Source organism: Durio zibethinus, chromosome 25 (assembly GCF_047325235.1).
Source record: "Durio zibethinus cultivar Kanyao isolate XHJ-2024 chromosome 25, ASM4732523v1, whole genome shotgun sequence".
NCBI lineage: Eukaryota > Viridiplantae > Streptophyta > Magnoliopsida > Malvales > Malvaceae > Durio > Durio zibethinus.
In genome coordinates, this window is record NC_143186.1 from 12206962 (window position 1) to 12351140 (window position 144179).

Sequence of the window (144179 nt, forward strand, 5' to 3'; positions counted from 1 at the left end):
CTCTTAATTCTCTGAAGTTGGAGATGTGATTGACACGCTATGAATGAACTGAACAAACCTTATTCAAATTCTATAAGGGGTTAGTAAGCATAGCTAAGAAATGGATAAGCTCTATGCCTTGTGGCCCGGAACAATGGTGACTCAAATACCAGGAGATGTTATTATGCTCTCACACTAATCATCCTCTGTTGTTTTCTTCAAGTTGTTACAGGGTGGTTGAAACTTCAAGAAATTTCCTAGAGACGAAAACGAAAAATGAAGTAATGTCTAACAAGATAACAGTGTTGTGCACAAGTGCACCAGATGTGACAATGGTTCCAGTGAAAAGAACAGCAATGGTTGTTAGTGAATGCTGATTACTAATATATCACCGATGTGGAATCATTCGTCCCCTGGCCAAAAACTGCTATAGAATTCTTAGCATATTCCATCAAAGAGTCATAAAAAAAGACCGCATAGGGTAAGTGTGGAAGAAGTAACAGCCATGAAATCTGGAATTGATTGAAACCTGCTGGCAACTATGTGCTAGTATAGAAATCCTGTTCCTCCTGACACTAGTTCTGTTGCCTATCCTATCTGGAAATTGAAACAAAATAAGGACATGAATCATAGTTTTGTGTTATTAGCTTTAAGTAAAAATGACTTCAGTCAAAGGACATTGTTTTGATTTATTTTCTCTTGAAATGTACTATTTTTCAAATCACACTAATTATTATCCTTTGCAACTGCATAAATACGGTAATCCAAATTTTGAAAGAAAGAAATAGTGCTAACCGTGGGGGGAATTAAGGTAAACAAGAAAAATGTACGTTGTCTGACTCGTAGGTTTCCCTACTGTTAATCAGACAATTTTCTTAATTTGTTGAATCTCTATTCTGCCAATAACCAGAAGTCAAATTGACTGGATAGAGATCAGCAGCAGATGTAGAAGAAGTCCATGGCCCATCCGCTAACATACTCCTTGTCTGGCTGTAATCTGCATCATTTTCTTCAAGTTTCTGGTACAACTTTTTCACAGCATCAACATTCAACTCATTTGCAGAAATACTTGAATCAGTAAAGAACTCCTGAACAGCAGCCCTGCCTTCAAGCATGCTCACCACAGAAGACATGGAAGGCCTAGCTGCAGCAGTACGATTTGTGCATAGGAGAGCTACATTGATCACCACCATCACCTCGTCTACGTTGCAATCAGAGCCTATTCTTGGATCGACTAAATCCAATATGTTCCCTTTCTCCTTCAAAACATGAGCCTAGAAACACAAGATTCAATTTCCACATTAAGATTCATTTTATACTCAAAACTGACAAATGCATAATCTCCATTTGCTATAATAGGAATGAAACATCAATATTTCCAATGAACTGCAATCCCAAAACAGTAAAATTCGCTCATTTAATGATTACCCACCTTGGAATATTCAATGACTCATTCCTTCTGTTCTACAAGCATGATATTGTCAGTTTGTCATTTAACAGGCTTCTCATTTAATTTTGGTAAGACAGCATATCAACATGGATAAACAATAGAGGAAAGAATAAGAGCTCAGTTACCCAATCAAGGAGATAGATAGGTTCTTCCTTTGACCAGGTTTTAGTGTTGCACTTGCCACTAACAATTTCAAGGGCCACAATCCCAAAACTATATACATCAGCTTTGTCAGTTAAATGACCGTGCATTGCATATTCAGGAGCCATATAGCCACTGCAAAGTTAAGAAGATCAATTAAATACAGCTTTTTTTTTTTTTGTGTGTGTTAGGCATTTGTATATATAAAAAAGAACAGTATTGCAGTCATTATAACACTTATCTTGGTGGATTGCCTTGGAAACCACTTAACCTAGAAATTTATGTACAGTCAAATATTTGTTAAGAGTGAAAATGAATATACATACAAGCAAATTTCTGTGTATTTGTGCATTATATATATATATATATATATATATATTCTGGGAAATTTTCTATCATTCATTCATTGGCATTTGAGAAAAACCCAAAAGCAAATAAATGAAGAAAAGGAACACACTGACAATCAATATGAACTGAGACTTACTAAGTTCCAGCAATTCGGGTGCTAATGTGGGTATTGTCCTCTTCATCCAGCTTGGCCAAACCAAAGTCAGATATTTTAGGGTTTAGATTCTTATCAAGCAACACATTGGTTGCCTTAATGTCTCTATGAACAATCTTCAACCTTGATTCTTCATGGAGATAAGCTAAGCCTCTTGCGATACCAATGCAAATCTTCCGTCTTGTTGGCCAGTCCAGTTTCAACTGAAATTCTTCTGGGCCTTTAATAACCAAATAAAGAGAAGCTCAGATATACTAACCATACATCTATTCATACATTATTTATAACAAGCATCCACAGGTCTTATTTTGGGTGTGTGTACATATATGTGCTTGCTCATCAATCTAGTTAATAACAAATGGAGTTAAAGTAAGTTGTGGACAAGATCTACCAAACAATGCACGAGCAAGGCTGTTGTTTTCCAAGTACTCGTATACAAGCATCAATTGATTTCCTTCAATGCAACATCCATACAGCTTTACTAGATGAGGATGTTGTAGAGCTGAAATCATGCCAATCTCAGTCACAAACTCACGATTTCCTTGCTTTGATCTAGCTGATAGCTGCTTAACAGCAATTACTGTACCATCTGCCAGAATGCCCTGCATTTGAAAAACATTACGAGGTTCAATCAACAACAAAGTACCTGGAGTAACTGCTGCAGTAAGGATGGTCACAATGCAAAGAATCAGAAGAAAGAATGTGTTGCACGTGATACCTTGTAAACGGGACCAAAACCACCTTCTCCAATCTTATTAGTAGCATCAAAATTGTTTGTAGCAGCTTGTATTTGCCTTAAGGTAAAGGAACTGGTCTGTAATTCTATACCTTTTAGATCTGTTGAAGAAGCTAAGCTAAATAAGAAACATATTTATAATATAGCTTCTAAAATCTCTGGATTCCTATGGATACCGATTATGTTCCCTATTTCTTCCCAAAATGGTGAAATGGGGAAGGGGTGGATTCATGTCCTAGTAGTATGTTATTACACTATCATTTCATGTCAACAAGCTCACAAAGCTCGGAAGTAACAGAGATATTGATTTCTCTCCAAATACCTTGTTCCAATGTACTCTTCCGTCTTAAACAGCCATTCCACCAAATGATGCCCACAATCAGGAAAGTAGCGAATACTGTTCCAGCCACTGCTCCAGCCACAATACCAACCACCGCACCTGCAGTGATACGACCTCCATTTTCTGATGGAGGTCTATAATCTGGTTGAAGAAAATTTTGAAGAAGTTAGTTGCAAGATGAGATGGCACTGTTGGTTGATAGCATAATTCAACTCAATTGGAAATAATGGAGAAATATATAGGTGTGATTAAGAAAATCAAAAAAGAAAAGAAAGTAACAGGGTCCAACCTAACTTGTCCATGAAGAATTAAGGAAACTCTATATAGAAAAGCTATGGAAACAACCATTCCAGCCTGAACTCCCGTGAATTTGTCACAAGGACAACTCTCCTCTAAGGTGGTCTCAATTTGAAATTTCTCTCTCAAACTCATTATCAGATGACAAAATGTAAAATCCAATAGCATCTGAATTAAATTCATTGAAGTAAGTATATTTACTGAGACACTTTCTTGAATACTAGAATTAATTTATCATCCCAAACAAAATCTCAAATAAAAAGGTGAAACAAAAATAAACACATCCTATATCCTTATGATAACAAAAGGTGATAACGTTGTACAAGACAAAAGAAGTAAGAGTTTCAGCAAGTAGAATTCCTAGAATCTTAAGGAGCACAAGTAGCATGATCTAAAATGAAATTTCCTAGCTATATTTAATATGTGACAAAGCCACTAAAATAGCATGGTTTTGAACAAGACGAGGCAGTTTGCAACAATTAGAGACGATAAGAATCTTCCAGTTGACAACCTACCAGGATCAATAACAGATATTGCTGAGATAAGAGGACCGTAAACTCCTTTCACGGGAATAGATGTTGTCCCTTTTCCAGCCCAATGCAAACGGATCTCCAAAGTACCATCAGTCACATTTGCAGTAAAATTTTTCACAATTGGTTTGCCAGCCCCACCTGCTTCATCCTTAATATTGAAATCCTTCCGCACCTGCTTTCCCTGCAATTATCCATTCCATTTATCCAAACTTTCTATGCAGTCACATGTTGTAAAGGATGCTAGAAATTTCAAGTTGATTGGCCATAATAAGGATTAAAATCCAATCCCTGATTCTGTGCCACAAATCATAACAAACCGCAGTGCAATACTGCAATATTGGCAGAATTGTGACCATAATCCTCCTTGTGATCTGGCGGTCAACTCCACTAACCAGGGATTGGATTTGAATCCATATAAGGCTGAAGCTCCTTCACTAGCTCAAATCAAGTAGAATGTGATAGTTTTGAAGTTTCTCTAATGTCAGAACTTTGTAAGAAGAATAATAGTGCAATACCTGAATGTAAATATCAAATATCCGCCTCCCTAAACTGCTATAATTTTGACCATCAGTGAACTGTATCTCTGCAAAATGGAGGTTTACGGTGTATGTTGCATTATCCAGACAGAATGCATAGTAAGTCAAAGAGCTAGGTGAAAGTCGTGCATTTTTGTAGAGTTCACCACCACTACTCGAAAGCTGTGTATTTTCCAAAACAAGGATGTCCGGGTTCTTCTCATCATCCAAAAAAATACCAGTGCTGCTAAATGCCCAAGTACTTGGGAAAAATTTACTTCGAAAATATGTTGAAGGCCCAGCTCCATCATCATCAGCTTCATAGATTGTATCATTAAACGTTGTATCATTAAAAGTTTCTGTGCTCCCTCCACAGTTTATAAAAATAGAGTGCAAAGCTGAGGTTTAAAAACAACAGTTCAGTAAGTATTGGAGGAAAATATAGAGTGAATCAGTCACAAAGAAAAGAAGAAAAGAATAAAAGAAGAAAAGAAGAAAAACATTACGAGGCCTTTCTCATCCTATTCATCCTCCTTTTTTCTTTACCTTTTATATAGGCAGAGGGATGGGGAGAGGGGAAGAGGACACCAGAATTCAGGGAAATTTAAACTGATTTAAGTTCTCTCTTTTTTGTCTCCCAGGCAATGGGAAGCAACTTAATCTTTTTTTCATTCATCTTTCCCATCTGCAAAGTGCTTAGCTGTAAATTTCCTCCAGACACAAGGTTAAAAAGACTTAGGAGACAGCTAAGTACAAGTTACACAAATAGTGGATCTCAACTGCCAATTGTCAATCTCAAATGAGTCAAGTACTTGGTATAGCAGCATAGGCTAGAGCATTTGCAGAAAGATGGCTATTTTTTAAAGAAAAGGAGAGAATATTCTGAAGTATGCAGTACGTATTTTTGATGGAAGATACATAAGATAAAAGACCCCGATACTTCTTTAAGTCTCTCAGGAAACATAGCAGGTGTATGATTAATTTTTTATGAAAATCATAATAATCTATAACCCTAGCATCTTAGCATTTGGATGGTAATCAGAGTGAATTGAAAACCTTTTATTACTTAAATGTTAAACCCTTTGTTCCCTAACTATCAAAGAAAGGTTGAAAGATAAATACAGCAAAGTTTTATAGAGAAAATGTTAGAAAGAATTACAGTTCCATTACGAGAACCTAACATCGTTAAGAAGTATAGGAATTTCTACTTACGTTCTGCTGGACAGTTAGGGCTTTCCAAACATGAAACAATTCCACTGGTAAAACAATCATGAGTCCCAGAAAAAAGTTAAGCATTATAACAGCAAAACCGCAGTCTGTCGAAGATATGGAAGTTTAATTATTGTTGTCTTGACACTTACGAGTTATAGATCCTTGAAGTGCTTGCAAACAAGTTCCTATAGACAATAAGAACATTATATAACTATAGCTATTATATGAGAGATCCACACACAAACAAAAACCCAAAAAACAAACTTAGATGAGAATGTTCGTACAGGCCACTTTGTTGGCAGCTTGAAACACCTGTGCTTGTGAAGTTGTTATATGAGAGATCCCTGCAAATAGAATAGTTCAGAATATTAGTTTAATTCAGCGGTAATGAATTTCTCTTCGATTCAATCATAAATTACAATAAACTGATATCTAATTCCTTTTGTGCAATCAAGTTTTTGAGGCCACATGCCATAGCTAAAGCAGGGGTAAAATTTATGCCATAGCACTTAACTTTACAAGTTTCACCTTGTAAATTGAAGCATCAAACTTCATTTTGGTTATTTGAAAAAGTGTTATGAATGATCAAACTTGTTGAGCATATAATTAATGTAATTGAACATTAGGAAGAGAATCTCACATATCCTTTGTTGTTTCCCTTATCCATGGAGGGACTGCTCCAGTAAAGTTGTTTCCATTTAAAAACCTGACATCAAGTTTCTGCAATTAGATATTTCAGCACTAAACTTATCAGGAAGGTTTGTCAGTTATAATGACAAATCTGAGGATACTGAAAGAAGTAAATTTATACATCCTCTGACAAAGGAACAAGTGTACTTTAGTTGATCTATTGCATGACCCACACATTTCTAGATTGCTAAATCTTTGGTGCTAATTAATTAGATGATTATAGTCATAGAATCAGCTTAAACTTTGTATTCCACCACTAAAAATGGGTGGTTGCCCTTTGGTGAAGAAAATACATGGTTCACCCACTGCCCTTAGGGTGGAAGTGGAACTCCTGCAGGGCTGGGGCTTTAACCTCAGCAGCTCCTGCAAAATCTTTCCTGTTGAATCCACTGTACAAAAAAAATAAATAAAAGAAAAAGAAAGTTTACAATAAAAAATCGTATCCTCACATTTGTTTCAAATTAAGTGCAGAAAGATTTCGAATTTCCCCACTGAGTCTGTTGAAGCTGAGATCTCTGCAAGAAAATTTATATAAGGGTATTAAAACCCCATGCTGTCTCTGAAAATTTTCTCAATTATTTTCTTGGAACAAAGCATCAAAATTCACAACTAAATTATGTCCCACTACAAGAACATTCTTATGTCATCAAAAAATAACAATACCCAAAAAGAACATCATAATTCATCAAAACAAAAGAGATATGCTGAAACAAAATTGAAAGAGAGCTTTGATGAATTCTTATTATATCACAAAATCTTCTTTGTACACCCTTTAAATTTTCTTTTAAAATACTCACATAGCAAAAATCAATTTTAGCCTTTACTAAATGACAAAAATACTTTCAATAGTGTATACACCGCAAATCACCTTCTTCTTCTATCCTGTTTTCTTCGTTCTTTTTCTTCCTTTTTCATCTCTCTTTCACATACACTAGACCCTAAATCTTGAAAATGAATTTTCAAGAATTGAACTGCTTATTGGAAAATGAATTTTCAAAACACAATATAACTCTTGGATATCAATTTCTAAATATACATAAATTTTTATTTAAATATATATTTAATTATAAACTCTTAATAACATTTAATTTTAATTTAAATAAAATAAATATATTTAATTTTAAAATAAATAGTACTAAAAAAAATTTATCATAAAGTAAGTATTTAAACCGTATAGATATTCTTCTATTATTTCAAATAAAACCAACAATTTTAAAGCAAAAATCAAAGGAGAGGTATATCAATTTTTTTGTTGCATTAGATACGAAAAAATAAATTTCAATCTCTTAGCATAAAAAGGAACATCGAATTTGACAATGTCCCTTGTTAGAATCTCTAAGCGGATCTTTAATAATTTTTTTGGTATATGACTGTTTAAATTTGGATTTGTCAGTACTGAAGATATTATAATGTTTTTTATGGTGCCAAGTTATTGCATCAATAAAGAACTATTATGTTTCTTCTATTTGCACGTATGATTAATTAAATTGATTCATCACTACATATATGTTAAATTAAGTCATTTTTAATTGAGTTTCTCATAAATAGATTTTTGAAAAACTTAAAAAAGATCTTCGGATATCCATTTTCAATAAGTTTTTAAGCTCTTTGAAAAATTATATTGCATCTTAAGAAATAGATTTTTGAGAGTTATATTGTATATTTGAAAATTTATTTTTGAATATACATAAAATTTGTTTAAATATATATTTAATTATATATTTTTTATAATGTTTAATTTTAATTTAAATAAAATAAATACATTTAATCTTAAAATAAAAAATATTAAAAAAAATTAATCATAAATTAAGTATTTAAAGTATACAAATATTCTTCTATCATTTCAAATAAAACTAATAATTTTAAAACAAAAACCAAAGGAAAGAGAGAGTACTCAGTTTCTTGGTTGTGTTAGGTACAAGAAAATAGATTTCAATCTCCTGGCACTATAAGAAACATTGACTTTGACAATATCCCTTGTTAAGATCTCTAAATGGGTCTTTAATGATTTTTCCGAGATATAATGTTTAAATCTGGTTTTGCCAATATGCTATTGCCATTATAATGTTCTTGAAAGTGCTAAGTTATTATACCAAGTAAAAACTATCATATCTCTTTTATTCACACGCATGATCAATTAAATAGTTAATAAATGTATATATTTTCAATTAAGTTATTCTTAATCAAAATTCTCAAAAATGAATTTTTTATAAACTTAAAAGATTTTTAGATATTCATTTTTGAGAAACCTTAAATCTTTTTGAAAATTTATTTTCAAAAAGCTTTAAAGTATATCGGAAATAAAGCTTACGGGAAATGATGGATTTTCAAAAATCTTTTAAGTTTCTCTTAAATCAATTTTTGAAAAATTTTAAAGTTTTTTGAATATATATTTCAAAAAAACTTGATTTCACCTAAATTTTATCACAAATAGTAAGTCAAAAACACAATTCAACCAAAATGAATTATAAAATTAGGTAAGAATCTCACCTTTAATCACCGAAAAACTAAAAAACAAAAGTAATTTATGGTTAATTTGATTGATTTATGATTTTTTTATTAAAAGTGAAAAGAGAAAAAAAAGAAAACGTAAGAATAGAAAATAGAAAGTGAGAGGTGAGGGTATATGTAGTATAAATAAAAAATTGAATTTTAAATTTAAAGTGTATTTAGAAATAAGGTGTATAAAATAATAAATGAAATGCAAATAAAATTCTCTGAAAGCTTTTCTTCCGTTTAAGAAAAAAAATCAAGAATTGAAAGTTAGTTCAGTTAATTCATAATTCATACAATCACTCATAAAAAATAACATTAAATTTGAAGTTCAAATTGTATCTATATCTCTACTATTATCCTCATAATGCGGTTGTCTTTATAAAAATAAATAAATAAATAAATAAGAAAGAGACCAGGTCTACTACTCACAAGATCTGCACTGTTGTCAATGCCTCAAGAGAAGCAGGTAGCTCTCCAATGAGATTGCAACTCCTCAATATCCTGTTATACAATCACAAATATTCCATTAATTCAGTTAGTGAAAATAAATATCGGAACTTCAATCAATCTCTGCCTTATTACAGAGTTTTTACTTACAGTCTCTCCAATTTAGGCAAATCACTAAGTTGTGGAAAACGTGCTTCACCTCCATTCAAGTCACTAATTGTTCTGCAAAGTATAAACCAATATCCAACTTGACAATATCCCATGTTATAGATACTGAAATCTTCAAAATCTAAGATCCATTGCTTACAAGTATGTTAAATTTTCTAAAGAACCAATGGCTGGAATTGGCCCACTCAAACCACTTGCCTGAATATATCTGTCATTACCAAAGTTGGATTGATTTTAAATGATTGATAAAACACAGCAAAATATTTCTAATTACAAAAATGAATTGAAGTTCTCACATTTGTTCTAGTTTTTTCCAATTCTGAAATATGAACTCAGGAATATTTCCTGCGAAGTTGTTGTCACTTATTCGACTGTTGAGAAAACAAAATAATCATAACCAGTATATAACTACATAGTAATCAATCTGAGCATATAAAAATAAATAATATCAATTCTGAATGAAATGCAGAGAAGAACATTAGAAGCTTACAACTCCTTCATTGTAGTCAGCTTAGCAAATGTTTCAGGCAATTCTCCAGTAAAATTGTTGGAATTAAGAAACCTGCTAAGCCAGCAACATTAACAATACCAAGAGGAAAGCAGATATTCATTCGAGGATATGGAAATGATTCAAACCAATATGTAGCGATATTCGAGTAGATAAATGAAAGATTTAAACAAATTCAATCACTTTATATAATAAGGAAAATCCTACACAATGAAATGAAATTCTGATAGAATTTGAAGAGGAAGAGTATCTCACAGTGTCTCAATCTTGGACAGATTCCCTAGGGCTTGAGGCAAATTTCCCGAAAAGTTATTGTGCTCAAGGACTCTGCACATTTTTCAAAAAATAACATTAATCCATTAGACATTCAAAACAAATATCCTTCTGAACATTTGTCAAAATGAAAAATCAAACGACGAATATATGATGAGAACTTGCTATAAAGCAACTCACAAGCTGGTAAGATTGCTTAGGTTCGCCAGCTCTACTGGGATTGAACCTGTTAAACGATTTCCAAGAAGGGAACTGCAAATGCGTTTATGTATCCAAGAAATCAGGGAATTAAAGAATTAATCCTGCTACCAAAATACTGTACATTGACCAAACAAACTATGAAACAATTATATATATATATATATATATATATATAACTACAAAACATCAAATAAAAAAAGAAAAACGAAAATGAACATTCAATTTGAAATAAAAAGTGTATTGTCTATTACTGTAATAGTTGTCTAGCTATGTGTGAATACATATGGAAGGCGATAGAAATGCTATGCATGCATCCATACATACATACATACATACATACATACACATGAAAAAAACATACATGCTGACGAGTTGCATAGAACCCCATTTAGGAGGAATGGTGCCATTAAGATAGTTGCGCGTGAGGTCTCTGTAAGAAGAGTTCAAAACAACAAATTAAATATAGTCAGTCATAAAAAGAAATAAAGATATATAGTCAATGAATTGAGGTAAATTAAGATGACAAGCGCATTAAGCTATAGATCTTGAAAAGAAGTATGGAAAGGTACTTGCATTTCTTGGAGGAAAGGAAGGCTGACCAATTCTGGTGGGAGAGTGCCTGATAGATTTTGTCCCTTGAGCAGTCTGTTTCAACATAAATCAAGGTTTAGGTTATGCTGCTTAAAATTGTATATTACTATTAACATGTCAATACTAATTTCTAGGAAGTTGAATTCTTTATTATTAAAAATTAGATTTATATTTGATATATTGATAATTATCCATTAATGAAAGAGTGACACATCATTAATGAACAAAAATTAAACTTTAAAGGTCTTCCAAAAGAAATGTTTTAAATTTTAATTATCTAATTAAATAAAAATTTATTAATTAGTTTTTTAATTGATTAGGGTTTTTTTTTTCCTTAAACTCAAGCCTCTTAATTTATTTCATCAACGGACTCAAAGAAATTTTAGTGATGATGAAGGCTCCACGTATCGATGGCCTCTCCTTGGCTGTCTTTTTCTTCTTCCGCGATAATATTACCGATTACCATATAACAAGAAACTATTTTGAAAATCTTTTTAGATTATCAGTATAGGCCTATATAATATACCGTTGGGTGTTGTAATCAAAGGCTATAATCCAAGAGCTTTTGCTGCTCCATTAATGGAGTTGAAAGCCGAACAATGGTGGCTAGTTGTGGTTGACACGGGTCATGGTGGTAGGGATTTCTTTTTCTTCTTTTTTGGATTAAGGAGTTTAACCCTAGATTTTCCGTTATCTTAGTGCGGTATTACTAGTCGTAATTATTTGCGACTTTAAATGTTATCTTGTTTTCATTCAACAAAATTCAAAAGAGTTAGGATATATTGGATGAACACTAACATTAAAAAATAGTGGTAAAAATAAAATTAATTATTAAAAAATATATTAGAATATTGATGGAGCGATAGCAATGAATTAAATTATGATGAGAAAAAAATGATAATTAAAAATATTAAATTAAAATTTACATGTGATAAAAATTTTAAATTATAAAATAATAATATTTTTATATTCTTAATATAATAATAAATTTTATTATTTTATTAATCATATATAATATTATATTATAACTTACATACATATCTATTAAATTTTGCTTACGCTGAACATTTAAGTGGACCATTTCTTTAGATGACACATAAGATAATAATAAATAATTATAATATATATTATCAAAATAATTAAATATAAAAAAATTTTAAATTAAATCATTAAATAATAATAAATATTTATTTAAAAATATTAAAGGATACATGATTATTTACTTTATTTAATATTATTTAAATCCATTTAAAATATTCAAATTTGTTTAGATTGATAAGAGCGTGCATAAATTACTATTTAAAAATTTTGGTTTGAGGACGTCTTGAAAATATCCATCTTAATATATTTTTTAAATCTCTAATTAAATAAGTAGATAAAAACATCCATTTAAATAAATGAATAAAAACATGTTTAATTATTTATATTTTAAAATACTTGACATAGAATTGAAAATATATTAGACTTATGTTATTCTATTCTATCTAAAACTCTTTTCTTTGGTCATTCCATTCTAGATTTCTTGAAAATTTTCATCTAAAAGTTTTTTTTTTCATTTATATATCTTTTTCAAAACTTTATTTCCTCCCTTAAATTTCCCTATTCTTACTTTATATTTTACAAATATTTATACAATCAATAAGAATAAACAGTGGATCTTTGTAGGAAAAAAAAAGAAGTATTTTTTTTTATTTCCTTGAAATATGTGATTTATTTTTAAAAAGATTTTTATTTCTCGATTTTTTATGTAATTTTTTATTAATATATCTTAGTTCTGTTGTTGTTATTCTAAACTCTATTCTATTATGATAATAAAAATTTTAAATAGAGTTTTTTTATCATTCTTTTTTTTTTTAATGAATGGAATTTTGAATGGTTTCGAATCTGACGAACCTTTTTCGATTCAACTTCTTAAATCACATTTTGTCTTCAATTTTAAATTCCTTCATTCTTTTGATCGACTTCATTATTAAATTTTAATTATACTTTATAATAATTATAAGTTTTTCTTATAATTTTTTGCTATTTATAAATACTTACTACATTTGGGTTTTATGTAAACCTTTTTATATATAGCAAAATTCTTTTTTTTTTTACCAATTAAGAAATCAAATTTATGAAATAAATTTAAGTAAAAATTTCAATGTCTTAAACATTTACTAATATACTTTTTTAAATTAAGATGAAGGTCAAAAGGTTATTTAAAAATTTTGTTGATAAATTATATTTTTTATTTTGGAATTTTGTACTTTCAATTTATGAAATTAAAAATCAAATCAAAGATTTTAACATTAAATATATAAATTTAATTAAAAATAAAAAGAGAAAATATACAAATATTTAGTGATAAAAACAAAATTTTGAATCTGCAAAAATTTTTTATAAATTAAATTAAATATTATTATAAATATAAAAATTTCGTGCATTTGCATGGGTAAAAAACTAGTTTATTATATAATAAAATTTATTTTTATATTAAATTTTAAAAAAATTATTTCATAATTTCTTAAATTAAAGAAAAATAAAAAACAAAAATAAAAGTATTAAAATATATAACAATTGAGAATAAAAAAGAGAAAAAACACCCCCAGTTGGCCACTGGAAGATTCCCTCTTCAGTTGTCAACTGAAAGTGCAGGCAGTGAAATTATTCAACCGTGCCACACTGAAAAAATGCCAAATGAATTACCAATGTGATTGAAGCCAAAAAGTGGCTTTAACTGTGCCGCACCAACCCTTTAACGACTTCCAAATGGGGCCTTAATATCCAAATTCATTTAGTTGATTTGAGTTAAATTCATTTTAAAAGTTTAACGTGTGATTCAGCTTTTTGTAAAATATAGAAGAAATTATTTTTAAGCTAAATAATTTAAATATAAAGATATTTATTTTTAAAGAGCTTCTAAAATTTAAAATTTTTTTATTGATAAAATGATGACATCTAGTAAATTAATAATGTATAAAATGTATATGCTATTAGTATATCAAATATAATTTTTAAAAATTTTTAATTTTTTTTTCAATAATCTTTAATTTATATTTGGATTAAGGGATTTTTCTTTTCTTTTTTCTTTTTGAATTCAAATAACAAGGACCTATTCCCTACTTCCTCCTTTTTTCTTCCTCCATTTTTCTTTGGTTTCCTTTGTAAAAAGATTAGCTTAATTAAGGTTGCATAATTTGAATGTTATATGTGCTTGCATTTTATTAATTATAACTATCAAAATCATTTTTTCCTTCTCAACAAAAACTTTAGACAAGTAATACTATTTAGAGTGTTCATAATTCAGTTTTAACTGAATTAATCAACTGAATTTATTTAATTCAATTAATCGGTTGATTAATAAAGATAATTTTGAAAGAATTTCAATTTTTGGTTATTCAATTCAAAAATCAAATTAACTAAAATTTTAATCAAAATATAATATAATCTAAATATAAAATAAAAAAATTATGAAATTGATCATTTTATTTCAAAAGTTGTTAAAGTTTTTAACATAATATTTTGATCATTAAATATTTTATTAGATAATTTTGTTTAATTTATTTAAAATATAAAAAATTATGAGTTTAAAATATAATTTAATTCAAATATATTTATTATTCGATTAACTTAAAAAAATTAATCAAATCAACCAAATTAAATTTGATAGATTAATTTTTAAAATTAATAAATTAGATTCAATTAATAAAAATAATATAATATAATTCGATTTTGAATAATTCGATTCAAAATTAATCGAATCAACCACTAAACACTCTAATTCTATTGCTTTCTCAATATATGGTTTTGAGCTCTCTTAGGAGACACTTCAACAATTATAATTTAGAAAGTTCTAAATTAAAAAAAAAAAAGTGATTTATAAGATGATAATTAAGAATTACTTCTCATTATATAGAACAAAATCATATGAAAATATATGTTATTTTGAGATAAATAAATAACAAACTAGGTAAACCTATCCACAAATCAAATCAAGCTCTGCTAACCTTTCGAATTTTTTGTCAAAGGTGTGGTCCATCGGATTTAAAAAGCCCAAAATTTTTTAAAATATAAAAATAATAATATTTTAATATTTTTAAATATATTTTAAAATTAAATACAAATATTTTTATTAATTAAATAATATCTCAAACTAAGCCATCTATTAATCTGATTCTCGAACTGGTTTAAATTAAAAATTATTTTAATAAATATATTTACTGTTGATAAATTTTTTAAACTCTACTAATATTTTTAATTAAAATAATTAAAAATTAATATAAAAAAAATACCCTTGTCAATCTTTTAATTTTGTTTATAAATTTGAAAAATTTTATCTATCAGATAATATATAGAATATTAACCAGCAAATTAAGAGGTTTTTACAATTGCATTTAAACATTTGGGACTGTTCTCATTTATCTATGTTTTAAAGACTAGTGAGAGTGAGAGAGAGAGAGAGAGAGAGAAAGGGCCGCTCAAAAGGACTTTGCACGCCGACAAAAACGTCGGCCCACATGTCGATTCTGTTGCATCTATAAGTCAGCAGTCAACAGTACTGGTCGATGTGCTGTTAAAGTCTATTACACAGTAAGTTAACCAGTTGGCACTCCACAACCAATTCCGTTAGAGCTCTGTTTTCTTTTTGTTTTTTTTAATTATTATTAGCATGTGTTTATAAATATTTGTTAAGATTAATTAAATTTTTTTTGATTAACTGGTATTTGTTTTTTATTATTAGTATTATTATGCATTTTTTAGTGAATTAAAAATGCATTAATTACATATTTTTTTCTGTAAAAATATTATCATTTTAATTTTTTTATAATACGTACAAATATTTAACTCAATTTATTAATGTTTAATTTCTTAAGCAAAGAGTATCTTTCAAATCGTCTTTTTTTCAGCTGTAATCATCTGATTGAATACCAATGCCAAAGGCTTCCTGGCCCAATCATTTGGCGTTGTAAGACTAGCTAGGGCTACCAATAGCCTCGATTCTAAGATATTTTCCTTGAGACAATAAATATTTGTAATATAATAATTAATTTCTTTTAACGCAATTTCAAACGAAAAAAAAAGAAGCTTTCTTTAATGCAATTATTTATTTGTTGTTTTTGTTTCTTATGAATTAAAAGTTTGTATCTTCTCTTTATACGTACAATTTATGAAGTTATTGGTTGTTTGAACCATTACCTGAAGAGTAATTAATTTTTTGGATTCAAATTAACTTGCAATTTTATTAATTAAACAATAACTTGCAATTATTATATATCTATTAGCATCTATATGCTGCATACCTTATGAAACAAATTAAGGATTAACCTTTTTTCAATTACTTTATCAATAATAACTTACAAGAATACATGAAGAGATTTAAAGATCCTTTTGACACGTGGTGGAAGGAATTCCCACAGCGTCACAACTCTCTTTTATGACTGGGTTCCTTCCTCCTACCATGCTGATGAGTTTGTTCGACAATTAATAAACTTGGACGAAAAAAAATTCATTTGAAGATAGAGATGCTTACATGTGGAGGACATGGCAGGTTTTGTTGTTGTCGAAGGAGCAATCACAGGTAACACTATTAGCATAATTTAATTTGGGTTCTACGGTTTTTTCCCACTCGCATGGATCAATATCAAAGTTCCAGTTTGTCTTCCCCAATGTCTTGCCTATGCTTTTCAAAGCTTCCACTATACATACAAATATATAACAAAAAAAAGGGTGAAAATTACAAGAAAATAAAAAAGAAGAAAAGAATTAAGCCAAGTTCTTTATCTCTAGACTACTTTGATTAATTACCTTCATCACTTGCAAGTGTAGCTCCTAATGAAAAAGTTGTAAGGCAACAAGCAATGAACATTGAAGCAAAAACAAGTTGAGGAAAGAACATCTTGGAATGTCGTTGAAGAGGAACTGAAGATCTCCTTTGCTCCTTTTGAATGAAGAAAAAATGGCATGAAATATTGGGTTTTAATAAACATGAATATGAAAGTCGAAGTTTCTATGAAATGAAATAAAGGCAAGAAGAAGAAAATTATTTTGGCCGCCTCATACAGAAAAAGAGAAAAGTCAATTATATATTATACTGTGATTGGATGTTTGTATGACTTACCAAACAAAAATGTTGTCATATGGTAGAAGTTGTATAAATATCACGCATGAAAATTTAATGAAAACAAGGTCTCATATATATATAATGATGGAAATTGAAATCCAGCTTCCTTTATTTAATGGTTTGTACGTACTTGTCCTCAAGAATATTATCTTCGTCGATATATATATATATATATAAAGTTATGAGAAAATGTAAAAAATCACAGTCAACGTAATTGCAACTATTGTTAGTCCGGGGCAATTAAAAATGAAAATTACACCAACCATTTTCAGCCAAATATGGTTGCTAGATATATGCATTTAGTCTCTTATTAAAGTCGAGCTCAAATTTTCATTTTTTCCCTCTATTTATGATTAGAAAATAATAGATTTAAAGCATATAAAAAATAATTGGATATCATGATATGTATACATTGTTAGTGAAGTGTAAAAACCTATAAAAACAAATTTATATTTGTAAGTTTGTATATATGACTAGATCTATTCAAAAGTTGAATTATTTGTCCAAGTCTAAATATCCATTTGAGTTTTAATAAGATTTAGATAAAAAAATTAAAACTCGTTAAATAAATTTGAGTACAATTTTTAGATCCATTTAAATTTTAGATCGAGTTTTGAAAAAAAAAAAAAAGCTTGAGTCCAACCTGATCCAAATTCACATATATGTAAATTATTTATTTATATATATAAATTATATATAAATTAATTCACATACATATAAAAATTAAAAATAAAAATTATATATATTTAATTAAACTTATTAAAAATAAAATTGATATAAAAATAACAATTAAGTTTAATAAAATATATAATTTTTATTTTTATTTTTATATTTATGTGAATTAAATATAATCCCATTCAATTTAATTTGATCATATTTTAAAATTTTTTTATATGAATTAAGTTTAATGGGTGAGTTTGAAATTTATTTTTTTTAATTTGGATTGGATTTAAAAAAAAATTTAAGTTTAAAATTTCATGCCAAACCGGATTTAGACAAATAAATAAACTATTAATATCAAGCATGAACTGACTTGATCAACTCATAAACACTTATATGACATTTCATGATAATATTTAATTAAATGAATTTTATAAATTAATAATTTTATGATTTATAGCGATTCTTTTAAATATTACTAACAACTGATTAAAAAAAAAATATTTCTTTTACTAGTTGTTATTAAAATTTTAAAGCAAACCAAGGTTCTCAATGTGAAAAATACCTATTAGTAGGTTTTTTTTTGTCAAAGATGAAACATTGTTAGATTAATTAGGTTAAAAAAATGTTTTAAAAACAAAAAAATAATTAAAATTACTATTTTGAAAAGTATTTCATTCAATATATTAAAACCCATTGTGTATATATATCTAACAAGTGTTGCATTTAATATGAAAATATTTTTGTGAACAATACCTTAATTTAAAGAAATTAACAAATTAATTATACATTAAAAAATACTTATTACGAAGTAAAAAGTAAAACCAAAATATGTTTTATTTAAGAAATTAAAAAATAATTGATTAATATTTTTAGATTACACCATGATCCATATATAATAACAAACGAATAATGCTATTTGATTCAAAATTTTTATCTCTTTTATTTATCTTTTTTAATGTAGCAAAATTTCATTGGATGATCTATTAAGGTAACAAAATTTTATTAAATAATCTAAAAAAGAGATCTGTCCTTTTTTAACCGATAACTTTGATTATGAATACAATGTTTAATTTGAAATCACTAACTTTTATCGCATAAAAAGTCAAATAATATAAACAAAATGTAAGATCAAAACGCGTAGATTGAGTTTGACTGATAGCTTAAAGATGGTGGGGTGCAAGTTAAAGTCAAGAGCATTTATATATTCAGAAACGCAACTTTACAAGTGAATGTGATAGACATTTATTTTTTCCATTAATTGTCACTTAGAATAAATATGTATGTTGAAATTATCGATTTATATTAATATAACTTTTATATTTTTTTTAAAATTTTGAATCGAAATTAAATTTATAATTCATTTAAATCAAAATAATATTTTAAATTTGATATTAGTTTAAAATTTTAAATATATATAAAAATTATATTAATATAAATAAACCCTTATTATATATATTTATTTATTTATTTAGATACTTCACTTTTTGTTAATCTTAAACCAGGGATGGATGCAAGTGTTATAGTAGGGTGTCCATGGCCTACTGTCGATATGCTACTGTGCGTCTGGCTCTTAGGGGCACTATTTCTTCAAGATGCTGGTAAAGTCTCTTCATCGCCTGAGAGTTGGATTCGTCAGGAAGAGTGCTTGAATCTGTAATCAATCCCTAAACAGCAGCCTTGCCTTCAAGCATGCATATCTCACAGATAGAGGACATGGCAGGCTGTTAATACTGGATACGGCCTTTTTTTGTTGACTCGTATTTTTCAGAGGGCAATTCAACAACTGTTTAACAAATTAAAAGTGTTTTGCCCTGGATGTTCCATTGTTGTCGGTGAAAGCAGATTGCCTTTACACAGGGATGGCAAAAACTGCTATAGAATTCTTAACATATTGCATCGAGAAGTTTAAAGAAAAAGAAAGCTAGGTGTGCAAAAAATAACAACCATATGTGACCATTTACATTTTGCTTTATGGGAAAAATGTCCTAAGACTTCCTTTTTTTTTCCCAATTCATTTGCTAAATTACATAAAAGCAAAGTCTTTCTCATTTCAATCAAGACAGTTTGCTTGATTTGTTTAGTCTCTACTCTGCCAATAATCAGAAGTTAAACTGACTGGATAGAGATCAGCAGCAGATGTAGAAGAAGTCCATGCTCCAACTGTTGACCTGCTGTGTGTCTGGCTCTCAGGGGCACTCTTTTCTTCAAGATGCTGGTAAAGCTTCTTCATAGCCTGAGAGTTCGATTTGTCCGGAAAAGTGCTTGAATCTGTAACAAAATCCTAAACAGCTGCCTTGCCTTCAAGCATGCTAACTACAGAGGATAATGCAGGCCTAGCTGCCGCATTAACATTAGAACATAGGAGAGCAACATTGATCATTGCCATCACCTCTTCTTTGTTGTAATCAGAGCCCATCCTTGGATCAACTAAATCCAATAAACTCCCTTGCTCCTTCAAAACAAGAACCTGGAAACAACGGGAAGATTGAATTGATAAGCTTCAACTGATAAAATAGGAAAGAAAAACAATATATCCTGTGAAATGCAGTCCTAGCTAGAATAGGAGTTCTAGTACTATAACATTACCCAATCAAGAGCATAAAAACATTCTTCCTTCGGACGGTAACTAGTGCTGCTCCTCCCACTAACAATTTCCAATGCCACTATCCCAAAACTATAAACAACTGCTTTTATCAGTTAAGTAACCACGCATTGCATATTCAGGAGCCATATAGCCACTGCAGAGTTAAAAATATTAATTTAGTACAAAATTATAGTTTTCCATATTTTGCATTTAAAATATTGCAATAACTATGTCCTTGCAACAATACTGACTCAACTTGCATTGAAAAGTATACCTATCCTAGAAATTTCTGTACTGTTAAAGATCTGTTTGCACCTTTGTCTCTCTCAGGGAGTTTCTATTACTTGTTGGAATTTATTAAAAAAGGTTGTAAAATATACTAAGGAACATATTCATAAGCAATCAGAACAGTGATGCTTACAAAGTTCCAGCAACTCGGGTGCTAATGTGAGTATTATCCTCTTCATCAAGCTTGGCCAAACCAAAATCTGATATTTTGGGGTTTAAATTCTTGTCAAGTAACATTTGTGGCCTTGATGTCTCTATGCACAATCTTCAACCTAGATTCTTCGTGGAGATATGCCAAACCTCTTGCTATTCCAAGGCAGATTTTCTGTCTTGTTGGCCAATCTAATTTCAATTGACATTCTTCCGGACCTTTTAATAACCAAATAAAGAATAGGTCAGACAAATTTTGTTTGTTTTGTACAAATACATACATGAATAGCTTCAAAACCAAGCAATCGAATGAATGATGTGGCTAAAACCTACCAAACAATGCACGAGCAAGTCTGTTGTTTTCGATGTACTCATATATCAGTAACAGTTGATTTCCTTCTGTACAAAAACCAAATAGCTTTACCAGATGAGGGTGTTGCAGAGCAGAAATCATTCCAATTTCATTCACAAACTCACGGTTTCCTTGCTTTGATTTGGCAGATAGCTGCTTAACCGCTATTACTGTGCCATCTGCCAGAATGCCCTGCATTTGAGAAATTTTACCAGCATCAATTTTCAATAAGATATGTTGGAGGAAGAGCTGCAACAGGAACATTCCGAGTGGAAGGAATAAGAAGAAAGTATTTGTGGAACATTATACCTTGTAAAAAGGACCAAAGCCTCCTTCTCCAATTTTGTTAGCAACATCAAAATTATTTGTAGCAGTTTTGATTTGCCCCAAGTAAAAGAATCAGTCTGCAAGTCTAGACCTTTTAGATCTGTGGAAGAAGAAAAGCAAGATTAATTAGGACCTTTTATGTGATAGCTACTAAAATCTCAGGTGTCCTGTTGTCTAGAGGCAAATTTAAGTGGAAACGTGCAAGTGGTATGCTATCCATTCCGAGCTGAACTGAGGGAAAATGGGATGGGGAGGTAACAACCAATAATATTTGCAATTTTGCATTACCATATTCATTTCTACAAGTTGAAAAGAGCTGGTACTATAACAAAATCTTGGTTTCACTACAAATACCTTGTTCCAATGTGCTCTTTTGTCTTAAACAGCCTTTCCACCAAAGTATGCCCCCAATGAGAAATATGGCAAATGCTAGTCGAGCTACAATTCCAACTACTGCACCCAGAGATATACCACTTCTACCTCCATTTTCTGATGGAGGTATAAAATCTGCTCGAAGAAAATTATAGAAGAGTTACACAGATGGGATGACGGATGACATTATTTTTCTGAATGCTTAATCCAACTAACTGGAAACCATGAAGAGTACAGATTGGACGAAAGGAAAGAATTCTTAAGCATCAAACTGAAAGAAAGGGGGAAAGAAGAAGTGAAACAAAAATGAAAATGTTCTTTTTTTGTATAACAATAATGACTCATATAAAGCTGATTCGTAGAATATTAAGGAAAGACAAGTATCAAAAGTTGAACAAGATTACCTAGCTATATTATTAGTACATTATAGCAGTGCCTTGACAAAATGGACATCCAACAATGAGGGTCTAGAAGAAGAATCGTATGATAATGTACAACGTACCAGGATTCACAGATATAGCTGATATAAGAGGACCATAAACTCCTCTAACAGGAATACCAGTTGTCCCTTTTCCAGCCCAATGAAAACGGATCTCCAAGGTACTATTAGTTACCACTACAGGAAATTTCTTTATGATTGCCTTGCCAACTCCACCAGCTTCTTCCTCGATGGTAAAATCCTTCTGTACCAGCTTGCCCTGAGATTTGCTATTCTAGTTAACTGAAAATTTCATGCACACACATATTACGAAGTTCTTTTTGCTCAGTTTTAGAGTGTAATAGAAATTATAGGCCAAAGCTCATAATATTGTTTTACGTTTGTCTAACAACATAACTTTGTTAGTAAGAACTATATTGAATAACTACCTGAAGGTAAATATCAAATATGCGCCTTCCCAAGCTGTTATATGTATCGTCATTAGTGAACATTATCTCAACGAAATGGAGGTTCACAGTGTAGTTTCCGTTGCCCAGGCAGAATCCATGGTAAGTCAAAGAAATGGGAGAAAGGCGTGCGTTCATGTATAGTTGGGAATCATCCATGGATAGTTCAGATGAATTTGTCCAAGTGTAGGTGTTTGTTTCACGGTCATCATCCAAGAAGCGACCAGTGCTGCTAAATGCCCAATTACTTGTACTTTGAAAAAATCTTGAAGGTCCAGCTCCATCTGTATCATCTTCATATGTGGTATTTCCACCAATAGTTACATCTCTTCCCCCACAGTTTATATGGAGAGAGTACCAAGCTGAGACATAAGAAACAACAGCTGAAAAACTATTGGAGAATTATACTCTTCAGCCTTCAGAATGAAATGTTTCACACAAATAAGAAGAAGAGTTACTCGGGTACTCTTTTCAATCTAGAAAGTATTGCATAGTTTCATTGACAATCTTTAAACTCTTGCCTTGATAACTATCAGCTATGGTACAAGTTTAAACAGACATAGCAATCAGCTGTACGAGAGTCATGTAAATAATGGATCCCAACAGCAGAGTTTCAAGCTCAAATGTGTCAGCAGACTGGCCAAGCACTTAGAATGGTTAGAGCATTTGCAGAAAGATTGGTGATCTTTGAAAGAAAAGCAGAGTATCCTGAATTATCACTTTGCAATTCAATGCTAAAGCATTGTCAATGAAAATATATTTACGAAGCTAGAATTTAGAAACTACCAGGTGAATTCAATGGGATATATCAAAACATATTAACATTCTTTAAGATGACTTACAGCAATGAAAGCTTCTCAAACAAAAAACAGATCCCCTGATAAACAATAGATTGTCCAGAAAATGTCAGCCTTGACAGCAAAATATCATTTCGCTGAGAATACCAAAAGTTTAAGAATACCCACAGTTTAAGAATACCCTTATAGAATAAAAAAGAAAAAAAAAAAAAAAGAGAAAAGAAGCAAAGGCTTACGAGGTATTGCTACGCGAAGTGCTTGCAAACAAATTCCTACAGAAAATATTACAGATATAAAGTCATTGTTAGTGGCTGAAATATCCATACACTCACACCCACCAAAAGAACAAACACTTAAAATGATAAGATTCTTACACGCTCCGCTGTTGACAACTTGATGTCCCTTGGCTTCCAGCTGTGAAATTGTTGTAGGAAAGATCACTGCACAAAATAGTATTTATAAACAATCTAATGTTTTGTTAAGTATATCTATGGTTTTTCGTTTAATTTGTTCTAAGTGCCGCGTGAGTTGCTATTCCAATCCCATTATGCAGTCACCTTTAAGTAGGATTATAAAAATTGAGCTCTAAGAAGAGCTACAAAGGCTTTTGCACAAATCTAATGAGCTCCGATTGTGAACCAATATATCAAAGTTCTTTCCAGAGAGTGAAAATCTTGGAAGAGAATCTTACACATTGTCTCCATTTTCCAGTATCCAAGTAGGGACTGATCCAGTAAGCAAATTTCTAGTCAAACACCTGATGAAAAATAATAGTAACTTAATGAAATCAGACATTTTGCATTAAATGACAAAAAATTGATAGCGCAATTCCTCACTTGTGATGCCAAACAGGAACATATGAAAATAGAATTACTGATATTTAAACCTCAACAGCACATTAATATTTTTGGTAAACACTTCAATTTTTTTTTTGTTGGCTAGCTGGGGTTCAAACTCGAGACCCTCAACCCTGGAGCCAACTCCATTGTATAATACTAACGTCTAGTTGATAGAATTAAATGTAGACATCTTCTGACAGAGGAGACAAGTTTGGTTTATAAGACATCAAGAATGGTTATGTATTTTAAATTGCTGATATAGATTGAATGATGTATACTGTAGCCATGTATTACTAATTAAGTAATTTCATTGGATCAGCAAAAACAGTTTGACATCTCAGTAAAGGCTGCTTGCACTTTGTGGGAGGAAAATTTACCGTCAAAGATCAATCACTTACAAGTAATTCACATCCCCAAGGCCAGATAAATTGCTGGAATTTCTCCACTGAGTTTGTTAAAGCTGAGATCTCTGCAAAATGAAAACAAAAACTTACAAACTCAAAGGTATTATAACCATATTTTGTCTGAGTACAGTTTCTCCAGCTCTCAGATAAACGAGGTTGAAAAGAAAGGCTTAATATTCTGAGCAGCACAGTGAAATTCATAACTACAGAGATAAGAGAGGAGAAACAAAGAAACAAAATCAAAATGGAGAGGCAACAGAACATATCATCATCATAAACAATGTAAAAACTACACGAACTAGTGGAAGAAATCGGGTTTATAACTCACAAGGTCTTCAATTTTGTCATATCCTCTAAAAATTTAGGTAGCTCTCCAATGAGATTGCAACTTCTCAATATCCTGTAATACAACCACAAATATCTCTTATTTGAGTTACAAAAGAGTTATTGATATGTTTAATGGAATCTTATTCATTGTAGAATTTTACTTACAGTGTCTTCAGATTTTTCATGCTACTAAGTGGTGGAAAAGTTGCATCAGTTCCATTCAAGTCACTAGTTCTCCTGTTCATCAATATTTTTCATAAGTAATAAACATCATAATGCAATGTCCCAATACTTAGAAAAATGAGATCGATCTTACAAGTCAGTTAAATTTTCCAGGGCACTAATGCTTGGTGGAATTGGTCCGGTTAGACCACTTGCCTGAATTGCTCTGCCATTACCAACATTTCATTTAGCTATGTAAATGATCAAGCAAAATTCTAACGAATAAACAACTGTAAAGGGCATTAGTAATATCAAAGCTCTTACAAATTTTCAAGGTTTGTCCAATTCTGGATGAAGTTAGGGATCTCCCCTGTGAAGTGGTTATCACTAATCCGACTGTTGATCAAACAAAATTATCAGAAGTAGCATTGTAATGTAGTAATTAAGCCTGATAACTCAAAAAAATTAAAAGCTTACAAGTCCTTCAATGTGGTCAGCTTAGCAAATGTTTGAGATACTTCCTCGGTAAAATGTTAGAGCTAAGAAGCCTATATACCAATAACAAAAATGTAGTATGAGCTAGATATTAAATCAAACTTAATAAAAACAGTAATAAATGAAATTCTTGTGAAGATTTAAAGATTAAGAATCTTACATTCTTTCAATTTGGGGTAGATTCCCAAGCTCTGGAGGCAAAGCTCCAGAAAGCTGATTGAACTCAGCTGATCTACATGTTTTTTATGATTAATAAAATTGAGTCAGCTGATATTGATAACAAAGATTCCTATAAATCATCATATTAAAGTAAGAAATACAAGAAACTGGCTATCAACAACTTACATGCTCTTAAGAATACTTATATTTCCTAGCTCTTTTGGGATTGGACCTGTTAAGCGATTTCCAATAATAGAACTGCAACAATATTCATGCAAGGATAAAAAAAAATTATAAATTTCACATGCATTGTCCATCATAACTGTCGCAAATACATTCCACAATTGCATCATAAATCATAACTGTTTGCAGAACTTTGCAACTATTCAAACCTTACTGCAAAATCTATCAGCAACAAGATTTGAAAATTTTTGGAAGATATGTTATGCTGCAAAAACTATTTGTAACATTCTTTTTAATAATCTTGCCACTAAATTTTGTTTGTGACAACATTTATTATTGCAACATAATACCTTTTATGCTGTCAGAAAATCAAAAGTCACGAACTATCTGATCAAGTTTCTTACGTAATTAAGTGTCTAATTAATAGAAATATATTATATAAAGAACATACATGTTGACAAGTTGCATGGAACCCCACTCTGGAGGTATTGTGCCATTAAGGAAGTTGCGGCTGAGGTCACTGCAACAACATTAACAGTTTAAGTTTGTTAATGAAATGGAATTTCCATTTTCATGGAGTTGAAAAACTACAATGAAGAAGATTGGAAAATAGTTGAACTTACATTTCTTGGAAGTAAGGGAGCTTGACCAATTCTTTTGGGAGAGTGCCTGGGAGACTCTGTTTCTTAAGCAATCTGTTTCGATAGAAAATTGAGGTTGTGGTGCATAAGACTAACTACTATTGATGTATCAATGCAGTTTTCAAACGAATGAAATGATAATATGATTCATCTTTGAAGTTTTTAAGTTTCATGTCAACATAGTGACCCTTTTTAAGTGATAGATTGTTTTGAGAAAAAGTTAGGAAAGAAGATACTGTTACATTCAAATTTTAAACAACATTTCACTTTATGTTAAAGCCGAGCTAAGACTTCTTTGACATCGTTATAAGAGAGATCTTTATTGCAATACAGCTGAGTTTTATAATTAAATTTTTAAAATTCATTCATAAAATGACATTACAATATGATAAAAATTTCTCTCATCTTGCTGTCAAAGGAACCTTAATGATTAATGCACTTATGTATCAACTCTAAGTATGAAAATGAAGTACAAGCTATGAACCGTCTTAGAAGTTCAAGCTGTTAGAAAAAATACCAATTATTACATTCAAGTTCTAACATGCTTTTATCTCAAATTAAATGTCCATGTTTGACTTAATTTAGAGATTAAGGAAAAAAAAATTCTGATTTTAGCTTTTTATCTTATTTTTGAAATTTTTTTTTATAAAATGGATGAATAATAATGTTGGATGCTTAATAATTAATATGAAACATAAAAAAAAAAAAAAAAAAAGAATTATAGGTGTTTGAAAACTAGAAGAGGATATTAAATCTGAGATGGAGAGCAACAAAAAGAAAAAGATAGAGTTAAATGCTTAATCCAATATTCGATGAGAGGTAACTGTATGTCACTAAAAAAGAATGGAATAAATGAGTTTTGATTTAATAGATTTCGTTTCCTGAAATATTTGATTATGAATACAATTTTTAAATTGAAATGAATAACTTTTATCACAGAAAAAGACAAACAAAATAAACAAAATATAAGATCAAAACGAGCATATTGAGTTAGACCGACAGCTTAAAGATGGCAGAGAAAGGTGGGGTGCAAGTCAAAAAGTCATGAGCACTTATAGGTTCAAAAATAGATATAATTTTAAATACGATATAGTGATACAATATAAAAATGACACAAAAAAAAATTATATATATATTTTTAAAATATATGTTTTTTGTTTATTTGTATGAGCAACATGATATAATTGTGTCGTATATGTATTGATTTATCTAAATACATAACACGATATAAATAATATGTTTAATTTAATCTTATCATACGATTATACTTTTAATATGTTTAACACATTTTTTTATATTTATTTTAATTTAATATACACATATAAAAATTATTTTAATTTTAAATCTTTTAATTATGATATTTATTTAATAATTATTATAAAATTATTTTTATATTAATAATATAAATACAATATAAATATTAATATTAGTCCTCTACATTATTATTTTATTCTTTAATCCTTAATAGTTTATCATTTTGAATTTAATATTAAAAATTAATATAGTTATGTAATATAAATTAAAATTAAAATATATATATTAAATACCTGTTAAATGAATATTAAATTTTTTTATTTTTTAATATGTAAGAACTTTTTTATATTATTAACATGCCAAATTTATTAAGTTATAAATAATGAATACTTTATAATTATTTATTATTTTAATTGTGTTTTTGTATATATTCATTTTAGTAATGTCTATTTACATAAATTCATACTAATCGTGTTTATTTGTATATATACTTATTATTTGTATTTATTCATGTTTTATTTAAATAAATTAATTGTATTCATATTAATTATATCGTGTCGCATGTAATACATATATTAAACGTGTCATATTCGTGTTTAAAATTTAAATATATTTTATAATTTATGTCATGTTTGTATTTTAATAATTTATGTTATTATATATGTCAAACACAATATGAACCATAATACAAAAACATAAATTGCAAGATCTATTAAGAAGCGACAACTTTGACAAGTGAATGTGATAGGCATTTATTTTTTCCATTAATTATCACTTAGAATATATATATATATGTATATTGTTATATATATATAATTGAAAGGATGATTTATATTAATATAATTTTTGTATTTTTATTTGTTGAATCAATTAAATTTATAATTCATTTAAATCAAAATAATTAAACTTTAATTTAAAATGAAAAAAATATAAAATTTATATTAATATAAATAAATCCTTATTATAGATATATTTTTGGAGATACTCCACTTTTTGTGGGGGAGAGGTGATAACGTGTCTAGTTAATTTCAAATCAATAAATTTATATGTGGAAATTACAGCCTGCCAATCACTAACAAGAGGCTTGTCTATGGTTTTCTAAAGTTGAAAATGACAATTGACAAACGCAATATTAAAAACCATGCATGCACTTCGGACTTTCTGAGTTGGTGCTTGAATTCTGTTAGATCAACCCATGATTCCCTTTTCAAGGAAACTATTTTTTTTAGGTAAGATTACCACAACAATGGTAAACGTTTAGCTATTGTACAATAACAGATAATATACTTAATATTTTAAATACATTGAGTAGTTAAATAAAAAGATAATTTTTTCATCCTTTAAATCTCTCATTTCACCTCCAAAATTAAAACTTAAAACATACAAGTCTTAAAATATATTTCAATTAGTATGAGTTGCTTTTGCATAGATATTTTATCCACGGAACAAGCTATTAGAAGGTCTGTCCAATTCAAATTGAACCAAGATTGCGTTTTAGAATTCGGGATTAATTCGAAAATAAATTTTATTTTTATTCATTTTTAATTTTGAAATAGGTTTAGAAAAATAAATATTTTAATACATTCTTATAAAAAAATTTGAATCTCTAGACTTGATGGGTTGGACATTGGACAGACCTTTTGAATTATTGATTGAATCTAGTCCAACCATGGAAAGATTTATTTTTGCAAAGTAAAAAAGGGAACTAAAGTTTTTTTTTTTTTTTAAATGTGATTTTACAAGTTTTCTCTTTCCCTTTGCTTTCTGTTCATATCAATAACTCTCCTTTACTAATAATAAATTTTTTTTTATTGCATTAGTTTGCAATAATATATAGTTAATAAATAATAAGTTAATAACTATACCTCTTTACTTATACTAGATGATGTAATTAAATTACAAAGATAGGTAATTAATCACCTATAAATTAAATATAACACATTCATTATTTATTTATTTGCATACCCTAGTTGAGACAGAAGATCAAATTTTATGGCTTCTCATGAAGTTAATGTAAAATAATTATTATTATGGTTATATATTTGAAGAAGTTAAAACCCGAACTTTAAACCTAAATGATATCTGTAAAAAAGTGATAATCATTCGCTATTTTCTTCATTAATTATTGCAGTTTTTGAAATATATAATAGAGAACGGAGAGAAGTGTGGATGAAGAGATCGAAATGAAAGAGAGAACTTAGCGGTCTTTTTCTTCTTCTACGACAATATTACCAATTACCATATAACAAGAAACTATTTTGAAAATTTTTTTAGATTATCAGTATAGGCCTATGTAATACTCTGTTGGGTGCTGTAAATCAAAGGCTATAATCCAAGAGCTTTCGCTGCTCCATTAATGGCAGTTGAAAGCCGAACAGTGGTGGATAGTTGTGGTTGACAAGGGTCATGGTGGTAGGGATTTTTTTCTATTTTTTCGGATTAAGGAGCTTAAATCAACCCTAGATTTTCCCTTTTCTTATTGCAGTATTACTAGTCGGAATTATTTGCGACTTTAAATGTTATCTTTTTTTCATTCAACAAAATTCCAAAGAGTTAGTATCCAAATTCATTTAGTTGATTTGAGTCAAATTCAATTTAAAAGTTTAACATTGTGAGATTAAGTTTTAAAAAAAAAATGGAAGAAATGATTTTTAAGCTAAATAATTAAACTATAAAGATATTTATTTTTAGGAGCTTCTAAAATTTTAAATTTGTTTGCTGGTAAGCTGATGATATCTAGTAAATTAGTGTATAAAATATATAAATTATTAGCACATCAAATATAAATTTTAAAAATTTTTAGTATTTTATGTCCAAAATCTTTAATTATATTTGGATTAAGGGACTTTTCTTTTCCTTTTTCTTTCCGATCCAAATAACAAAGGCCTATTCTCTTCTTCCTCCTTTTCGTTTCCTTCATTTTCCTTTGGTTTCCTCCGTAAAAACATTAGCTTAATTAAGGTTGTATAGTTTAAATGTCATATGTGCTTGCGTTTTATTAATTATAACTACCAAAAAATTTTTTTTTCTTCTCAACAAAAACTCTAAACAAGTAATCTTATTTAGGGTGTTCATAATTCAGTTTTAATCAAATTAACTGATTGAATCGATTTAATTCAATTAATCAGTTGATTATCGAATTAATTTCAGTTGGTTAATGAAAATATTTTTGTTTTCAATTAATTTGGTTCAAAAACTAAATTAATCAAAATTTTAATCAAAATATAATATAATTTAAATATAAAATGAAAAACACATGAACTTGATCATTTTATTAAGATGTTGTTAAAGTTTTTAATATAATATTTTGATATTTGAATACTTTATTAAATACTTTTATTTAATTTATTTAAAATATAAAAAATTAAGAGTTTAAAATATAATTTAATTTAAATGTATTTATTAATTGAACAACTGAAAAAATTAATCGAATTGATTAAATTAAATTTGATAAATTAATTTTTAAAATTAATAAATTCGATTTGATTAACAAAAATAAAATAATTTAATTTGATTTTAAATAATTCAATTTACAATTAATCAACTAACCAAATAAACACTCTAATTCTATTACTTTCTCAACATATGGCTTTGAGGTCTCTTAGGAGACACTTCAACAATTAAATTTTAAAAAATTCTAAATTAAAAAAAAAAGGGTGATTTGTAAGACGATAATTAAGAATTACTTCTCATTATATAGAACAAAATCATATGAAAAAATATGTTATTTTGAGATAAATAAATAACAGACTAACTAAACCTATCCACAAATCAAATCAAGCTCTGCTATATTTTATTAATTAAATAATATCTCAAACTAAGCCATATATTCATCTGATTCTCGAACTGGTTTAGATTAAAAATTATTCTAATAAATTATATTCACCGTTGATATATTTGTTAAACTCTACTAACATTTTTAATTAAAATAATTAAAATTAATATAACAAAAGATACACTTGTCAATCTTTTAATTCTGTTTATAAATTTAAAAAATTTTATCTATCAGATAATCTATAGAAGATTAACCAGCAAATTAGGAGGTTTTTACAATTGCATTTAAAGATTTGGGATTGATCTCATTTTTCTATGTTTTAAAGACTAGAGAGAGAAAGGGCCAATCAAAAGGACTTTACATACCGACAATAACATAGGCCCACATGTCGATTCTATTGCCTCTATAAGTCGGCAGTCAACAGCCCTGGTCGATGTGCTGTTAAAGTCTATTAAACAGTAAGTTAACGAGTTGACACTCCACAACCAACTCAGTCAGAGCTCTGTTTTGTTTTTGTTTTATTATTATTACTAAATTATATTTATTTAATATATATAAATTAATTTTGTTTAAAATTACATTTAAATTTTTAAAATTTTTAATATATATATTAATTTATCATTAAAAATTAAATTTTTTGAAAATAATAAAAAATTATCTTTCTTTTGAATATTTTTGTTTACAATAATATTTATACACCTGTAAAATTATATCAAATAAAAATAAATTATATCTTTGTAAAAAAAATAAATATATATTACTGAATGATAAATTAAATAATAAAAAATATTAACACATTTTCACTTTAGTAATCTTGATAAAATTATTATACCAAATATGAAAAATGTTAAAAAATATGTGAAAAAATAAATTGAAAAAAATATTATTTTTCATATGAATGAAACTGTAATAAAAATAAAATATATCTTTATAAAATTTATAAACAAAAAAAATTACAATAGTAATAAAATATATCTTAAAACAAAGCTACTGAAAAAATAAAAAAAAAAGTTGATGTATAACATATTACATTTGTAGTCTTAAATTTATAAAATAATTTTTTAGTAGTAATTATAATTAAATAGATAATTTTTAAATTAATTTTTTAAAATGGATATAGTAAATGATAAAGATAATATTAAATTTTTTTATATTTATTTAAAATATAAATTTGATAATTAGAGTTCAAATGAATATAATCATTTTGATGAGCTTATTATTTAAAGATTTAAGATGAAAATTTTTTGAATTTTCAAAATCTTATACAAAATTGCTTAAATTTTTAATATCTTACATAAATTTTTAAAAAAGATAATTTTTAAATCAAGATAAAAAAATTATTGAAAGATTTAGATAAATTTAATTTTTGTAATTTTTAAATTATCTAATTTGTAATTAAAAGAAATTATATTATTCTTTTAAAAAATTATTCTATGTGTCATTTTAAAAAATTATCCACATAAATGCTTATGTAATAAATTTATTTATGTATGTTGTTATATAATATATATATATATATATCTTAGATTATTATTATTATTATTAGTATGTGTTTATAAATATTTGTTAAGATTAATTAAAAAATTTTTGATTAACTGGTATTTGTTTTTTGTTATTGGTATTATTATGCATTTTCTATTGAATTAAAAAAACATTATTTACATAATTTTTTCTGTAAATATATTATCATTTTTAATTTTTTTATGATACATTCAAATATTTAACTCAATTAATTGATGTTTAATTTCTTAAGCGAAGAGTATCTGTCAAGTCCTCTTTTTTTCAACTCTAATCATCTGATTGAGTACCCCTGTCAAAGGCTGCCCAGCCAATCATTTCGCGTTGTACGACTAGCTAGGGCTACCAATAGCCTCGATTCTGAAATATTTTCCTTGCGACCATAAATATTTGTAATATAATAATTAATTTCTTTTCATGCAATTTCAAAGGAAAAAAGAAAAGAAGCTTTTTTTAATACAATAATTTATTTGATGTTTTTGTTTCTTATGAATTAACGGTTTATGTTATTGATTGTTAGAACCATTAACTGAAGAGTAACTAATTTTTTGGATTTGTCTTTTGTTGTTTGATTTAGTAGTTAAATTAGTCTTAAAAAGACATTAAGATTAGGGATTGAACCTCAGTTTTTTCTTTTTTCCTTTATGTAAGGTTTAATTCCCTTTGAATTACTAAATAATAATAATAATAATTTTTTGGATTCAAATTAACTTGTAATTTTTTTTAATTAATTAAACAATAACTTACAATTATTATATATCTATTAGCATCTATACACTGCATATCTTATAAAACAAATTAAGGATTAACTTTTTTTTCAATTTCTTTATCAAGATTAACTTAAAATAATACATGAAGGGATTTAAGGATCCTTTTGACACGTGGTGGAAGGAATTCCCACAGCGTCACAACTGGTTTTGATGATTGCATTCCTTCCTCTTACCATGCTGATGAGTTTGGTCGACAATTAACAAACTTGGACGGAAAAAAAAATCATTTGAAGAAAGAGACGCTTACATGTGGACGACATGGCAGGTGTTGTTATGGTCGAAGGAGCAATCACAGGTAACATTATTAGCATAATTAGATTTGGGTTCTACGGTTTCTTCCCAACTCTGGTGTCCACTGCACGGATCAATATCAAAGTTCCAGTTTGTCTTCCCCAAAGTCTTACCTATGCTTTTCAAAGCCTCCACTATACATACACATATATACTAAAATAAGGGTGAAAATTATAAAAGAAAAGAAAAAGGAAAAAAGAATTAAGCCAAGTTCTTTATCTCTAAACTACTTTGATTAATTACCTTCATCACTTGCAAGTTTAGCTCCTAATGAAAAAGTTGTAAGGCAACAAGCAATTGAACAATGAAGCAAAAACAAGTTAAGGAAAGAACATCTTGGACTATCGTTGAAGAGGAACTGAAGATCTCCTTTGCTTGTTTTGAATGAAAGAAAAAATGGCATGAAAGATTGGGTTTTAATAAATATGAATATGAAAGTCGGAAGTTTCTATGAAATGAAACAAAGGCAAGAAGAAGAAAATTATTTTGGCCGCCTTAATAGCGAAAAAGAGAAAGGGAGTGAATACTTTTTGGTTTGAGATAAGAGATAAGTCAATTCTATGTTTGTATGACTTACCAAAAGAAAATGTTGTCGTATAGTGGCAACTTGTATAATATATCATGCATGAAAATTTAATGAAACAAGGTCATATATATATTTATATATATATATATATATATTATATAATGATGGATTTTGAAGTCCAGCTTCTTTTATTTAATGGTTTGTACGTAGTTGTCCTCGAGAATATTATCTTTGTAGATATAAGTGACGATAAAATGTAAAACTTCACATTCAATGTAATTGCAACTATTGTTAGGCCGGGGCAATTAAAAATGAGAATTACACCTAACCATTTCACTCAAATATGATTGCTAGATATATGCATTTTTCTCTTATTAAAGTCGAGCTCATATTTTCTTTTTTTTTTCTTTATTTATAATTAGGAAACAATATATTTAAAGGTTATAAAAAATAATTGGATATCATGGTATGTATACATTCTTAGTGAAATGTAAAAACCTATAAAAATGAGTTTATATTTATAATTATATATATATATATGACTAGGTTTTTACATTTGTAAATATGGAGACATCTCCAACTCTAGTGATGTTGAATTTGGCACTAGGAATTGCTGAGTGAATCATGCATGTCAATGATTGCCATTGATTTCGACTTAAAGAGTCTCCCACAAATATTATGCTCTTCCCTCTAAACTTTTCTAGGAACTCCGATGCATTAAATCTACAAAAAGAAAAAAAAAACATATATAGTACCACGTGTTTCGATTAATCAAACCAAGTCAATGCATTAAATCCAAAGACTATTTTTGGATATTAAGACTTAAAACTTTCCAACAGCTTTTTAACATGATTTTTCGAAAAGATTTAATGAAATTTGAATATGTGATTCAATAATAAGTGCTCATATTTTTTGTTTAAGAAGCGATTTTAATTTTTAGTTCCTAAAAAGATTTTGTTTAACATCATTTGCTTTCGGTGCGTTTGGATATATTTATATTTAAGGAAAAATTGATGAATAAAAAATAAATGATTTTATAAAAAAGAAAAGAAAATAATTTCGCAGTTTAAACCTTTACAAATCATCAATACAAATCTTGAAATTTTTTCAAATTTTAGTCTATGTTGCATGGCAATTTTATTTTATTTTTTTTTTAAAGAGGGAATTTAAATTTCCAAAACTTAAATCGAAGGATATAAAAGAAATAAGATAAATATCAGGGGCAGAAAAGGGAATATGAAAAAGAACCCCACCGTAGATCTCGTGAAGTTGACAGTACGAAAAACACTTCCGTACCCACGTGCTAGAGAATCTATGTCAATTATACATCATATTTATAATTTTTTTTCCAGAAAAGAAAATACACAAGTATTCCACGCTCTTTTAAGGAGTGTGGGAAGAACATGACCAATCACATGTTAGAATCTTTCCACATCAACCGAAAAATAGATAGATTCGTATATCTTAATCTATTTGAATGTGTTTTTATTGTATTTTATTTGTGTTAAATATATATAAAATATAAAAATTATTAAATTATAATTTATATTAACTTTTTAATTTCACTATATTTATATGATTTTTATTTTAAAAATATTATTTTTATATTTTTGTTTAAAATTATTAAATTAATGATAAGAAAGTGACATTTCTCCACTCACTTTGGAAGTCAGAATATTTCACGTGATGTCTGAAATGAAAGTTCATAGCTTTGATGTTGCTTTATTAGTGGGAAGCAGATTTCGATTCACTTTTTGCGCTTGGCTCGGAAGATGATGTTTTATTATCAATAATTAGATTATAATTCAGATAATGCACGAAATAATTTTATTTATTTAATATAAATATATATAAATTATTTTTTTAAAATTATATATAAATATTTAAAATTCATAATATATATAAATTATATATATTGATTTATTGTTAAAAAATAATTTTTTTGATAATAACAAAAAAATTATGCTTTTTCTTTAAATATTTTTGTTTACAATAATATTTATAAACTTGTAAAATTATATCTAATAATTTTTTTTTAAAAAAATAAAAATATATATTATTGAATGATAAATTAAATAATAAGAGAAGTATTAATACACTTTTACTTTAGTAATTTTGACTAAATTATTATATACAATATAAAAAATATTAGAAAATATGTGAAAAAAGAAAAAATAAATTGAAAAAATTATTTTTCATAAGAATGAAACGATAATAACAATAATATATCTTAGAAAAAATTTATAAACAAAGAAAATTATAATAATAATAAAATATACCTTAAAAAAGTTACTAAAAAAATTGATATATAGTACACTATATTTGTAGTCTTAAATAAAAGAAATATTAACACATTTTCACTGTAGTTATCTTAACTAAATTATTGTAGAAAATATGAAAAATGTTAGAAAAATATGTGCAAAAAGAAAAAATATATTTAAAAAATATATATTTTTCATAAGAATAAAAATGTAATAACAATAAAATATATCTTAGAAAAAAATTTATAAACAAAAAAAAAAAATTGCAATAGTAATAGAATATATCTTAAAACGTTATTGAAAAAAAAAATTAATGTGTAACACATTGTATTTGTAGTCTTAAATTTGCTTTAGTAACAATCGAGATTAAATAGATAATTTTTAAATTTTAAAATAGATATAATAAGTGATAAAGATAATATTAATTTTTTTGCATTTATTTGAAATATAAATTTGATAATTAGAGTTCAAATAAATATAATCATTTTGATAATCTTATTATTTAAAGATTTAAGATGAAAATTTTTTGAAATTTCAAAATCTTACATAAAATTGCTTGAATTTTTAATATCTTACATAAATTTTTTAAAAACATAATTTTTTAAATCAAGATAAAAAAAATTATTGAAAGATTTAGATAAACTTAATCTTTGTTATTTTTTAAAATGTTTGAAAATTTTTTATAATTAAATAATTTTTTAAATAAGGTTATTTAATAAACAATTAAAATTATTTATTAAAAAAATAAAATCTATATTTCATATTTTTTATTTTAGAATATATATCTATAAATCAATTTGATTTTTAATTATGATTTGAATAGTTTTGATATTTGAATAAATTTAAAATTATCTAAGTTATAATTAAAAGAAGTTATCTTATTCTTTTAAAAAATTATGTTATGTGTCATTTAAAAGAATTATTCATATAGGTGTCTATATGGTAAACTTATTTATGTATGTTATTATATAATATATATATATATATATATATTAAATTAGATTGGCGTTCATTTAGGCTTGGTGAGTACAGCCTACATTAAAACAGTGCCAACCCAAAAACTAAATTTACCGCAACTACAATAAATTTACCGTATCAGTGGTGACCCCTATCTTCCCAAACTAGCAAAATGACAATATCTCAGTACTGAACTGGCATAGCAAAAGTCAGCTCCCATAACCTTTCTTTCCCTATCAATTGGAGACAATACCTACTTTTAGTGAAAAAAATGGAGGCTAAAGAGCAATTTATACATCAACCATACATCCACTAACCTTTTTCTTTCCTTTTTCCAACAAAGAATATAGCAAATTATTGTTCACGGGAGAGGATAGAGAAAGAGACAAAGTAACGGAAATATAGAATGAGGTACCTTGTCAAGGTGCAATCAAGAGGTTACCATCGGTATTGAGTGTAAAGCAGATCTTGGCGTCCATTTTTTTGGCAAGTGAACTCTCTTTCAATGAAAGGGCAAGCAGAGGCAGAGTAGAGAGGGTAAGATGGATCAAAAACCCACACACCTTTAAACAAATCACAGCCGTCGGCAGAGACATTGGTGGAAACATTTCCCTGGAAGCAGACCAGAACCAAAACCAGGAAAAAAGATGGTGAAACAAGGAAATGGGAATGAACCCAGACTCCCATTTTGCCAGTTAACTCTCTAAGTAGGGAGAGAGAGGAACAATGACAGAGAGAAAGACAGAAGAGAAAGAAATATAGACTTTTGTTTTTTCAAAGAAGAGAAAAAATATGGGACTTGGGACAGGGAAACAGGGAAACAGGGAAACAGGGAACAACTCTCTCTGAGCTGTGTTCTGGTCTGGACTGGCCCTGTTTTTTTTTTTTTTTTTAGTAGGAAATGGCCCTGTTACAACCTTATATGGTAGTGTGTTTGTGTTTCATTTATATTTATCATTTATATCAGACTTAAATAAGCTTACCTATATTTCCCATTTCTATTGCGTCATTAGCTGTTTGGTATCACAAATTTTCGCCTTTTTTTCTCTTCTACAAAAAAAAAAAATGTAGCATTAATTTTTTTAAAACAAAAATAAACGTGGCAAATCAATCCGAACTGTAAATTCTTATGAAAATAATTGGATTCGAAGCCATTCAAATATAAATTGATAAAAAAAAATCAAAGGCTCAAATTAAAATGACAAATACAAAATTTTTTTAATTCAAAATTATTTAAATTCAAATTTAATCAAACTCCAAATTAATCCAATATGAATGATGGAACATAAACTCTCCAATCACCACCTTCACAAAGTAGTATCGAACTCAATGGTATTGATGCATTGCTTTGAATGAGAACAATTATCACTTTCTAAACTCTTTTTTTAACAACAGTTATAAGTCTAACACATTAAAAACAGTTAATCATCGTTTACGAATCTACAAAAAAAGAAAAAAAGAGAGAGAAAATAAAGAGGTGAATTATTAAGATCTTATGAAAAAAATAATGTGATCCAAATATAGAGACTGATATTTTTACATCCTTGTTACAGCAGATCTTGGAAAAATGAAAGACAGAGACAAGTGTGGAAAACGAGTGACAGCAGGGGACACAGCTTTTAATTTTATGCAAGTGTTTTGGGAGGTGAAAATGAAATCTTAATTTGCTCGCTAAAGGGTAAAAAAGCTGTTGAACATAAATTCAACAATTATCTAAGTTTTTTTTTTAATTTTATTATAACTAATTAAATTATCAAATTTTTATTTTTATTAGATAAAAATTGATTAAACGTTAATATTTATTTTAATCTAATCAATGGCTCAATTGGAATGAAAATAAACATTTTAGAGTTTAATTGGATGAAAAAAAATATTTAAAAATTTAACTAATTTTAAATAAAAAATTTATGACTTAATTTATTACAATTAAATATGAAAAGTTTAAACGGTTTTTAAAATTTTATTCAAAAGTTTTTTTTTAACTCTTTTACCTAATTTGCTTTATGATTGAATCTTATATAGATGATCATAAAATGATCTCACGGCACGTTGGAGTCTCTTTTATAGTATTGCTTAAGAGTTTTATTTGGATAAACGATTATATTAGTTTTGATGAGAATAGAAATAATAATTAAAAGTGATATTGGTTACTGTAGCAGTAAGAGTAAAATCAATAATGAAAAATGTATTTGAATATAATAACAAAACGATACCATGAATTGTAAGGAGAAAAAAAACTATTAAAAATATTGACTAAAAATTATATGTAATAAAAATTTTAAATTATCTAATATTTATAAAATTAATAAATAATTTATAATTATTAAACTGTTTTTAAATTAAATAATAATTTTGTTAATAAATAATTAAATTTTATTTATTAATTTATTATATAATAAGATAATTTATTAATTTATTTATTATATCATAAAATTTATTTTACGTTAAGCTAATAAAATTGCTATATAATTTTTAAATAAAAAATAAAAAATAGAAAAATACGTCTGAAGTATTAAAATTAGTAGCTCAAAGAAGAGAAAAGGAATAATAATAATAAAGCAATTATTGCGGTGAAAACAAGCTATAAATCATTCTGCATCACTACGTTAATTGTTTAGATTTTAAAGTAACGGTTAACATATCTTTTCACAATAATTGCACTTCTATTCGAAGATGATAACGATTTTAATTGAATTTGATTCAGTGTTTTTATATTGTATAATATTATAAATTTTTAAATTTTGATATTTTTATGTGATTTAATATAAATTAAATTTTATTAGTTTAATTCGATTTAATTTATCGATTTTTGAAATTTAATTTTTTTTATATTATTTTAATATAAAAATTAAATAAAATTTAATATATTTTGATATAAAATTATTATTTTTATTTTATAAAAATATGAAAATTAATAAAAATATATAGTTTGATTTGATACGGTTTGATTTTTTTAAAATTTTTCATTTTTATCCTAAATTTAATATATCTAAATTTAATTAATATATTTAATATCTAAATATAATATACGTCAAATTAAAAAAATTATTTTACGCTAAGCTAATAAAATTGCTATATAATTTTTAAATAAAAATCAAAATAAACAAATAAAAAAAATAGGTGTGCAGTACTGAAATTAGTAGCTCAAAGGAGAGAAGAAGAAAATTAATTAATAAATAATAATAAATAAAGCAATTGTTACAAAAAAATAAGGTGTAAATTGTCCTACACCACTACATTAATTGTTTAGATTTTAAAGTAGCAGTTGACATATTTTTTCATAATAATTGCACTTTTATTTGAAGATAATAATGATTCCAATTAAATTTGATTTAGTGTTTTAATATTGTATAATATTATAAATTTTTAAAATTTGATATAAATTTAAATTAAATTTTTGTATGATTTGATTCAAATTAAATTTTATTAATTTAATTCGATTTAGTTTATCGATTTTTGAAATGTAAATTTTTATTTTTTATATATTATTTTTAATATAAAATTTTATTATATTTTCATATATTTTGATATAAAATTATTATTTTTATTTTATAAAAATTTAAATATATAAAAATTAATAAAAATATATAGTTTGATTTGATATGGTTTGATTTTTTTAATTGTTTATTTTTTATCCTAAACTCAATGTATCCAAATTTAATTTATGTATTTAATATCTAAATTTAATCTACTTCAAATAAAAAAAATATTTTTTGTTAATATAATAAAATTGCTGTACAATTTTTAAATAAAATTCACAATAAAAAATAAAAAATAGGTGTGAAGTACTGAAATTAGTAACTCAAAACAAATTTATTTTACGTTAAGCTAATAAAATTGCTATATAATTTTTAAATAAAAATCAAAATAAAAAAATAGGCATGAAGTACTTAAATTCGCAGCTCAAATGAGAGAAAAGGAATAATAATAATAATAATAATAATAATAATAATAATAATAATAAATAAATAAATAAATAAACAAATAAATAAAGTAATTGTTACAGTGAAAATAAGCCATAAATCGTCATGCACCACTATATTAATTGTTTATATTTTTAAATAGCGTTTGACAAATCTTTTCATGATAATTATACTTTTATTCGTGTCGTAACGATTTTGAGATCGTCAGACGTAAAAAAATTTTAAAATCGAAAAAAATAAAAGAGTAGTCACCACCAATCTTTGTTAGGGTGCGATTGATCATAAAAAAATTTATCATTTTAATAAAACTATAAAAAACGGGTTTAAAATTTATCAAAAAAATAAATTTTGATCTACGAAAAACTAGGTTAGGTCCGGGAGTCGGTTACGCGTGGAGAAGGATTAATACCCCTACAACGCCTATAAATTGGTATAATTTAATTACGTGCTATTTTCGGTGTTTGATAAAAATAATTTTAATTTGAAATTTAACACTAATTCCCTTCAATTGAAAAAATAAAATTTTGTTAAAAATTTTTATTTAGAACTATTGAAAAAATCTTTAAGTTAAAGAATTATCTTAAAATTCTCCAACATCTAGGTAGAATTTAAAATAACTATTTTCATTTAAGATTTAACACAATAATCCTTAAAATGAAATAACAATCTTTATAGAAAATAATTGTTAGTAACTCTCCAACAACTAGGCAGAATACCAATAATTATTTCTTTCGAAATGTTATTTTTATTTTATAATATCACAAAAATTTTTTTTTTAAGTATTATTCTTTTTTTTTATTATAAAATATTTTATCATCGAACAGTAAATTAAAGAGAGAATAATGCAGACAATTATCGATGATAACATGCTAATGTATGTATGCTAATGTATGTCATGTAAAATGAATTACAATTTAAGAGTTAGATTTTTAAGTATAATGAGACCACCTCGACTCTCCAACATCTAGGCAGAGCTTAGGTGCGACTGTTTATATTTAAGATTTCAATTTTTTATTATGCTTTTTATTTATTAATCTTATTATTAATGTAAATTAAGAAATCGTGTGAAAAGACATAATGAAGTAAAATTTCTTAAATACCCCATCATCTAGACGGCATTCGGGAACAAATTACTTCAAATAAAATTTTCACACGTGTCCTTAGGATTTTAAAGATGTTTAGGATGTTTTGAGTGAGGGCTTGAGTAGAGGTTTTAAAGATTAAGGTTTCGAGATTTTGAAGATTCGGATTTTAAGGGTTTGGATTTAAGTTTTGAGGGCTTTAGGGTTTGGTTTTAAGGTATGGAAGGTTTAAGGTTTTGATTTTAGAGTTTGAAGATTTTAGGATTTTGGTTTTAAAATTTGAAGTTTGGGGTTTTGATTTAAGGGTTTGGATTTAAGAGTTTAAAGGTTTGAGATTTCGGATTTTAAGGGATTTTTAATTTTAGGGGTTTTGGATTTTAGGGGTTTGGATTTAAGGGTTTAAAGGTTTCGGATTTCAGATTTTATGGGCTTTTGGATTTGAGGGGTTTCGGATTTTAGGGGTTTTGGATTTAGGGGTTTCAAAATTTAGAATTTTGGATTTTAAAATTTTGGATTTTAGGGGATTTTGGATTTTAGGGGTTTAGATTTAAGGAGTTTTAAAAACCTATGATTTTGAAAATTAAAAAATAGTGTTTAAGGTTTCATTTTTAACAAAATACGAACATCTTAAAAATCCCTAACATCTAGGCGAATTTTTGAAGCAAGTTCGATTTTAATGATTTTTGAAAATTAATTAAAAATTTTTTATATTTATTTTTTATGAAAATTCATTAATAATAATTCTCCAACATCTAGGTAAAATTATTTTTTAAAAAAATATTTTTTATTCCCTCCATCATTTATGCAAGAAAAATAATAATAATAATAATAAATTTTTTTGAGCATTTTTAATCTATATTTTTAATTATTACTTGTTTTCAATTTTATTATTATTAAAATAATTAAACATTTATTTTAACAAATTTAAAAATTTATTATGCAAAAATAAAAAAGATATTCAAAATAACAAAAAATAATAATATAAAAAAATTAAAAAAAAAATTTTACCTAAACCGGACCGATCAGTGTTGGTCTGGACCGGTCGGACGGGTTTGGCAATTCAATCAGTGGTTCAACGATCCAGCAGTTTATGGTTCGATCCGATTCAATTGGATCGATCAGTAGCGATTGAAAGAGTGGGTCCACGGGTCGGGTTACGCAGATCCCGAGTCGAATCTGGGTCAACGCGCGAATCTTCATTGGCCTAAAACGACGTCGTTTTGCTCCTTAGTCTTTTATATATAACTGAAAATTTTTTTTTGTTCATTCTTGTCTTGTTTCAAAAAAAAAAATGAGGGAGAGCTCTGGGGAGAGCTCCAGAGCTCTCTTACCGTCCAGTCGTCGAACCGCAGTGCTGGCAGCTCTCTAAGTCACCGTTAGCAGTCATTGTCGATGGTCGTCGATGATCGAAAAATGCCAAAATGCTCTTAGAAGCGTTCTACAATGCGCTTTTCCTAGATCTGGCCTTCTTTTTATCAAAAACAGTCCCGATCAGCATAGATCAGGGCTCAAAGTTTTTGTTTCCCCTTTTTTCTCTTTCTTTTTTTTTGTTTTGTTTTGTTGAAATAAGACTGACGTGATTTTTTTTTTTTTGCTTTCACAGGTAGCTTTGGCATTGGGTTCCTCCCTACGGGGGGGACTGTTTGTCTTTATTTTTTGTTTCTATTTTTGTATTTCTATTTGGGTATAGGTTTGGTGTGGTGTTTGAGGTTGTTGAAAGAAGAGTCTTCGAGGTTTCGAGGGTTTGTTCGAAGGCTTTTTGAGAGGGGTCTGTTCAAAGGCTTTCTTTTTTTTGAGAGGGGGATCCGAGATAAATGAAGGGGAAAGGGACTGGAGATTTTAAGGAGCTTCAATTAGGAGGATCTGGGTGACTGTAGGGTGGTTGTAGTAGGCTGAACAGGGAACTGGTCAAAGGGTTGACATGAGGCTGGTCGGGGGTTAGACAGAGGCGACAGCGACGCCGTACCAGCCCTTAGTTTCTATCTCATTTTCCTTTATTTTTTTAATTATTATATATATTTTAAATATTTATTATTATTATTATACTAAAATAGAAACAGTAGACCCAGACAAAATCGATGTCTACAGCTGTCCCTCTTTACACATTACTGAGAATCAGGAATAGGGCAAAGACAAAGACAATGATTTTGTCCGAAAGGAAATCATGGATTTTTTTTTATAAGGTAAAGTCAAGTGATAAAGAAAACGACATCGTGTGGTGAAATATAAAGAATAGATTAAAGCAACACCGAAAGTCAAATAATAAAAAAAGTGATCGGAACGACACTGCGAGTCAAGGAATAACAAGATCCAAATTGAACACGGATTGAATTACTAGTAAAAAATGAGGAGTTCAGGAATAAACCACGAGTAAGAGAAATACTAAGGATTAGGATTAAACCACGAATCAGAGAATAAAGAGATCGAGATTAAACCGCGAATCAAAGAATAACAACAATTGAGATTAAACCGCAAATCAAAGAATAACAACAATCGAGATTAAACTGTGACTTTGAATTAAAGAGATCGAGATTGAATCGTGAATCAGAGAATGTTAACTTGGATTGAATCATAAGTAAGAAAATAAAGCGATCGAGATTAAACCACGAGTCAGAGGATAACAATAATCGAGATTAAACTGCGACTTTGAATGAAAGAGATCAAGATTGAACCACAAATCGAAGAATAAAAAGATCAGGATTAAATCGCGAGTCAAAGGATAACAATAATCGAGATCAAACTGTGACTTTGAATTAAAGAGATCGGGATTGAACCGCGAATCAGAGAATAAAAAGATTAAGATTAAACCATGAGTCAAAGGATAACAACAATCGAGATTAAACTGCAACTTTAAATTAAAGAGATCGAGATTGAACCGTGAATCGAAGAATAAAAAGATCATGATTAAATCGCGAGTCAAAGGATAACAACAATTGAGATTAAACTGCGACTTTGAATTAAAATGATCAAGATTGAATCGTAAATCGGAGAATAAAAAGATCAAGACTAAACCGCGAGTCAGAAAATGATGTTAACTTAGATTGAATCACAAGTAAGAAAGATAAAGTGATCGGGATTAAATCACGAGTGAGAAAGAAAAAATATAAATAAAAAATAAAAAACAACTGGGATTAAACCACGAGTCAGAGAAACTATAAAAATGATCGGCATTAAACTACAAGTCAAAGATTAAAGATGATCGAGACTAAACTGCAAGTCAGGAAAACTATAGAAATGATCGGGATTAAACCACGAGTGAGAAAAATAAAAACAACTGGGATTAAACCACGAGTCAGGAAAACTATAGAAGTGATCGGGATTAAACCATGAGTCAAAGATTAAAGATGACTGGGACTGAACCGCAAGTCAAGAAATTAATGAAATGATTGGGATTAAACCACGAGTCAAAGATTAAAGATGAATGGGACTAAATCGCAAGTCAGAAAAACTAATGAAATGATTGAGATTAAACCACGAGCTAAAGATTAAAGATGATCGGGACTGAATTGCAAGTCAAAGAATTAATGAAATGACCGAGATTAAACCACGAGTGAGAAAAATAAAAATGACTGGGATTAAACCATGAGTCAAAAAAACTATAGAGATGATCGAGATTAAATCACGAGTCAAAGATTAAAGATGACTGGGACTAAATCGTAAGCCAAAAAAACTATAAAAATAATCGGGATTAAACCACAAGCAAAGATTAAAGATGATTGAGACTAAGCCGCAAGTCAGAGAATTAATGAAATGATCGGGATTAAACCACGAGCCAAAGATTAACGATGACTGGGACTAAATCTCAAGTTAGAAAAATAAAGAATCGATCGGGAGAACACCGCGAATTGAATTTATGCCCGAAGGTCTTAAAAATCATGCCCGAAAGTCTTACAAAATCATGTCCGGAGGTCTTGCAGAATCGACTGGGATAACACCGCAAGTCAAAAAATAAAAAATCAATTGGGATAACATCGCGAATCAAAATTATGCCCAGAGGTCTTAGAAATCATGTCTGGAGATCTTACAGAATCGATTGAGATAACATCACGAGTTGAAAGATAAGTAATCAATCGGGATAACATCGTGAATCAAAATTATGCCCGGAGATCTTAAAAATCATGTCCGAAGGTCTTACAGAATCGACTTGGATAACATCACAAGTCGAAAGATAAAGAATCGATCGGGATAACATTGCAAATCAAATTTATGCTCGGAGATCTTAGAAATCATGCCTGGAGGTCTTAGAGATTATGCCTGGAGGTCTTACAGAATCATGCCCGGAGGTCTTACAGAATCGACTGAGATAACACCATAAGTCGATAGATAAAGAATCGATCAGAATAACATCGCGAATCGAAATTATGTCCGGAGGTTTTGAAAGTTATGCCCGAAGGTCTTAGAGATTATGCCCGGAGATCTTACAAATCTCAAAATTTTTGAATGCTTCTCATAATCAGAGGCAATGAAACTTTAAAATTTTAAAATTTTTTAATCTTGAAAGTCGTGCGCAGAGGCTTTTAGAGATTATGCCTGAAGGTCTTACAAATCTCAAAATCTTTGAATGCTCCTCATAATCAAAGGTAATAAAACTTTAAAATTTTGAAAATCTTTTAATCTTGAAAGTCATGCGCAAAAGCTTTTAGAGATTATGTCCAGAGGTCTTACAAATTTCAAAATCTTTGAATGCTCCTCATAATCAGAGGTAATGAACTTTAAAAATTTGAAAATTTTTTAATCTTGAAAGTCGTGCGTGCTTTTAGAGATTATGCCCGGAGGTCTTACAAATCTCAAAATCTTTGAATGCTTTTCATAATTAGAGGCAATAAAACTTTAAAAATTTAAAAATCTTTTTAAACATGGCTTTCGCCTGATCAAAGATTTTTGAGACTCTAAAGATCTTTTCTGAGGAAGGTTCCCTCTAAACAGAGGCTTTGAAATCTTGATTGAAATTGGTTCCTCTTAAACAGAGGCTTTGAAATCTTGATTGAGATTGGTTCATTTTAAATAAAGACTTTAAAACTTTAAAAACATGCCCTTTTTTTTTTTTTTTTAATACTTACAAAGTTGATAAATGTAAACATGATACAAATGTCTATTCTCATTAAATGATGCTAATGAAAATGTCAATGCAAATGTCAATGCCAATGTAAGAATGCAAATGCTTGATACATTTAACTTTTTCACAATGCAAATGACAATGTCCTTTTCATGTAGATGCCCCTACAAATACCCTTTCTTAGGATGCAGATGCCATGATGCAAATGTAAATTTTTCTTATGGTGTGAATGTAAATGTCTTATACAAATACCAATACAAGTGATGCAAATACGAATGTCTTTCTTGTGATGCGATGTAAACGATGCAAATACAAAGACTCATTTTGCCTTCTTTTTTTTAAAAAAAAAATTTTGTTTAAATTTTCATTGTTTCATTTTCACCCAAAAAATGATCTCAGTATTATGTACAAAATACTCAAATAATCTCTAAAATTTTGAAAAGTGATAAAAAATTACCCCACATAAAGTATCTTTACAATTGAATGAAAAATTTTAAAACTCAAGACTTTTGAATCCCTTGAAAATTGATGATTACTATTTAGAAGGCTCATGGGTGAGGTAATTGACAATTCAATTTTTTCACTGGTGGTATATCTCATGTAAAGCTTGACGAGGGTTGCAAGGATTTTTCTTGGGCTCACAAAAGAGATATTTTTTTTAAAACACTTCTTTTATTGAAAACGTGATACTCTAATGTGAGTCAAAACTAGCCATTACTTTTCAAACAATATTTGAAAAGAAGATAAGGCTGGCTTTTTTTTTTTTTAAAGAAAGGTCTTTAATAGGTACTAATCCTTCAAAAGGCTTTGTATCGAGACCTTCTATTTCAGATAAAACCTTGGAACTTTAAAATTCATTATGAGACCTCAAAAATGACTTTAGCTCTAAATTGTCCTTTTGGGGTTTTCACCTTAGAGCTATATTTTTTTATATCAATGAAGAATTCAACAAGTATATACAAATTCAAGGATATTGCTCTTCAATCCAAGTATCCACATTTGATCAAAATGGGTTTTTCAAGGTGTGTAATGTAGGCTGAGGTTAAGGGTTTTAAAAGAAAGGATACATAGGCTCAAAATATGTTATTCAAGGTAATTAGGCCAAGATCTTGAGGAGCATTCTCTGACTTTCTTCCTTTACTTTTTTTTTGAAACATTTGGCTTTAATTTCAGTAACTTTACTCACCCTCTTTTTTGCATTGAATTCTCATTTTCAAGGTACATATTTTCTCCTTTTTGATTTTTTTTTATTTTTTGAATTTTGATTGAAGCTTCAAATTCTTATCTCCAAAGTTTCTTTACTTTTTCTTGGAAATACCCAACTTTATCTTTAGCTGTTCACTTTCCTGAATCTTGAGATTCCAATTGAAGCTTTGTTCACTTTTTATCCCAAACTTTCACCTTTAAGGGGCAGGTTAGACACTTTCAATATCGGATACTTTTCTTGAAGTTAATCTTAAATGTATCCTAATTTTACCCCCTAACGTAAAAAATGATCCTTGCTTAGGATTTATTTTGGAACAAAAAATTTAATAGGCTCAAATGGGCAACAAATGGATAATTTTTATGTACGAAAAGGATAGAGAAATATTGTCATTCATCATTTCAAACATGATCACTTGGCTAGAAAAGCAAATCATTAAATATGTCCCTTTTGTTTTTTTTCTTTTTTTTTTTTACTTTTTTTTATTTTTTTGTTTATTTTTATGTTCCATCCTTTTTTTACTCAAGGTTCTAATGACGATAAAGTGATATAGGATTGATCGCATAGTTCAGAAAGGCTCTTTGGGCCCCAAAATTTTTTTGCCATTTTCTTGGTGAAAGGAAGAGAAAAGGTATAAAGGTATGAAATAAATTATCTTAGGCAGAAAGAGATTCTCTTTTTTTTTTTTTTAATGTGGCTTAAGACATGGAATAAAGGTTATTTAAGAAAAAAGCTCAAGCATTTTTGTATCATGGTCATAGTAAAATTTTGACACACATTGAATTATCAATTGGAAAATTTGAAAAAATATCCAATTTTTGAAATTCAAAAAAAACTTTCAAAATTAATCTCTTTTGTTCTTTGCCCAAGAAAAAATTATCAGCCCTTTAAGGTCTGAACCCAAACTCACATTCCCTAAAAGGTTATGGTTGATGAGTCCAATCATTTAAGTGATTAGGGACATGAAAGTATTTGAAAAGGTGTAAAGGTATTTGATGAGCTTTTTCCTAATAGTAATCACCATTTCCTTTAAGAATCCTTCCATATTTATTGCAAAATAAAACTTCTTTTTCTCTTTTTTTTTTTTGATTTTTTTGTTTTGTTTTGTTTTTTTTTGAAATCTTGAAAGTTACTTATGTGAGACTTTTTATTCAAACAAATGCATAAAAAGAAAATTTCATGAAAAAGATCCAAAGTATTCAATTATTCTAAAATAAGTTAGATAACTTCTAGAGACACAATGCACATATCATACACATATAGTAAAAAAAATTTAAAAAAAATCATCTTATCCTGATTTTCAAAACTTAACACCTCCCTCTTCATCTTAACTTCTCATATTTAACAATTGGATGGAGTCAACAACTTTTATTGTTTCATTACCTCCGGAGTCAGAATGTCATTCTTGATAAGATCTTCAATCTTTTCTTTTAACTGTCTGTATTTTTCAGTTGAGTGGCCAATTACCCTCATATGGTAATCACACTTGCCATTGAGATCATAACTCATTACTGATAGATTTGATGTTATTTTTAGAGGCTGAGGAGTGAGATATCGACCTTCTATTAGCAAAGGCAAAATGTGAGAAATAGGGATGGATAATTTCTCTTGATCATTTCTTGGTCTCTTTCGATTCTTTGTCAGTCAGGTAGTGGATTCAAATGTAAGAATAAGATCATGAATGACCATTTGAGGATGGAAATTTGCTTGAAAGCCCAAATGCTGGCTTGGTTGGCAAAGATATGGATTTTTAGAGATATGGCTTATGACAGGGTGATGAGGTTGATAAATAGGATAAAGATTGTACGAGATAAAACTATTAGGTAGATGCCCCTCCATTGTCACTGTTTGTACCTTTTTTTTATTCTTTTCTGATGTACTTTCTTTTCAACATCTGTCACTTCTTTTAACTTAATCCTGCCATTTTTTATTGTATTTTCTATAATTTCACCAGAAATCACCATGTCCGAAAAGTTTTTAGAGACATTTCCAATCATTCTTCCTTAAAAGTTGGATGAAGGCATATTCACAACCATTATTTTTCTTTTTTACAGGCTCCTTTAGACATCCAATTATTAAAAGTGGACAGAAGCATCAATTCATAAAAATTTAGGCCAAAAAAAGTTTTCATTCATTCTCAAATGTACCAAGTTTACGTATCACGAACCATTCTAGGGTTGAGGCTAAAAAGTGCTAGACCTATTCTTACTCCCTCTTATTTCACTTACGAAATCCAAAAATAGTTGACTCTGATTGTCGGGGAAGACAACCATTTACTTTAAAAGCTTTTTATTCATCATCTTGGCCAATCTTACTGTTACCTATAGTACTACCTGCTATCTCAGCATTGATCAGTGAAGGGTTCTCGTGAATAACTGGCTTCATCTTCGCATCAAAACTCAAATATCTAGTTTTTATCAATCCCTGCACCCTTATGTTTCAAAGTTGGGCAGTCTTTCAGAGAATGGCCCATAACACCAAAATGGTATTCACATTGGGCATTAGGGTTATACCATTTAGGGAAAGGTGGTTTACAAGGTTTGACAGGGATGGAGGCAATGAGGTAGTTTCCTAGGAGTAAATGGTATAACTCTGTGTAGGATATGAGTATTAGATCAATAGGGGCTTTTCTTTTGGTGTTAACAGAGTTTTTCTGTCCTATGGTTGGTTTGCTTTGTTGAAAAGGTGCTGGTATAGTTGGTCTCAAGGTGAATTGAGAAACTTTGGGTTGAAGATTGAGCTGATAAAGTGATGATTAGATAACATGTTGAACAAGTAATTATGAAATATGAGGTAAGAGATGTGAATTCAACTGTGAAATTTTTTAAGGTTGCATGACACTTGGAGGCTTAATTTTAGGTGCTTGGAAAGGAGATTAGAAGTAGTCATAAGGAGGATTTAAGTACCGGTTAGGACTTAAGATAGTTGATGATGGTTGTTTGAAGCCAGGTGACTCCTTATTGAAAATCAAACTCTTGAGCTCAGTCATTTTAGTGGTTAGTTCACCCATTCTTCTCTTGAGTTCGCCCAAACTTTGATCACTGTTTAAATCATCCAATGCCTTAATATGCTCTGAAAAAGTGCTAGAACTAAAAGGAGTCGATTGATATTGACTTGATGGAATCGAAAGTGACAATGATCCTTAAGGAGGAACAAACTCAACTCTACCACCTCTTTTAACCATTTCTATCAATTGAGCCATTTGTCATTTCATCTCTCGAAGCTCAAGCCATAATTCCTATTGATTCAACTCCAAAGCACTAATCCTTGCTTCCAATTGATCTCCTATTTTTGCCATTCTAATTTCTACCAAGACAGACATTTTATTCCAGAACTTAGATAAAAAATTCTAGACTATTACCCTTATTGAATGAATATCACAAAAACAAAGACACACAAAGTATGTTTATGAACACATGAATATGATGGCTAAAGAATGTCATGAAATCCATATATGCCTATGACAATGGATTTTTATATGCACAAGGACCCAAATGAAAATTTTCATCAAGCATGAATGTGTATGCAAGGAATATAATTTATACTGTAGGGATTGTGGGATATGAAATGCAATGTATGTTCCATATGACCCTATTATTCATGAATCTATATGTATGAAATGTTATGACATACTTACATGAATGATGACATATATCCTATGACTAATGCAACATACTTGTATGAAATGCACGGACCTACTATATGTATGAGATATGTATGTATGAAATGCAATGCATGTGTTTTGCTGGCTTAATAAGGTAAACACTGCCTTGAGATACGTAACGAGATAAAATGCATGCACTATTTATCAAGAAGTGCATGGGATGCATGTGCATGAAGTAAAATGTATGTGCTACCTATTGATATGGATGGGATGGAATGCAAGTATTATCTTATTATGATGCGTATGGGATGAGATACATGTATTATTTATTAAAATGTATGAAATACAAAAGATGAAATAAAATACAAAATTCTTTGCTTTGAGAAGGAAAAATGAAATAAATAAGGCTTGAAAATTAGCCTTTATTCGGTCAATAAACAAAGAATTTAAGAAAAATCTTTAATCTTTGAAAATATTCTTTTACCTTTTTTTTTTTTTCAATAATCAACCTAAAATAAATACCACATATTCAAATATAATGCACACAATCAAAGAATATATAAAATAAAAAATAAAAAAAAATAAAATGACTTGAGAATTTAAAACAAACAAGTAAGAGAAATAATATAACAACCATACAACAAAATAATATAACGTATAATGTCCTAATTTTTGGTAATTTTTTAAAAAGGGGGCATGGCTCTATTCTAGACAGGCTTCCTATGGCTCACGATATGCTGGGTTAGGATTTATATGTCTAAAGGTTCCCAGACTATTCATCACATCATCGCCTATTATAGACTAGTAAGGTTCTCCGATCCTCGTCCATTATGGGTTATTAACGGAAATGATTCAATCTGAGTGGAAGTGTTTTGCTAGCAAATACGAATGTTATCACATCACAAGAGCGTAGCTACTTCACTTCCTCCTAACCGGGAATAGAGCTTATGCATGCGAGTGAATATGCAAAGTGTATGCAAAGTAATGTATTAATCAAAATAACATGAATAAATCATAACCAAAAACAAAATCAAAATGAAGTAATAATTAATAGATAATTTATTTTATTTATTAACATGAATGTTTTTGAAAAATAAAATAAAAGAAATCAAATTAAATATCAAATAAAATTAATTAAATCTAACCATTGTCAATAGCGCATAATTAAAATTTTGGCCTGACTCTCAAACAAATCCCCAGTGGAGTCGCCAAGCTATCGTAACAGTTTTGGGACCGCTAGACGTAAAAGAGTTTTAACATCGAGAAAAATAAAAGGGGAGTCACCACCAATTTTTGTTAGGGTGTGATTGGCCACCTAAAAGTTTTTCCTTTTAATAAAACTATAAAAACAGGTTTAAAGTTTATCAAAAAGATAAATTTTGATCTACAAAACATCAGGTTAGGTCCGGGAGTCGGTTACGCGTGGGGAAGGATTAGCACCCCCACAACGCCCATAAGTTGGTACCATTTAATTACACATTATTTTTGGTGTTGGATAAAAATGGTTTTAATTTAAAATTTAGCACTAATTCCCTTCAATTGAAAAAATAAAATTTTGCTAAAAATTTTTATTTAGAATTATTGAAAAAATCTTTAAGTTAAAGAATTATTTTAAAATTCTCCAACATCTAGGCAAAATTTAAAATAACTCTTTTCACTTAAGATTTAACACAATAGTCCTTAAAATGAAATAACAATCTTTATAAAAAATAATCGTTAGTGACTCTCCAACATCTAGGCAGAGTACCAAGAATTATTTCTTTTGGAATGTTATTTTTATTTTATTTTATAATATCACAAAAAAAAATTTAAAGTATTATTCTTTTTTTTATTATAAAATATTTTATCATCGAATAGTAAATTAAAGAGAGAATAATGCAAACAATTATTGATGATAAAATGTTAACGTATATATGCTAATGTATGTCATGTAAAATGAAATGCAATTTAAGAGTTGGATTCTTAAGTATAATGAGACCACCCCGACTCTCCAACATCTAGGCAGAGCTTAGGTGCGATTGTTTATATTTAAGATCCTAATTTTTTATTATACTTTTTATTTATTAATCTTATTATTAATGCGAATTAAGAAATCGTGTGAAAAGATTTAACGAAGTAAAATTTCCTAAATACCCCATCATCTAGGTGGCATTCGAAAACAAATTGTTTCAAATGAAATTTTCACACGTGTCCTTAGGATTTTTAGGATATTTAGGATGTTTTGAGTAAGGGCTTGAGTAGAGGTTTTAAAGATTAAGGTTTCAAGATTTTGAAGATTTGAATTTTAAGGGTTTAGATTTAAGTTTTAAGGGCTTTAGGGTTTGGTTTTAAGGTATGGAAGGTTTAGGGTTTTGATTTTAGAGTTTGAAGATTTTAGGGTTTCGATTTTAAAATTTGAGGTTTGGGGTTTTGATTTAAGGGTTTGGATTTAAAAGTTTAAAGGTTTGAGATTTCGGATTTTAAGGGGTTTTTAATTTTAGGGGTTTTGGATTTTAGGGGTTTAAAGGTTTGGGATTTCAGATTTTAGGGGGTTTTGGATTTTAGGGGTTTCGAATTTTAGGGGTTTGGATTTAAGGGATTTTGGATTTAAGAGTTTCGGATTTTAGGATTTTGGATTTTAATATTTTAGATTTTAGGGGATTTTGGATTTTAGGGGTTTGGATTTAAGGAGTTTTAGAAACATAGGATTTTAAAAATTAAAAAATAGTGTTTAAGGTTTCGTTTTTAAGAAAATACGAACATTTTAAAAATCTCCAACATCTAGGTGAATTTTCGAAGCAAGTTCGATTTTAATGATTTTTGAAAATTAATTAAAATTTTTTTATATTTATTTTTTATGAAAATTCATTAATAATAATTCTCCAACATCTAGGCGGAGTTATTTTTTAGAAAAACATTTTTATTCCCTCCAACATCTAGGTAGGAAAAATAATAATAATAATAAATATTTTTTTGAGCATTTTTAATCTATATTTTTAATTATTACTTGTTTTTAATTTTATTATTATTAAAACAATTAAACATTTATTCTAACAAATTTAGAAATTTATCATGCAAGAATAAAAAAGATATTCAAAATAACAAAAATAATAATATAAAAAAATAAAAAAAATATTTTTTTTACCTGAACCGGACCTGTCAGCGGTCCGATCAGCGTTGGTCTAGACTGGTCGGATCGGTTCGATGGTTTAATCAGCGGTTCGATGATCCAGTGGTTTACGGTTCAGTCCGGTTCAAATTGGTTCAATTGAACCGATCAACAGCGGTTGAAAGAGCAGGTCCACGGGTCGGGTTGCGTGGATCCCGAGTCAGATCCAGGTCAACGCGCGGATCCTCCTTGGCCTAAAACCATGTCGTTTTGCTCCTTTATCTTTTATATATAACTGAAAAAAAAAATTTTTGTTCATTCTTGTCTTGTTTCAAAAAAAAAAAAATGGGGGAGAGCTCCAGAGCTCTCTCACCGTCTGATCGTCGGACTGTCGTGTCGACCGCTATCTGAGTCACCATCGACGGTCACTGGTGATCGAAAAATACCAAAATGCTCCCAGAAGCACTGCTCAATGCGTTTTTCCTATATTTGACATTCTTTTTATCGAAAACAGCCCCGATCAGCGTAGATCGAGGCTCAAAGTTTCTGTTTCCCCTTTTTTCTCTTTTTTGTTTTGTTTTGTTTTGTTTTGTTTTATTGAAACAAGACTGACGGGATTTTTTTTTTTTTTGCTTTCGCAGGTAGCTTTGGCGTTGGTTCGTCCCTGCGGGGAGGACTGTTTGTCTTTATTTTTTGTTTCTATTTTTGCGTTTCTGTTTGGGTATGGGTTTGGTGTAGTGTTTGGGGTTGTTGAAGGAAGAGGCTTCGAGGTTTCGAGGGTCTGTTCAAAGGCTTTTTGATAAGGGTCTATTCGAAGGCTTTCTTTTTTTTAAGAGGGGGGTCCGAGAAAGATGAAGGGGAAAGGGGCTGGAGATTTTAAGGAGCTTCAATTAAGGGGATCTGGGTGGCTGTAGGTGGGCTGAACAGGGAGCTGGTCAGGGGGCTGGACAAAAGCAGTAGCGATGCCGTACCAACCTCTGGTTTTTATCTCATTTCCCTTCGTTTTTTTTTATTATTATATATATTTTAAATATTTATTATTATTATTATTATACTAAAATAAAAATAGTAAATCCGGATAAAATCGATGTCTACAATTCGAAGATGATAACAATTCTAATTGCATTTGATTTAGTGTTTTTATATTGTATAATATTATAAATTTTAAAAATTTGATATAAATTTGAATCAAATTTTTATGTGATTTGATACAAATTGAATTTTATTAATTGAATTGACTTTTTTTTTTATTTTAGAAATTTAATTTTTTTAATTTTTTATATAAAAGTTTAATATATTTTAATATGTTTTAATATAAAATTATTATTTTATTTTATAAAAATTTAAATATATAAAAATTAATAAAAATATATTTTTTAATTTGATTCGGTTTGATTTTTTTTAATTTTTTAATTTTTATCCTAAATTAAATATATCCAAATTTAATTTATATATTTAATATCTAAATTTAATCTAAATCAAATAAAATTTTTAAACGAATGAAATATTATAATTTTAAACTAACATTTAATTTTTTAATTTTTTTTTCTTATGTCACCTTGTGTCGAATGCACGTTTCAATCCAAACGCACCTTAAGAGAGATAGGGCGGTAGCTGATCCATTTAGGACCAGCATGGTAAGATCAAAACTGTGCAATCAAAGAACAGATCAGAAGATGACAAAGGAATATCTTTAAGACCATAATTTTTTTGTGGCTCCCGAGTAATAATGTCGTAGGCCTGTAATTTTTCTCTTGCAGAAGGAATGACACATGATTCTGTCTCTTATACTTGGCAGTTAGTTCCATTTTCTAAACTTAATATATTTATGGGATTTTAGTGGTTTCGGAAAAGGAGGTTTAGAGCACAAATTTAAGGCTATTTAAAAGTTACGTTAAAGGGCACATGACAAGCACAAATTTTCAAATGCTAAAAGAAATGATAAATTCTTTAATTGAGTTGGTGTAATTTCACTCCTAATACATTTTATATAAAATAGATATTTAAAATAATGAATGAATTAATATGATAAATAAAAGAACTCATCATGTGATTCGTAAAGTGTTGGATTTAATGTTATTTGATAAGCTGAATAAATTAAAACATTTACGATTAATTATTGAATTTTTAATTTTAAAATTTTTAAGTGTTAAATTTATGTGACTGAAAATTAAATATTTTGTAATTTTTTAATATTTTATAAAATAATTTGATTTTATAATTGGTAAAAGTTAGAAGGAAAAGGATAAATAGTTTTAAAAAAATAAGATTAATGTAATTAAATAAGTTTTTTCTTAACTAAAATTGACTTAATAAATTAAGTAGCTAAAAATTACTGAGCATTTTCAATATTTTTCATTGAAAATCTTCAATTAAGTGGATTTTTAAAATGATTTATCAAATCATTGAAAAATAAAACCATTAAAAATTTTAATTTTCAATGATTTTAAATTTTAGATGGTTTTATCAAACACCCGTAATGATCAAGATTTAATACTTGATAGCCTCAACAATAAAAAAAAAAAAAAAAGTTTTGTTAATGAAATTTAAAAACTCTGGTGAATAAAATAATAATAAAAAATAAATAAAAGCAAGATAAAAACAAATAGAAGAAATATTCATGTGAGACAAATTTGATGCGGTTCCTAACTATTGGTTCGTGCTTGGCCCTTCTAAACAAACGTGAGAAGGAAAAAAACAAAGCAAACGATTGTTAAACTTGGCCATCATCATACTCTTTTCAGAAATTGTTATATGGGACCTTCAAGAACTTGTTCTCTCTAAAAAGCTATCTATTTTAGAGTTTTCTCAAAATTAGTTCTAGTTTTTGGTGGACAAAAGCTCCCATAAACTGCCTTTTCTTTTCTTTTCTTTTCTTCTAAGTGTTTCTTCTTTTGCAACTAAAAACATCTTTCAAAGTGGCAAAAGTTGTCAACGGCCTGTGTACTGTTGGCCATGAATTGTTGGTAGAGAGTTGGATTTTTAGTTTCAGAGATTAAAATTTAAATTCAGACAATCTTAAATAAAAAATATGACAAAAGTTCATCTCAGTATGGACTTGGATCACTCCTGAATCCTGAAACTGAACAATTACTAATAGGTGGTTTGGAACTGCCTAAAAGTAACGACCTTTTGTTGTAGGGCTGTCCAAGTGAAGGAGCCGACGCATAGCATCAAGGGCTAGGATTCCGAAACCAAACTTGGAAAACTGCCAGTTAACAAAGTTGGGACCAAAATATATATATATATATTTTTTATGCAAGAAATCCTAGCTGATAACCAAACAAAGAACATAACATTTTGGAAAATTCTTCAACAATTTTGTTATGTTGTTGGCTTCTTTTTGCAGTTGTACTCTCCGAACTTTTGCAGACAAGACAAAACCTCTTTGTTGTGTAACCATGATTGGTTACAACTAACAACTTGCAAGTTTGCTGAATACGTTAAACTTTTCTTGCTTTTACTCTTCTGATTCATTTTTTTTGTGTTTTTCTTGTTTACTTGAAAAATAAATAATATAATAAAGTAGAAATTTGAAATGTCTTTGGATTACTTATTTCATGGAAGCAACAGCTGTAATGAACCCCCTTTATAGCCTCTTTTGTTTGGTTTCCATGCAATAACAAATTCATGAAATGTCATTGACAATGATTTCTTGAAAAGGATTGACATAGATGGACTGACTGACAACAATTTTATATGAATTCATGCTGCAGCGGCTGCTGTTGCATTTTTCATGTTTGTGGAAAGGAAAAAAAAATTCTTAAAAACGAAATGAATTGTCTCTTAATTCTCTGAAGTTGGAGATGTGATTGACACGCTATGAATGAACTGAACAAACCTTATTCAAATTCTATAAGGGGTTAGTAAGCATAGCTAAGAAATGGATAAGCTCTATGCCTTGTGGCCCGGAACAATGGTGACTCAAATACCAGGAGATGTTATTATGCTCTCACACTAATCATCCTCTGTTGTTTTCTTCAAGTTGTTACAGGGTGGTTGAAACTTCAAGAAATTTCCTAGAGACGAAAACGAAAAATGAAGTAATGTCTAACAAGATAACAGTGTTGTGCACAAGTGCACCAGATGTGAAAATGGTTCCAATGAAAAGAACAGCAATGGTTGTTAGTGAATGCTGATTACTATTGTATCACCAATGTGGAATCATTAGTCCCCTGGCCAAAAACTGCTATAGAATTCTTAAGCATACTCCATCAAAGAGTCATAAAAAAAGACTGCAAAGGGTAAGCGTGGAAGAAGTAACAGCCATGAAATCTGGAATTGATTAAGACCTGCTGGCAACTATGTGCTAGTATAGGAATCCTGTTCCTCCTGACACTAGCTCTGTTGCCTATCCTATCTGGAAATTGAAACAGAATACGGACATGAATCATAGTTTTGTGTTATTAGCTTTAAGTAAAAATGACTTCAGTCAAAGGACAAATTGTTTTGATTTATTTTCTCTTGAAATGTACAAATTTTCAAATCACACTGATTATTATCCTTTGCAACTGCATAAATACAGTAATCCAAATTTTGAAAGAAAGAAATAGTGCTAACCGTGGGGGGAATTAAGGTAAACAAGAAAAATGTACGTTGTCTGACTCGTAGGTTTCCCTACTGTTAATCAGACAATTTTCTTAATTTGTTGAATCTCTATTCTGCCAATAACCAGAAGTCAAATTGACTGGATAGAGATCAGCAGCAGATGTAGAAGAAGTCCATGGCCCATCCGCTAACATACTCCTTGTCTGGCTGTAATCTGCATTATTTTCTTCAAGTTTCTGGTATAACTTTTTCATAGCCTCAACATTCAACTCATTTGCAGAAATACTTGAATCAGTAAAGAACTCCTGAACAGCAGCCCTGCCTTCAAGCATGCTCACCACAGAAGACATGGAAGGCCTAGCTGCAGCAGTACGATTTGTGCATAGGAAAGCTACATTGATCATTGCCATCACCTCGTCTACGTTGCAATCAGAGCCTATTCTTGGATCAACTAAATCCAATATGTTCCCTTTCTCCTTCACAACATGAGCCTAGAAACACAAGATTCAATTTCCACACTAAGATTCATTTTATAGTCAAAACTGACAAATGCATAATCTCCATTTGCTATAATAGGAATGAAACATCAATATTTCCAGTGAACTGCAATCCCAAAACAGTAAAACTCCCTCATTTAATGATTATGCAGCATGGAATATTCAATAACTCAATCCTTCTGTTCTACAAGCATGATAGTTGTCAGATTGGTCATTTAACAGGCCTCTCTCATTTATTTTTGGTAAGACAGCATATCAACATGGATAAACAATAGAGGAAAGAATAAGAGCTCAGTTACCCAATCAAGGAGATAGAAAGGTTCTTCCTTTGACCTGGTTTTAGTGTTGCACTTGCCACTAACAATTTCAAGGGCCACAATCCCAAAACTATATACATCTGCTTTGTCAGTTAAATGACCGTGCATTGCATATTCAGGAGCCATATAGCCACTGCAAAGTTAAGAAGATCAATTAAATACAGCTTGTTTTTTTTGTTGTTTGTGTTAGGCATTTGTATATATAAAAAAGAACAGTATTGCAGTCATTATAACACTTATCTTGGTGGATTGCATTGGAAACCACTTAACCTAGAAATTTATGTACTGTCAAATATTTGTTAACAGTGAAAATGAATATACATACAAGCAAATTTCTGTGTATTTGTGCATTATATATGTATTCTGGGAAATTTTCTAACATTCATTCATTGGCATTTGAGAAAAACAAAAAGGCATATAAATGAAGAAAAGGAACACACTGACAATCAATATGAACTGAGACTTACTAAGTTCCAGCAATTCGGGTGCTAATGTGGGTATCGTCCTCTTCATCCAGCTTGGCCAAGCCAAAGTCAGATATTTTAGGGTTTAGATTCTTATCAAGCAACACATTGGTTGCCTTAATGTCTCTATGAACAATCTTCAACCTTGATTCTTCATGGAGATAAGCTAAACCTCTCGCTATACCAATGCAGATCTTCCGTCTTGTTGGCCAGTCCAGTTTCAACCGAAATTCTTCTGGGCCTTTAATAACCAAATAAAGAGAAGCTAAGATATACTAACCATACATCTATTCGTACATTATTTATAACAAGCATCCACAGGTCTTAATTTGGGTGTGTGTACATGTGTGCGCTTGCTCATGAATCTAGTTAATAACAAAGGGTGTCAAAGTATGTTGTGGACGAGATCTACCAAACAATGCACGAGCAAGGCTGTTGTTTTCCAAGTACTCGTATATGAGCATCAATTGATTTCCATCAATGCAACATCCATACAACTTTACTAGATGAGGATGTTGTAGAGCTGAAATCATGCCAATCTCAGTCACAAACTCACGATTTCCTTGCTTTGATCTAGCTGATAGCTGCTTAACAGCAATTACTGTACCATCTGCCAGAATGCCCTGCATTTGAAAAACATTACCAGGTTCAATCAACGACAAATTACCTGGAGTAAGTGCAGCAGTAAGAATGGTCACAATGCAAAGAATCAGAAGATTGATTGCGTTGCACGTGATACCTTGTAAACGGGACCAAAACCACCTTCTCCAATCTTATTAGTAGCATCAAAATTGTTTGTAGCAGCTTGTATTTGCCTTAAGGTAAAGGAACTGGTCTGCAATTCTATACCTTTTAGATCTGTTCAAGAAGCTAGGCTAAATAAGAAACATATTTATGATATAGCTTCTAAAATCTCTGGATTCCTATGGACATAGACTATGTTCCCTATTTCTTCCCAAAATTGTTAGATGGGGAAAGGGTAGATTCATGTCCTAGTAATATATTATTACAGTATCATTTCATGTCAACAAGCTCACACAGCTCGGAAGTAACAGAGATATTGATTTCTCTCCAAATACCTTGTTCCAACGTACTCTTCCGTCTTAAACAGCCATTCCACCAAAGGATGCCCACAATCAGGACAGTAGCAAAAACTGCTCCAGCCACAATACCAACCACCACGCCTGCAGCGATACCACCCCCATTTTCTGATGGAGGTCTATAACCTGGTTGAAGAAAATTTTGTAGAATTTAGTTGCAAGATGAGATGGCACTGTTGGTTGAAAGCATAATTCAACTTATTTGGAAATAAGAAATATATAGGTGTGACTGAGAAAATAAAAAATGAAAAGAAAGTAACAGGGTCCAGCCTAACTTGTCCATGAAGAATAAGGAAACTCTATATAGAAAAGCTATGGAAACAACCATTCCAGCCTGAACTCCTGTAAATTTGTCAAAAGGACACAACTCTCCTCTAGGGTGGTCTCAATTTGAAATTTCTCCATCAAACTCATTATCAGATGACAAAAAGTAAAATCCAATAGCATCTGAATTAAATTCATCAAATACTGAGACACTTTCTTGAATACTAGAATTAATTCATTATCCCAAACAAAATCTCGAATAAAAAGATGAAACAAAAATAAACACATTATATAACCTTACGATAATAAAAGGACTTAGGTGAAAATGATGTACAAGACAAAAGAAGTAAAAGTTTCAACAAGTAGAATTCCTAGAATCTTAAGGAGCGCAAGTAGCATGATCTAAAATGAAATTTCCTACCTATATTTAATATATGACAAAGCCATTAAAATAGCATGGTTTTGAACAAGATAAGGGAGCTTGCAACAATTAGAGACAATAAGAATCTTCCAGTTGGCAACCTACCAGGATCAATAACAGATATTGCTGAGATAAGAGGACCGTAAACTCCTCTCACGGGAATAGATTTTGTCCCTTTTCCAGCCCAACGCAAACGGATCTCCAGAGTACCATCAGTCACATTTGCAGTAAAATTTTTCACAATTGGTTTGCCAGCCCCACCTGCTTCATCCTTAATATTGAAATCCTTCAGCTCCTGCTTTCCCTGCAATTACCCACTCCATTTGTCCAAACTTTCTATGCAGTCGCATGTTGTAAAGGATAATAGAAATTTCAAGTTGATTGGCCATAATAAGGATTGAAATCCAATCCCTGATTCTGTGCCACAAATCATAACAAACCGCAGTGCAATACTGCAATATTGGCAGAATTGTGGCCCTAGTCCTGCTTGTGATCTGGTGGTCACCTCCCCTGACCAGGGATTGGATTTGAATCCATGTAAGGCTGAAGCTCCTTTACTAGCTCAAATCAAGCAGAATGTGAAAGTTTTGAAGTTTCTCTAATGTCAGAACTTTGTAAGGAGAATAATAGTGCAATACCTGAATGTAAATATCAAATATCCGCCTCCCTAAACTGCTATAATTTTGACCATCAGTGAACTGTATCTCTGCAAAATGGAGGTTTACTGTGTATGTTGCATTGTCCAGACAGAATGCATAGTAAGTCAAAGAGCTAGGTGAAAGTCGTGCATTTCTGTACAGTTCACCAGCACTCGTAGAAAGCTGTGTATTTTCCAAAACATAGATGTCATCGGGCCGATTGTCATCCAAAAAAATACCGGTGTTGCTAAATGCCCAATAACTTGTACTTCGGAAAAATGTTGAAGGCCCAGCTCTATCATAATCATCTTCGTAGGTTTTACCATTAACAGTTGCTCTTCTCCCTCCACAGTTTATATAAAGATAGTGCAAAGCTGAGGTTTAAAAAACAACAGTTCAATAAGTATTGGAGGAAAATACAAACAGAATGAATGAGTCACATAGAAAGCAAGAAAAAGGTTACTAAGCCTTTCTCATCCTATTCATCCTCCTTTTTTCTTTACTTTTTTTATAGGCAGAGGGATGGGGAGAGGGGAAGAGGACACTGGAATTCAGGAAATTTAAAGTAATTTAAATTCTCTCTTTTTTTGTCTCCCAGAAAATGGAAAGCAACTTAATCATTTTTTCATTCATCTTTCCAATCTACAAAGTGCTTATCTGTAAAATCTCCTCCAGATGATTGCGACACAAGGTTAAAAAGACTAAGGAGACAGCTAAGCACAGGTTAAACAGATAGTGGTTCTCAACTGCCAATTGTCAATCTCAAATGAGTCAAGCACTTGGTATAGCAACATAGGCTAGAGCATTTGCAGAAAGATCAGTATTTTTTACAGAAAAGGAAAGAATATTCTGAAGTATGCAGTATGTATTTTTTAATGAAGTTACATAAGAAAAAAGACCCCGAACTTCTTTAAGTTCCTCAGGAAACATGCCAGGTATATCACAAATTTTTTATGAAAATTATAATACTCTATGACACTAGCATCATAGCATTTAGATGGTAACCAGAGTGAATTGAAGACCTTTTATTACTTATAAATGTTAGACCCTTTGTTCCCTGAATATCAAACAAAAAGTTGAAAGATAAATACAGCAAAGAATTATAGAGAAAATGTGAGCCATTATGAGAATCTAACATTGTTAAGAAGTATATGAATTTCTACTTACGTTCCGTGGGACAGTTAACGCTTCGCAAACATGAAACAATTCCACTGGTAAAACAATCATAAATCCCACAAAAAAGTTAGGCATTATAACAGCAAAACGGCAGTCTGTCAAAGATCTGAAAGTTTAATGATTGTTGTCTTGACACTTACGAGTTATAGATCCTTGAAGTGCTTGCAAACAAGTTCCTACAGAGAATAAGAACATTATATAACTATAGCTATTATATGAAAGATCCAAACACAAACAAAAACCCAAAAACCAAACTTAGATGAGAACGTTCGTACAGGTCACTTTGTTGGCAGCTTGAAACACCTGTGCTTGTGAAGTTGTTATATGAGAGATCCCTGCAAATAGAATAGTTCAGAATATTAGTTTAATTAATCGGTAATGAATTTCTCTTCGATTCTATCATAAAATACAATAAATTGATATCTAATTCCTTTTGTGCAATAAAGTTTTTTGAGGCCACATGCTATAGCTAAAGCTGGACTAAAATTTATGCCGTAGCACTTAACTTTACAAGTTGCACCTTGTAAATCGAAGCATCAAACTTCATTTTGGTTATTTGAAAAAGTGTTATGAATGATCAAATTTCTTGAGCATATAATTAATGTAATTGAACATTAGGAAGAGAATCTCACATTTTTTCTTTTGTGTCCCTTATCCATTGAGGGACTGCTCCCGTAAAGTTGTTTTCATTTAAAAACCTGATAAAAGAAATTATGAAGTTTCTGCAATTAGATATTTCTGCACTAAACTTATCAGGAAGGTTTATCAGTTGTAATGACAAATCTGAGGATAATGAAAGAAGTGCATTTATCCATCCCCTGACATAGGAACAAGTGTGCCTTAGAAGATCTATTGCATGATTCACACAATTAATTAGATGATTATATTCATAGAATCAGCTTAAACTTTGTTTTCCACCACTAAAAATGGGTGTTTGCACTTTGCTGTAGAAAATTCATGGTTCACCCACTGCCGCTAGGGTGGAAGTGGAACTCCTGCAGGGCTGGGGTTTTAACCTCAGCAGCTCCGGCAAAATCTTTCCCGTTGAATCCACTGTACAAAAAAATAAATAAAAGAAAAAGAAAGTTAAATCATATCCTCACATTTGATCCAAATTAAGTTCGGAAAGACTTGGAATTTCCCCACTGAGTCTGTTGAAGCTGAGATCTCTGCAAGAAAATTTATATAAGGGTATTAAAACCCTATGCTGTCTCTGAAAAATTTCTCAATTATTTTCTTAGAACAAAGCATTAAAATTCACAACTAAATTATGTCCTAATACAAGTTAGAACTTAAAACTACAAGAACATTTTATGTAATCAAAAAATAACATTACCCAAAAAGAACATCATACTTCATCAAAACAAGAGAGATATACCGAAACAAAATTGAAAGAAAGCTTTTCCTCCATTAAAGAAAGAAACTAGGAACTAGAGATTAATTCAGTTGATTCATATACTCAATTATAAAAAATGACATCAGGTCCAGAGTTCAAATTCTGTAACTCCTACTCTTATCCTCATCTGTAACTCCAACTCTTATCCTCGTAATACGGCTTCGTTTATAAAAATAAATAAATAAAAAGGAAGAGACCACGTCTTTTACTCACAAGATCTTCACTGTTGTCAATGTCCCAAGAGAAGCAGGTAGCTCTCCAACGAGATTGCAACTCCTCAACATCCTGTAATATAATCACAAATATTCCATTAATTTAGTTAGTGAAAATAAATCTCAGAACTTCCATCAATCTCTGCCTTATTGCAGAGTTTTACTTACAGTCTCTCCAATTTAGGCAAATCACTAAGTTGTGGAAAACGTGCTTCACCTCCATTCAAGTCACTAATTATTCTGTAAAGTATAAACCAATATCCAACAAACAACAAAAATGATCGAACAACAAATATGACAATATCCCATGTTATATGTACTGAAATCTTCGATATCTAAGATCCTTTGCTTACATGTATTTTAAATTTTCTAAAGAACCAATGGTTGGAATTGGCCCACTCAAACCACTTGCCTCCATATATCTGTCATTGCCAAAGTTGGATTCATTTAAAAGATTGATACAACACAATATTTCTAATGAGAAAAAGTAATTAAAGTTCTCACATTGTTTCGAGTTTTGTCCAATCCCGGAATATGAACTCGGGAATATTTCCTGCGAAGTTGTTGTCACTAATTCGACTGTCGAGAAAACAAAACTATCATAACCAGTGTAGTAACCAATTTGAGCATATAAAAATATATAATATCAATTCCGAATGACATGTAGAGAAGAACGTTAGAAGCTTACAACTCCTTCAATGTTGTCAGCTTAGCAAATGTTTCAGGCAATTCTCCAGTAAAATTGTTGGAATTAAGAAACCTGCAAAGCCAGCAACATTAACAATACCAAGAGGAAAGCAGATATTAAATCAAACATAAGAAAAACAATAATCTCCTGTAAATCATGCGGGGATAAGGAAATGATTCAAACCAATATATAGTGATATTCTAGTAGATAAATGAAAGATTTAAACAAATTCAATCACTTTGTCTAATAAGTAAAATCCTACACAATGAAATGAAGTTCTGATAGAATTTGAAGAGGAAGGGAATCTCACAGTCTCTCAATCTTGGATAGATTCCCAAGGGCTGGTGGCAAATTTCCTGAAAAGTTATTGTGCTCAAGGACTCTGCACAATTTTCAAAAAATAATATTAATGCGTTAGACATTTAAAACAAATATTCTTCTGAACATTTGTCAAAATGAGATGATAAATATATGAGAGAACTTGCTGTAAAGCAACTCACAAGCTAGTAAGATTGCTTAGGTTCGCCAGCTCTTCTGGGATTGAACCTGTTAAACGATTTCCAAGAAGGGTTCTGCAACAATGCGTTTATGTATCCAAAAAATCAGGGAATTAAAGAATTAATCCTGCTACCAAAATACTGTGTCTCTGTGTGTTTGTGTGTGTATATATATATATATAACTATGAAACATCAAAAAAAAAAAAACAAAAAATGAACATTCAATTTGAAATAAAAAGTGTATTGTCTATTGCTATAATAGTTGTCTAGCTATGTTTGAATTCATATGGAAGGTGATAGAGATGCTATGCATGCATCCATGCATACATACATACATACACATGAAAAAAACATACATGTTGACGAGTTGCATAGAACCCCATTCAGGTGGAATGGTGCCATTAAGATAGTTGCGCGTGAGGTCTCTGTAAGAAGAGTTCAAAACAACAAATTAAATATTGTCAGTCATAAAAAGAAATAAAGATATATAGTTAATGAATCGAGGTAAATTAAGATGACAAGCACATTAAGCTATAGATCTTGAAAAGAAGTATGGGAAGGTACTTGCATTTCTTGGAGGAAAGGGAGGCTGACCAATTCTGGTGGGAGAGTGCCTGCTAGATTTTGTCCCTTGAGCAGTCTATTTCAACATAAACAAAGGTTAGGGTTATGCTGCTTAAAATTGTATATTATTATTGACATATCGTTACTAATTTCTAAAAAGTTGAATTCTTTACAATTGAAAATTAGATGTATGTTTAATACATTGACAATACACTATCAATTAATCAAGAGTGACACATCATTAATGAACAAAGATTGAACTTTAAAGGTCTTCCAAAAGAAATATTTTAAATTTTAATTACCTAATTAAATAAAAAAATCTATCAATTAGTTTTTTAATTGATTAGGGTTTTTTTTTTTAACTCAAGCCTCTTAATTTATTTCATCAACAGACTCAAAGAAATTTTAGTGATGATGAAGGCTCCGCGTACCGATGGCCTCTCCTTTGCGGTCTTTTTCTTCTTCCATGATAATCTTACCAATTACCATATAACAAGAAACTATTTTAAAAATCTTTTAAGATTATCAGTATAGACCTATATAATACTCCGTTGGGTGCTGTAAATCAAAGGCTATAATCCAAGAGCTTTCACTGCTCCATTAATGGCAGTTGAAAGCCGAACAGCGGTGGCTAGTTGCGGTTGAGACGGGTCATGGTGGTAAGGATTTCTCATTTTCTTTTGGATTAAGGAGTTTAAATCAACCCTAGATTTTCCCTTTTCTTATTGCGGTATTACTAGTCGTAATTATTTGCGATTTTAAATGTTATTTTTTTTTCATTCAACAAAATTTGAAAGAGTTAAAAGAGTATATTTGAATAGACGATAAAATTGAAAATAATGGTGAAGATGAAATTGATTATTATAATAATAAAATTAAAAGTAATGATTAAAATATATATATTTAGATATGAATGTAGTGGTAGTGATGAATTGAATTATGATAAGAAAAGAAATTATAATTAAAGATATTATATTAAAATTTATATATAATAAAAATTTTAAATTATAAAAAATAATATTTTTAATTTTTAAAATAATAATTTTTATTATTTAATTATATAATAAAATTCATTTTTACATTAAATTAAAAAAATTTATTTCATAATTTCTTAAATTAAAGAAAAATAAAAACAAAAATAAAAGTATTAAAATATGATAACAATTGGGAATAAAAATGAGAAAAACCACCCCCAGTTGGCCACCGGAAGGTTCCCTCTCCAATTGTCAACTAAAAGTGCTAGCAATGAAATTATTCAACCATGCCACACTGAAAAAATGCCTAATGAAGTATCAGTGTGATTAGTGATGGCAACGGGTCGGGTCGGGTCGGGTTTTTGCTCGCCCCGAACCCGATTCGATTTTAAATATGTAATACCCGAATCCGTATCCGATCCGATAAATTTTTTTCATTTGTAATACTCGAACTCGACCCGACCCGACATCGTATAAAATTAAATCCGATCCAATCCGATCCGAAATTAATAAAATATTATTTTAAATATAAATATAAAATTAAATATATATAAAATATATATAATTAAATATAAAATTAAATTTAAAATTTAAAAAATAAATTTTTTATATATATCGGGTCAGGTAGGGTCGGGTTTGCCCAAAATCCGACCCCGATCCGATCCCGAAATTTTTTTTACTCTACCCGACCCGATACCCGATTTTCAAAAAAAAAAAACCGATCTTAAAGAATCGGGTCAGATCAAAACCCGACGGATTCGGATGATTTTACCCACCCTAAATGTAATTGAAGCCAAAAAGTGGCTTCAACTGTGCCGCACTAACCCCTCAATGGCTTCCAAATGGGCCTTGATATCCAAATTCATTTAGTTGATTTGAGTCAAATTCAATATAAATGTTTAACATGTGATTAAGTTTTTTGTAAAAAATAGAAGAAATTATTTTTAAGCTAAATAATTAAAATATAAAAATATTTATTTTTAAGAGCTTCTAAAATTTTAAATTTGTTTATTGATAAGATGATCACATCTAGTAAATTGATGGTGTATAAAATATATATACTATTAATATATCAAATATAAATTTTTAAAAATTTTTAATATTTTATGTTAATAATCTTTAATTTGTATTTTGATTAAGGGACTTTTCTTTTCATTTTTCTTTACGAATTCAAATAACAAGGACCTATTCTCTTCTTCATCCTCCTTTTTTCTTCCTCCATTTTCCTTTGGTTTCCTTTTAGAAACATTAGCTTACTTAGGGTTGTATAGTTTGAATGTTATATGTGCTTGCATTTTATTAATTATAACTATCAAAATTATTTTTTTCCTTCTCAACAAAAACTTTAAACAAGTAATCTTATTTAAGGTGTTTATAATTCAATTTTAATAAAATTAACCGATTGAATCGATTTAATTTGATTAATCAATTGATTAACAAAAATAATTTTGAAAGAATTTTGATTTTTGATTAATTCGACGTAAAAATTGAATTAATTAAAATTTTAATAGAAATATAATATAATTTAAATATAAAATAAAAAAATATATGAAATTAATCATTTTATTTCAAAAATTGTTAAAGTTTTTAATATAAGCTTTTGATTATTGAATATTTTATTAGGTAATTTTATTTAATTTATTTAAAATGTGAAAAATTAAGAGTTTAAAATATAATTTAATTTAAATGTATTTATTATTTGATTAACTAAAAAAATTAAACGAATCGATTGAATTAAAGTTATAGATTAATTTTTAAAATTAATAAATTTGATTCAATTAATAAAAATAAAATAATTTAATTTAATTTTAGATAATTCAATTTAAAATTAAATGAATTATCCGGATAAACATTTTAATTCTATTACTTTCTCAACATATGATTTTGAGGTTTCTTAGGAGACACTTCAACAATTATAATTTTAAAAGTTTTAAATTAAAAAAAAAAAACGTGATTTATAAGATGATAATTAAGAATTACTCTCTATGACAAAATCATATAAAAAAATATGTTATTTTGAGATAAATAAAAAACAGACTAAGTAAACCTGTCCACAAATCAAATCAAGCTCTGCCAACCTTTCTAACTTTTTGTCAAAGAGGTGATCCATTGGATTTAACAAGCCCAAATATTTTTAAAATGTTAAAATAATAATATTTTCATATTTTAAAATATATTTTAAAATTAAATACAAATATTTTTATTACTTAAATAATATCTCAAACTAAGTCATCTATTAATCTGATTCTCGAACTGATTTAGATTAAAAAAATTTTAACTCTACTAACATTTTAAATTAAAATAATTAAAAATTAATATAACAAAAAATACCCTTGTCAATCTTTTATTTCTGTTTATAAATTTTAAAAAAATTATCTATCAGATAATATATAGAAGATTAACCAGCAATACAATTGCAATTAAAGATTTGGGATTGATCTCATTTTTCTATGTTCTAAAGACTAGAGAGAGAGAGAGAGAGAAAGAAAGGGCCACTCAAAAGGACTTTGCACGCCGACAAAAACGTAGGCCCACATGCCGGTTCTATTGCCTCTACAAGTCCGCAGTCAACAGCACTGGTCGATGTGCTGTTAAAGTCTATTATACAGTAAGTTAACCAGTTGGCACTCCACAACCAAGTCAGTTACAGCTGTGTTTTGTCTTTGTTTTTATTTTTTTATTATTATTATTATTAGCATGTGTTTATAAATATTTGCTAAGATTAATTAAAATTTTTTTTATTAACTGGTATTTATTTATTTGTTTATTTATTATTATGCATTTTTCATTGAATTAAAAATACATTAATTACATATTTTTTCTGTAAATATATTATCATTTTAATTTTGTTATGATACATATAAATATTTAACTCAATTAATTAATGTTTAATTTCTTAAGCAAAGAGTATCTTTCAAATCCTCTTTTTTTCAACTCTAATCATTTGATTGAGAACCAATGCCAAAGGCTTCCCGGCACAATCGGTTCGCGTTGTACGACCAGCTAGGGCTACCAATAGCCTCGATTCTGAAATATTTTCCTTGAGACCATAAATATTCGTAACATAATAATGCAATTTCAAAGGAAAAAAAGAAGAAGCTTTTTTTAAAACAATTATTTATTTGTTGTTTTTGTTTCTTATGAATTAAAAGTTTAAATCTTCTTTTTATGCATATAACTTACGAAGTTATTGATTGTTTGACCCATTACCTTAGAGTAATTAATTTTTTGGATTCAAATTAAATTGAAATTTTATTAATTAAACAATAACTTACAATTATTATATATCTATTAGCATCTATATACTGCATACCTTATAAAACAAATTAAGGATTAACCTTTTTTTCAATTACTTTATCAATAATAACTTACAATAATACATGAAGAGATTTAGAGATCCTTTTGACACATGGTGGAAGTAATTCCCACAGCGTCACAACTGTCTTTTATGACTGGGTTCTTTCCTCCTACCATGCTGATAAGTTTGTTCGACAATTAATAAACTTGGACGAAAAAAATTCATTTGAAGAGAGAAATGCTTACATGCGGACGACATGGCAGGTGTTGTTATTGTCGAAGGAGCAATCACAGGTAACATTATTAGCATAATTAGATTTGGGTACGACTTCCCAACTCCGGTGTCGACTGCATGGATCAATGTCAAAGTTCCAGTTTGTCTTCCCCAATGTCTTACCTATGCTTTTCAAAGCTTCCACTATACATACGCATATATAACAAAAAAAAGGGTGAAAATTACAAGAAAATAAAAAAGAAAAAAAGAATTAAGCCAAGTTCTTTATCTCTAGACTACTTTGATTAATTACCTTCATCACTTGCAAGTTTAGCTCCTAATGAAAAAGTTGTAAGGCAACAAGCAATGAACATTGAAGCAAAAACAAGTGGAGGAAAGAGCATCTTGGACTGTCGTTGAAGAGGAACTGAAGATCTCCTTTGCTTGTTTGAATGAAAGGAAAAATGGCATGACAGATTGGGTTTTAATAAATATGAATATGAAAGTCGAAGTTTCTATGAAATGAAACAAAAGGCAAGGAGAAGAAAATTATTTTGGCCGCCTTAATAGCAAAAAAGAGAAAGGGAGTGAACACTTTTTGGTTTGAGATAAGAGACAAGTCAATTATGCTTGTATGACTTACCAAACGAAAATGTTGTCGTATAGTGGCAAGTTGTATAAATATCATGAATAAAAATTTAATGAACCAAGGTCACACACACATATATATATATTATAATGATGGATTTTGAAGTCCAGCTTCTTTTATTTAATGGTTTGTACGTAGTTGGCCTCGAGAATATTATCTTTGTAGAATTAAGTGATGATAAAATGTAAAAATTCGCATCCAATGTAATTGCAACTATTGTTAGGCCGGGGCAATTAAAAATGAAAATTACACCTAACCATTTCACTTAAATTTGGTTGCTAGATATATGCATTTTTCTCTTATTAAAGTCGATCTCAAATTTTCTTTTTTTTTTTTTTCTTTATTTACAATTAGGAAATAATATATTTAAAAGGTTATAAAAAATAATTGGATATCATGATATGTATACGTTCTTAGTGAAATGTAAAAACTTATAAAAATGAGTTTATATTTGTAATTTTGTATACATGATTAGATTTATTCAACAGTCAAACTATTTATCTAAATATGAAGGTTCATTCAAGTTTTAAAAGAATTTGAATAAAAAATTAAAATTTGTTAAATTAGTTTAATCACGATTTTTAGATTTGTTTAAATTTTAGATCGAACATTGAATAAAAGATTTAAAGTTCGAACCCAACCCAACTTGAACCCCATTCAAATATATAAAAAATTATTTTATTTATATATATATGAATTATATATATAAATTATCTTTTGATTTTTGTTTACTAATTGAGTGTGTTTATGGAATATTTTCTTGTTTTGAGTGAGATGTGAGGCTCATTTTGATTCTTCAGTTCTTAATGTGCAGTAGTTAATAGTGGTTTGATTATCCTAATGAATCCAGAGAAACTAATCAGAAATTTGCTTTCTCTTGGGATTTCCAGTAATAAAACATTGAACAGGTTTCCCTGTTACAATGGTATTAATTGCCTAAGGTGTCTGGCACATGACAAAGATTTAACTATCATAAAATGCACCCGTTAACAATACAAATGAGTTCACAAAGAGTTCTTCTGTCCATGTGAAAATCGACAATAACAGGATAACATTGATTGGAACACTGTTGGACAACCAATAGAAAATTAGAGAGGCCTTTCACGATAAGCTAAAGAGGTTGCCCATTCCAGCTCGTTAAATACAAATTGGTTTGTTAAATCCTGAGCAAAATACGCAAGTATTCCACGCGCTTTTAAGGAGTGTGGATCAAACATGACCAATCACATGTTACAATCTTTCCACTTGAACCGAAAAGCAGATTGATTCATGTATCTGTATCTATTTGAGTGTGTTTTTATTGTATTTTATTTGTGTTAAATATATGTAAAAAATAAAAATTATTAAATTATAATTTATATTAAAATTTTAATTTCATTAAAATATTATGATTTTTATTAATATTTTAAAAAATTTATTTTATTATTTTTATATTGCGTTTAAAATTATTAAATCTAATAATAAGAAAGTGACATTTCTCCACTCGCTTTGGAAGTCGGATTAGTTCACATGATGTCTGAAGTGAAAGTTGAACGTAGCCTTGATGTTGTTTTATTAGTGGAAAGTAGATTTGGACATTTTGCAATTGGCATGGAAGAAGTTATCAAAAGGGGAAAAAATCAGTTTGGTTAATTAATAGCTTTATTATAGTATTTTATTTTTCTAAAAATTAATTAATTAATTTTTAAAATTTTCAACATTGATATAGCAATTTTTTTTTGCAAACTTAACATTTTGGATTTTTTTTTTTGTTTTTGTAACAATATTTTTGGTATAAGTAAAATAAAAGGTAACTGTCAACAATAAAATGATTTGTTAGTAAATAATAAAATATTAATTGTTTAATTTCAAAAATCATTATTAAAATTTTGATAATTTTAAATAAAAAAGTAACTATTTAAATTCCTAAAGTTTTCTACTCTTAGATAAAATAAATATAAAAGCTTGATTGTATTCCAACTCATTGAGGATTCAGTCTATCAGAGCATTATTAAAATTTTTTTTTATGTAAACTTATGATGATATAAACTAATGAAAGGAAAAAGTAAATCGGAATTTGATGAGGGGTTCAAGCTTAGAAAAAGGTTTCAAGCCAACTTTTAATGTACACATTGCAATTTATTGATGAGTTGTAGAATCATGTGAATTATAAATTGTGCTTATCTAACTATTCATCATGGCCAAAAAAAAAAAAGTATTCATTAATACTTTCTGAACTCTGGTAATTAGGAAAAAGATGAGAGACTATTACCAAGCATTTGGGTAACTATAACTAATGTAAACATCAATAATTGGGGTTCATTTAGGCTTGGTGAGTACAGCCTACATTAAAACAATGCCAACCCAAACACTCAATTTACCCCAACTACAATAAATTTACCATATGGGTGAGTGGTGACCCCTATCTTTCCAAACTAGCAAAATGACAATATCTAAGTACTGAACTGGCAAACAATAAAAAAAAAAATAAAAAAGGTCAGCTCCCATAAGCTTTCTTTTCCTATCAGTTGGAGACAATACCTACTTTTAATGGAAAAAAATGGAGGCTAAAGAGCAATTTATACATCAAACATACATCCACTAACCTTTTTCTTACCTTTTTCCAACAAAGAATATAGCAAATTATTGTTCACGGGAGAGGATAGAGAAAGAGACAAAGTAACGGGGAAATATAGAATGAGGTACCTTGTCAAGGTGCAATCAAGGGGTTGCCATCGGTATTGAGTGTAAAGCAGATCTTGGCGTCCATTTTTTTGGCAAGTGAACTCTCTTTCAATGAAAGGGCAAGCAGAGGCTGAGTAGAGAGGGTAAGATGGATCAAACACCCACCTGCCTGTAAACAAATCACAGCCGTCGGCAGAGACATTGGCGGAAGCATTTCCCTGGAAGCAGACGAGAGCCAAAACCAGGAAAAAAGATGGTGAAACAAGGAAATGGGAATGAACCCAGACTCCCATTTTGCCAGTTAACTCTCTAAGTAGGGAGAGAGAGGAACAATGACAGAGAGAAAGACAGAAGAGAAAGAAATATAGACTTGTTTTTTCAAAGAAGAGAAAAAATATGGGACTTGGGACAGGGAAACAGAGAAACAGGGAACAACTCTCTCTGAGCTTTGTTCTGGTCTGGACTGGCCCTGTTTTTATTTTTTAGTAGGAAATGGCCCTGTTACAACCTTATATGGTAGTGTGTTTGTGTTTCATTTATATTTATCATTTATATCAGACTTAAATAAGCTTACCTATATTTCCCATTTCTATTGCGTCATTAGCTGTTTGGTATCACAAATTTTCGCCTTTTTTTCTCTTCTACAAAAAAAAAAAATGTAGCATTAATTTTTTTAAAACAAAAATAAACGTGGCAAATCAATCCGAACTGTAAATTCTTATGAAAATAATTGGATTCGAAGCCATTCAAATATAAATTGATAAAAAAAAATCAAAGGCTCAAATTAAAATGACAAATACAAAATTTTTTTAATTCAAAATTATTTAAATTCAAATTTAATCAAACTCCAAATTAATCCAATATGAATGATGGAACATAAACTCTCCAATCACCACCTTCACAAAGTAGTATCGAACTCAATGGTATTGATGCATTGCTTTGAATGAGAACAATTATCACTTTCTAAACTCTTTTTTTAACAACAGTTATAAGTCTAACACATTAAAAACAGTTAATCATCGTTTACGAATCTACAAAAAAAGAAAAAAAGAGAGAGAAAATAAAGAGGTGAATTATTAAGATCTTATGAAAAAAATAATGTGATCCAAATATAGAGACTGATATTTTTACATCCTTGTTACAGCAGATCTTGGAAAAATGAAAGACAGAGACAAGTGTGGAAAACGAGTGACAGCAGGGGACACAGCTTTTAATTTTATGCAAGTGTTTTTTTTGGGGGGGTGGGGGGGGGGGGAATGAAATCTTAATTTGCTCGCTAAAGGGTAAAAAAGGCTGTTGAACATAAATTCAATAATTATCTAAGTTTTTTTTTTTAAATTTTATTATAATTAATTAAATTATCAAATTTTTATTAGATAAAAATTGATTAATTGTTAATATTTATTTCAATCTAATCAATGGTTCAATTGGAATGAAAATAAACATTTAAGAATTTAATTGGATGAAAATAAATATTTAAAAATTTAATTAATTTCAAATAAAAAATTTATGACTAATTTATTACAATTAAATATGAAAAGTTTAAACGATTTTTAAATTTTTATTCAAAAGTTTTTTCCTTTAACTCCTTTACCTAATTTGTTTTATGATTGGATCTTATATAGACGACCATAAAATGATCTCATGGCAAGTTGGAGTTTCTTTTATCGAATTGCTTAAGAGTTTATTTAGATAAATCATAATATTAGTTTTAGTGAGAATAGAAATAATAATTGAAAATGAAATCAGTTCCTGTAACGATAAAATTAAAATTAATTATGAAAAATCTATTTAAATATTAGAACAATAATAATGATATGATGAATTGTAAAGGAAAAAAATTAAAAATATTGACTAAAAATTATATGTAATAAAAATTTTAAATTATTTAATATTTATAAAATTAATAATTAATAATTAATTATTAAATTGTTTTTAAATTAAATAATAATTTTGTTAATAAATAATTAAAATTTATTTATTAATTTATTATATAATAAGATAATTTATTAATTAATTTATTATATCATAAAATTTATTTTACATTAAGCTAATAAAATTGCTATATAATTTTTAAATAAAAATCAAAATAAAAAAATAAGTGTGAAGTACTAAAATTAGTAGCTCAAAGAAGAGAAGAGGAAAAATAAATAATAATAATAATAATAAATAAAACAATTGTTACGATGAAACTAAACCATAAATCGTCCTGCACCACTAAGTTAATTGTTTAGATTTTAAAGTAGCGGTTGATATATCATTTCATAATAATTGCACTTTTATTCGAAGATGATAAAGATTCTAATTAAATTTGATTTAGTGTTTTTATATTGTATAATATTATAAATTTTTAAAATTTGATATAAATTTGAATTAAATTTTTATATGATTTGATTCAAATTAAATTTTATTAGTTTAATTCGATTTAATTTATCAATTTTTAAAATTAAATTTTTTTAATTTTTTATATATTATTTTAATATAAAATTTTTATAAATGTTAATATATTTTGATATAAAATTATTATTTTTATTTTATAAAAATATAAAAATATAAAAATTAATACAAATATATAGTTTGAATTGATTCAGTTTGATTTTTTTTCAAATTTTCATTTTTTATCCTAAATTTAATATATCTGAATTTAATTTATATATTTAATATCTAAATTTAATCTATATCAAATAAAAAGTTTTATTTTACATTAAGCTAATAAAGTTGCTATATAATTTTTAAATAAAAATAAAAAATAGGTGTGAAGTACTGATACTAGTAGCTTAAAGAAGAGAAGAGGAAAAATAATAATAATAATAATAATAATAAATAAAGCAATTGTTCCGCAAAAATAAGCCGTAAATCATCATGCACCACTAAATTAATTGTTTAGATTTTAAAATAACGGTTGACATATCTTTTCATAACAATTGCACTGATAATGGTTTCAATTGAATTGAATTTAATATTTTAATATTACATGATATAATAAATTTTTAAAATTTGATATAAATTTGAATCGAATTTTTATATGATTTGATTTGAATTAAATTTTATTAATTTATTTTGATTTAATTTAATAATTTTTGAAATTTAATTTTTTATATATTATTTTAATATAAAATTTTATTATATTTTAATAAAAATATTATTTTTATTTTATAAAAATTTAAATATATAAAAATTAATAAAAATATATACTTTAATTTGATTCGATTTGATTTTTTTTAATTTTTTTATTTTTATCCTAAATTTAATATATTCAAATTTAATTTATATATTTAATATCTAAATTTAATTTACATCAAATAAAAAATTTATTTTACGTTAAGCTAATAAAATTGCTATATAAAATTTTTAAAGAAAAATAAAATAAAATAATAAAAAATAGGTGTGAAGTACTAAAATTAGTAGCTCAAAAAGAGGAAAAAATTATGATAATATTAATATTAATAATAAATAAATAAATAAATAAAGTAATTGTTGCGATGAAATCAAGCCGCAAAGCGTCCTGCACCATTGCATTAATTGTTTAATTTTAAAGTAGCAGTTGACATATTTTTTTATAATAATTGTACTTCTATTCAAGGATGATAATGATTTCAATTGAATTTGAATTAGTGTTTTTATATTGTATAATATTATAAAGTTTTAAAATTTGATATAAATTTGAATCATTTATGTGATTTGATTCAAATTAAATTTTATTAATTTAATTTGATTTAGTTTATTAATTTTGAAATTTAATTTTTTTATTTTTATATATTACTTTAATATAAAATTTTAATATATTTTAATATAAAATTGTTATTTTTATTTTATAAAAATATAAATATATAAAAATTAATAAAAATATATAATTTGATTTGATTCAGTTTAATTTTTTGTAATTTTTTATTTTTATCCTAAATTCAATATACTTGAATTTAATTTATATATTTAATATCTAAATTTAATCTACATCAAATAAAAAAATTTATTTTATGTTAGGCTAATAAAATTGCTATATAATTTTTAAATAAACATCAAAATAAAAAAATAAGTATGAAGTATTAAAATTAGTAGTTCAAAGAAAAGAAGATGAATAATAATAATAATAAATAAATAAATAAAGCATTTTGTTGCAGTGAAAACAAGCCGTAAATCATCCTACACCACTAGGTTAATTATTTAAATTTTAAAGTAGCAGTTGACGTGTATTTTCATAATAATTGCACTTCTATTCAAAGATGATAACGATTTCAATTGAGTTTGATTTAATGTTTTTATATTGTATAATATTATAAATTTTTAAAATTTGATATAAATTTAAATCAAATTTTTATGTGATTTTATTTGAATTAAATTTTATTAATTTAATTCATTTTAATTTATCAATTTTTGAAATTTAATATTGTTAAATTTATATGTATTATTTTAATATAACATTTTACTATATTTTAATATAAAATTATTATTTCTAATTTATAAAAATTAAAATATAGAAAAATTAATTAAAATATATAGTTTAATTTGATTAGATTCAATTTTTTTAATTTTTTAATTTTTTATCTTAAATTCAATATATCTGAATTTAATTTATATATTTAATATTTAAATTTAATCTACATCAAATAAAAAAAATTTATTTTACGTTAAGCAAAATAAAAAAAAGGGGGTACGAAGTACTGAAATTCGTCGGTCAAATGAGAGTAGAGGAATAATAATAATAATAATAATAATAATAATAATAATAATAATAATAATAAAAAATAGATAAAGCAATTGTTGCAGTGAAAATAAGCCACAAATCGTCCTGTACCACTCCATTAATTGTTTAGATTTTAAAATAGTGGTTAACAAATCTTTTTGTAATAATTACACTTTTATTCGAAAATGATAATAATTCCAATTGAATTTGATTTAATATTTTTATATTATATAATATTATAAATTTTTAAAATTTGATATGAATTTAAATTGAATTTTTATGTGATTTAATTCTAATTGAATTTTATTAATTTAATTTGATTTGTTTTATCAAATTTTAAATTTTAAATTTTTTAATTTTTTATATAAAATTTTAATATATTTTTTATATAAAATTATTATTTTTGTTTTATAAAAATTTAAATATATAAAAATTAATAAAATATATAGTTTGATTTGATTTAGTTTTATTTTTTTAATTTTTTTTATTTATATCCTAAATCAAATATATCCGAATTTAAATTATATATCTAATATTTAAATTTAATTTAAATCAAATAAAAAATTAAAATAGAATGAAATATTATAATTTAAAATTATTTTTTAATTTTTTAATTTTTTTTTTCTTATATCACCTCCGTGTCAAATGCACGTTTCAATCCAAAAGCATCTTAAGAGCGATAGGGCGGTAGCTGATACATTAGGACCACTATGGTAAGATTAATACTGTGCAATAAAGAACAGATTAGAAGATGACAGGAATTTCCTTAAGACCATAATTTTTTTGTGGGTCCCGAGTAATAGTGTCACAGGCCTGTAATTTTTCTCTTGCAGAAGGAGTGACACATGATTCTGTCTCTTATACTTGGCAGTTAGTTCCATTTTCTAAACTTAATATATTTAAAGGATTTTAGTGGTTTCGGAAAAGGAGGTTTAGAGCACAAATTTAAGGCCATTTAAAAGTTACGTTAAAGGGCACATGACAAGCACACATTTTCAAATGCTAAAAGAAATGATAAATTCTTTAATTGAGTTGGTGTAATTTCACTCTTAATACATTTTATATATATTAAAAATATATAAAATAGATATTTAAAATAATGAATGAATTAATATGATAAATAAAAGAACTCATCATGTGATTTGTAAAGTGTTGGATTTAATGTTATTTGATGAAATGAATAAATTAAACATTTATGATTAAGTATTGAATTTTTAATTTTAAAATTTTTAAGTGTTAAATTTATGAGACTGAAAATTAAATATTTTGTAATTTTCTAATATTTTATAAAATAATATGATTTTGTAATTATTTTTACTTAGTAAAAGTTAGATGGAAAAGGATAAATAGTTTTTAAAAAAAAGATTAATGTAATTAAATAATTTTTTTCTTAACTAAAATTGACTTAATAAATTAAGTAGCTAAAAATTACTTAGCATTTTCAATATTTTTCATTGAAAATCTTCAATTAAGTGGATTTTAAAAATGATTTATCAAATCATTGACAAATAAAACCATTAAAAATTTTAATTTTCAATGATTTTAAATTTTAGATGGTTTTATCAAACACCCGTAATGATCAAGATTTAATACTTGATAGCCTCAACAATAAATAAAAAAAAAAAGTTTTGTTAATGAAATTTAAAAACTCTGATGAATAAAATAATAATAAAAAATAAATAAAAGCAAGATAAAAACAAATAGAAGAAATATTCATGTGAGACAAATTTGATGTGGTTCCTAACTATTGGTTCGTGCTTGGCCCTTCTAAACAAACGTGAGAAGGCAAAAAACAAAAACAAACAATTATTAAACTTGGCAATCATCCTACTCTTTCCAGAAATTGTTACATGGGACCTTTAAGAACTTGTTCTCCAAAAAGCTATCTATTTTAGAGTTTTCTCAAAATTAGTTCTAGTTTTTGTTAGACAAAAGCTCCCATAAACTGCCTTTTCTTTTCTTTTCTCCCAACTGTTTCTTCTTTTGCAAGTAAAAACACCTTTCAAAGTGGCAAAAGTTGCCAACTGCCTGTGTACTGTTGGCCGTGTATTGTTGATAGAGAACTGAATTTTTAGTTTCAGATATTAAAATTTAAATTCGGACAATCTTAAATAAAAAAAAAAAAGGTAAAAGTTCATCTCAGTATGGACTTGGATCACTCCTGAATCCTAAAACTTGAAAAACTGCCGGTTAACAAACTTGGGACCAAAATATATATATTTTGTTGATGCAAGAAATCCTAGCCGATAACCAAACAAAGAACATAACATTTTGGAAAATTCTTCAACAATTTTGTTATGTTTTTGGCTTCTCTTTGCAGTTGGACTCTCTAAGACTTTTTGCAGACAAGACAAAACCTCGTTGTTTTGTAACCATGATTGGTTACAACTTACAACTTACAAGTTTGCTGAATAAGTTAAACTTTTCTTGCTTTTACTCTTCTGATTCATTTTTTTGTGTTGTTCTTGTTTGCTTGAAAAATAAATAATATAATAAAGTAGAAATTTGAGATGTCTCTGGATTACTTATTTCATGGAAGCAACAGCTGTAATGAACCCCTTTATAGCCTCTTTTGTTTGGTTTCCATGCAATAACAAATTCATGAAAGGTCATTGACAATGATTTCTTGAAAAGAATTGACATAGATGGACTGACTGACAGCAATTTTAAATGAATTCATGCTGCAGCTGCTGCTGTTGCATTTTTCATGTTTGTGGAAAGGAAAAAAATTCTTAAAAATGAAATGAATTGTCTCTTCATTCTCTGAATTTGGAGATGTGATTGACATGCTATGAATGAACTGAACAAACCTTATTCAAATTCTATAAGGGGTTAGTAAGCATAGCTAAGAAATGGACAAGCTCTCTGCCTTGTAGGCCGGAAGAATGGTGACTCAAATACCAGGAGACGTGATTATGCTCTCTCACTAATCCTCTTTCTGTTGTCTTCAAGTGTAACAGGGTGGTTGAAACTTCAAGAAATTTCCTAGAGACGAATACGATAAATGAAGTAATGTTTAACAAGATAACAGTGTTGTGCACAAGTGCACCAGATGTTACAATGGTTCCAATGAAAAGAACAGCAATGGTTGTTAGTGAATGCTGATTACTATTGTATCACCAATGTGGAATCATTAGTCCCCTGGCCAAAAACTGCTATAGAATTCTTAAGCATACTCCATCAAAGAGTCATCAAAAAAGACTGCAAAGGGTAAGCGTGGAAGAAGTAACAGCCATGAAATCTGGAATTGATTAAGACCTGCTGGCAACTATGTGCTAGTATAGGAATCCTGTTCCTCCTGACACTAGCTCTGTTGCCTATCCTATCTGGAAATTGAAACAAAATACGGACATGAATCATAGTTTTGTGTTATTAGCTTTAAGTAAAAATGACATCAGTCAAAGGACAAATTGTTTTGATTTATTTTCTCTTGAAATGTACAAATTTTCAAATCACACTGATTATTATCCTTTGCAACTGCATAAATACAGTAATCCAAATTTTGAAAGAAAGAAATAGTGCTAACCGTGGGGGGAATTAAGGTAAACAAGAAAAATGTACGTTGTCTGACTCGTAGGTTTCCCTACTGTTAATCAGACAATTTTCTTAATTTGTTGAATCTCTATTCTGCCAATAACCAGAAGTCAAATTGACTGGATAGAGATCAGCAGCAGATGTAGAAGAAGTCCATGGCCCATCCGCTAACATACTCCTTGTCTGGCTGTAATCTGCATTATTTTCTTCAAGTTTCTGGTATAACTTTTTCATAGCCTCAACATTCAACTCATTTGCAGAAATACTTGAATCAGTAAAGAACTCCTGAACAGCAGCCCTGCCTTCAAGCATGCTCACCACAGAAGACATGGAAGGCCTAGCTGCAGCAGTACGATTTGTGCATAGGAAAGCTACATTGATCATTGCCATCACCTCGTCTACGTTGCAATCAGAGCCTATTCTTGGATCAACTAAATCCAATATGTTCCCTTTCTCCTTCACAACATGAGCCTAGAAACACAAGATTCAATTTCCACACTAAGATTCATTTTATAGTCAAAACTGACAAATGCATAATCTCCATTTGCTATAATAGGAATGAAACATCAATATTTCCAGTGAACTGCAATCCCAAAACAGTAAAACTCCCTCATTTAATGATTATGCAGCAGGCAATATTCAATAACTCAATCCTTCTGTTCTACAAGCATGATAGTAGTCAGATTGGTCATTTAACAGGCCTCTCTCATTTATTTTTGGTAAGACAGCATATCAACATGGATAAACAATAGAGGAAAGAATAAGAGCTCAGTTACCCAATCAAGGAGATAGAAAGGTTCTTCCTTTGACCTGGTTTTAGTGTTGCACTTGCCACTAACAATTTCAAGGGCCACAATCCCAAAACTATATACATCTGCTTTGTCAGTTAAATGACCGTGCATTGCATATTCAGGAGCCATATAGCCACTGCAAAGTTAAGAAGATCAATTAAATACAGCTTGTTTTTTTTGTTGTTTGTGTTAGGCATTTGTATATATAAAAAAGAACAGTATTGCAGTCATTAACACACTTATCTTGGTGGATTGCATTGGAAACCACTTAACCTAGAAATTTATGTACTGTCAAATATTTGTTAACAGTGAAAATGAATATACATACAAGCAAATTTCTGTGTATTTGTGCATTATATATGTATTCTGGGAAATTTTCTAACATTCATTCATTGGCATTTGAGAAAAACAAAAAGGCATATAAATGAAGAAAAGGAACACACTGACAATCAATATGAACTGAGACTTACTAAGTTCCAGCAATTCGGGTGCTAATGTGGGTATTGTCCTCTTCATCCAGCTTGGCCAAGCCAAAGTCAGATATTTTAGGGTTTAGATTCTTATCAAGCAACACATTGGTTGCCTTAATGTCTCTATGAACAATCTTCAACCTTGATTCTTCATGGAGATAAGCTAAACCTCTCGCTATACCAATGCAGATCTTCCGTCTTGTTGGCCAGTCCAGTTTCAACCGAAATTCTTCTGGGCCTTTAATAACCAAATAAAGAGAAGCTCAGATATACTAACCATACATCTATTCGTACATTATTTATAACAAGCATCCACAGGTCTTAATTTGGGTGTGTGTACATGTGTGCGCTTGCTCATGAATCTAGTTAATAACAAAGGGTGTCAAAGTATGTTGTGGACGAGATCTACCAAACAATGCACGAGCAAGGCTGTTGTTTTCCAAGTACTCGTATATGAGCATCAATTGATTTCCATCAATGCAACATCCATACAACTTTACTAGATGAGGATGTTGTAGAGCTGAAATCATGCCAATCTCAGTCACAAACTCACGATTTCCTTGCTTTGATCTAGCTGATAGCTGCTTAACAGCAATTACTGTACCATCTGCCAGAATGCCCTGCATTTGAAAAACATTACCAGGTTCAATCAACGACAAAGTACCTGGAGTAAGTGCAGCAGTAAGAATGGTCACAATGCAAAGAATCAGAAGATTGATTGCGTTGCACGTGATACCTTGTAAACGGGACCAAAACCACCTTCTCCAATCTTATTAGTAGCATCAAAATTGTTTGTAGCAGCTTGTATTTGCCTTAAGGTAAAGGAACTGGTCTGCAATTCTATACCTTTTAGATCTGTTCAAGAAGCTAGGCTAAATAAGAAACATATTTATGATATAGCTTCTAAAATCTCTGGATTCCTATGGACATAGACTATGTTCCCTATTTCTTCCCAAAATTGTTAGATGGGGAAAGGGTAGATTCATGTCCTAGTAATATATTATTACACTATCATTTCATGTCAACAAGCTCACACAGCTCGGAAGTAACAGAGATATTGATTTCTCTCCAAATACCTTGTTCCAACGTACTCTTCCGTCTTAAACAGCCATTCCACCAAAGGATGCCCACAATCAGGACAGTAGCAAATACTGCTCCAGCCACAATACCAACCACCACGCCTGCAGCGATACCACCCCCATTTTCTGATGGAGGTCTATAACCTGGTTGAAGAAAATTTTGTAGAATTTAGTTGCAAGATGAGATGGCACTGTTGGTTGAAAGCATAATTCAACTTAATTGGAAATAATGGAGAAATATATAGGTGTGACTGAGAAAATAAAAAATGAAAAGAAAGTAACAGGGTCCAGCCTAACTTGTCCATGAAGAATTAAGGAAACTCTATATAGAAAAGCTATGGAAACAACCATTCCAGCCTGAACTCCTGTAAATTTGTCACAAGGACACAACTCTCCTCTAGGGTGGTCTCAATTTGAAATTTCTCCATCAAACTCATTATCAGATGACAAAAAGTAAAATCCAATAGCATCTGAATTAAATTCATCAAATACTGAGACACTTTCTTGAATACTAGAATTAATTCATTATCCCAAACAAAATCTCGAATAAAAAGATGAAACAAAAATAAACACATTATATAACCTTATGATAATAAAAGGACTTAGGTGAAAATGATGTACAAGACAAAAGAAGTAAAAGTTTCAACAAGTAGAATTCCTAGAATCTTAAGGAGCGCAAGTAGCATGATCTAAAATGAAATTTCCTACCTTTATTTAATATATGACAAAGCCATTAAAATAGCATGGTTTTGAACAAGATAAGGGAGCTTGCAACAATTAGAGACAATAAGAATCTTCCAGTTGGCAACCTACCAGGATCAATAACAGATATTGCTGAGATAAGAGGACCGTAAACTCCTCTCACGGGAATAGATTTTGTCCCTTTTCCAGCCCAACGCAAACGGATCTCCAGAGTACCATCAGTCACATTTGCAGTAAAATTTTTCACAATTGGTTTGCCAGCCCCACCTGCTTCATCCTTAATATTGAAATCCTTCAGCTCCTGCTTTCCCTGCAATTACCCACTCCATTTGTCCAAACTTTCTATGCAGTCGCATGTTGTAAAGGATACTAGAAATTTCAAGTTGATTGGCCATAATAAGGATTGAAATCCAATCCCTGATTCTGTGCCACAAATCATAACAAACCACAGTGCAATACTGCAGTATTGGCAGAATTGTGGCCCTAGTCCTGCTTGTGATCTGGTGGTCACCTCCCCTGACCAGGGATTGGATTTGAATCCATGTAAGGCTGAAGCTCCTTTACTAGCTCAAATCAAGCAGAATGTGAAAGTTTTGAAGTTTCTCTAATGTCAGAACTTTGTAAGGAGAATAATAGTGCAATACCTGAATGTAAATATCAAATATCCGCCTCCCTAAACTGCTATAATTTTGACCATCTGTGAACTGTATCTCTGCAAAATGGAGGTTTACTGTGTATGTTGCATTGTCCAGACAGAATGCATAGTAAGTCAAAGAGCTAGGTGAAAGTCGTGCATTTCTGTACAGTTCACCAGCACTCGTAGAAAGCTGTGTATTTTCCAAAACATAGATGTCATCGGGCCGATTGTCATCCAAAAAAATACCGGTGTTGCTAAATGCCCAATAACTTGTACTTCGGAAAAATGTTGAAGGCCCAGCTCTATCATAATCATCTTCGTAGGTTTTACCATTAACAGTTGCACTTCTCCCTCCACTGTTTATATAAAGATAGTGCAAAGCTGAGGTTTAAAAAACAACAGTTCAATAAGTATTGGAGGAAAATACAAACAGAATGAATGAGTCACATAGAAAACAAGAAAAAGGTTACTAAGCCTTTCTCATACTATTCATCCTCCTTTTTTCTTTACTTTTTTTATAGGCAGAGGGATGGGGAGAGGGGAAGAGGACACTGGAATTCAGGAAATTTAAAGTAATTTAAATTCTCTCTTTTTTTGTCTCCCAGAAAATGGAAAGCAACTTAATCATTTTTTCATTCATCTTTCCAATCTACAAAGTGCTTATCTGTAAAATCTCCTCCAGATGATTGCGACACAAGGTTAAAAAGACTAAGGAGACAGCTAAGCACAGGTTAAACAGATAGTGGTTCTCAACTGCCAATTGTCAATCTCAAATGAGTCAAGTACTTGGTATAGCAACATAGGCTAGAGCATTTGCAGAAAGATCAGTATTTTTTACAGAAAAGGAGAGAATATTCTGAAGTATGCAGTATGTATTTTTTAATGAAGTTACATAAGAAAAAAGACCCCGAACTTCTTTAAGTTCCTCAGGAAACATGCCAGGTATATCACAAATTTTTTATGAAAATTATAATACTCTATGACACTAGCATCATAGCATTTAGATGGTAACCAGAGTGAATTGAAGACCTTTTATTACTTATAAATGTTAGACCCTTTGTTCCCTGAATATCAAACAAAAAGTTGAAAGATAAATACAGCAAAGAATTATAGAGAAAATGTGAGCCATTATGAGAATCTACCAATGTTAAGAAGTATATGAATTTCTACTTACGTTCCGTGGGACAGTTAACGCTTCGCAAACATGAAACAATTCCACTGGTAAAACAATCATAAATCCCACAAAAAAGTTAGGCATTATAACAGCAAAACGGCAGTCTGTCAAAGATATGAAAGTTTAATGATTGTTGTCTTGACACTTACGAGTTATAGATCCTTGAAGTGCTTGCAAACAAGTTCCTACAGACAATAAGAACATTATATAACTATAGCTATTATATGAAAGATCCAAACACAAACAAAAACCCAAAAAACAAACTTAGATGAGAACGTTCGTACAGGTCACTTTGTTGGCAGCTTGAAACACCTGTGCTTGTGAAGTTGTTATATGAGAGATCCCTGCAAATAGAATAGTTCAGAATATTAGTTTAATTAATCGGTAATGAATTTCACTTCGATTCTATCATAAAATACAATAAATTGATATCTAATTCCTTTTGTGCAATAAAGTTTTTTGAGGCCACATGCTATAGCTAAAGCTGGACTAAAATTTATGCCGTAGCACTTAACTTTACAAGTTGCACCTTGTAAATTGAAGCATCAAACTTCATTTTGGTTATTTGAAAAAGTGTTATGAATGATCAAATTTCTTGAGCATATAATTAATGTAATTGAACATTAGGAAGAGAATCTCACATTTTTTCTTTTGAGTCCCTTATCCATTGAGGGACTGCTCCCGTAAAGTTGTTTTCAGTTAAAAACCTGATAAAAGAAATCATGAAGTTTCTGCAATTAGATATTTCTGCACTAAACTTATCAGGAAGGTTTATCAGTTGTAATGACAAATCTGAGGATAATGAAAGAAGTGCATTTATCCATCCCCTGACATAGGAACAAGAGTGCTTTAGAAGATCTATTGCATGATTCACACAATTAATTAGATGATTATATTCATAGAATCAGCTTAAACTTTGTTTTCCACCACTAAAAATGGGTGTTTGCACTTTGCTGTAGAAAATTCATGGTTCACCCACTGCCGCTAGGGTGGAAGTGGAACTCCTGCAGGGCTGGGGTTTTAACCTCAGCAGCTCCTGCAAAATCTTTCCCGTTGAATCCACTGTACAAAAAAAAAACATAAAAGAAAAAGAAAGTTAAATCATATCCTTACATTTGATCCAAATTAAGTTCGGAAAGACTTGGAATTTCCCCACTGAGTCTGTTGAAGCTGAGATCTCTGCAAGAAAATTTATATAAGGGTATTAAAACCCTATGCTGTCTCTGAAAAATTTCTCAATTATTTTCTTAGAACAAAGCATTAAAATTCACAACTAAATTATGTCCTAATACAAGTTAGAACTTAAAACTACAAGAACATTTTATGTAATCAAAAAATAACATTACCCAAAAAGAACATCATACTTCATCAAAACAAGAGAGATAGGCTGAAACAAAATTGAAAGAGAGCTTTTCCTCCATTAAAGAAAGAAACTAGGAACTAGAGATTAATTCAGTTGATTCATATACTCAATTATAAAAAATGACATCAGGTCCAGAGTTCAAATTCTGTAACTCCTACTCTTATCCTCATCTGTAACTCCAACTCTTATCCTCGTAATACGGCTTCCTTTATAAAAATAAATAAATAAAAAGGAAGAGACCACGTCTTTTACTCACAAGATCTTCACTGTTGTCAATGCCCCAAGAGAATCAGGTAGCTCTCCAACGAGATTGCAACTCCTCAACATCCTGTAATATGATCACAAATATTCCATTAATTTAGTTAGTGAAAATAAATCTCAGAACTTCCATCAATCTCTGCCTTATTGCAGAGTTTTACTTACAGTCTCTCCAATTTAGGCAAATCACTAAGTTGTGGAAAACGTGCTTCACCTCCATTCAAGTCACTAATTATTCTGTAAAGTATAAACCAATATCCAACAAACAACAAAAATGATCGAACAACAAATATGACAATATCCCATGTTATATGTACTGAAATCTTCGATATCTAAGATCCTTTGCTTACATGTATTTTAAATTTTCTAAAGAACCAATGGTTGGAATTGGCCCACTCAAACCACTTGCCTCCATATATCTGTCATTGCCAAAGTTGGATTCATTTAAAAGATTGATACAACACAATATTTCTAATGAGAAAAAGTAATTAAAGTTCTCACATTGTTTCGAGTTTTGTCCAATTCCGGAATATGAACTCGGGAATATTTCCTGCGAAGTTGTTGTCACTAATTCGACTGTCGAGAAAACAAAATTATCATAACCAGTGTAGTAACCAATTTGAGCATATAAAAATATATAATATCAATTCTGAATGACATGTAGAGAAGAACATTAGAAGCTTACAACTCCTTCAATGTAGTCAGCTTAGCAAATGTTTCAGGCAATTCTCCAGTAAAATTGTTGGAATTAAGAAACCTGCAAAGCCAGCAACATTAACAATACCAAGAGGAAAGCAGATATTAAATCAAACATAAGAAAAACAATAATCTCCTGTAAATCATGCGGGGATAAGGAAATGATTCAAACCAATATATAGTGATATTCTAGTAGATAAATGAAAGATTTAAACAAATTCAATCACTTTATATAATAAGTAAAATCCTACACAATGAAATGAAGTTCTGATAGAATTTGAAGAGGAAGGGAATCTCACAGTCTCTCAATCTTGGATAGATTCCCAAGGGCTGGTGGCAAATTTCCTGAAAAGTTATTGTGCTCAAGGACTCTACACAATTTTCAAAAAATAATATTAATGCGTTAGACATTTAAAACAAATATTCTTCTGAACATTTGTCAAAATGAGATGATAAATATATGAGAGAACTTGCTATAAAGCAACTCACAAGCTAGTAAGATTGCTTAGGTTCGCCAGCTCTTCTGGGATTGAACCTGTTAAACGATTTCCAAGAAGGGTTCTGCAACAATGCGTTTATGTATCCAAAAATCAGGGAATTAAAGAATTAATCCTGCTACCAAAATACTGTGTCTCTGTGTGTGTGTGTGTGTGTGTGTGTGTGTGTGTGTATATATATATAACTATGAAACATCAAAAAAAAAAAAAAACAAAAAATGAACATTCAATTTGAAATAAAAAGTGTATTGTCTATTGCTATAATAGTTGTCTAGCTATGTTTGAATTCATATGGAAGGTGATAGAGATGCTATGCATGCATCCATGCATACATACATACATACACATGAAAAAAACATACATGTTGACGAGTTGCATAGAACCCCATTCAGGTGGAATGGTGCCATTAAGATAGTTGCGCGTGAGGTCTCTGTAAGAAGAGTTCAAAACAACAAATTAAATATTGTCAGTCATAAAAAGAAATAAAGATATATAGTTAATGAATTGAGGTAAATTAAGATGATAAGCGCATTAAGCTGTAGGTCTTGAAAAGAAGTATGGGAAGGTACTTGCATTTCTTGGAGGAAAGGGAGGCTGACCAATTCTGGTGGGAGAGTGCCTGATAGATTTTGTCCCTTGAGCAATCTGTTTCAACATAAACCAAGGTTTGGGTTATGCTGCTTAAAATTGTATATTACTATTAACATATCAATACCAATTTCTAAAAAGTTGAATTCTTTACAATTGAAAATTAGATGTATGTTTAATACATTGACAATACACTATCAATTAATCAAGAGTGACTCATCATTAATGAACAAAGATTGAACTTTAAAGGTCTTTCAAAAGAAATATTTTAAATTTTAATTACCTAATTAAATAAAAAAATCTATTAATTAGTTTTTTAATTGATTAGGGTTTTTTTTTTTTTTTTTTTTTTAACTCAAGCCTCTTAATTTATTTCATCAACAGACTCAGAAATTTTAGTGATGATGAAGGCTCCGCGTACCGATGGCCTCTCCTTGGCGGTCTTTTTCTTCTTCCATGATAATCTTACCAATTACCATATAACAAGAAACTATTTTAAAAATCTTTTAAGATTATCAGTATAGACCTATATAATACTCCGTTGGGTGCTGTAAATCAAAGGCTATAATCCAAGAGCTTTCACTGCTCCATTAATGGCAGTTGAAAGCCGAACAGCGGTGGCTAGTTGTGGTTGAGACGGGTCATGGTGGTAAGGATTTCCCATTTTCTTTTGGATTAAGGAGTTTAAATCAACCCTAGATTTTCCCTTTTCTTATTGCGGTATTACTAGTCGTAATTATTTGCGATTTTAAATGTTATCTTTTTTTCATTCAACAAAATTTGAAAGAGTTAAAAGAGTATATTTGGATAGACGATTAAATTGAAAATAATGATGAAGATGAAATTGGTTATTATAATAATAAAATTAAAATTGATTAAAATATGTATTTAGATATGAATGTAGCAGTGATGATGAATTGAATTATGATGAGAAATGAAATTATAATTAAAGATATTATATTAAAATTTATATATAATAAAAATTTTAAATTATAAAAAAAATAATATTTTTAATTCTTAAAATAATAATTTTTGTTATTTTATTATTCAATTATATAATAAAATTCATTTTTACATTAAATTAAAAAAATTTATTTCATAATTTCTTAAATTAAAGAAAAATAAAAGTATTAAAATATGATAACAATTGGGAATAAAAATGAGAAAAAACACCCCAGTTGGCCACCGGAAGGTTCCCTCTCCAATTGTCAACTAAAAGTGCTAGCAATGAAATTATTCAACCATGCCACACTGAAAAAATGCCTAATGAAGTATCAGTGTGATTGATGCCAAAAAGTGGCTTCAACTGTGCCGCACTAACCCCTCAATGGCTTCCAAATGGGCCTTGATATCCAAATTCATTTAGTTGATTTGAGTCAAATTCAATATAAAAGTTTTACATGTGATTAAGTTTTATGTAAAAAATAGAATAAATTATTTTTAACCTAAATAATTAAAATATAAAGATATTTATTTTTAAGAACTTCTAAAATTTTAAATTTGTTTATTGATAAGATGATCACATCTAGTAAATTGATGGTGTATAAAATATATATACTATTAATATATCAAATATAAATTTTTAATATTTTATGTTAATAATCTTTAATTTGTATTTTGATTAAGGGACTTTTCTTTTCATTTTTCTTTACGAATTCAAATAACAAGTACCTATTCTCTTCTTCATCCTCCTTTTTTTCTTCCTCCATTTTCCTTTGGTTTCCTTTTAGAAACATTAGCTTACTTAAGGTTGTATAGTTTGAATGTTATATGTGCTTGCATTTTATTAATTATAACTATCAAAATTATTTTTTTCCTTCTCAACAAAAACTTTAAACAAGTAATCTTATTTAGGATGTTTATAATTCAATTTTAACAAAATTAACTGATTGAACCGATTTAATTTGATTAATCAATTAATTAACAAAAATAATTTTGAAAGAATTTTAGTTTTTGATTAATTCGATGTAAAAATTAAATTAATTAAAATTTTAACCAAAATATAATATAATTTAAATATAAAATAAAAAAATATATGAAATTAATCATTTTATTTCAGAAATTGTTAAAGTTTTTAATATAATCTTTTGATTATTGAATATTTTATTAGGTAATTTTATTTAATTTATTTAAAATGTGAAAAATTAAGAGTTTAAAATATAATTTAATTTAAATGTATTTATTATTTGATTAACTAAAAAAATTAAACGAATCGATTGAATTAAAGTTATAGATTAATTTTTAAAATTAATAAATTTGATTAAATTAATAAAAATAAAATAATTTAATTTAATTTTAGATAATTCAATTTAAAATTAACTGAATTATCCGGATAAACATTTTAATTCTATTACTTTCTCAACATATGATTTTGAGGTTTCTTAGGAGACACTTCAACAATTATAATTTAAAAAGTTTTAAATTAAAAAAAAAACGTGATTTATAAGATGATAATTAAGAATTACTTCTCTATGACAAAATCATATAAAAAAATATGTTATTTTGAGATAAATAAAAAACAGACTAAGTAAACCTATCCACAAATCAAATCAAGCTCTGCCAACCTTTCTAATTTTTTGTCAAAGAGGTGGTCCATTGGATTTAACAAGCCCAAATATTTTTAAATTATTAAAATAATAATATTTTCATATTTTAAAATATATTTTAAAATTAAATATAAATATTTTTATTACTTAAATAATATCTCAAACTAAGTCATCTATTAATCTGATTCTCGAACTGGTTTAGATTAAAAAAATTTTTAACTCTACTAACATTTTTAATTAAAATAATTAAAAATTAATATAACAAAAAATACCCTTGTCAATCTTTTATTTCTGTTTATAAATTTTTTAAAAAAATTATCTATCAGATAATATATAGAAGATTAACCAGCAAATTTCTGTTTACAAAAAATTTTTTTTCTGTAAATATATTATCGTTTTAATTTTTTTATGATACATATCAATATTTAACTCAATTAATTAATGTTTAATTTCTTAAGCAAAGAGTATCTTTCAAATCCTCTTTTTTTCAACTCTAATCATTTGATTGAGAACCAATGCCAAAGGCTTCCCGGCACAATCAGTTCGCGTTGTACGACTAGCTAGGGCCACCAATAGCCTCGATTCTGAAATATTTTCCTTGAGACCATAAATATTCGTAATATAATAACTAATTTCTTTTAATGCAATTTCAAAGGAAAAAAAAAAGATGCTTTTTTTAAAACAATTATTTATTTGTTGTTTTTGTTTCTTATGAATTAAAAGTTTAAATCTTCTTTTTATACATACAACTTACGAAGTTATTGATTGTTTGACCCATTACCTTAGAGTAATTAATTTTTTGGATTCAAATTAAATTGAAATTTTATTAATTAAACAATAACTTACAATTATTATATATCTATTAGCATCTATATACTGCATACCTTATAAAACAAATTAAGGATTAACCTTTTTTTCAATTACTTTATCAATAATAACTTATAATAATACATGAAGACATTTAAAGATCCTTTTGACACGTGGTGGAAGGAATTCCCACAGCGTCACAACTGTCTTTTATGACTGGGTTCCTTCCTCCTACCATGCTGATAAGTTTGTTCGACAATTAATAAACTTGGACGAAAAAAATTCATTTGAAGAGAGAGATGCTTACATGCGGACGACATGGCAGGTGTTGTTATTGTCGAAGGAGCAATCACAGGTAACATTATTATCATAATTAGATTTGGGTTCTTCTTCCCAACTCCGGTGTCGACTGCATGGATCAATATCAAAGTTCCAGTTTGTCTTCCCCAATGTCTTACCTATGCTTTTCAAAGCTTCCACTATACATACAAATATATAACAAAAAAAAGGGTGAAAATTACAAGAAAATAAAAAAGAAAAAAAGAATTAAGCCAAGTTCTTTATCTCTAGATTACTTTGATTAATTACCTTCATCACTTGCAAGTGTAGCTCCTAATGAAAAAGTTGTAAGGCAACAAGCAATGAACATTGAAGCAAAAACAAGTTGAGGAAAGAACATCTTGGAATGTCGTTGAAGAGGAACTGAAGATCTCCTTTGCTCCTTTTGAATGAAGAAAAAATGGCATGAAAGATTGGGTTTTAATAAACATGAATATGAAAGTCGAAGTTTCTATGAAATGAAATAAAGGCAAGAAGAAGAAAATTATTTTGGCCGCCTTATACAGAAAAAGAGAAAGGGTGAAGGTGTGCACACTTGTTGGTTTGAGATAAGAGACAAGTCAATTGCATATTATACTGTGATTGGTTGTTTGTATGACTTACCAAACAAAAATGTTGTCGTATAGTTAGAAGTTGTATAAATATCACGCATGAAAATTTAATGAAAAAAGGTCCCATATATATAATAATGGAATTTGAAATCCAGTTTCCTTTATTTAATGGTTTGTACGTACTTGTCCTCAAGAATATTATCTTCTTAGATATATATATATATATATATATATATATATCAAGTGATGAGAAAATGTAAAAAATCACATTCAACGTAATTGCAACTATTGTTAGTCCGGGGCAATTAAAAATGAAAATTACACCCAATCATTTCAGTCAAATATGGTTGCTAGATATATGCATTTATTCTCTTTTTAAAGTCGAGGTCAAAATTTCTTTTTTTTTTTTTCTCTATTTATGATTAGAAAATAATATATTTAAAGCATATAAAAAATAATTGGATATCATGATATGTATACATTGTTAGTGAAATGTAAAAACCTATAAAAATGAATTTACATTTGTAAGCTTGTATATATGCTAGATTTATTCAAGAGTTGAAATATTTATCAAAATCTAAATGTCCATTCAAGTTTTAAATGGATTTAGACAAAAAATTAAAATTCATTAAATGGGTTTAAGTACAATTTTTAAACTTATTTAAATTTAAGATTGAGTTTTAAAAAAATTTAGAGTTCAAGCTCAACCCGATCCAAATTCAAATATATATAAATTATTTATTTATATATATGTAAATTATATATAAATTAATTTATATATATAAAATAAAAATTATATATATATTTATTAAACTTAGTAAAAATAAAATTGATATAAAAATAACAATTAAGTTTAATAAAATATATAATTTTTATTTTTTATATTTATGTGAATTAAATATAATCCCATTGAATTTAATTTGATCATACTTTTTAAATTTTTTGTTATATGAATTAAGTTTAATAGGTTGGTTTGAAATTTATTTTTTTAATTTGGGTCTGGTTTAGAAAACTTTTAAGATCCAAAATTTTGTGTCGAATTGAGTTTTGATAAATATATAAATTATTAATATCAAATATAAACCAACTCGACCCGACTCATAAACACCGATATATGACATTTCATGATAATATTTAATTAAATGACTATTATAAATTAATAATTTTATGATTTATAATGATTCTTTTAAATATTACTATCAACTGATTAAGAAAAAAAAAAGACTTCTTTTACTAGTTATTAAAATTTTAAAGCAAACCAAGGTTCTCAATGTGAAAAATACCTATTAGTAAGTTTTTTTTTTTTTTTTTTTGGTCAAAGATGAAACATTGTTAGATTAACTAGGCTACAAAAAAGTCTTAAAAAACAAAAAATGATTAAAATTACTATTTTGAAAAGTATTTCATTCAATATATTAAAACTCATTGTGTATATATATATCTAACAAGTGTTGCATTTAATATGAAAATACTTGTGTGAACAATACCTTAATTTAAAGAAATTAACAAATTAATTATACATTAAAAAAATACTAATTACGAAAGTAAAAAGTAAAACCAAAATCTGTCTTATTTAAGAAATTAAAAAATAATTGATTAATATTTCTAGATTACACCATGATCTATATATAATAACAAACGAATAATGTTATTTGATTCAAAATTTTTATCTCTTTTATTTATATTTTTTAATGTAGCAAAATTTCATTGGATAATCTATTAAGGTAGCAAAATTTTATTGAATAATCTAAAATTGAGATCTGTCCCTTTTTTGGCCGTTAACTTTGATTATGAATACAATGTTGAATTTGAAATCAATAACTTTTATCGCATAAAAGTCAAATAATATAAACAAAATGTAAGATCAAAACCAGCAGATTGAGTTTGACTGACAGCTTAAAGATGGTGGGGAAGGGTGGGAAGTAAGTAAAAGTCAAGAGCAGTTATATATTCAGAAACGACAACTTGACAAGTGAATGTGATAGACAGTTATTTTTTCCATTAATTATATGTATATTGAAATGATCGATTTATATAACTTTTATATTTTTTTTAAAATTTGAATCAAAATTAAATTTATAATTCATTTAAATCAAAATAATTATTTTAAATTTGATATTAATTTAAAATTTTAAAAATATATAAAAATAATATTAATATAAATAAAGCCTTATTATATAAACATTTTTTTATTTATTTAGATACTTCACTTTTTGTTAATATTAAACCAGGGATGGATGCAAGTGTTATAGTAGGGTGTCCATGGCCTACTGTCGATATGCTACTGTGCGTCTGGCTCTTAGGGGCACTATTTCTTCAAGATGCTGGTAAAGTCTCTTCATCACCTGAGAGTTGGATTCGTCAGGAAGAGTGCTTGAATCTGTAATCAATCCCTAAACAGCAGCCTTGCCTTCAAGCATGCATATCTCACAGATAGAGGACATGGCAGGCTGTTATACTGGATACGGCCTTTTTTTGTTGACTCGTATTTTTCAGAGGGCAATTCAACAACTGTTTAACAAATTAAAGGTGTTTTGCTCTGGATGTTCCATTGTTGTCGGTGAAAGCAGATTGCCTTTACACTGGGATGGCAAAAACTGCTATAGAATTCTTAACATATTGCATCAAGAAGTTTAAAGAAAAAGAAAGCTAGCTATGCAAAAAATAACAACCATATGTGACTATTTACATTTTGCTTTATGGGAAAAATGTTCTAAGACTTCTTTTTTTTTTTTCTTTTTCCCAATTCATTTGCTAAATTACATAAAAGCAAAGTCTTTCTCATTTCAATCAAGACAGTTTGCTTGATTTGTTCAGTCTCTACTCTGCCAATAATCAGAAGTTAAACTGACTGGATAGAGATCAGCAGCAGATGTAGAAGAAGTCCATCCTCCAACTGTTGACATGCTGTTTGTCTGGCTCTCAGGGGCACTCTTTTCTTCAAGATGCTGATAAAGCTTCTTCATAGCCTGAGAGTTCGATTTGTCCGGAAAAGTGCTTGAATTTGTAACAAATTCCTGAACAGCTGCTTTGCCTTCAAGCATGCTAACTACAGAGGACATGGCAGGCCTAGCTGCCGCATTAACATTGGTACATAGGAGAGCAACATTGATCATTGCCATCACCTCTTCTTTGTTGTAATCAGAGCCCATCCTTGGATCAACTAAATCCAATAAACTCCCTTGCTCCTTCAAAACAAGAACCTGGAAACAACAGGAAGATTGAATTGATAAACTTTAACTGATAAAATAGGAAAGAAAAACAATATATCCTGTGAAATGCAATCCTAGCTAGAATAAGAGTTCTAGTACTTTAACATTACCCAATCAAGAACATAAAAACATTCTTCCTTCGGACGGTAACTAGTGTTGCTCCTCCCACTAACAATTTCCAGTGCCACTATCCCAAAACTATAAACATCTGCCTTATCAGTTAAGTAACCACGCATTGCATATTCAGGAGCCATATAGCCACTGCAGAGTTAAAAATATTAATTTAGTACAGCATTATAGTTTTCCATATTTTGCATTTAAATTATTGTAATAACAATGTCCTTGCAACTATACTGACTCAACTTGCATTGAAAAGTATACCTATCCTAGAAATATCTGTACTGTTAAAGATCTGTTTGCACCTTTGTCTCTCTCAGGAGTTTCTATTACTTGTTGGAATTTATTAAAAAAGGTTGTAAAATATATTAAGGAACATGTTCATAGGCAATCAGAACAGTGATGCTTACAAAGTTCCGGCAACTCGGGTGCTAATGTGAGTATTATCCTCTTCATCAAGCTTGGCCAAACCAAAATCTGATATTTTAGGGTTTAAATTCTTGCCAAGCAACACATTTGTGGCCTTGATGTCTCTATGCACAATCTTCAACCTAGATTCTTCATGGAGATATGCCAAACCTCTTGCTATTCCAATGCAGATTTTACGTCTTGTTGGCCAATCTAATTTCAATTGACATTCTTCCGGACCTTTTAATAACCAAATAAAGAATAGGTCAGACATATTTTGTTTGTTTTGTACATATACATGCATGAATAGCTTCAAAACCAGCAATCAAATGAATGATGTGGCTAAAACCTACCAAACAATGCACGAGCAAGGCTGTTGTTTTCCATGTACTCATATATCAGTAACAGTTGATTTCCTTCTATACAACAACCAAATAGCTTTACCAGATGAGTGTGTTGCAGAGCAGAAATCATTCCAATTTCATTCACAAACTCACGGTTTCCTTGCTTTGATTTAGCAGATAACTGCTTAACCGCTATTACTGTGCCATCTGCCAGAATGCCCTGCATTTGAGAAATTACCAGCATCAATTTTCAATAAGATAAGTTGGAGGAAGAGCTGCAACAGGAACATTCCAAGTGGAAAGAATAAGAAGAAAGTATTTGTGGAACATTATACCTTGTAAACAGGACCAAAGCCTCCTTCTCCAATTTTGTTAGCAACATCAAAATTGTTTGTGGCAGCTTTGATTTGCCTCAAGCTAAAAGAACCAGTCTGCAAGTCTAGACCTTTTAGATCTGTGGAAGAAGAAAAGCAAGATTAATTTCGACCTTTTATGTGATAGATACTAAAATCTTAGGTGTCCGGTTGTCTAAAGGCAAATTTAAGTGGAAACAAGTAAGTTGTAGCTATCCATTCCAAGTTGAACTGAGGGAAAATGGGATGGTGAGGTAACATCCAATAATATTTTTATTACAATATTCATGTCTACAAATTGGAGAAGAGCTGGTACCATATCAAAATCTTGATTTCACTACAAATACCTTGTTCCAACGTGCTCTTTTGTCTTAAACAGCCTTTCCACCAAAGTATGCCCCCAATGAGAAAGATGGCAAATGCTACTCCAGCTACAATTCCAACCGCTGCACCCACAGATATACCGCTACTACCCCCATTTTCTGATGGAGGTATAAAATCTGCTTGAAGAAAATTACAGAAGAGTTACAAAGATGGGATGACTGATGACATTGTTTTTCTGAATGCTTAATCCAACTAACTGGAGACCATGAACAATACAGATTGGACGAAAGAAAAGAATTCTTAAGCATCAAACTGAAAGAAAGGAGGAAAGAAGAAGTGAAACAAAAATGAAAATGTTCTTTCTTTGTATAATAATAGTGACTCATTTAAAGTTGATCAAGAGAAAAGAAATTGAAATTTCAGCATTCTGATTCGTAGAATATTAAGGAAACACAAGTATCAAAAGTTGAACAAGATTACCTAGCTATATTATTAGTACATTATAGCAGTGCCTTGACAAAATGGACATCCAGCAGTAAGGGTCTAGAAGAAGAATCGTACGATAATGTACAACGTACCAGGATTCACAGATATAGCTGATATAAGAGGACCATAAACTCCTCTAACAGGAATACCAGTTGTCCCTTTTCCAGCCCAATGAAAACGGATCTCCAAGGTACTATTAGTTACCACTGCAGGAAATTTCTTTATGATTGCCTTGCCAACTCCACCTGCTTCATCCTCGATATTAAAATCCTTCTGCACCAGCTTGCCCTGAGATTTGCTATTCTAGTTAACTGAAAATTTCATGCACACACATATTACGAAGTTCTTTTTGCTCAGTTTTAGGGTGTAATAGAAATTATAGGCCAAAGCTCCTAACATATTTTTACGTTTGTCTAACAACATAACTTTGTTAGTAAGAACTATATTGAATAACTACCTGAAGGTAAATATCAAATATGCGCCTTCCCAAGCTGTTATATGTATCGTCATTAGTGAACATTATCTCTGCGAAATGGAGGTTCACAGTGTAGTTTCCGTTGCCCAGGCAGAATCCATAGTAAGTCAAAGAAATGGGAGAAAGGCGTGCGTTCATGTATAGTTGGGAATCATCCATGGATAGTTCAGATGAATTTGTCCAAGTATAGGTGTCTGTTTCACGGTCATCATCCAAGAAGTGACCAGTGCTGCTAAATGCCCAATTACTTGTACTTTGAAAAAATCTTGAAGGTCCAGCTCCATCTGTATCATCTTCATATGTGGTATTTCCACCAATAGTTACATCTCTTCCCCCACAGTTTATATGGAGAGAGTACCAAGCTGCGACATAAGAAACAACAGCTGAAAAACTATTGAAGAATTATACTCTTCAGTCTTCAGAATGAAATGTTTCACACAAATTAGAAGAAGAAGAAGAAGAAGAGTTACTCAGGGGTACTCTTTTCAATCTAGAAAGTATTGCATACTTTCATGTGACAATCTTTAAACTCTTGCCTTGATAACTATCGGTTATGGTACAAGTTTAAACAGACATAGCAATCAGCTGTATGAGAGTCATGTGGATAATGGATCCCAACAGCAGAGTTTCAACCTCAAATGTGCCAGCTAATTGGCCAAGCACTTAGAATGGTTAGAGCATTTGCAGAAAGATTGGTGATCTTTGAAAGAAAAGCAGAGTATCCTGAATTATCACTTTGCAATTCAATGCTAAAGCATTGTCAATGAAAATATATTCATGAAGCTAGAATGTAGAAACTACCAGGTGAATTCAATGGGATATATCAAAACATATTAACATTCTTTAAGATGACTTACATTTTGGGCAATGAAAGCTTCTCAAGCAAAAAACAGATCCCCTGATAAACAATAGATTGTCCAGAAAATGTCAGCCTTGACAGCAAAATAGCATATCGCCGAGAATCCCAAAAGTTTAAGAATACCCTTATAGAATAAAAAAGAAAAAAAAAAAAAAAGAGAAAAGAAGCAAAGGCTTACGAGGTATTGCTACGCAAAAAAGTGCTTGCAAACAAATTCCTACAGAAAATATTACAGATATAAAGTCATTGTTAGTGGCTGAAATATCCATACACTCACACCCACCAAAAGAACAAACACTTAAATGATAAGATTCTTACACGCTCCGCTGTTGACAACTTGATGTTCCTTGGCTTCCAGCTGTGAAATTGTTATAGGAAAGATCACTGCACAAAATAGTATTTATAAACAATCTAATGTTTTGTTAAGTATATCTATGGTTTTTCGTTTAATTTGTTCTAAGTACCGCGTGAGTTGCTATTCCAATCCCATTACGCAGTCACCTTTAAGCAGGATTATAAAAATTGAGCTCTAAGAAGAGCTACAAAGGCCTTTTGCACAAATCTAATGAGTTCCGATTGTGAACCAATATATCAAAGTTCTTTCCAGAGAGTGAAAATCTTGGAAGAGAATCTTACACATTGTCTCCATTTTCCAGTATCCAAGTAGGGACTGATCCAGTAAGCAAATTTCTAGTCAAATACCTGATGAAAAATAATAGTAACTTAATGAAATCAGACATTTTGCATTAAATGACAAAAAATTGATAACGCAATTCCTCACTTGTGATGCCAAACAGGAACATATGAAAATAGAATTACTGATATTTAAACCTCAAGAGCACATTAATATTTTTGGTAAACACTTCAATTGTTTTTTTTTTTTTTTGGCTAACTGGGGTTCAAACTCGAGACCCTCAACCCTGGAGCCAACTCCATTGTATAATACTAACGTCTAGTTGATAGAATTAGATGTACACATCTTCTGACAGAGGAAACAAGTTTGGTTTATAAGACATGAAGAATGGTTATGTATTTTAAATTGCTGATATAGATTGAATGATGTATACTGTAGCCATGTATTACTAATTAAGTAATTTCATTGGGTCAGCAAGAACAGTTTGACATCTCAGGAAAGGCTGCTTGCACTTTGTGGGAGGAAAATTTACCGGCAAAGATCAATCACTTACAAGTAATTCACATCCCCAAGGCCAGATAAATTGCTTGGAATTTCTCCACTGAGTTTGTTAAAGCTGAGATCTCTGCAAAATGAAAACAAAAAGTTACAAACTCAAAGGTATTATAACCACATTTTGTCTGAGTAAGGTTTCTCCAGCTCTCAGATAAACAAGGTTGAAAAGAAAGGCTAAATATTTCTGAGCAGCACAGTGAAATTCATAACTAGAAAGAAAAGAGAGGAGAAACAAAGAAACAAAATCAAAATGGAGCCGCAACGGAACATATCATGATCACAAACAATGTAAAAACTACACGAACTACTGGAAGAAATCGGGTTTATAACTCACGAGGTCTTCAAATTTGCCATATCCCCTAGATATTCAGGTAGCTCTCCAATGAGATTGCAACTCCTCAGTATCCTGTAATACAAGCACAAATATCTCTTATTTGAGTTGCAAAAGAGTTGTTGATATGTTTAATGGAATCTTCTTCATTTTAGAATTTTACTTACAGTATCTTCAGATTTTTCATGCTACTAAGTGGTGGAAAAGTTGCATCAGTTCCACTCAAGTCACTAATTCTCCTGTTCATCAATATTTTTTTTATAAATAACGAACATCATAATGCAATGTCCCAATATTTAGAAAAATGAGATCCATCTTACAAGTCAGTTAAATTTTCCAGGGCACTAATGCTTGATGGAATTGGTCCAGTTAGACCACTTGCCTGAATTGCTCTGCCGTTACCAACATTTCATTTAGGTAAGTAAATGATAAAGCAAAATTCTAATGAAAAAACAACTGTAAAAGGCATCAGCAATATCAAAGCTCTTACAATTTTTCAAGGTTTGTCCAATTCTGGATAAAGTCAGGGATCTCCCCTGCGAAGTGGTTATCACTAATGCGACTGTTGATCAAACAAAATTATCGGAACTAGCTTTGTAACATAGTAATTAAGCCTGATAAATCAAAAAAATTAAAAGCTTACAAGTCCTTCAATGTGGTCAGCTTAGCAAATGTTTGAGGTACTTCCCCAGTAAAATTGTTAGAGCTAAGAAGCCTAAATACCAATAACAAAAATGAAGTATGAGCTAGACAAATCAAACTTAATAAAAACAGTAATAAATGAAATTCTTGTGAAGATTTAAAGATTAAGAATCTTACATTCTTTCAATTTGGGGTAGATTCCCAAGCTCTGGAGGCAAAGCTCCAGAAAGCTGATTGAACTCAGCTGATCTGCATGTTTTTTATGATTAATAAATTTGAGTCAGCTGATATTGCTAACAAAGATTCCTATAAATCATCATATTAAATTAAGAAATACAAGAAACTGGCTATCAACAACTCACATGCTGGTAAGAGTACTTATATTTCCTAGCTCTTTTGGGATTGGACCTGTTAAGCGATTTCCAAGAATAGAACTGCAATAATATTCATGCAAGGATAAAAAAAATTATAAATTCCACATGCATTATCCATCATAACTGTCGCAAATACATTCCACAATTGCATCATAAGCCATAACTGTTTGCAGAACGTTACAACTATTCAAATCTTACTGCAAAATCTATCAGCAACAAGATTTGAAAATTTTTGGAAGATATGTTAGAAATGTTATGCTGCAAAAACTATTTCTAAGATTCTTTTTAATAATCTTGCCACTAAATTTAGTTTGTGACAACATATATTATTGCATCATAATACCTTTCATGCTGTAAGAAAATCAAAAGTCGCGAACTATCTGATTGAGTTTCTTATGTGATTAAGTGTCTAATTAATCAACATGTATGTTATATAGAGAACATACATGTTGACAAGTTGCATGGAACCCCACTCTGGAGGTATTGTGCCATTAAGGAAGTTGCGGCTGAGGTCACTGCAACAACATTAACAGTTTAAGTTAGTTGATGAAATGGAATTTCCATTTTCATGGAGGTGAAAAACTGCCATGAAGAAGATTGGAAAATAGTTGAACTTACATTTCTTGGAGGTAAGGGAAGTTGACCAATTCTTTTGGGAGAGTGCCTGGGAGACTCTGTGCCTTAAGCATTCTGTTTCAATGGAAAATTGTGGTTGTGGTGCATAAGACTAACTACAATTGATGTATCAATGTAGTTTTCAAACGATTGAAATGATAATATGATTCATCATTGAAATTTTTAACTTCATGTCAACAGAGTGACCTTTTTTAAGTGGTAAATTGTTTTGAAAAAAAAAATGTTAGGAAAGAAGATACTGTTACATTTAAATTTTAAACACCATTTCACTTCATTAAGTCGAGCTAAGACCCCTTTGACAGCTTTACATGATGGATTCTTATCACACTACAGCTGAGTTTTATAATTAAATATTTGAAGTACAAGCTATGAACCGTCTTAGAAGTTTAAGCCATTAGAAAAAATATCAATTATTACACTCAGTTCTAACACACTTCTATCTCAAATTAAATGTCCATGATTGACTTAATTTAGAGATTAAGAAAAAAAATTCTAATTTTAGCTTTTTATCTTATTTTTAAAATTGTTTTATAAAATTGTTGAGTTATAAGGATTGGTGCCTAAATATTAATATAAAACAAAAAAAAAAACAGAATTATAGGTGTTTGAAAACTAGAAGTGGATATTAAATTTGAGATGGAGAGCAACAAAAAGAAAAAGATTGAATTAAATATTTTATCCAAATATTCAATGACAAGTAACGGTAACTCACTAAAAAAGAATGGAATAAATGAGTTTTGATTTGATAGATTTTGTTTCATTAGAGCAGCCGCATTGGTTGACCATAGGTTCATTTTACGACTGAAAAACTCAGTCTTATCCAAGCCGACCACAAAGATGGGCCCACGCGTATATTGTCAAAAATAAAACAGTTAGGCCCACATTTCTGTGTATATGCATGAATGCCATTGACCCATGCTGTTCCAAGTCAATGGTTTTTGGCAAGACAAGGCTGATCCAATGTATTTGTGCTCGAATCAGAATTTAATTTAATTTATTTAATTATTTTTAAAAATTAATATTTAATAAATTAAAATTTTAATATATTTAATTTGTAATTTTTTATAAAAAAAAATAGATGTGCTCACTTCATATCATTAATTATATTTTAGGAATCACTTGTAGTTAGTCTTGTGCACCACAACCCCAATTTTCACTTTTTGTGGGGGAGAGCTGGTAACTTGTCTAGTCAATTTCAAATCGATCAATTTATACGTGGAAATTACAGCCTGCCAATCACTAACAAAAGGTTTGTCTATGGTTTTCTAAAGTTGAAAATGACAATTGGCAAACACAAGCTTAAAACCCATGCATGCACTTCGAACTTTCCGAGTTGGTGCTTGAATTTTGTTAGATCAACCCATGATTCCCTTTTCAAGGAAATTATTTTTTTAGGTAAGATTACCACAACGAAAGCAAACGTTTAGCTATTGTATAATAAAAGAAAAGATACTTAATATTTTAAATATATTGAGTAATTAAATAAAAAAATAATTTTTTTCATCCTTCACATCTCTTATTTCACCCCAAAATTAGAACTTAAAACATACGAGTCTTAAAATATATTTCAATTAGTATGAGTTGTCTTTGCATAGATATCATGTCCATGGACCCAGCTACTAGAAGGCGTGTCCAATTCAAATTGAACAAAAATTGAGTTTTAGAGTTTGGGTTTGATTCAAAATTTTATTTTATATTTATTTTTAATTTTAAAATATATAAAATATTATTAATTAATATATATTCTTATAAAAAATTCGAATCTCTTGATGAGTTAGACATTGGACAGACCTTTTGAAAGATTGATTGGATCTAGTCCAGAAAGATTTATTTTTGCAAAGTAAAAAAGGCAATTAAAGTTTTTTTTTTATTATTAAATGTGATTTTATAAGTTTTCTCTTTCTCTTTTCTTTCTGCTCGTAACAATAACTGTCCTTTACTAATAATAAACTTTTTTATTACAGTAATTTGCAATAATATATAGTTAATAAATAATATGTTAATAACTATACCTCTTACTTATACTACATGATGTAACTAAATTACAAATATAGGTAATTAATCACCTATAAATTAAATAGAACACATTCATTTTTTATTTATTTGTATAGTACCCTAGCTGAGACAGAAGATCAATTTCATGGCTTCTCATGAAGTAAATGTAAAATAATTATTATTATGGTTATATATTTGAAGAAGTTAAAATCCGAACTTTAAGCCTCAATGGTATCTGTAAAAAAGTGATAATCATTCACTATTTTCTTTGCTAATTATTGTAGTTTAGTTTTTGAAAAATATAATAGAGAACGGAGGATGAAGAGATCGAAATGGAAGAGAGAGAGGGAGATGCATACATGCTAATGACATGGCAGACGGTGGCATTAGAGAAGGAGCAATTACAGGTAACGGCATTTTCGAATCCTTTCAGGGGATTAGGCGTAGCCCACCCTTCCTCTCCACTGCATGGATCAACGCTGAAGTTCCAGTCTTTCTTCCCTAGTGTCTTTGCTATGTCTTTTAAACATTCCACTGCAAAAATCAACAAAATCCCCATACATCAAACAATTATTGAAAGCAAAGGTAAATAAATAGAAATTGATACAACAAAAAGCGAATACCTTCATCGTCTGGAAGTGTAGCTCCAAATACAAAACTTGATAGGCAACATGTTAAAAGGATTGAAGCTAGTAAAAGTCGAGGAGTGGACATTTTTGTTCTTCTAGATCAGGAAACGAATCAAGATCCTCAATTCACACTTGAATGCAAAACATGGCTAGAATGAGAAGGAAGCAAAAAGTGGGAGACTTTCTGGGTTTGTTCTTTTTTTGAAGATAGAAAGAAGTAGACCTTGAAGAGAGCTCACAAAAATGAAGTCAACTATTATTTTAAGCTCGTAAGACAACAAACAATTTTGTGTAGTCCCACCAGAATGATATCTAAAGCATCAAGTTGCATGAAAATAAATAAATAAATAAATAAAATATTGTATGATTTGAGCGAAATAATCCCTCCATTGACAAGGATGGGACACAGAAACCCATGTGTTTCCATGCTTTTGTCTATATAGTCATTTTCATGTGCGTCGTCATCTGAAATTCTGGTATAAAATTAATTAGTAATGCTATAAGATATGTCTAAATTATGGCCTCAAGCTCAAGATTCCTAAATATTTATATGATCAGAGATAAGAGAAAAATCATGGTAATGGATGTCCCCTTCTTTATTTTTGGGAAGATTATAAATAAAGATGGGTCAGACTTATCCTATTGGAAGATTTAAAATACATATTTCAGTTTGATTCCACTCGATAATTTAAATTTTGTTTATTATTTAAATATTAAAAATGTTTTCTATTAATATTTTAAAAATAAAATGTGTATATTTATATCTCATCTTTAGTCAACTATTTTTCAGGTAGCTTAAGCCTTTACTAGGTGAGAGTATAAATGTATAATGCAACATCAAAATAACTGTATTACATTTTAAGTTTGACAGCTCAAAAAAAATAATAATAACCTTTGATTAAGATTTTAGGAGAATAATATATAGTTTCAACTTACAATCTCTTTACCAATTAAATTGACTAATTCACAGCCACTTCAATTAAATACACTTATGGATATATGGATGGGTGACGGGTTGGTGATGGACTTTCCCTTTCTACATGTTTGAAAATTGAAAATCTTCTCAAAGGCACCGACCTATATCATTCAATTTTATTTAAAAAAAAATTCAAATTCAATTGTTTAAGTAGTAGAAAGATTTATGCCAAAGTCAATATTAATATATAAGTGATATGTTATGTCTCTAGCAAAAAATACATATATCCAAACTAGTTTAATTCGAGGGCTGAATTGATGGCAGTAATTTTTGGTTTTTTTTTTTATATTTAGCATTATCAAATTTTAAATTTTAATCACTAAAATTAAAATTTTAATATTTTATTAATGAATCATGCAACTGTTAACAGTACTAACTGTTGTCATTGAGCAATTGCTTATACAACAAAGAAAATGACTTCTAAAGAAGAATTAATGCTAGTAATTAATCCTGCCCATAGAAACTTGTAAGTGGAATTAATTAATCAAAAAATAAAGAAAATTCTGCTACCAAGTTTTGTTTAAGTTTTATGTTATACCATGAAACTGTAAAAGACACCCAAAATAATTATAATTAAAATTTATGCTCCAGCAAATCTCATTTTATATCATTTCTAACTATACTGACTAAAACAATACAACTAGCTCTTTAAATATGTATACAAAAGCAAAGAAACCCATGCTTCAAAACAAACAAAGCAAAGAAATCTGTGTTGGCACTTGGACAGCTATGCCTTGCAGGATAATTTGCTGGTGACAGCTCTGCCTTGCTTCAAGGTGGTAGTTTCACCATTAATTATTCTATCAAACTTGCTAGCTTATTATTGAATGAAAATAAATATGTACCTTCTTGAGAAATGATAGGAGAATATGAAAATATAGTTGTGTGATTAATCCGAATAAGATACAATTTTTTTTTTGAAGCAAAGATGCATTAAAATTTTATTTTTTTAAAAAAATTTAACCATATATACATACTTTCATCATTTTTATCTTTTCTTTTTTTGAATTCTTAGACCAATTTGCGCAACTTTGCTTTTTTTTTAGGATGAGCTTATAATTTCGATGCATGTTTTGTTTTTTTCAACGCAAATGTTAGTGATCATGTGAATTGCTAGGTATGTGAGATCTATGACTAAGTAAATATAATTGATTTCGAATTAACCGAGGTTTTATTCAACTAAGTTATGTAATCAATTTTAAAAGATTATAATTTTTATTTTATAATATGATTAGACTTTTTTTCATACTAAAATATATAATAAATTTCTATGTCAAATTAAGGGGCAAGTGAAGCATAGATAATTGGACTTTGACATCTCAATTCCGAGAAAAATTTGTAAAATAAACCAAGTTGTAAGATGTGAGTTGCACTAAAATTTTATAAAACTTACGAAATAACATAATTATAATTAAAAAAAGTTTCATACATATTTCGCATTTCTTGAATCATATACCTTACTCATGCAAATAATGCATAGATATACTTATTCTGTTGAACAATATTTATTAAATATAGATAAAATTAGTTGAATTCAACTATCATCCTAGCTAATTGTGTTGGACATACATTTTTTTTCTTGATTTCAGAAAAATTCTTGATTGAAATTTACAATAAGACCAATCATTTAAGTTTATAAAAATTTCAATTTCGATCGTCCTCATTCTAAAAACTACATTTGTGATCACAAATTTTTAAACTTTATATTTTATACTTTATTCCTCAAAAATTAAAAAACTACAATTTATTTTATGCTCACCCATATATTTTTTTTAATTAGCAAAGAGTTGTTTTTGATTCAAATAAACTTTATTTTTCTTACAACAAAGGGGTACTATGAAAGAATATAAAATGGCTGAAAATCACGAAGGGTAAATAAAAGGATAGAAAATCATTGCATAAATGGTCTATGTTTTGGTTCTTTTTATTTCCCATTAGAATGATATTCAACCTTTTTTTTTTTCTTTTATTTCATGTTAGCTGAGAACAAAATGACTTACTTGGACGCAAAAAAATTTCATCCTTTAATTATTAGAGGTTAAAGTCAGCTCGTCATTTTTGGAAAAAATTGTAGACACCAATTTTGTTCGGGTCTACTATTTTCATTTTAGTATAATAATAATAATAATAATTATTATTATTATTATTATTATTATTATTATTATATAAAAAATACAAAAAAACAAGAAAATAAGAAAAAGAAAAAGAAACAGAAAGTAGGGTGGCTGGTGGGGTACGACGTTGTTGCCGCCCCCGACCAGCCCCCTGACCAGCCTCATGTTCAGCCCACCTCAGCCACCCAGATTCCCTTTTGAACTCCTTAAAAACTCCTAACTTCTTCCCCTTCAAGCTCTCTTGGACCCCTTTTTCCGAAAGCTAGAACTCTCGAACATCCCTCACTGAACACCAAAAATATGCACATTCCACCCCTATCAAAAAAACCTCTCAGACACGAAAAAGAAAAAACGCGAACAACCTCCCCAAATACCCAAACAAATTTATGAAAATCAACACAAAAAAACCATAAAACAGAAACCACAGTCCTTGCCGAATCGACGAGGAACCCAGCGCCAAGGAGATACCTACAACAAAAAAAAAAAGATTATTAGTTTTAGTTTTTTTTTTTTAAAAAAAGGAAAGAACAGAAAATTTTGAACCCCGATCTACATCGATCTGGGCCATTTCCGACGAAAAGAAGATCGGATCTGGAAAGATCGCGTCAAAAGGAGCTTCTAGGAGGATTTCAAAATTTTCGGTCATCGACGACCACCACCAACGGTGGCCCAGGCGACGGTCGGCGCAGTAGTCCAACGACCGGATTTCGACGAGGCCAGAGAGACCCAAAGCTCTGAGAAATTTTTTTTTTTGGTGAAAATGGTGAAATGAGCTAAAAAAAAAACTTCACTTTTATAGAAAATATAAAAGCAAAACAACATCGTTTTGAGCATAAGGCCAAAACGATGCCATTTCAAGTGTAAAAGGATCCGCGCGTGGACCGAACCTAACCCGAGATCTGCGCAAATCCACTCGTCGACCCGCCTCAGCCAACCTCCAGCCGGTTCAAATGAACTGCCAGTGAACCGATCTAACCGGTCTGAACTGTTCCTCAACCAGTTCAACCAAACCGCGCGTCGAACTAACCCTTTTTCGATCCAATCGAACCGCCGTTGATCAGTCCGGTTCAGGTAAAAAAAATTTTTTTTTGAAAATTTGAATTTTTTATATATTATTATTTTTGTTATTTTAAGTATATTTTTTATATTTATGCATGATAAGTTTTAAATTTGTTAGGATAAGTTTTTTAATTGTTTTAATAATAATAAAATTGAAAACAAGTAATAACTAAAAATATATATTAAAAATGCTTAAAAAAATAATAATAATTTTTATTATTTTCCCTCCCTAGATGTTAGAGGGAATAAAAATATTTTTTTAAAAAAATAATTCCGCCTAGATGTTGGAGAATTATTATTAATAAATTTTCATAAAAAATTAAATATATGAGAAATTTTGATTAATTTTTAAAAATCACTAAAATCGAACTTGCTTCGAAAATTCACCTAGATGTTGGAGATTTTTAGAGATGTTCACATTTTCTTAAAAACGAAACCTTAAACATTAATTCTTAATTTTCAAAATCCTAGGTCTCTAAAATCCCTTAAATCCAAACCCCCCAAATTCTGAAACCCTTAAAATCCAAAACCCCCCAAAATTCGCAATCCCAAACCTTTAAACTCTTAAATCCAAACCCCAAAATCCAAAATACCTAAAATCCAAACCCTTAAATTAAAACCCCAAACCTCAAAACCCAAACCCTAAAATCTCCAAACTCTAAAATCAAAACCCTAAACCTTCCATATCCTAAAATTCAAGCTTTAAAACCCTTTAAACCTTAAAACCAAACCTTTAAAACCTCTACTCAAGCCCTTACTCAAAACCTCCTAAAAATCCTAAAGACACGTGTGAAAATTTTATTTGAAGCAATTTGTTCCCGAATGTCGCATAGATGATGGGGTATTTAGGAAATTTTACTTCGTTAAGTCTTTTCACATGATTTTTTTAATTCGCATTAATAATAAGATTAATAAATAAAAAGTATAATAATAAATTGGGATCTTAAATATAAACAGTCGTACCTAAGCTCTATCTAGATGTTGGAGAGTCGGGATGGTCTCATTATACTTAAGAATCCAACTTTTAAATTGCATTTCATTTTACATGACATTCATTACCATTCATAAGTTATCGTGTTATCATCAATAATTGTCTGCATTATTCTCTTTTTAATTACTACTTGATGATAAAATATTTTACAATAAAAAAGAATAATACATTTAAAAAATTTTTTTTTGTGATATTATAAAATAAAAGTAACATTTCGAAAGAAATAATTCTTGGTACTCTGCCTAGATGTTAGAGAGTCACCAACAATTTTTTATAAAGAGTGTTATTTCATTTTAAGGATTATTGTGTTAAATCTTAAGCAAAAAGAGTTATTTTAAATTCTGCCTAGATGTTAGAGAATTTTAAGGTAATTCTTTAACTTAAAGATTTTCTCAATATTTCTAAATAAAAATTTTAGCAAAAATATTTTTTTAAAATGAAAGAAATTAGTATTAAATTTCAAGTCAAAATCATTTTTATCCAACACCGAAAATAGCGCATAGTTGAATGGTACCAATTTATAGACGTTGTGGGGGTGCTAATCCTTCCCCACACGTAATCGCACCCCCACAACGTAATCGACTCTCGAACCCAACCTGATTTTTTGTAGACCAAATTCTATCTTTTTGATAAACTTTAAACCCGTTTTTATAGTTTATTTAAAAAGAAAAACTTTTTGGTGGTCAATCACACCCTAACAAAGTTTGTGACGACTCCATTTTATTTCTCTCGATTTTAAAACATTTTACGTCTGGCGGTCCCAAAACTGTTATGACAGCTTGACGACTCCACTAGGGACTTGTTTGAGAGTTAGGCCAAAATTTTAATTATGCGCTACTGACAATGGTTGGATTTAATTGATTTTATTTGATATTTAATTTAATTTTTTTTATTTTATTTTTTGAAAACATTCATGTTAATAAATAAAATAAATTATGTGTTAGTTATTACTTCATTTTGATTTTGTTTTTGGTTATGATTTATTCATGTTATTTTGATCAATACATTACTTTGCACACACTTTATATATTCACTCGCATATATGAGCTTTATACCCTTTTTAGGAAGAAGTGAAGTAGCTACGCTCTCGTGAGGTAATAACCTCCGCATTTGCTAGCAAAATACTTTCACTCAAATTGAACCTTTTTCGTTAATAACCTATAATAGGCGAAGATCGAGAAATCTTACTAGTCTATAATAAGCGATGAAGTGAAGAATAGTCTGGAAACCTTTAGACATACAAATCCTAACCCAATATATTGTGAGCCATAGAAAGCCTGCCTAGGATAAAGCCATGCCACCTTTTTAGAAAATTACCAAAAATTAGGACATTATACATTATATTATTTTGTTGTATGGTTATTATATTATTTCTCTTACTTGTTTGTTTTGAATTCTTAAGTCATTTTATTTTATTTTATTATTATTTTTTGATTGTGTGCATTATATTTGAATATGTGGTATTTATTTTAGGTCAATCATTGAAAAGAAAAAAAAAAGACAAAAGAATATTTCCAAAGATTAAGGATTTTTCTTAAATTCTTTGTTTATTGGCCAAATAAAGACTAATTTTCAAGCCTTATTTCTTTCTTTTTTTCCTTCTTAAAGCAAAAAATTTTGTATTTTACTTCATTTTTTGCATTTCATACATTATACATGTATCTCATCTCATGCGCATTATAATAGGATAATACGTACATTCCATCCCATCCATATCAATAGATAGCACACGCATTTTACTTCATGCACATGCATCTCATGCACTTCTTGATAAGTAGTGCATGCATTCTATCTCGTTACGTATCTTAAGCTAGTGTTTACTTTATTAAGCCAGCACAACATATGCATTGCATTTCATACATACATATCTTATACATAGAGTAGGTTCGTGCATTTCATACAAGTATTTTGCATTAGTAATAAGAATACATCTTACCATTCATGTAAATATGTCATCGCATTTCATGCATATAAATTCATGAATAATAGGGTCATATGGAACATACATTACATTTCATATCCCACCATTCTTGCAACATAACATTGCATTTTTTTTGCATACACATTCATGGTTGAGGAAAATTTTTATTTGGGTATTTGTACATATAAAAATCCATTGTCATAAAATATATATGCATTTCATGACATTTTCATATTCATGTATTCATAAACATACTTTGTGTGTCTTTATTTTTGTGATATTTATTCAACAAGGGTAATAAAATGTCTGTCTTAGTAGAAATTAGAATGACAAAAATGAAAGATCAATTGGAAGCAATGATTCGTGCTTTAGAGTTAAATCAAGAGGAATTATGGCTTGAACTTCGAGAGATGAAACGACAAATGGCTCAATTGATAGAAATGGTTAGAGGTAATGATGGAGTTGAGTTTGTTCCTCCTCAAAGACCGTTGTCACTTTCGTCAAGTCAAGGTCAATCGGCTCCTTTTAATTCTAGTACTCTTTTAGAGCATTTTAAGGCATTGGATAATTTGAACAGTGATCAAAGTTTAGATGAACTCAAAAGATGAATGGGTGAACTAGCCACGTAAATGACTAAGGGTAAGAGTTTGATCTCTAATAAAGAGTCACCTGGCTTCAAACAATCATCACCAACTATCTCAAGTCCTAACTTGTACTTAAATCCTCCTTATGACTACTTCTAACCTTCTTTCCAAGCACCTAGAATTAACCCTCAAGTGTCATGCAACCTTCAAAAATTTCACACTTGAATTCACGTCCCCCAACTCACATTTCATAATCGCTTGTTCAGCATGCTATCCAATCACCATTTTATCAGCCCAATCTTCAACTCAGAGTTTTTCAATTCACCTCAAGACCAACTATACCAACATCTTTTCAATAAAGCAAACCAACCATAGGACAGAAAAACTCTGGTAACACTAAAGGAAAAGCCCCTATTGATCCAATACCCATATCCTACACAAAGTTATACCCGCTGCTTCTAGAAAACTGCTTCATTGCCCTTATCCCTGCTAAACCTCGCAAACCACCTTTTCCTAAATGATATAACCCTAATGCCCAATGTGAATACCATTTTGGTGTTGTGGGCCATTCTCTAGAAGACTGCACAACTTTGAAACATAGGGTGCAAGAATTGATAAAGGTTGAGTTTTGATGCCAAGATGAAGCCAGTTATTCACGAGAACCCTTCTTTGATCATGTTAAAATGGTAGGTAATGCTGCAGGTAACAGTAAAGTTGGTTAGAATGATGAATAAAAAGCTTTTTAAGCTAAGAGTTATCCTCTCTAGTAATCATAGTCAACTTTTTTTTTTAAGTAAGACAAAGGGAAGTGGGAGCAGGTCTGGCACTTTTTGGCCCTAGCCCTAGAATGATTTATGATGTGTAAACTTGATACTTTTGGAATGAATGAAAATTTCGTTGGCCTGAATTTTTATGAATTGATACCTCTGTCCACCTTTAATAATCGGAGCCAGCGAAAAAGAGTAACAATTATGAATATACTTTCATCAAACTTTCGAAGAGAAAAGAATGTCTTTAGATAACCTGGCCAGAATATATGATGAAACTCGAGTTTTTCTTTTTTAATAATAATAAAATTTGGCTTGCACATCATGCATTATCTATTTGAATTCATTATTTTTCATGTTAGTTAAAGACAAAAGATGATGATTGTGAATATGCTTTTGCTAAACCTTCAAAGCCGAAAGATTTTTGATAATAAAATTCTTGTTGTGCATTTTTTACTTCTGATGATTAATAAAAGGTTCAAGGATAGCTATCCTAGGAAATGAGGTTAGTTGAGTCTGTACACTTATATCACTCGAGTCAGTACCAAAATCATGGAAAATAAAGATGCTAGTCGAATGGACATAGTAGAAAAAGCCCAAGGAGAGATCAGTGAAACAGTTACGGGAATACAACAAAACATGAACAGACAACTGGCAGAATTAAAATAGATGATAGTGAAATTGATAAAAGAAAAAAGAGTTGTTGAGACACACAGGACAAGAGAGAAAACAGCTGTCGAGACACCATTATATCTATCTGGATTCACATATGTTCAAGATCCTCATGTGTCACAAGCACTTCTAACAACTGATCAACCTGATATTGGCCATTTTGTCAAGTTACCATCAGTTCAGACAAATGTTAATCCTGGGCATACTTCTCACGACTTCACTACTGTGCCTAAGGTGGATGATCATAAAAAATTAAAAAAATTAAAAAGGATGTCAAATTCATAAGAAGATATAGTGATGAAAGATAAGTATGATCTGTTAGAAGAGAGATTGAAAGCAATTGAAAGCCATGATGTGTACTAGAATGTTGGCACCAGTGAACTTAGTCTAGTACCTGATCTTGTTATTCTATCAAAATTCAAAGCCTCAAGTTTTGAAAAGTACGATGGAATGAAATGCCCTTTAACACACATCATCATATACTATAAAAAAATGACAGGTTGCACTCATAATGATAAATTATTGATCCATTACTTTCAAGATAGTCTCACTGGATCTACAGCAAGATGGTATACTCAGTTAGACCGAAGTAAGATTTACTCTTGGAATGAATTGGCTAGGGCCTTCCTAGCACAATACGAGCATGTTAAAGATATGGTGCCAGATAGGTTACCTTTGCTGAACATGAAGAAAAGATTAACTGAAACATTCAAAGAATATGCACATAAATGGAGAGACATAGCAGTTCAAGTACAACCACCCTTGTCAGAGAAAAAAATTACTGTTTCATTTGTCAATTCTTTGGACACTCCCTATTATGAAAGAATGATTGAGAATATCTCCAAAAACTTTTTGGACTTGGTAATTTCTGATGAAATTATAGAAAATATAATCAAGAGTGACATGATGAAGTTAAAAGATGCGATAGATGTTGAAGAGAAAAGTTCATCAAAATAGAATAAAAGAAAGATGCAAGCAGTCATAATGGATTGGCATCTACCTAATAGCTTTATTTCGTATAATCCTTATCTTGCTTATCAACCCCATCACTCTGCCATAAGCCATATCTCTCAAAACCCATATCTTTGCCAACCAAGCCAGCATTTGAGCTTTCCAGTAAACTCTCATCCTCAAGTGATCATTCATGATCTTGTTCTTACATTTGAATCCACCACCCAACCAACAAATAATTGAAAGAGACCAAAGAATGATCAAGAAAAATTACCCATCCCTATTTTTCACATTTTACCTTTGCTAATAGAAGATCGATATCTCACTCTCGTGTCTCTAAAAATAACACCAAATCCATCAGTAAGGAGTTACAATCCCAATGATAAGTGTGATTACCATATAGGGGCAATTGGTCACTCAATTGAAAAATGCAAGAAGTTGAAAGAAAAGGTTAAAGATCTTATCAAGAATGGTATTCTGACTCTGGAGGTAATAAAATAATAAAAGTTATTGACTCCATTCAATTGTCAAATGTGAGAAGTTGAGATGAAAAGAGAGGTGTCAAGTTTTGAAAATTAGGATAGGATGATTTTTTTATTTTTACTATGTATGTATGACATGTGCAATGTGTCTCTAAGAGTTATTTAATTTATTTAGGAAGAATTGAATACTTTGGATCTTTTTCATGAAATTTTCTCTTTATGCATTTGTTTGAATAAAAGTCCCACATAAGTAACTTTAAAAAAAAATCAAAAAAAAGAAAAAGAAGTTTTATCTTGCAATAAAGATGGATGGATTCTTAAAGGAAATGGTGATTATTATTAGGAAAAAGCTCATCAAATACTTTCACACCTTTTCGAATGCTTTCATGACCCTAATCACTCAAATGATTGGACTCATCAACCACAATCTTTCAGGGAATGTGAGTTTAAGTTCAGACCTTAAAGGGTAGATAATCTTTTCTTAGGCAAAGAACAACAGAGATTAATTTTGAAAGTTTATTTTGAATTTTAAAAATCAGATACTCTTTCAAATTTTCAATTGATAATTCAATGTGTGTCAAAATTTTACTATGACCATAGATACAAAAACGCTTGAATAACCTTTACTCATGTCTTAAGGCGCATTGAAAAAAAAAAAGAATCTCTTTCTGCTTAAGACAATTTATTTCATACCTTTATACATTTTCTCTTCCTTTCACTAAGAAAATGCCAAAAAGTTTTGGAGCCCAAAGAGCCTTTTTGAACTTGCGATCGATACTATACGACTTGATCGTCGTTAGAACCTTGAGTAAAAAAGGATGGGGCATAAAAAAATAAAAAATAAAAAGAAAAAAAAAACAAAATGGACATATTCAATGATTTGCTCTTCTAGCCAAGTGATCATGCTTGAAATGATGAATGGTCATTTTTCTCTGTCCTTCTCGTATACAAAAATTATCCATTTGTTACCCATTTGAGCCTATTAATTTTTTTGTTCCAAAATGAACCCTGGCTAAGGATTATTTTTTATTGGAGGAAAAATTAGGATATATTCAAGATTAACTTCAAGAAAAGTATCCGATATTGAAAGCGTCTAACCTGTCCCTCGAAGGTGAAAGTCTAGGATAAAAAATGAACAAGGCTTCAATTGAAATTTCAAGATTCAAGAAAATGAACAGCCAAAAATGAAATTAAGTATTTTTAAGGCAAAGCAAAGAAACCTTAGAAATAAGAATATGAAACTTCAGTTAAAAAAAAAGTAAGAAAAAAAGAAGAGAAAATATGTACCTTGAAAATGAGAATTTCAAGAAAAAAAAAGGGGTGAATAAAGTTGCTGAAATTAAAGCCAAATGTTTTTAAAAAAAGGGGGCAAAAGAATAAAGTCAGAGAATGCTCATCAAGATCCTTGGCCTACTCACACTGAATAACATATTTTGAGCCTATTTATCCATTCTTTCATAATCCTTAACCTCAGCCTATATTACACACCCTGAAAAGCCTATTTTGATCAAATATGGATACTTGGATTAAGAGCAATATCCTTGAATTTGTATATACTTGTTGAATTCTTCATTGATAAAAAAATATATATATAGCTCTAAGGTGAAAACCTCAAAAGGGTAGTTTAGACCTAAAGTTATTTTTGAGGCCTCATAATGAATTTCAGAGTTCCAAAGTTTTATCCGAAATAAAAGGTCTCGATACAAAGCCTTTTGAAGGACCAGTACCCATTAAAGACTTTTTTTTTTTAAAAAAAAGGGCCAGCCTTATCTTCTTCTCAAATCTTGTTTGAAAAGTAATGGCTAGTTTTGACTCACATTGGAGTATCACACTTTCAATAAAAAAAATATTTTAAAAATTATCTCTTTTGTGAGCCCAAGATGAAATCCTTGTAACCCTTGTCGAGCCTTTCCATGAGATATGCCCACTAGTAAAAGGAGTTGAATTGTCAATTACCCTCCCATCCATCAGTTTTCCAAATAGTGATCACCGACTTCTAAGAGATTTGAAAGTCTTGAGTTCTAAATTTTTCATTAATTACGAAAATACTTTATGTGGGGTAATTTTTTATCACTTTTGAAAATTTTTAAGATTATTTGAGCATTTTGTACATAATACTGAGATCATTTTTTGGGTGAAAATGAAACAATGAAAATTTAAACAAAAATTTTTCAAAGAAAAAAAAAAGAGGCAAGAAGAGTCTTTGCATTTGCATCACAAAAAGACATTCGTATTTGCATCACTTGCATTGGCATTTGTATAAGACATTTGCATTCACACCATAAGAAGAATTTACATTTGCATCATGGCATCTGCATCTTAAAAAAAGACATTTGTAAGGGCATCTACATGAAAAGGACATTGTCATTTGCATTGTGAAAAAGTCAAATGTATCAAGCATTTGCATTCTTACGTTGGCATTGACATTTGCATTGACATTTTCATTAGCATCATTTGATGAGAATAGACATTTGTATCATGTTTGCATTTATCAACTTTGTAAGTATTAAAAATAAAAAAATGAGCATGTTTTTAAAGTTTTAAAGTCTCTGTTTAAGAGGAACCAATTTCAATTAAGATTTCAAAGCCTCTATTTAGAGGTAGCCTTCCTCAAAAAAGACCTTTAAAGTCTAAAAAATCTCTGATCAGGTGAAAGCCATGCTTAAAAAGATTTTTAAATTTTTAAAGTTTCATTGCCTCTGATTATGAGGAGCATTCAAAGATTTTGAGATTTGTAAGACCTCCGGGCATAATCTCTAAAAGCCTCTACGTACGACTTTCAAGATTAAAAGATTTTTAAATTTTAAAGTTTCATTGCCTCTGATTATGAGATTTTTAAAGTTTCATTACCTCTGATTATGAGGAGCATTCAAAGATTTTGAGATTTATAAGACCTCCGGACATAATTTCTAAAAGTCTCTATGCACGACTTTCAAGATTAAAAGATTTTAAAATTTTTAAAGTTTCATTGCCTCTGATTATGAGGAGCATTCAAAGATTTTAAAATTTGTAAAACCTTCGGGCACAACTTTTAAGACCTCTGAGCATAAATTCGATTCACGATGTTATCCCGATCTATTCTTTATCTTTCGACTTGTGGTGTTATCCTAGTCGATTCTGTAAGACCTCCGAATCGATTCTGTAAGACCTCCGAACATGATTTCTAAAACTTCCGGACATAATTTTGATTCGCGATGTTATCCCGATTGATTCTTTATCTTTTAACTTGTGGTGTTATCCTAGTTGATTCTGTAAGACCTCCGAACATGATTTCTAAGACCTTTGGGTATTATTTCGTTTCGCGGTGTTATCCCGATCGATTTTTTATCTTTTGACTTATGATGTTATCCCAGTTGATTCTGTAAGACCTCCGAGCATGATTTTGTAAGACCTTTGAGCATGATTTCTAAGACTTCCGAGCATAATTTTGATTCACGGTGTTATCCCAATCGATTCTTTATCTTTTGACTTGTGATGTTATCCCAGTCGATTTTGTAAGACCTCCGAGCATGATTTCTAAGACCTCCAGGTATAATTTTGATTTACGGTGTTATCCCGATCGATTCTTTATTTTTGACTTATGGTGTTATTCCAATCAATTCTGTAAGACCTCCAAGCATGATTCTGTAAGACCTTCGAGCATGATTTTTAAGACCTCCGAGCATAATTTCGATTTGTGATGTTATCCCGATTGATTCTTTATTTTTTGACTTGTGGTGTTATCCCAGTCGATTCTGTAAGACCTTCGGACATGATTTCTAAGACTTCTAGGCATAATTTTGATTCGCGGTGTTATCCCGATCGATTCTTTATCTTTTGACTTATGGTGTTATCTCAGTCGATTCTATAAGACCTCCGGGCATAATTTCGATTCGTAATGTTATCCCGATCGATTCTTTATCTTTTGACTTATGGTGTTATTTTGGTCAATTTTGTAAGACTTTCGGGCATAAATTCGATTCGTGACGTTATCCTAATCAATTCTTTATCTTTTGACTTGTAGTGTTATCCCAGTCGATTCTGTAAAACCTCTAGACATGATTTTTAAGACCTCTGGGCATAATTTCGATTCACGGTGTTAGCCCGATCAATTTTTATCTTTCAACTTACAGTGTTATCCCAATCGATTTTGTAAAACCTCCGGACATGATGTCTAAGACCTCCGAGCCTAAATTTGATTCGCGGTGTTATCCCGATCGATTCTTTATTTTTTAACTTATGATCTTATCCCAGTCGATTTTATAAGACCTTCGGGCATAAATTCGATTCGTGATATTATCTCGATCGATTCATTATTTTTCAACTTATGGTGTCATCCCAATCGTTTTGTGTTTTTTTTTTATATCACGATTTACTTTCGAACAAAATCGTTGTCTTTGTCTTTGTTCTATTCTTGATTCTCAGTAATATGTAAGGAGCACTGATTTTATCCGGGTCTACTATTTTCATTTCAGTATAATATTAATAATTTTAATAATAATAATAATAATAATTTTTTAAAATAGTAATTATTAATTATATAAAAAAACAAAAAAACAAGAAAAAGAAAAAAAATAAAAAATAGGGTGGCTGATGGGGTACGACATTGTTGCCGCCCCCGACCAGCCCCTGACCAGCCCCTTGTTCAGCCCACCTACAGCCACCCAGATCCCCTTTTGAACTCTTTAAAAACTCTCAACTTCTTCCCCTTCAAGCTCTCTCGGACCCCCTTTTTCGAAAGCTAGAACTCTCGGACATCCCTCACTGAACACCAAAAATATGCACATTCCACCCTTATAAAAAAAACCTTTCAGACACGAAAAAAAACAAACGCGAACAACCTCTCCAAATACCCAAACAGATCTACAAAAATCAACGCAAAAAAATCATAAAATAGAAACCACAGTCCTCGTCGAATCGACGAGGAACCCAGCGCCAAGGAGATACTTGAAACAAAAAAGAAAGGTTATTAGTTTGAGTTTTTTTTTTTTAAAAAGAGAAAGAACAGAAAACTTTAAACCCCGATCTACATCGATCGGGGTCGTTTTCGATGAAGAAGAGATCGAATCTAGAAAAATCGTGTTGAAAAGAGCTTTCATGAGGATTTCAAAATTTTTGATCACCGACAACCACCACCGGTAGTGGCCCAGGCTGCGATCGGCACAGTAATCCGACGATCTGATTTTGGTGGGGCCAGAGAGACCTAAAGCTCTGAGAAAAAATTTTTTGGTGGAAATGGTGAAATGAGCTGAAAAAAAAAACCTGACTTTTATAGAAAATATAAAAGCAAAACGACATCGTTTTGAGCATAAGGCCAAAATAACGTCGTTTCAAGCGTAAGAGGATCCGCGAGTGGATCGAACCCGACCCGTCAACTCACCTCAGCCAACCTCCAGTCGGTTCAGATGAACCGCCAGTGAACCGATCGAACCGGTCCAAACCGTTCCTCAACCGGCTCAACCGAACAGCTCATCGAACCGACCCTTTTTCGATCCAACCGAACCGTCGTTGACCGGTACGGTTCAGGTAAAAAAAAATTTTTTTAATTTTTTTATATATTATTATTTTAGTTATTTTAAGTATATTTTTTATATTTATGCATAATAAGTTTTAAATTTGTTAGGATAAGTTTTTTAATTGTTTTAATAATAATAAAATTGAAAACAAGTAATAACTAAAGATATATATTAAAAATGCTCAAAAAAATAATAATAATTTTTATTATTTTCCCTGCCTAGATGTTGGATGGAATAAAAATATTTTTTTAAAAAAATAATTCTGCCTAGATGTTGGAGAATTATTATTAATAAATTTTCATAAAAAATAAATATATGAGAAATTATTGATTAATTTTCAAAAATCATTAAAATCGAACTTGCTTCGAAAATCTGCCTAAATGTTGAGGATTTTTAGAGATGTTCGCATTTTCTTAAAAATGAAACCTTAAATAGTAATTCTTAATTTTCAAAATCCTAGGTTTCTAAAATCTCTTAAATCCAAACCTCCTAAAATCCGAAACCCCTAAAATCCAAAACCCCCCAAAATCCAAAAATTCATACCTTTAAACTCTTAAATCCAAACCCCAAAATTCAAAATCTCTAAAATCCAAACCCTTAAATCAAAACCCCAAACCTCAAAACCTAAACCCTAAAATCTCCAAACTCTAAAATCAAAGCCCTAAACCTTCCATATCCTAAAATTCAAGCTTTAAAACCCTCTAAACCTTAAAACCAAACCTTCAAAACCTCTACTCAAGCCTTTACTCAAAACCTCTTAAAAATCCTAAGGACACGTGTAAAAATTTCATTTGAAGCAATTTGTTCCCGAATGCCATATAGATGATAGGGTATTTAGGAAATTTTACTTCGTTAAGTCTTTTCACATGATTTTCTTAATTCACATTAATAATAAAATTAATAAATAAAACGTATAATGGTAAATTGAGATCTTAAATATAAACAGTCGCACCTAAGCTCTGTTTAGATGTTGGAGAGTCGGGGTGGTCTCATTATACTTAAGAATCCAACTTTCAAATTGCATTTCATTTTACATGAGATTCATTAGCATTCATACGTTATCGTGTTATCATCAATAATTGTCTGCATTATTCTTTTTTTAATTACTACTTGATGATAAAATATTTTATAATAAAAAAGAATAATACATTTAAAAAAAACTTTTGTGATATTTTAAAATAAAATAAAAGTAACATTCCGAAAGAAATAATTCTTGGTACTCTGCTTAGATGTTGGAGAGTCACCAATAATTTTCTATAAAGAGTGTTATTTCATTTTAAGAATTATTATGTTAAATCTTAAGTAAAAAGAGTTATTTTAAATTATGCCTAGATGTTGGAGAATTTTAAAGTAATTCTTTAATTTAAAGATTTTTTCAATATTTCTAAATAAAAATTTTAGCAAAAATATTTTTTTTAAAATGAAGGGAATTATTATTAAATTTAAAGTCAAAATCATTTTTATCCAAAATCAAATATAGCGTATAGTGGAATGATACCAATTTATAGGCGTTGTAGGGGTGCTAATTCTTTCCCACACATAACCGACTCCCGGACCCAACCTGATTTTTCGTAGACTAAAATTTATCTTTTTGATAAACTTTAAACCGTTTTTATAGTTTATTTAAAAAGAAAAACTTTTTGGTGAGCAATCACACCCCAACGAAGATTAGTGGCGACTCCTTTTTATTTCTCTCGATTTTAAAACATTTTATGTCTGGCAGTCCCAAAACTGTTATGACATAAACTTATTCATAAGCTGAGTTATTTGTTCGATTCGGTGGGCTTAGTTTGATTTGCCTAAGTCTTAAATCTGAGACATTATTTAATAAATGAAAATATTTTTTCTTTAACTTTATTTTTAAAATATAATTAAAATATTTTTATTTTTTAATATTTAATATATTTTTAAAAATTTTGAGCTTATAAACATAACTTGACCCGACTATAAAAGTATTCATGAACCATATAGGTCAGGTTCGAATTAGATTCATGTTTGATATGAATAGCTTATATACTTATTCAGATTTAGTATAATCCGATATTTTGAACTTCAAAAATTTTCAAGTCCAATCCAAATTGAAAAAATATATTTCAAACTCCCTTATTAAATTTAACTTATATAATAAAAAAATTTTAAAGATCTTTTTAAAATTTAAAATATAAAAATAAAAATTTACATATATATATATATACTTATATAGTTATAATATTTTAATAATATATTTTGTTCGAGTTAGGTTAGATTTTAATTCTTTTTTTCAAAGCCTAATTCAAAATTTAAACGGATCTAAAAATATTATATTTAAATTCGTTTAATGAATTTTAATTTTTTATTTAAACTCTTTTAAAATTTAAATAAACTTTTACATTTAAGTAGATAATTCGGTTTTTAAACAAATTTACTCACTGAACCCTTAAATTTAAATATCTCGCTACAGAATGTAACATTTCATAAAGAAGGTTAAAACTTAAAATGATTGAAATGGAAATTTTAATAAATTTAAGTAATTATTACATGGTGTAATTTATTCATCAAATTTTAGCAAAAAAAAAATGGAAAAAAAGAAAACCATTTCCTTCTAAGAGTGTATTTGATTCGTGGGAATAAAAAAATTTTTCTTCGAAATCTTGATTGTGGATATATGATTCCCACATTTAATTCAAGGTTATTCAATTCTTGAAAAAAATAAATTCTCAATAGTATCTAAAATTTTGGAATAAAAACTTAAATCTTCTTATGATATTTTAAAATTTCAAACAAAGAGTTGATTGAATTCTAAATTTGATCTAAATAAAAAATTTCTTTTATTTGACCTAAATAAAATAAGTCTGAAATTAAAATTGAATTATATTTTAAATTAATTACAATGCTTTTTGCATTCAAACGTAATAATAAGTATATTTTTGTTAGATTTTCAATTGTATTATATAATTGATTATTACAACATTTTTATTAAACATACGCTGTATTTAAGATGAGAAATGTCGCTATTACCACATTTTAATAAAAAAAAATGCCATAATTGATTAATAAAGAGCGAGTTGTTGAAGATATGATATGCCTTGCACTGTTTTACTCCAAAGGAAGGTCGATATATAAGTAGTAAAAAAGTAGCAAGACATAAAGCTCAGTTGTGGATTAAAAAGCTTGAATAATTCATGTTTAATGAATGCTTGATTTGATCCACTTGGATTTTTCTGACTCTCGATAATATTTTTAAGCATTTATAAAAGACGTTTCCCATTATTTTTATTCATATTTATAATAAAATTGATACATGGTAAGTTAATTACAACATTTTAATGAAAAATGTTATAGTTAATTAACTTAATTATGCTGTTTTTTATTAAAATATCATGATTGGGTAATTTTAATTTTTAAATTCATGTCAATTATAATATTTTTTTCATTAAAACATGGTAATCGAGTATTTTTATTTTTATATACAAGTTATATATGTGATATTCTTATAATTGTATAATTTTAATTTTATAGAAGGTTATATTCGATTGATAATAAAGATATCATTTATCGTGATTATGATTTTTAAATCAAAATCAAAAGTTTTTACTAAAATTGTTAAAAATATTATAATAAAAATATATAATTTAATAAACACAAATTTTTTTTAATCAAATAAAAGAATCTAAAAATCAAATACATTGAAAATTATAACTCTCTAAAGATTATAACAGGTCAGATCGATATGAATTTTTATTTATCTCAAATTTGATTCAATTTTAAATTCATAAAATTTTAATCTGACTCGATTGAAATATTTTTTTTAATTTTTTCATACTTGAATTAGATCCAATTCGATATTATATAAATCATACAAAACTTGATTTAAAATTAATAAAATATTATTTTAAATATAAATATAAAATTAAATATATAAAAAATATATAAATAAAAAATTAATTAAATAATTAAAAAATAATTTTTTTATATATATCAAATTTACCTAAAAATCAATCTTAATTTTAATTTTTTTATTATTATTCGATCTAATTCAATTTAAAACTCAAAATTTTTTTTAAAAAAATTAATCTTATAAAAAGATCAAAATTTATCAAAATTAGCCGGCTACCAACCCTAACTCCCCCCTTTTTATCACACTTTTTCATAAATTATTTTTTTAATTTAAAAATTCGCGAAACAAACGGCGTACGAATAAAGCTGTTTTACCCACAATATGAGAAATTGTCTTATTCAAAAGCTGGTATGGTTGCACAGGCGGATCAGCCACGTGATTATGTTTCTGAACTTTCCAAATTTAGCGCTGAGAACGTAGAAAATTTCAATTCAAACCTGCCCTGACAAATAGTAAAAGGCAAAGGAAACCTTCGCATCAACTTTATGAAACCAGTCTAACTTATCAATTAGAAAGATTATGCAATGATTGTAAAGGAATTCATAGAGTCTGTAAATTTTAAATAATTTATTTATAAAATTCAGAATCGAATCTTGTTAAAATTTTTTTTTATAATTTATAAATTAAATAATTTTTTTAAATTTACGATTTATCTTCAATTTAATTTTTAATAAATGATTTATGATTTTAATATAAATCCTCTAAAATCTACAATATGCGTTAATATTAAAATCTTCCCTCACCTTCAATTTTTTTTTTAAAAAATTATGTAATGTTCTTTCCATGTTATATGCATGCCCTACTTTTTTTTTTTTATCTTGGTAAATGTTTATTTAATTTTATATACATATTAATTTCATTTAATTTTGAATTATATAATGGAAGATAATTTTTTATAGCATTAGAAATGTGAATAGTTGCTTATTACATATGGCCTTATTTAGGTGATATTTTAAAAAAATAATTGTAATTAATATTTTATCCATTCTTGAATGTAGTACAAGAATAATGCATTCAAAAATAAATCTTAATTTAAAAAAAAAGTATTGTAATTATAAAAAATCTTAGAAATCCCTATAAAGTGTCAATGTCTACTCATTATTGAATCTTTAATAAATAAGATTTAACCAAATTCAACTAAACCGATCTATTTAAATATTCTTGTTTTTCGAATTCTTGTTCTTATTCTCCAGCGAAATGTCAAATTCTTGGACTTCAACTTTCAAATTTTTGTTTGATTATCTATTTAAATGTTTAAAATAGAAAATTTTCCAATATCATTTTTCTTCTTAATCATGCATTTGATTGATTCGCCTTCCAGCAGGCATACATCAAGTTTTCCAAAAGGTTAAGTTGAAGATAAGGAGAATCATTAGGGGCCAAAGAGTACTCTTTTTTAAGATCTTTGACTTTTTAAAAATGTTTGATTAATCTTTCATTTTGACTATGATTCTGAATTGAAAACTGGTAAAAATCCAGGTGCCTAGAAAAATGGCATGATCTAAAGTTTAATTCTCTGTCACGTTGATAAATTGCTAAGACCCCACATTTTCCCTATTGTTTCTTACATTTTTTTAATATAAAAAAAATCGTAATCTAAAAAAAATGGAGATATTAATTTTTAAATTCATAATTATTAAATATTATTTTTTTAAAAATGATTATACGATCCAATTGAATTTAAATTTGATTTTTTTTATCTTCATTAATTTATCTTCCAATGCAGTTTGCTTTTATTTTTTTTACCTTTTCTTTAAGCAAATTCCAGGTAATTTACTGCATGTTGTATTCAAGTAATTAACTTAATTACATATGAGTGTTTTCTTAGATAATAATCTTGACCTATTCATCTAATTAAGCCCCTAAGGTATAAGTTAGAAAAAAAAAAGTCTTTAAGGAATATTTTTCATTTATTTTTTCTTTCATTTCTCCTGTCCCTTTCACCTACCATGGCCATGGCAGGAATGGCAATTTTTGAACATGTGGTAGGAATTAGCAATATTAAAGAAATAATTGAGTAAATTTCCATTATATAATTTTCCTTTTATAATTAATTAAAACCGAAGTAATTAGCTCCTTCCGTTGCCCCTTAAAAAAAAAAAGAATAAACAACCAAAGACATGAGATGTGAGAAATTATAGGCCAAAACAATAACTAAAATTTGGGATTAAAATCTTTTTTTTTTTGGTTTAACTAATTAACTAAAAAAAGTAAAAAAAAAAAAAAGAAGAAAACAACCAGCTCTTATAATGATTTTCTTCGCTGATTAATTTTGATCATCCAAACATGACTTCTTGACAAAGAAAAAATTTCACCTAGATTTTCAAGGTGTGAACCTGTTTGATGAAAACAAGAATCAAATCGCTTTTTCAAAATTTGATTTTGCCTATATGATAATTTGTTAATTTATATAGTATAAAATATTAAAATTAATATATTTATATCATATTTTATATAAAAATTATACATTATAATTTATATTAATATAAAAACATAAAATATATTATTTTTGATTTTATTAAATCTATATATAATTATTACTATAATTTTAAATCATATCACTATCATATTTTTATTTTTATTATATTCATATTATATTATCATATTATATTTTAAATTATCATATATAATTTTGCTCACTTTTGCAGGACAGTTCATATGCAAGCTGGCAAGAGTTCACAGCCAAATCTTGCTGACCATGAAACCTTTTATCCATGGCCCCATTTCTGTCTCCAATAATGTCACAATCAAACAATTTAATAGAAGGTTGGAAATTTAACTGGATAAATAATTTTTTAAAATATTAATATTAAAATTAACAATTAAAAAAAGAAAACTTTAATTAATTTATTAATGTATATCTCCCTTTTGGCTTTAACTTATTATTCTATCCAGTAATTCTAGATAATATATACTAATGTTTGGACAATTTGTGTAGTTGCTTGTCTTTAATTTACAGGGTTATTATTTCGTGGAAGTCAGATTGATGAGGGTTAGGTAATTTAATAGTAAACTTCGAGAAAACATTTTCCAATTGAAAACTTCCAGGCGTGATGCGAGATTTACCCTTTTTTTTAATTTTTTATTAAATTTGGATTACTTACCTCATTAGTAGGAGGAGCAACAGCTGTACGGTTACGTTAGACACTTATAAAAAATATTTTAGTGATTAGAATTTAATTTTTAATTATTTTAAAAATAAAAAATTCATAAAAAAATAGATTTACTTACCTCAATTGTAAGAGAAGTGTATATATGAAAATCATATACCATTTTAAGAAACAAAGTGGTTATTATGTGTTTTTTTTTTTAAATGATTTGTGCCCTTGCAAGAAAATTGATGAAATGGGTTATTTTGAACTTGATAAATTTTTAATGAAAAATGTGTTTGATTTGAATTAGATTGATATAAAAATTATTAATTAAAAAGAATTAAAAACCAAGCTATTTTAACAGTGGAGGAAATAATGATATTTCAAAATTTAAAACTTAATTTAATTAATTCCTATAAAAACTTTTAAAAAATAATATTTAATAAATTTAAAATTCAAATCTCAACTATTATAATTTTTTTTATTATATATGACTTCTTTTATAATATATATATATATATATATATATCTGTCAAATTGTATTTTGATGAGTAAAACATGGTTTTCAAAATAATAGCATGATGCAACCAAAATAAAAATAATAATAGTAGCATGAACTTTGGAATAGTAATAGAAAAAAAATTTTGAAGTAGCATTAAAAAAAAAAATTAAAAGTGGTCATTACTATTGAACCCAACATTCTCTTAAAATTCTTTTAAAAACAATTCTATGAAAGTGAGATAATAATTAAAAAACAAATCCACAGATAATTAAATCAAATCAAGAAATATAATAAAATTTTAATTTTATATATTATCCACAAAACATTAAAGTCAAGGATCGAATTATTACCCTTTTGTCTTATACTTTTATATAGCATTATAGTATATACTCATATACCATTACAAGTTTTTGTCATATATATATATATATATATATATATATAGTATGTGAATGCATGTATTATATGGTTAGAATATGTATGCATGTCATAAAATATTCGAAATAATGTTAAAAGGTGATAGTTAATTAATCAATGAAACTTTATTCATCAAAGATATTTAACTTTATTTCTAAGTAGGAGAACTATAAAATAGAAATATATTAAATCAAGTTGAAATCTGTCATCAACACAAAATGTTAAAACAAGATATGAAATTGATAAAATTCCAGTTTCTTTGAAAATGAAGTTTAAAAGAGACTAATCGAAGTTAATCTGCACAAACTTATTTTTTATTATTACAATATTATAATTAAATTTGTTCAAAAGTTGGATTATTCATTTAAAATTTAAAATTCATTCAAATTTTGAAAAAATTTAAATACAAAATTAAAATTCGTTAAATAGATTTGTGTAAATTTTTAAATTCTTTTAAATTTTGAGGTCGGGTTTTAAATAAAAAAATTAAAACTCAAACTTAGCATGAATAAATATAATATAATTAAAATATTATAATTATCTAAATTTTTATGTAAATTTTTATTTTTATGTATATATATTTTAAAAATTTTTATTACATAAATTAAGTTTAATAGATGAGTTTGAAATTTTTTTTTTTTATTTTGGTTCAAATTTGAAAAAAATTTGAAATTAAAAAATCAAACCGGACTGGACCTACAAGCTATAAACCATTAATATTAAGCATGGATCCAATTTGAAATTGATTTTATATAATTTATGAATACCTCTAATTAAAATATAAAATTTGAGAAAAATTTATCTTTATATAATATTTATTTTTTTTTAACTTTTAAAACTTACATTTTGATTGTGAGATATTTTTAAAATTTTTCAAATTCATTTGTTAGTAAAGATGTTAATAAGCCAGATTTGGTCCAGTTGATCTTTTAAAAGTCTTGATAAAAGCTCGGCTTTGTTTAACGAGCATAAAGGGCTTAAAATTTTTTTAATTAATATTTAAAATTTTTGAAATATATTTTAAAATTTAAATGAAATAAAAATAATTTTTTTATTAAAAACGTAACATCTGAGGGTTGAAAAAGATCCTGCTGTCTAGAGTTCTGCCATGAATAGATCTATTCATCATGTCAATCGTCTTTAGAAGTTTAATAATTCGCCACATCAATATCATATGAATGTTCATGTGACATCATTTTCTTTTTTTGCTACACAGATATCTAAACGAGGAGAATCCTCTAATTTAATCATATAAACATCCATCGTAGATTCTATTAAATTTTAATAATGGCGACACTAATTAAGGTTATATTTAAAGAAAAAATGGCGACACTAATTAAGATTATATTTAAAGAAAAAATATGTTGAATTAATATATTGTTTTTTCAAAGATTTAAAAAAACTAATGCCTTAAAAATAAAAAAAAATTCTTAAAAATTAACCTCAACAAATGTTTATATTTCAACATTTAACAAAAATAATGTTTATAAGATAAAAATATAGTTTTTGTTAAAAAGATGATGTTTTTAAGATGAAAACATAATTTTTATTGAAAATATAAAAAAATATTTTTTGAAATTTAATAAAGATGATGTTAAGATATAAATAAAATTTTTATTGAAATGATGACCTTTTAAAAATAAAAACACTAAACAAAAATGACGTTTGTAAGATAAAAAACATAATATTTATTGAAAAAAAATGCTTTTAAGATGAAAACGTAACTTTTATTAAAAATAAAATAATCAAATCAAATATTTTTATTTAATATTATTTCATATATAAAATAAATTTATTTAATATTATTACATATAAATTTTTTTGCAAGAGTTTCGCCTTTAAAAACCTCTTGGAGAGCAGATTTATCACCTCCATTCTAACTTTCATATAAACTTTATCACGAAATTTTAATCGCGTATTTTTTCTGCGAAAAAAAATCAATATTAAAATAATAATTAAAATTATAAAATTATATTTATTAAAAATATAAAATAATATTTTCAAAATTATTTTGTTTTAACAAAAAAATATATTATTAATGTATCACGTGTAATTGATATGCATATTATAAATATAACGTGTAATTCACATATTATAAAAATGATATAATAAAAACTTTTTTTAAATAAATTTTTATTTTTATGAATCAAATACAAATCAACGTAATTCGAAAATCACACGTGTATTCCGATGTCACTTTCTCCTAAATCAAATGCGTATATAGATTTTTAAATTTAAGAATCGGCGACCGCTAAAGTAAAAAAATGCCGGCAGCCGCCACAAAAGCAAAGCGTGTGTGCAGTGTAGCAGTTTCCAAGACAGCGCCCGCTGATATAGAAAGCCTTATTCAAAGGCTTCCGTCTTATTTCTCAGTCTTAATTCTGTCACTCACCCTTTGTCATTTTTCTTTTCTTTTACTTTAAAATTTCGAAAAACCAATTCAAAAATCTTCACAAAAATCAGACATAATATACTCGTGTACCTTTTCTCACGTCACGTTTGCTTTTCTTTCAATAAACACGACGACCTCCTTATAACCATATCAACTACTCCACTTCGCTCCTCAAAGGGAATGAACATATAGTTCAAAGAAGAGCATCAAACCATTGAGTTTTGCTTTGTTTGTAACGTTGGTTTGTGTCTTGTTCTTGTTGTTTTAAGGGGTTTACAGTATCTAAATATCTTTCGGTTTTAGGACAAGTGAAAGGAGAGAAAATTTTGGGGTTGGAAGAAGAGGAATATGGGGTTTGTTTGCTCCATATTGAACATGGTTTCTGTACTTTTTCTGGTGTTTTTGGCTTTGAATTGCTTTACTGAGTTTGGATCAAATGCTCAACTTTTGCCTGAAACTGAAGGTATGCAAACAATCAACCAACTTCATTCAAACTCTCTTTAGTTCTTTTAGCAATATATTTATCAGCGTGTCTCTCTTGTTTTAACTGTTTAAGTTAATATTACTCTGTTTGGTTCCTGAGAATTCAAGGGAAAAAAGAGATTAAAATTTTTAAGGATTTGGGTGTTGTTACTTTTTGAATGGAACTTTCTCCGTTTAGGAACAGAGGGTTTGGAGAGAAAATGGAAGAAAAAATACATCTTTATTCTTCTCTTTATGTTTTTAGTTTCTGGGGTGCCAACGTTTTTGTTTTGTTTTGTTTTAAAAAAGAACGAATTTTTTGGGTATATGTGATTTAGCAATTTTTGCAACAAATTTGAGACTTTTACAGAATTTGAAGCATGAAGTAGTAAAATTTTGAAGTGTTACGTTACATGCAATGCTATGTGTTTTGTTTGGTAATGAGAAAATGTATGAAAACAAAGGTGTTTTTGGCATTTTGGATAATCCTGGTTTAGTTTCTTTGTTCTTGTATGATCCATGGTTAGATGGCTCTGTTTGGTTGCTGAAAATTCTAGACAAAGAAAACAAATAGGATTGAAACTTTGGGTCTGTTTTTCTCTTTCTAATAATTTTGCTGAAGTTTTGATTTGTTGATGAGTAAACATATAGGTTACGTGACGAGAAAAGACTCTTGGAATAGTTCAAAAGAGTTGAGTAAAGTTGAGAGTTCTTGTTTTTGTTTTCTTTTGCTACTTCATTCTTTCTACACAAATTCTTCTTTTTTTTTTTTTTTGGCATTAATCATCTTTCTTCTCTACTTTTCTCGTATCGGTTTTCTTAGATTCATTTATTTTTGCTTTAAGGTTTTTCCTCTGTTCTGTTTGGTTTCTGGGAAAATGGAGGATATTGAACACAATACCATATCATTAACCTATATTTTCTACTATTTGTTAATGAAACAGAATTCTAAAGATTTGTTTTTGAATCCCTAACAAGTTCTCAGCAAGCAAACAGATAATTAACATAGTTGATTTTTTTTAATCAGTTGAGTGACTTGAGTTGCTTATTTTCTTGGACTATCTGTCAACTGCTTTCAAAATAAGACGATCAAGAATCTGATTCCAGTCCTGAATTGCCGTGTTCTTCCATGTTTGTTTTGTTTTTGTTTTTCTATATTTATAAACATGTGGCTTTCATTGCATCGAGCATTTGATAATTGTTAATAGAAAAAGGAAAGTTCACTTTATAACTCAACTTTGATCCTATCCATTTCTTGCATTTATTTGGTACAGTAGATGGCCCCACTGTTTGGCCTAGATTTGAGACTTTTCCGTACCAGCCTTGCATTATTTGTGCACCACTTGATCTGGTCAATATGAGATATTTTTTAAAACATTCCGAACTTTATTTATTGAAGGCCATTGTTTTCAACAATCACTTGCCAGCAATTAGTTCATTTCTTATGCCAGCAATTAGTTTATGTGAATTGTGAACAGATTAGGAAAATCAGAGTCATAGGATCGTTTCAATCAGTGATTAAATTACATATAGACTTTATTCCCTTGGCAGTGATGGGTATTATAATTTAAAAAGTTTCATATGAATTCGTGAGGTCCAACATAAATAAGTTTGTTTGGATTTGTCTGCGAAAGAGATGTATGGGTAAAGCCCAAAAATATTTTACAGCTTGAAAAAAAAAAACTTTCATATGATGTATTTGGAATTAGACTCTGCAATTTGTCTATCTGATTCCAATTATTGCTTGATGGGGTTGGGTTTCTATTCAATTGTCTATTTTTCTCTATTTTGAGTAGTATATCTGTCTTCATTCTGCATTTTAGGTAAGCATAAATGGCCACTTATAGCTGGCAATGAGTCGGCCATGTTTTACTAGGTTATAAAGCATATGTTTAATTATGTGCTTTTGGTTTTAGATGGGAATTTATAAATTGCCTTTTTTTTTTGTTTTTTTTTTGGATAACATATTTCTTGAATCTGAACATGTTTGACATTACAATGAGAAAAGTAGCATCATGAGTTTGACCACGCTGTCAACTATTACTGCAATGGTCAAACCTGAATATTTTAATGGCTTTGACATCACTCAAATTTGTCCTGGTCAAGTCTGATGTGCCTTCAGTCTTTGTTTTTATCCTAATGCTTCCAAATTTCTTACAGTTGCATTAATTTCACGCGTCCAATGGAAAATTTTGACTATATACTTTTCTTTTTTACGTACTTTGATCAGACATGGATATGACAATCCAATCCTCTAAATGTATGAAAAAGCTCGGAGTAAGAACATATACACGTATCAGACACTTTCTCTAAGTATAAGAAAATAAAATCTTGGAACCTTTGAATCTGATTTTATATTTATCATTACTACTCATATTTATAAAAAAAAATGCTGATTAAATAGCTATTTGTATTATTGCAATTGTGCATTTACTGATAAAGTTCAGCCTTGTCTACAACAGCGCAAACTCTTCAAACTGTACTTTCAAAACTGCAGCACCCGAATGCTACTTTGATCAGCCGAACAACTTGCAATGAGAGTTCATGGAACTATGACGTTGCTAAGCTTGTTGAAAGCAGTATTGCATGTAACTGTTCTGATGGAAACAAAACCATTTGCCATGTCACTCAAATGTAAGAATTTACTTATCACGCATACAATTTATTAAGTTCGTCCCATCCTGCAAATTCTGCTGATATTAATGAAATGAAACATTGATCAAGACAGAATGTATTAGGGTTTTTTCTTAGAATATTAGAAGAATATTGTATAGTGAATATGTTTAGGATGAGACTAAGACTAATAGTTTCTGTATATTATCTGCAATCAGTTTAAAACTTTATCAGAAAAGGCCAAAACTGAATGCCCAAATTGATTCTAGTTATGTTCATTTGATACCTATTATAAAACTAATTATGTAATTCTCTTTTTATATATCCAATAAAAGAAGATATTAATGATTTTGTAATTCACTCTACGAAAATGTCATTGATTCCCAGGCTTGATTGTATTGGCTTGCTAGATTCTTAGTCTTTCTCAAAATTATTATTCTTTACCTCCTTTCAATGTTTATTGATTTTTATCTTTTGCTATAACAGTCTGATAAAGGGTCACAATTTGACTGGAATTCTACCATCTGAACTTGGAAATCTGACTCATCTGGAAGTAATGTAAGTGATGTCTACTTTTTTTAAAAAAATTATGAATTTAGCTTACCTCATTGGTTCAATACTTCATTCATTTCAATTTGCAGATATTCTAGGATATGGACAATGGAGATCATTGTTAATAGGTTGTCTCTAAATGAGCTTAGACAGATTTCTGGGTTGCTTCATTATATTCTATATGTAGGGCATTGTTAGAGTTTTTTCTCTGTAACAAGCCCAAAATAATCCTTTACTTAGTGATTATGATTTGTGCTAGAGATTGGGCTCATTATTTGTTTAGACTTCAGTGTGCTATGATAAATATCAAGTTTATATGGTGTCTCTCTGTTGAAGATTGAGTTAACAGGCAGAGGAATCACATTACACTGACAAAGAAAAATACTTTCAGAGACACTATCCGTTTATAGTTGCATAAGACAACCTTGTATTAACTTTCTTTCCTGTTTTCTTTTTAAAATTTCCGGCACTCAACGTTGCAAAAATCTCTGTGCAATTCTTTAATAGAATTTAATTAACTGTGGAATATCAACTCTTTACCAAATGATTTTATGTGATTGGAAAATACTTAGCAAAGCTTTCATTTTTGAACAGCGATCTTACTCGCAACTATCTTAATGGATCAATTCCATCAAGCTTGTCTCAGCTCCCTCTCACCAATTTGTAAGTTATTCTTTTCAATTTATCTGTTAGGTGCCTTGCTAGTGTCATTTGATCATTTAGCCATCAATGAAGTCATATAACTGGTTGGTTTTTTGTGACCGCTTCAGGTCACTTTTAGGAAACCGAATTAGCGGTTCAATTCCTCGAGAAATTGGTGATATTTCTACGCTTGAAGACCTGTAAGTCATAATGCATAAATCTGTCTAATTGAACAAAGAATTTGTTATAGTATATTGATACCAAATTGAATCCCATTTACAGGGTTTTGGAAGATAATCTGCTTGTGGGGTTTCTACCTTCCAACCTAGGAAATTTGGGCCGCTTGAGGAGACTGTAAGTTCTTTTCTCTAACTATGTGATGAAGTGGCACTGAGTAAAGAACCATGGTTACTATAAACAAATGGAATGGAGTTATGTATTGTAAAAATTGAAGCAGAAGACATCCAACTGGATGCTTGATGCTCACTTTTTGTGCTTATTCCAATAGCATCATCGTTATTATTTTTGGGATAACTAGTTGGTTTTTAACATAATATAATTTTTTTTGAATATGAGATCGTTAAATGTGCCACTGATTCTTGCATACAACATGCAAATTTCATTGGGAATTTTCTGAAATTTTCTCTCGTTTGAGTTCAACAGTGTGTCTTGAGTGAATATCTGATCTATTTTCATTTTGATTTGAATTATAACTGATTTCTTTTCTATGCTTGCAGTCTTATTTCTGCAAACAATTTTACAGGCACAATACCTGAATCATTTGGCGATTTGAAGAACTTAACTGATTTGTAAGTGTTATGTAATGTGCATATCTGAAAATTCATTAAACTATTATGCAAAATCCTGACCTTCTAAAATGCTTCATGCAGCCGAATTGATGGAAGTAGTTTGTCAGGGAAGATACCTAATTTCATTGGGAATTGGACCAAACTAACAAGATTGTGAGTTTCAAATCATATATTATTACCTACCTTATATTATCATTTTGATTTGAGAAACTAATTTAAAATTTTATCCTATATTTTCCCCCTCTTTTTATCTTTTCATTGTTAATTAAGAAATTTTAAATCTCTTGCAGGGATATGCAAGGCACATCAATGGAGGGACCAATTCCTTCTACTATATCTGAGTTAAAAAACTTAACTGACTTGTGAGTCTTCTGTCCTCTACGACAACAATTGCGAGATGCATTTACCAAGATAAAGCTTTCAAGCAACTGTTAATTTTCTAATATCTCATCATTTTCAGGAGGATATCTGATTTGAGTGGGACAAGTTCAGCTTTCCCAAATTTGGAGGGAATGACAGATATGGAAGAATTGTGAGTTGACATAAGTTACTGTAAGAAGTTTTTCTATTCGATTCCTTCTTTTTATTCATAGCTCATTGGAGGATTCTTTTTTTTTTTTTTTTTTTAATTTCATGACTCAGGGTACTACGAAATTGCTTGATTACTGGTTCAATCCCTGCCTATTTAGGGGAAATGGCGTCATTAAAAACATTGTAAGTTGCATACTTGTTGAAGTTCTCTTGAAGATTATTGATATGATTTTCATAGAAGATGATAGTGAAAATCAAATTGAATATAACATCACAATTGTTTGACTCCCTTTATCTGGATTCTGCCTCGTTATTTTGGCATTTCCTAGAAACAAAAACTCAAAAAAGAAAACCGATAAAGATTATGATCAGTAATAAAAGCATTTTGGATAGCTCCAGAAGTCCACTGCTGTGTCTCTTCATCCTGATTGTTGATTTCGATGCTCACCATGTAATCACTGAGATATGCTAAAGATGTAAAAATAGTAATTATCCCTAAAATTTCTTGAAATGTTGACTATTACTCATGAATGCTTTTGAAAATGACCCAATTTTTCCAGAAATTCTGTCGCGTAGATTGTGTAAAAACTATTTTACTGATTTATGTTGACATGACTTCTATTATAGGGACCTGAGCTTCAACCGCTTAACTGGTCAAATTCCAGAGAGACTTCAGAATTTGGCAAGGTTACAATACTTGTAAGTCGATAAATAAAAATTTGAAGTATTATTAGAGTTATGACAATCTTATTTTCAGTAGGCTATGCTATTTTATCCTTATTTGTTTTTCTTCTTGTATGACTAAAAGTGAGATGTGAATTTTTATGATTTAGGTTCCTAACTAACAACTCATTAACTGGAGCAGTACCTGATTGGATATTAGAAAGCGACGACAACATGTCAGTCCATCTCCCAACTATAAGTATTTCTTTTAATGTTGAGAATGTTGATTGTTTGTAGTTGACTGCTAGTTCAGACTTAAGAAGTTTTCTTGTTTTTAAAAATTTATTAATTTTTTTTGGAAATATTCGTTGCAGAGATTTATCTTACAACAATTTCACATCTTCATCTCAAACAAGTTGCCAACAGTCGAAAGTGTATGCCTCCTGACATTTTCTTACATTTTCAAGATCCTTTTTAAGTTTATTTCTATTACCAATGTATTCATCTATTATATTCTCTAAAATCATCCCTTTATCACTTGACAGGAACTTAGTATCCAGCTCCTCAACCACAGATAGCAACTCGTAAGTTTTATTGCTTTCTATTGTTTTATTTTTCTTACCATTGTTCTAATTGAATTTAGAAAAATAATTAGTGCTGAAACTAAACATATAATTTGCAGAGTTTCATGGTGCTTAAGGAAGGACCTTCCTTGTCCCATAAATCCCAACCGTAAGTATAATTACTCCTTTTTATACATTGTGAATTAAATTTACTTTTTATTAATTCGATATTTTTGTGATTTGTATCAGAAATTTCTCTGATATACCTTACTGTTTTGTTTGCAGACCATTCCTTGTTTATTAATTGTGGAGGAGAGCATACAAATGTTGACGGAAATGATTATGAAGAGGACTTAAGCACCTTTGGTCCATCAAACTTTTTTAATTCAGCAAATAAGTGGGCTTATAGTAGTACGGGACTTTATGTGGGCAACGATGGTGCTCATTACACTGCAAGAGCTTCATCTGCTGTGACTGGTCCAGACTTCTACAATACTGCACGCCTTGCACCTTTATCACTGAAGTACTATGGCTTATGTTTGCTAAAAGGCAATTATAAAGTGCAGCTTCACTTTGCTGAAATAATGTATTCTGATAATAAGACATTTGACAGTCTTGGAAGGCGCTTATTTGACGTATCAATTCAAGTAAGTATGCATTAGCTATGTTCATCGACCTTTTGTCTTGTAAGTCTGATATGAAAGTTTCCCAATGTTTCCTTTCTTTCCAAGATATGTTGAACATATGATTATACCCTCTGAAACTCTAATTTGACTACAGGGGCAAGTAGTTTTGAAGGATTTCAATATTATGGAGGAAGCTGGTGGTGTAGGTAGGGGCATCACCAGGGAATTCAATTTCGATGTAAATGGAAGTACTTTGGAGATTCACTTATACTGGAGAGGAAAAGGAACCACTGCCATTCCCGACAGAGGGGTCTATGGACCACTTATATCTGCAATTACAGTAACTCCTAGTAAGTCCATATCACATGGAAGAACTGGCTCATTGCTAAACTTTAACTTGTCATTTCTTAACTCCTATCTCGTCTTTTAGACTTCAAGGTTGACACTGGTAAAGGGTTATCAGCTGGAGCCATTGCTGGAATTGTAATTGGCTCATGTGTGATTGTCATCTTGCTATTGATCATCCTTCGACTGACAGGTTACTTGGGGGGCAAAGATGATGAAAACAATGGTAAGGCCATAAATACAAGAAATATTTGCATAATAATTATCTTCACCTTTGATTGTTACTTTCTT

At 29.1% G+C, this 144179-nt stretch overlaps 5 protein-coding genes and 1 pseudogene across 17 annotated transcripts in view; 1 reads left to right on the forward strand and 5 right to left on the reverse strand.

Annotated features, from left to right (window-relative positions):
• Positions 1–643: 643 nt before the first annotated feature.
• On the reverse strand, positions 644–17072 carry LOC111275957 (putative leucine-rich repeat receptor-like serine/threonine-protein kinase At3g14840). Of its 3 annotated transcripts, XM_089754545.1 has the most exons (25): positions 16867–17072; positions 16592–16757; positions 11062–11133; positions 10850–10918; positions 10468–10539; positions 10270–10341; positions 9997–10068; positions 9803–9877; positions 9646–9714; positions 9489–9560; positions 9321–9392; positions 6845–6910; positions 6346–6411; positions 5990–6049; positions 5855–5890; positions 5706–5749; positions 4494–4891; positions 3961–4159; positions 3131–3289; positions 2791–2909; positions 2464–2674; positions 2055–2292; positions 1555–1705; positions 1412–1438; positions 644–1253 (listed from the first exon to the last, which is right to left on the reverse strand). In XM_089754545.1, the coding sequence occupies exons 1-24, from the start codon at positions 16955–16957 to the stop codon at positions 1430–1432; spliced, it is 2658 nt and encodes an 885-aa protein (XP_089610671.1). In that variant the 5' UTR covers positions 16958–17072; the 3' UTR covers positions 644–1253; positions 1412–1429. The 3 variants fall into 3 exon arrangements, 2 of the variants coding, with proteins under 2 accessions (XP_089610671.1, XP_089610670.1); XR_016333711.1 differs by lacking the exon at positions 1412–1438 and having other exon boundaries at positions 1555–1841; XM_089754544.1 differs by lacking the exon at positions 1412–1438.
• Positions 17073–19631: 2559 nt separating this feature from the next.
• On the reverse strand, positions 19632–27112 carry LOC111276305 (putative leucine-rich repeat receptor-like serine/threonine-protein kinase At3g14840; annotated as a pseudogene). The gene is made up of 23 exons (XR_016333602.1): positions 27102–27112; positions 26793–26864; positions 26621–26689; positions 26173–26244; positions 25988–26068; positions 25810–25880; positions 25657–25728; positions 25487–25558; positions 25336–25407; positions 25172–25243; positions 24838–24908; positions 24292–24357; positions 23975–24040; positions 23837–23872; positions 23646–23680; positions 22786–23165; positions 22421–22616; positions 21901–22053; positions 21529–21646; positions 21201–21411; positions 20851–21086; positions 20432–20583; positions 19632–20312 (listed from the first exon to the last, which is right to left on the reverse strand). The product of XR_016333602.1 is annotated as a putative leucine-rich repeat receptor-like serine/threonine-protein kinase At3g14840 (transcript).
• A 33434-nt stretch (positions 27113–60546) lies between these two features.
• On the reverse strand, positions 60547–77212 carry LOC111275956 (putative leucine-rich repeat receptor-like serine/threonine-protein kinase At3g14840). Of its 3 annotated transcripts, XM_089754547.1 has the most exons (25): positions 76722–77212; positions 73701–73830; positions 73420–73591; positions 68907–68978; positions 68695–68763; positions 68341–68412; positions 68151–68222; positions 67841–67912; positions 67657–67731; positions 67506–67574; positions 67321–67392; positions 67154–67225; positions 66648–66713; positions 66177–66242; positions 65820–65879; positions 65685–65720; positions 65536–65579; positions 64369–64742; positions 63836–64034; positions 63025–63171; positions 62685–62803; positions 62358–62568; positions 61949–62186; positions 61464–61614; positions 60547–61158 (listed from the first exon to the last, which is right to left on the reverse strand). In XM_089754547.1, exons 2-25 carry the CDS (start codon positions 73789–73791, stop codon positions 60760–60762), a joined length of 3018 nt encoding a protein of 1005 aa, XP_089610673.1. In that variant the 5' UTR covers positions 73792–73830; positions 76722–77212; the 3' UTR covers positions 60547–60759. The 3 variants fall into 3 exon arrangements, with proteins under 3 accessions (XP_089610673.1, XP_089610674.1, XP_089610672.1); XM_089754548.1 differs by lacking the exon at positions 73701–73830 and having other exon boundaries at positions 76722–77208; XM_089754546.1 differs by lacking the exon at positions 76722–77212 and having other exon boundaries at positions 73701–73923.
• Positions 77213–84785: 7573 nt separating this feature from the next.
• Positions 84786–97336, reverse strand: LOC111275963 (putative leucine-rich repeat receptor-like serine/threonine-protein kinase At3g14840). Of its 2 annotated transcripts, none has more exons than XM_089754158.1 (24): positions 97115–97336; positions 96834–97005; positions 93159–93230; positions 92947–93015; positions 92578–92649; positions 92388–92459; positions 92078–92149; positions 91894–91968; positions 91743–91811; positions 91558–91629; positions 91391–91462; positions 90885–90950; positions 90413–90478; positions 90056–90115; positions 89921–89956; positions 89772–89815; positions 88605–88978; positions 88072–88270; positions 87256–87402; positions 86916–87034; positions 86589–86799; positions 86180–86417; positions 85695–85845; positions 84786–85389 (listed from the first exon to the last, which is right to left on the reverse strand). In XM_089754158.1, exons 1-24 carry the CDS (start codon positions 97203–97205, stop codon positions 84991–84993), a joined length of 3018 nt encoding a protein of 1005 aa, XP_089610284.1. In that variant the 5' UTR covers positions 97206–97336; the 3' UTR covers positions 84786–84990. The 2 variants fall into 2 exon arrangements, with proteins under 2 accessions (XP_089610284.1, XP_089610285.1); XM_089754159.1 differs by having other exon boundaries at positions 92930–93015.
• Positions 97337–99930: 2594 nt separating this feature from the next.
• On the reverse strand, positions 99931–110109 carry LOC111275955 (putative leucine-rich repeat receptor-like serine/threonine-protein kinase At3g14840). 4 transcript variants are annotated; one of them, XM_089754154.1, is made up of 24 exons: positions 109785–110109; positions 109521–109695; positions 107149–107220; positions 106977–107045; positions 106519–106590; positions 106334–106405; positions 106158–106229; positions 106005–106076; positions 105835–105906; positions 105682–105753; positions 105518–105589; positions 105182–105253; positions 104631–104696; positions 104313–104378; positions 104173–104211; positions 103993–104033; positions 103118–103497; positions 102753–102948; positions 102198–102350; positions 101833–101951; positions 101507–101717; positions 101156–101393; positions 100739–100889; positions 99931–100619 (listed from the first exon to the last, which is right to left on the reverse strand). In XM_089754154.1, exons 1-24 carry the CDS (start codon positions 109873–109875, stop codon positions 100230–100232), a joined length of 3033 nt encoding a protein of 1010 aa, XP_089610280.1. In that variant the 5' UTR covers positions 109876–110109; the 3' UTR covers positions 99931–100229. The 4 variants fall into 4 exon arrangements, with proteins under 4 accessions (XP_089610280.1, XP_089610281.1, XP_089610282.1 ...); XM_089754155.1 differs by lacking the exon at positions 104631–104696; XM_089754157.1 differs by lacking the exon at positions 100739–100889 and having other exon boundaries at positions 100158–100619.
• Positions 110110–136061: 25952 nt separating this feature from the next.
• The window catches only part of LOC111275953 (putative LRR receptor-like serine/threonine-protein kinase At1g53440), a 10489-nt gene continuing 2371 nt past the window's right edge, over positions 136062–144179 (forward strand). For 3 of the 4 annotated variants that reach the window (XM_022861612.2, XM_022861613.2, XM_089754256.1), the window contains exons 1-19: positions 136062–136545; positions 139007–139178; positions 139644–139715; positions 140304–140372; positions 140480–140551; positions 140634–140705; positions 141089–141160; positions 141242–141313; positions 141451–141522; positions 141621–141692; positions 141803–141874; positions 142319–142390; positions 142525–142590; positions 142729–142788; positions 142900–142938; positions 143037–143086; positions 143203–143564; positions 143698–143893; positions 143974–144114. In XM_022861612.2, the coding sequence (XP_022717347.2) occupies positions 136431–136545; positions 139007–139178; positions 139644–139715; positions 140304–140372; positions 140480–140551; positions 140634–140705; positions 141089–141160; positions 141242–141313; positions 141451–141522; positions 141621–141692; positions 141803–141874; positions 142319–142390; positions 142525–142590; positions 142729–142788; positions 142900–142938; positions 143037–143086; positions 143203–143564; positions 143698–143893; positions 143974–144114 (1918 nt within the window). In that variant the 5' untranslated portion in view covers positions 136062–136430. Of the gene's footprint in view, positions 136546–137903; positions 138189–139006; positions 139179–139643; positions 139716–140303; positions 140373–140479; positions 140552–140633; positions 140706–141088; positions 141161–141241; positions 141314–141450; positions 141523–141620; positions 141693–141802; positions 141875–142318; positions 142391–142524; positions 142591–142728; positions 142789–142899; positions 142939–143036; positions 143087–143202; positions 143565–143697; positions 143894–143973; positions 144115–144179 lie in introns of those variants that run through there. The other variant, XM_089754255.1, reaches the window with a different exon arrangement.

What these genes read in the sequence shown, in the direction of transcription:
- LOC111275957 (XM_089754544.1), bottom strand. Translation starts at nt 16,957, where the DNA reads ATGTTCTTTCCTCAACTTGTTTTTGCTTCAATGTTCATTGCTTGTTGC. An exon ending in CTTCCTTTCCTCCAAGAAAT is followed by an intron (nt 10,919 to 11,061) that starts GCAAGTACCTTT and finishes CTCTTCTTACAG; the next exon opens with AGACCTCACGCGCAACTATC. An exon ending in GTTTTGGTCCCGTTTACAAG is followed by an intron (nt 2,675 to 2,790) that starts GTATCACGTGCA and finishes TTTCAAATGCAG; the next exon opens with GGCATTCTGGCAGATGGTAC.
- LOC111275956 (XM_089754547.1), bottom strand. Translation starts at nt 73,791, where the DNA reads ATGCTCTTTCCTCCACTTGTTTTTGCTTCAATGTTCATTGCTTGTTGC. An exon ending in GAACTTAATTTGGATCAAAT is followed by an intron (nt 66,243 to 66,647) that starts GTGAGGATATGA and finishes TTCTTTTATCAG; the next exon opens with GTTTTTAAATGAAAACAACT. An exon ending in GTTTTGGTCCCGTTTACAAG is followed by an intron (nt 62,569 to 62,684) that starts GTATCACGTGCA and finishes TTTCAAATGCAG; the next exon opens with GGCATTCTGGCAGATGGTAC.
- LOC111275955 (XM_089754154.1), bottom strand. Translation starts at nt 109,875, where the DNA reads ATGTCCACTCCTCGACTTTTACTAGCTTCAATCCTTTTAACATGTTGC. An exon ending in ATGAAAAATCTGAAGATACT is followed by an intron (nt 105,590 to 105,681) that starts GTAAGTAAAATT and finishes CTTGTATTACAG; the next exon opens with GATACTGAGGAGTTGCAATC. An exon ending in TTTTTGCGTAGCAATACCTC is followed by an intron (nt 104,034 to 104,172) that starts GTAAGCCTTTGC and finishes ATTGTTTATCAG; the next exon opens with GGGATCTGTTTTTTGCTTGA.
- LOC111275963 (XM_089754158.1), bottom strand. Translation starts at nt 97,205, where the DNA reads ATGTTCTTTCCTCAACTTGTTTTTGCTTCAATGTTCATTGCTTGTTGC. An exon ending in CTGACTACATTGAAGGAGTT is followed by an intron (nt 91,969 to 92,077) that starts GTAAGCTTCTAA and finishes TTTTCTCGACAG; the next exon opens with TCGAATTAGTGACAACAACT. An exon ending in TTGACAACAGTGAAGATCTT is followed by an intron (nt 90,951 to 91,390) that starts GTGAGTAAAAGA and finishes ATTTTCTTGCAG; the next exon opens with AGATCTCAGCTTCAACAGAC.